The sequence below is a fragment of the Anabrus simplex genome, chromosome 2 (genome assembly GCF_040414725.1).
Source record: "Anabrus simplex isolate iqAnaSimp1 chromosome 2, ASM4041472v1, whole genome shotgun sequence".
Lineage (NCBI taxonomy): Eukaryota > Metazoa > Arthropoda > Insecta > Orthoptera > Tettigoniidae > Anabrus > Anabrus simplex.
The window spans coordinates 164,339,502-164,483,680 of record NC_090266.1 but is presented as its reverse complement, the minus strand read 5'-3'; positions in this window follow the sequence as shown (position 1 = coordinate 164,483,680).

Genomic DNA, 144,179 nt, shown 5'->3' with positions numbered 1-144,179 from the left:
ATGGTTTCCATTTTCAGGTTATTATCTCGCACAGTGAACGTAATACTGGACATGCCATATGAGTGTTTATAACGTGAAGTTATAATCAAACTTATCTTGATCATGATGAATAAAATTATGTAGTTCAGAATGCAAAAGGTTTTGTTGATTTTTGTATTGTTGGCTCACTAATCACTTACCTATTCAGTTAATTTAGATAATACAATAATTAAACTGGATACATGGTACTGACAGTGTTTATATCCTTACATGAACGCTTGACTGAGTATCAATCTGTCAGTTTTAACTCAATGCAATGCACTCTTTTCCTTATTAGCAACTACATTTTTTTTTGCTAGTTGCTTTACGTCGCACCGACACAGATAGGTCTTACGGCGACGATGGGACAGGGAAGGACTAGGAGTGGGGAGGAAGCGGCCGTGGCCTTAATTAAGGTACAGCCCCAGCATTTGCCTGGTGAGAAAATGGGAAACCACGGAAAACCATTTTCAGGGCTGCCGACAGTGGGGTTCGAACCTACTATCTCCCGAATACTGGATACTGGCCGCACTTAAGCGACTGCAGCTATCGAGCTTGGTATTAGCAACTACAGATAGGATCATTATGTTGATGGCTAATTACAAGTGAGAATTATTCTCTTCTGCATTTCAAGCAGCCATTACACAGCGATTGTTTCCTTTCCCCTCTGACTCGCGCTACTTTCTCGAACATCAGTATACCTGCAAATTTTAGAGATAAATTATTTCCACTCGTTTTTTTTTTTTTTTTTTTTTTTCACAATTGAACGAACATATCATGAATTGTTGAAAAATCACAACGGCTAGAGATTGATTCTCGCCTACGTACGTTTCCACCCAGTATTAGACCGCAGCCATAAATGCTTCCGTCACGTATTTAGCAACTGGCAGATAGGAAAGTGTCACTTCCACATGGTACAGAGTATGTTGCGAAAGTTGCAAAACTTGGATCTTTCTACGTCCTTCGTGCAAGAAGGAAACACTGAATTTAGGAATGCGTTTTATCCCTGATGACAACAAAAGACAAAATGCGATAAACGCCTTCGATTTGATTAAACAGTCTTCGAATAATGGTCTTATGGCGGATAATTACATTAGCGTGTGGCCCAGAAGGAGAGGTTTTCAACGACCACAGTTTTCAATACCTACATGGAATTCCCACCATTGACTTATTCTCTGGCATCCAAGAACGACGAATCCCGTCGAATAATGGCATTTCATGCTAAACCTATTGATGGGGAAACCGCAACCTTATATCAGTGCATTTCTTAAACTTTGAAAAGCGTGGGTGTAGGAATAGCGAGAGTAATGCAGGATGGAGGTCCTGAAGAAATGAAAATAGGCTGTATGGGTAACCCAATGGCAAAATTGAGGGAAGTGTTTCTCTTCGCCAACAATACAAAGACTATGCATTAGATTGAAAGTTCAATACCAGTCCAAGGTCGGTGGACTCTTGAAGGTGGGAAAATCCATTGAACCCATATAGTTCATGTTGGCACAATATGAAGTAGAATTCTCTCTGCATTCCATTACGCTGATTGTGGTAACAATTGGCCCTTTCTGAAAAAATTACATTTAGTAATTGTGAAGGTATTTACATTACTACACTGCATCAATGAAAGTTACGCAAACGCTCAAGATGTCATGAGATGGAACACTCACATACTATACCTCTTATGAGTGCGTTTCAGTGGCTCATCGTGTGGTTTGTGTGAATAGTCCTTAGAAAAACGCACCTGATGTGACCGGAGGCATGCATGGCGCTCCCGCAGCTCAGCAGAACTGAACTAGCTCGTCATCACAATACCCAGTGCGCCACGCGCAACACGTCGCGACGAGCTTAAGTTCAGTCTCACCGAGCTCGGCTGGCTCATATGCACAGTTTCAGTAAGCAACGTTGTAGTGGGACTGTGAGGTAGCTGCGCTGCCAGAGCCAGTCCAGTTCTATAGCGGTAAAACAACCCGCCCAAGTTTAGCAATCTGGCGAAAGAAATTAGTATACGAGACTAGGAGAACAACGTTTCTTGTTCATCAGTCTCTCCAGCTGATGTAAGGAAGTATTCTAGTGAACACTGGCCACTGTGGAATTAAAAACGCACAACGTTTAATTTAAAATGTGAAAAATATAATCAACCTCTATCTGAAGAGAGTAAATAATAGGCTCAAGGCTTGTCATGCTAATGAGCTGGAGTGGAACATTGTGATGAAGGTAACCAGGAGCCCCGAAGATGTACTCGTATTCAGTATTGAAACGTATGTACGCAGTGAGATCGAGAATGTATCATGTCCTCGATAAATAGCATCTCTGAAGAATTCATCGGATTGGTGACAACTCTATAAATAACATACACGCCACCAGCTAGCCCATTGCTGCCTCAAGTCACTCACCCACTTAACCATCCAGGATCCCATATGGATGATTCCAACAACCACCACGTGCATTGGAAATATAGAGAGAACAACCAAAATGACAATCTGCTACTTCATTAGACTGACCTCCACGACATTCATCTCCTGTTCGATGCCAAAGATCGCGGTACATTTATATTGGCTGCTTGGAATCAGTATTTTTACTCTGACCTATGATTTGTCACTGCAAACGGAATACAGTTTCTGCTACCGGCTACCAGCTACTAACTGACTACCTGCGTAGCCCGCACCGCCCTCTATTAGATGAATTAAGAATAACTGGACTTCTTATCACATGTAATCCACGCCCACGGTGGAACTTCAAGGATGCAGACTTGGTCACGTCTCCTACGGAGTTGAACAAGGTCCGGGATTGGACTCCCCCGATTCCTGACATTATGAGAGATTTGTTGGTGCTCTTGTCAGTACGGCTAAGGATATTATACCCATAGACAACATAAAACAGCACATCCCTGGAGAGGAAGAGTGAAGCGATGAGTTTTACAACCAGTTCCTTGAAAGCATTGAGCAGTAAATAGCAGATGAGCTGCTGCACAATGTGGATGCCATAAGACGCGAGAGTTGTAGGAGACAGTTGAATACCTGTGTTTTGAAAAATCGATCAGAATGAAATTATGTCTTCTTTGCAGGCTGGATGAAGCTGGATAAAATCCTTTCACTGTGAATCCCTATATCACAGCAAAGATAATGGATGTGCAACCTGTAAATCAAATAGTATATTTCCAGATACTTAGCTTGCCAATAAAATCAAGGTTTTATATGTTTTAAAGGCTATGAACTAGGTGATACACATCCATGTGTATAATTACATCGTGTAAAAGTTGTCCGATAACGCACGTTCCTGAAATATTCCTGCAAACTATGCATTTTTTTTTTAAATCAAGACACCAGCAAGACGTCGAAAATGTTTTCTGATGTAAGGTACTGCAAGTCCGATCAAGAATCCCAATCACTGAGTGCTAGGAAGACACTACACTGACTATTTGGCACTCCAGTGTCAGCACGGCAGCAGTTGAGCCCAAGCCATTTGCGGGCTGTGTGGGCCACCGGCTTAGTTTCATTTTACATTCGGATACTTCAAGCCAGGTTTCATGAAATAGTGTAAGAATGGTTGTTACATACTTTCATTCCTCATGGCCCAGTCTCAATCCAAAACCCCACTGGACTTTAATACACTCTCGTTTCAGTTACGGGAGTGATACAAGTCTATCAACCATGTGGCCCAGTTGGTAAAGCACTAGCTTCTTGACAACGAAACATATGCTGAAACATACCTATTTTGAAACTTTGGTGTGCCCGAAAATAAATCCCCAACATACACTTATGAACAATAGGAAAGTGGTACTAGTCACTATAGGTTTCATTGTACAGCCCTCACTTCGGGCAAGCCGACAGTTGAACAGCGAGCAGAAACTCGTGAATCAAGCTTGTCAGACAGGCAAGGATATTCATGTGCACGGAGTTACCATCTGGCCACGTAGAATTCTAGCTTCGACTTCAGAGCCTTGCTCTAGGTCTTCTCGTAACACATCGGTTATATCACCAAAGTTTCAAGGTAAATTTAAACATGAAGTGTGTGACACTTCCCTTGTGAGTTCAAAATTTTTGGATCAAATCCTAACATGGCTGATTGGCATTTAAGAGCACTGAAGGACAGGTGTCAGAAAACATTAAACAACCTCCACTAGGGCAATATTCTAGCTGTATTAGGACCGACAGTACTTGATGCAATGTTAAACACAATTATTATGTTATTGGTAGTATTATTATATTGTTGATTTTCATCCAATTGTTCTCAAGACTGTTAACCAAAGTTATCAATAACTTTCTAAGCGCAAAAACAATGACAATAACGATGAAGTTTACTGTATTAATTACAAATCTAAGAATGAGAAAGAAAGCTTAGATTAGACTATAAAGAATGTATTACCAAAGGAATATTCGGACTATGTATGGCCAAACTCAGTTACAATAGAGCGGTTTTCTGGCAAACCGTTAGATTTACCAAAAATAACTATAAAATGTATACTTTTACATGAAATTGAATTTTAAATCTTTCATGTTCACTAAGTCTCTTCTTTTCGGTAAGGCTAACAGTTAAAGATTTACGTTAGTTTTCTTTCGGGCGAAGCAAGCACGTGAACACAGGAAGAAAATGTAATTACATGGAACTCCGTTTCGTATTAGGACTAATAGTTGAAGCAGCGTATTCACTTTTAAGCGTGCCAGACGGACAGATTTTCCCATTTCCTCTATATGATTAAACTGCCTGGTCTCCAGAAAAGCTAGCAAAATTCCATCTAGCCTGTCCCTTGATGTAGGGTTAGAAAGCTTTCTTTTTACGCTGTGGTCCGGGTTCAATTCCCGAAAGGCCAGATATTTTTACCTGGATCGGAGGAGGTCAACGAAGCTTACGTAAGAATAATTGAGGAACAACCTGACGGTAAGATAGCGACCCCAGTCTAGAATGCCAAATCAACGGCCGAGAGAATTCGTTACGCTGGCAACGCGTCGCCTCTTAATCCGCAGGAGTTCGGGCTGAACAACGGTCGCTTGGTAGGCCAAGGCCCTTTAGAGCTATTGAGTCATGCTGGAGGTGGGAGAAATATTTATGTGTAAGAAATAAGCTTTCTAGTGGTGAACGAATTCCTCAAATCGGTCATGTAATTCCGAGATAACCCTCCATGCGTAAACAAACTCACACACTTTCTCTGTTTATAATATTAGAATAGAGATACAACACTATGTCACGAGAAGGTGACGTAGGGGAGTTGATGAACAAGTGCAAACCATTTTAAGAAAGCTGCTGTAAACTGTGATGAAACGTCTGGTAAACATATTAAAATCTGTGAACATTATAATAAGCACAGAGTTCGAAAGAGTTACGGTAGGAAGAAATGCTCGAGCTCTGAGACGTTCCTCATCCAATGTGTCCTCGAAGAAAAGGCAGGGTTAAATTGCACATTCTCCTCGGTACAGTAACATCTTTAATTTTAATTTTACCGAGCTCGATAGCTGCAGTCGCTTAATTGCGGCCAGTATCCAGTATTCGGGAGATAGTAGGTTCGAACCCCACGGTCGGCAGCCCTGAAAATGGTTTTCCGTGGTTTCCCATTTTCATACCAGGCAAATGCTGGGGTTTTACCTTAAGTAAGGCCACGGCCGCTTCTTTCCCACTCCTAGCCCTTTCCTGTTCCATCGTCGCCGTAAGACCTATCTGTGTCGGTGCGACGTAAAACAACTAACTAGCAATTTTAATTTACTTAAAGATTACTATTCATGTGGTAGGTCCTGTTTACGTTTTCTTCAGTTTCACTTCTCCAGGTTTATGTGCGTTGGGTGGACTTCCCAGGACTTACGTGAGTGTGTAAGGCAGGATATCCTACCTATCGTCAAGCGCTCGTTCTTGCAAAATCTCCCCCACGAAGTTACCGGAATTGGAACCCGAGACACAGCGGTTGGGTGTCGAGTGGTTAAGTTAAATTCGGGAGATACTTCACGTAGGGTGTTACCAAACACCCTTCAGAATTCTGGTAATATGTTACGTTTTCGACATCCTTTATGTGTTGTGACACATTTTTTTTAAACGTAGATTTACTTTCCTCGACAACGGGAACATTGAAAGACGCTTTTAGTGTTTGAGTAGAACGCTTATTTGACTTACGATTATATTTATTGTCTCAGTTGACAGGTAAAAAAGGAGGATACCCGTTACAAAAAATCTCAAACGTAGTTTTCAGGAAATAGCGCTTCAAATTGAGGCACTAAATGTGTGACGTCATACGCATATTCTGTTATAAGATGGCGCTGTGTTGACTCGCGTTCTCAGCTGGAGGTTAGATGTCGTTGCGAATACATCATGGTTAGTTGTATAGAACAACAAATTTAATAATGGAAAAGAAATATTTTATTAGGATTCGGCAAAAACGTGCGAAAGAAAGGTTGAAACGTCAAAAGGGAATGATGAAGGAGTTCTTAACCACATTCCAAGTGTATTACGTTCTATTCAATAAAATTTATTATTCACATAATATTTGTCTTTTATTTCGGACGAGCTGTAACCCGCGGCTATGCTCGCGTGATTTTCATAATATGATAAAAATAATCGTTCCTTCGTGCTGCAACAAGACATTATCTGAAAATCCCTAAAGCATAAAAACTCACCGAAAAATTGAGTTTCGTTTATCCCAGAACATCTTTGTAAACCACGTTTATGGTATTGCCTTCTGGGGGCTAAAATGACCTGGTTAGTGGCAGAGCTAACTCTGGAATATATGACAGGAACTATAACTAATCGAACCCCATTGCACTACAGCCCTGAAGGGTCTTCACCTACCAAGCGACCACTGCTCAGCACGAAGGCCTGCAGATGACGAGGTGTCGCGCGGTCAGCAAGACAAATCCTCTCGGTCGTTATTCTTGGCGTTCTAGACGGGACGGAAACTCTACATGTGAGAATTAGTCCTCCCTCAAGTTGAAAATAAAAAATACGTGTGTCTTTATTTTTAAAGAAAATTCCAAATACCAATTTTCATGTCTGTAACATTTTCAGTTTTTCCATACAGTAATTTTAAACATTCACACCTTTTTCACTTCTTTTAACCCCTCTTAAGTGGATTTTCCAAAAAACAAAAACAAATGAGTGTTTCTTTATTTTTAAATGAGATTCTAAATACCAACTTTTGCGTCTGTAACATGTTAAGTTTTTTAGATAAACACATTTTAGAAATTCACCCTCTATTTCACTTCTTTTCACACCCCGTTAAGTGGATTTTCTGAAAACAAAAACAATACGCTTTTCTTTATTTTAAAGAAGATTCCAAATAACATTTTTTACGTCTTTAAACTATTAAATTTTTGAGATATAGATATACTCAATTTAAAATGTTATCCCCTTTTTAACCCTCTTCGCGACGGAATATCCAAAAATCCTTCCTTAGTGAGCTCCTACACTCTTACATAAATATATCCCCAAACATTCACTTCATTACGTGCAATAGTTTTGTCTCGGCGATGATGAATCTGTCGGACGGTCGGTCAGTTAGTCAGTCAGTCAGTCGGTCGGTCGGTCGGTTGGTCGGTAGGTCAGTCGGTCCATGTTATTTTATATATATGTTGTGGAGGATATTAAGAAGCAACCTGATTTCCGAGAAGACTTCCCGAGGTGAGTTATGTTTTACAGCATTTCCTCTATTTTTCTTATGTTTTATTTGAATGGTCAGTGTGGGGGTGATCTTTTCACAATGGGGAGAAGAATGAAGGAACTGTCATTAGAACTGTAGTCACAAGATGTTAAATTTCTTTGGTATAAACATGCAGGCACTGGTATGTTTCTTATGCAAGTGCGGCAAATGCCGCGCAGATTCAGTGTCTAAACATAGTATGTTCTTGCCCCGTAGTGTAGAAGAAAATCTTCTCTCTTAGGGGACAAAAATGAAACAGAAGTATTTCGTAGTCATGAATTTACCATAAGTTAATCAATCTAAATACTACTCAATCGTCTTTTATTGCTGTGACAATTATCATATCAACTCAGTACGCCCATCGTAAGACACAGAACGAGTCAGACAGATCAATACATTTTTTATGAATCTATGACTTTTATACATTATCCTAACATTATAATTTTTCACTGTTAAAGTAATATGGTGAAAATGTTGTATTTCTCAGTTTTAAGCACTGACAAAAGACGGAACCCTACAACCTGTTTTCCAGTCAGTGACCGGATCAGGGATGGAATGAATTAAGCCACCATCTTGCGGCGATGATAGGAATTGCGCCGGCTGCCGAGGCCTGTCGCACTCCTCTCGGGCAATGATTAATGACTGACAGATGAAACGAATTGATAGTGGAGAGTGTTGCTGTAATGAAAGATGACAGGGAAAACTGGAGTACCTGGAGGAAAACCTGTCCCGCCTTAGCTTTTTCCAGCATAAATCTCACATGGAGTGACCGGGATTTGAACCACGGAACCCAGCGGTGTGAGAGAGAGAGAGGCCTGAACCACGGAGGCTTAGTTTTAAGCACTGTGATACATAATGTACGCTATATCCCGCCACGGCAACCCGCAACCCAGGTGGGAGGTATCGTGGGAAACGCTACTTCAGTACCGGTATTGAAATATGCAACTGAAAGAACTCTTGCACCACAGTTGGCAATTGGTTTTTCGTCGCATCGACTTGTATGCCAGTAAAATTCACTCCAGGAAAACTGGCATCATTCAAAGTAACAACGGTGAACTTTGGCTTATTACGCATATTTCTAATGCACTCTCCATCTAACTTCTAAAAGAAGTGTGTGATATCATCCACCTTTATGTTATACCACCGTACAAGCTCGCCAACACCAGCACCACCACCACCACCACCACCACCATAAGTCCTGTTAATGTGTGAAGACTGAAAATACATGACACCATATTCCCTTGGATTTTCTGTAATGTGGAAAATTTCGGTGTATTTAAACATCTTGGCATTTTACGAAATTCAGTTCTTATACACTTAAGAAAATGGAAATTGCAACACCATGAAGTCATTGGTCGTTTGTGTTGATTTTCAAGATATGGAACGATTCCTTGTAGGTATGTAAACGATCAAAGTTTCAGACCCATTGGATTGTTGCTAAAGGTCTCCCCACGTGATTGGTCGCGGAGGAATCAACTCCAGTATACGGACTCTGGTGTAGCGTAGTTGACTTGCAGTCTGTGCAGTGAAGTGTTCCCCGTCACACATGCCTCGACGACAGAGAAGAGCACGCTATCAACAACTGTCGCCGTTTGAGAGGGCTCGGATAATTGGGCTGTGTGAGGCTGGATTATCGCTAAGGACTGTCGCTGCACGTGTTGGCCTACAGACATCTACGGTACAACGTGTATGGCAGCAGTGGTCAAATGAAGGTACCCACACTCGTAGACCTGGCACAGGCCCAGCGCGACAGACAACTGTGAGAGAGGATCGCCGCATCATTCGGATGGCCCGGATGGAACCCCATGCAACAGCAGCCCAAATTCGAGCAGCTGTGGCACCCCACGTTACACAACAAACAGTTGATAATCGCCTGCGTGCAGCTGGCTTACGAGCCCGTGTCCCTGCAGAAGGTGTTCCATTGACCCCACAACGGCGACGTGTAAGGCTGGCCTGGTGTTGAGAAAGATCGACGTGGGTCAACGAATGGCATAGGGTCGTCTTTAGTGATGAATCGCTCTCCTGTCTTGCCCACAGTGATCGCCGGAATCGTGTGCGCCGACGTACCGGGGAGAGGGGTCGCCCAGATCTTATTGTCGAGAGCCACACAGGGCCAACACCAAGCATTATGGTCTGGGGAGCTATTGGCTTTAATGTGAAATCACAATTAGTGCTTGTTGAGGGCACTATGACTGCTCGACAGTACGTTGATAGGGTACTCAATCCAGTGGTTGTCCCTATGATGGCGAACATTGCTAATGGGATGTTTGAGCAGGACATTGCCCGGGTTCACACTGCACGCATCTACAGAGAAGCTCTCCACGACATCACAACCTTAGAATGGCCCGCCAGATCCCCGGACCTCAATCCTATTGAGCATGTGTGGGACATGATGGGTCGACAACTGGCCAACCGTCCTCAGCCACCCACAACTCTGGAACAACTGACCCGTGCAGTGCAGCAAGCATGGGCCACAATTCCTCAAGAAGCGATCCAGGGCCTTATTGACTCCATGCCTCGACGATTTCATCAATGTATTGCAGCTCGTGGTGGGCACATCCTGTATTGATTGTTGTCCAAACTTGCGGTCAGATGGACCTGAAAGTGTGAACATCGAATCACAACCGAACACTCGTCCCGCATGTTCAATTGCAGCAATGTAGCACCACTCCTTCTGGGTGTTACAATTTCCATTTTCTTCAGTGTAGTTTGTTTAGAATCCATAATTCGTTTAACATGTGATAAAGTTGCAAATTAATGGTCGGGTAGTAAATTATTCTTAGGTAGACGTTAGTCAGAAGTGAAACGTAATACCACCAATTGTTTAGGATACAGATATAAATCTGAAATGAAAGACATACAGTGACATGCGAGATAAATTAAAAAACACGGAACTTATAAGCACCTGGAAGAGAAGTGCATTTTCCAGATGATATGAGCAATAATTTGACGCATAGTAGAAGTTTTAAAAAAGTTTTTCAGTAAAATTAAATTTTAATCTTTTGCGGAAACGATCTAGACATTTCAGTGTTTTAGACTGCCTTATTTACTCAATCATGGAAGCTGACGGTAAATTTAACAGGAGTAACATTTCGTGTTTCACCTTTTCCTCTAAACTAAACAATTTCTGCTCTAGTCCTTCTTTCTCCTTAAAACATTTTGCTATTTTAATTGCATGAATGTAGTAATTTTTGAATGGCTCCCATTGAGAAAAATATGAATAATTACCTAGTTATACAGTAATATAATTTCTTTTTTGTAATGTCCGCGAATTTGACTTCTGTCTGTAAGCATCATCTTTTTTATTGTTTCCTAGCTGCTCTTCGATTTTGATTCTTTATTGGCTTGCCTTTCAGTGTGATGCTTAGTTCTAAACATTTCACCACCAGGCAAATGCTGGGGCTGTACCTTAGTTACGGCCACGGGCATTTCCTTCCAACTCCTAGCCCTTTCCTATCCGATCGTTGCCATAACTGTCTGTGTTGGTGAGACGGTAAGCCACTTGTAAAAGAACAAAAACATTTCGTGGATCTTTCAGACAAGGATTTTAAATTTAATTTTAAAAGCAAAGCCATTTTTCTCCTTCCCTTAACACAAAATCTGTTTGGATGTGTCTGGCGATTAAAACACCACGATTGCCGAACCATTAGGCAATATTAAAAATTAATCTAAGAAAGACTGTGGTGATGATCCAGATGATATCTTCCTCATAACTGGAGGTTAACTTCTGGAGCAAGTCGAGGAATACGCGTATTTAGATCTTGGACACAGAATCAAGCCTGGAAGAAATATCACGGAGCAGAAGTAACTAGGTGATTGAGTCTGAGTTGGAGTGCTTTTGGAAAACCTAGGCTTAGTCTTAAAAATGAAGACATACCAATTAACCTCAAAACGAAGGTATTCAAAGTCTATATCCTCCCGGTCACTAATTATGATCTAGAAACAGTTGGCGCTAACACAATGTAACGCCAGCAGACTGCGAGCTATATAGCGAGCCATGGCGAGAATGACTTCGAGACAGAATATCGAGCAAGCAAATCCGTAGAAGAAACGACTCGAGCTACGTCATCCAACACATAGCTACACTGAAGTGGAAATAGGCAGGAGATATCGCTAGATAGGATGAAATCCGAAGGACCAAGAGAGTGCTGAAGTCGCAACCCAGGACGCAGTGTCGGGAGACCGCAGCTACTGAGCAGACGACATTTGAAGGACCGGGGGGAAGAATTAGCCATAGACAGCTATAGATCGTGCTACGGGGTAGAAATTGGAAGAGGTATACGCAGGAGTGGATGACAATAGCCTGAAGGAAAATAAGTGGATGAAGAAGAATCACAGTGTACATAAACTGGTGTAGCCTAATCTACCTTTCTCTTCCAGGTTATAATTTTCGCACGTTCCTTTGTGTCTTTCACTTCAGTATTGTATTACTTGTTTTTCTTATATCTAACGGATACTGTACATTTTCTTTAAAGTGACCAACTGACAGTTTTAAAATTTGGTGACATCTTAACTGAATGAAAAGTTAAAATTATTATATTAAATATGCCTCCTTTACCCACATCATCACATGTCTCATTCTGAACTGTAATGTGACTAATGAAAACAACAAAATTACTCCACGATGTTTCCTCTGGTGAATGATTCAAGTCTTATTAGTGTGTATATTCCTCGTAATGTGCTTTTGGCTATACACCAGTGATGTCAAATGCATTAAAATGGTGTGAGGTTATTGAGCCACTCCCTTTTACGAAAAATTCTGCATGTTACATCATCAGTTAATTGATCAATCAATTAATGATTTATACGATCAGCATCCCCAATACATATTAAATTAGGTGTACAGAGGATTGGCTACAAATACGTATCCAGTTATAATATCTCTCTCTCCCTTTCTCTCTTTCTCTCTCCTGCTTACCTAACATTGCTTCCTGACTTGTCTCAATCCTCATCTCCCTCAGATGTTTCCTCAAGAAAAGCAAACACTCGACAGATTGAGACACGTAGACTAAATTCTGTCACAGCTTTCCAAGCCTATAAAGTGGCATAGAGGCTCCAGACTGGAGAGCATCAAGAAATGTGAAGTGTTCATCACTCAACATGCAGTCGTTGTCTGCAGACACGCTCGTGGGGTAACAACAGACATGAGGTGTAGAAACGGGCTCCTGAAATAACTTGTGCTCCAGTTTACCCTGTCTTCTCACCGTGACCGTGCGGAACACCAGTTTTGATGGACAGATTTGAAAATGTCTATTGCGTAATAAAATATTACGGCCATATAAGGATCCTAGGAATTTTCAAACACTGAAATTACCACTCGATGTTTGTCATGACGGATTTTTGCATTTCAAAAGTATCTGCAAACTTACACTTTCAGAAGAAAATCTTTGAACTTCATATTTAGGTGTTGAGCATACTACTGTGACATTTTACTACACAGATATCAAAGATGTAATTTTGACAATTACATGTATGTACTGTCCAAGTTAACTTATCTCACGCAGAAAAAATAAGCTGGTTGCTTATGAACTGAGCGGCGTTCTTACACCCTGATAACGTGGCCAGTAATAACAGATGCTTCTTATACAATGTTATACACATGTATCTTCTTCTTATGACGGCGTCTCCAAACGGAGGTAGACGATCCACACGGCCAGCTCTGATCTTGACGTTGCAGCCATGCCATGTGGATTTACTGGAATATCTCTCAGGATCTTTAATGCAGTGGTTTCCCGTTGCCTTCTGCATCCTAATACCGTTGACCAAACTGGTTCTCCGCCTTTGGGAAAAATTTCTTGTCCCCAGGACAATAGAGTGCCCTTACCTATACCCGCTCATTTACTCTCAAAGAGACTGTTAGCACTTAGTATACGATAGGGGATTTCCTTATACCGGGAGATAATCGATCTCTTGATTTGTTCGCCGCCTGCATATAAAATATAATTTTTATATGCAGTCGTTGCCCCCTTTCTTCCGCGGGGAGGTGAATGTCAGAATTTCACCATAATTGAAACAAGGACCAAATGGCAATTCCTTGTTTCTCTGGTTCATTAGAGAGGATACACATGTCTAGCCTCTCATTATGATTTTCACCCGAGCACTTTTAATGTGACGTTCACAGATAAATCAAGTGATTAATTTTTCGGAATTATAATATTATGTTGTTACAGTACAATGTATATTTTACACAAATACTCACTGAATCGGTATAGATGTAAGCGTGATACTTATTTTCATCAAATTACGAATGATTTTTCCTCACGAGATCAATTGGCTTCATGCAAAATTGTTATGAATAGTATTATACAACATCAATTACTTCTTTATGATGTAGAGACACGGTAGCCGTTAGCGCCGTCACTGATTTCCCACCAAGACGGCCGCCTTTTGAATCTCGACGATGTGTGTGGAATTATTTGAATGAGAAGTCACATTTCTGTTGTTCAAGTTCCACATAAAACTGTAGATCCTGAGAGTATGATCACGATATCAAAACGCACCTATTATTGCAAGCTTCCTTTCTTTCTGTTTCTTTATGATGCAGCTATAACTATTAGGTTATACAGTCTGCCGATTGAAGACTTCTGCTAGTTGCTTTACGTCACACCGACACATACAGGACAGGAAATGGCTAGGAGTGGGAAGGAAGCAGCCGTAGCCTTAATTAAGGTACAGCCCCAGCATTTTCCTGGTGTGAAAATGGGAAACCACGGAAAACCATTTTCAGGGCTGCCGACAGTGGGGTTCGAAACTACTATCTCCCGAATACTGGATACTGGCCGCACTTAAGCGACTGCAGCTATCGAGCTCGGTGATTGAAGACTGAAGAATCTAGCAGTTATAAATTAGGTGAGTCGGAACTGAAAAGAGATTGCTTTAGATACCATTAAAAACAAATCTTTATAATCCATTGTACTTGTTTCGAATATACTTACAGTATATGGCGCCTCTTGTTTTGCTCACTTACAATGGAAATGAAATTGAGGTACCGAAGATATGTAACTGAGAAATAAATCTATGCTAAACGAAACCATTATGTGGCGAACGATCAAGCCTGCTTTTTAGCCTTCTGTGTCGACATCGCGATCACAACCACGAAACGTTTTACGTAAAATCCGAACCACAGTAATGTATATGGCGAATACTAACTAGTTAGGATGGTAGGTAACGTTGGATGATATAACTATTTAAGATGAAAACTATATTTCTTTTACGTCGCGCCGACACGAATAGGTCCTATGGTGTCGATGGGATTGGAAAGGCCTTGGAGTGGGAAGGAAGCGGCCGTGTCCTTAATTAAGGTACATCCCCAGCTTTTGCCTGGTTAAAATGGGAAACCATGGAAAACCATCGTCAGGGCTGCCGACAGTGGGATTCGAACCCACTATCTCCCGGATGCAAGCTCACACCTGCGCGGCCCTAACCGCAAGGCCAAATCGCCCGGCTAAAAGGAGAAATAATAGTAAAACTAATCGAAAAGTCAATTATATTGGATGCCCAAGGCATTTTAGCACACTCATCTCAAGAAATGTGCATTCACCTGATTGTTCCCAACATACCTACATCTACAAACTTTAAAACAAACTGTGTTCCAGAAAAGGAATTATGTTGACAAACAACAGGCCAGCGTTAATGTTATGTAAATATATTAGCAACTCGTCCCGACGTTCAAGCTGTGGATCCTGATACAATGGTTTAGTTCTTTAACAATGTGTAATGGCAGGGTTGCTCTGTGGAAAAATGTGGATGTTAAGCAAAAGTCAGGTTAGAGTGAACATCTCCGGCATATGACAACGTGAGCTGTGAAGTTGCTTGTACAAACATGGCGAGATTTGTCTAACTCATTCGTGCGTGAACATTTGGAGACACAATTTAGGTCTCACATATTTTTCTGAACTTACAAAGTTTAGAGCAAACTTTTCTACTCTATGGAGAGAGGTGAACTGTCTTTCATGTGACATACTAAAGACACACTGACACAATCAAACAGATTAATTTTCATAAGATTGAATGTCACCCACGTGACACATGCGCCATCTCATGTTACTCTAAGCCTTTTCGCTGCAGTCATAGGTGTCTCTCTCGAGCCAGCCTTTTCAATTCAGAGTAGGTCTTGCAGGTCATCCTCAGAAGTAGGTTTTTAAAATAAGACATTCTGAGTCGTTCTTACCAAATTTTCCGTCAATTCCTCCTTCGTTGATGTTGCAAGAATCTCCTCAAGTCACAAAATTTGACCAATAAAAGTGATTTCGCTTTTTTTCGATTTCAATGACCGGACTGGGTTTTTTCTTGTTTCTCTTAAGGACTTCAGTACAGCTCTTCATAAGTCCAACATACTCTCTACTCTCTTCCAGACCCACATTGGGACTGTCTCTAATCTTTTTTTTCTTGTTCTCGTATTGTCCAACTTTCACAACCGTACAAAGATTTTTGCAAAGGCCTTCAGAGTTTGAATACGTATACGTTTGTAGACCAGCAGCTGAAACCGTTGGAAGATATTTTTGTGGGCATGGTCTGTTCTCCAGATAATAGGCGTAAAAATCGCTGCAAAAGCTAATTCCCCAGATGAGCACTCGTGGACTGACACATCAGTGGGAGGAAGAAATACAAGACTGTGTAATTTCAATCGTCAAATATTAAAAGACAGTGAGTTGTAGGCTGTACCTCGAGAGATTCAGATATCACACCACCGTCTCAGTTATGGATATAAACGAAGAATTTTTGTGGACAGAATTAACAGTAGTGAGAGTTTAACTAGAACTGAAACAACGATAGGTTAAGAGGAGACTCTAAAATTTAAAGAGATCCAAAGTGGTGTAGAATTGAGCGCATATAGCACAGGTTTTTAAGGGAGATTTCAATTCCAGGGAAGGTAACAGAACGCAATGGTTAGAAAAATTAATTTGTTGTACCGGGCGAATTAGCCGTGCGGTTAGGGGCGCTCAGCTGTGAGCTCGCATCTGGGAGATAGTGGGTTCGAATCTCACTGTCGGCAGCCCTGAAGATGGTTTTCCGTGGTTTCCCATTTTCACACCAGGCAAATGCTGGGGCTGTACCTTAATTAAGGCCACGGCCGCTTCCTCCCAATTCCTAGGCCTTTCCTGTCCCATTGTCGCGATAATACCTAGCCGTATTGGTGCGACGTTAAGCAAATAGGAAAACAAAACAACAATTTTTTCAAGTCAGACTTGGGAGTGCATAAGTGCTGCTTTTCTCCTGTTTCTCCTGAAACAGGAGAAAGGCTGGTTAGAAACACAATTTCTTTACCATAATCTTCGTGTGCTATACCATTACGTACCGGAGTCGTCGCTCTTCTGAGGCGATTCCTCGTGAGGAACGGAGCGATGGAATGCGTTCAACCCATTGAACTGCTCCGATCCATCTTTCCTCATAACTATAACACTATTCAGATGAGATTTTCGAGAACTTGACCCTGGTGAGGTTCTGAAACTGTGAGTAGAGCTATTATACACTACTTGAAAATTGTATTTGAGCTAGCATTCGGGAGATGATGGGTTCGAATACCACCCTCGACAGCCCTGAAGATTTTTTCCGTGTTTTCCCATTCTCACACCGTGCAAATGCTGGGGCTGTTCCATAATTAGGGCAGCAGCCTCTATCTTCGAATCCTAGTCCTTTCCCATTCTTCCGTCGCCGAAAACCTTTGATGTGTTAGTTGCTACAATACGTTAAACTACTTCCAAGAAATTAATCTCGCATGCGCTGATGCTTCCCTGGAGTATTGCGTATACTGGCAATTGAATAGATTTATAATACGCAGACTAGAGACGTACTGAGGATGACTAGTGAGGTGTTGGAGAATAGACGGCAGGGAAATTGAGTACTTTGAAAGGCAATGTTTTTAATGCAGAGCTGTAATGCAAGGAGTACAGTGGACCTAGGGAGTACAGCATTGGCGACTCCTGACTTCTGGTTTTAGGGGATGAAACCGAAAATGTAATTGCAAACATCAAAACAAACAGACCATCACTCCAAACACATCTCTGAAGAGAAAACTACAAACAAGGCCAACAGGAAAGTTTTGTGAAGATCTCACATTCACCAATCCAATGGTCTGTTTCATAAATATTTCTGTTGAAATGACGAACACACGACTTAAGTTTTGTAGTTACAGAGTTGGACGCGATTGTCCTTCAATTATAATTATGTTTTTCTCCGTTAGGTAAAATATATTAGATGGCCCTATTAAAAATCGTTCAATTACATAATGGTTAGAATTCAGTTCGGATTGCGCGGTAAAAAGAGTGACCCTGGCGCTCCTACATCCATGCCTGCAGAACTATTCTCTGATCGGTGTGATGGCATTTCAAAATCGCATCATTTCCGCACTTTCTTTGTTTGATATTTACACTACAAACACACGCAGTGTCGAAATAACCTTAGTGTAAAAGAAACATTTGTAGAGGAAAGACATCATGTCATTTCTAACAGATACTAAGTGTAACGCAGCTGAAAAGGCAATCGTAAAGTTTTATGCATGCAAAAACAAAATTAACGCTTTTACTAAAGAAGAGTTAAATGCATTACCAAAGGCATTTTTTGTTAATATAGCTGCGAATGCTGTAAAGAAGATTTGGGATAAGGTGCCTCGTGAGTGGACTCAAGATCCTGTTTTGTTAGAGCTTCAAACGTGTAGTTTATATCATGAACATGTGAGTTTAGGTAGAAGACCTTCTGGGAGACAGTGCCGTACATGTCAACTAATTAAACTGTATCACGGACCTAAAACTAACGAGTTGTCTTCTCTTATAAACATTTATCATTGCTGAGAAGAGAGTTAAACAAGGAAAAGGTGAAGAAACGAGCTGGGAAAAAGATGAGGAAGCATGTTGGGCATGGGCTCATCAATAAACTAATTCTTCGAGCTTCATCTTCCCTGCGGCCCTAAAACGCGTTCGCCTGACACGTAGTTACATGCTGCCTGCAAAGAGTATATCGTGTAGCTGATAAAATCTGCTTCGTAAAGTCATGCTGTGTGTGATATTACCTAGTGCTTCAGCTGCTCAGAAGATAGCAGCACTTGTCGTTGTTGGTGCAATAAAACGAAAACTAAGTCACAAAGACAGTAAAATAAACAAAGGATAATATATATATATATATATTATAACCTTAGTGTAAAAGAAACATTTATATATATTCTAAAATAAATATGAATTGTCAAAACATATTACAGGTGTTGTTTAATACTACAGCATGTCCTAGTGACTTAGAAGAAAGGAGAGGTAGAGGATTAAAAACACACATAAGATTTAAAGTACATCCTCTTTATTAATCTATGAATTAAAGCTGTTATTAAAACCAAGCCATTTAACATACAGTTTATTCCCACGATGTCGAAACATACAGCTTATTCCCACGACGTCGAAACATACAGTTTATTCCCACGACGTCGAATAACACGTTCAACTAAATAGTGACCAGGATATTTTGTTTTATGCAGTTCTTCGATGTAGAATCCTCCTTCAATAGGCTGTCCTCTGAGATCGCGAAGCAAATACGTAACTGGATTAGTAATCTTAACACCGAGCTCGATAGCTGCAGTCGTTTATGTGCGGCCAGTAACCAGTATTCGAGAGATAGTAGGTTCGAACCCCACTGTCGGCAGCCCTGAAAATATTTTCCCGTGCTTTCCCATTTTCATAACAGGCAAATGCTGGGGCTGTACCTTAATTAAGGCCACGGCTGCTTCCTTCCCACTCTTAGCCCTTTCCTGTCCCATCGTCTTCGTAAGACCTATCTGTGTCGGTACGACGTAAAACAACTAGTAAGCTTAACACTTTTGATTTGAAAATTTTCAATGTTCCAGTTAGGTGTGTACACTTTTGCCAAAATATACTTGCGTTTGCTGATGCGAACAAAATCACCTTCTTTAAAGCGATGGCGACGTGAATCAGCTGTTTTAATTACAAGATGAATAGCATCTATACGAGGTGTATTCCTTGTAACAAGACGTGGCTTTGTTCCGATAGTGCGATGAGGTGTATCGTTGTAGGTAGATAAAAGTCTAGGTAGCAGATCAATCCAACGATATGAACCTTGTGCTCTAAATTCTCGCCACATCATTGAACTCTTTACCTTGATCAGTTTGAAGAAGTCTTGGGCAGCGTTTGGATTCTTCAACAACGTGTTTAAATGCTTCTTTAACTTGAGCTGCTGTTTTAGAACGCACGGGTTGTGCAAAAGCAAACATCGAGTACACGTCGATAACAGTAAGTAGATACTTACACCCCTTATTACTAGAGGCATACGGAATCATTTCTACTAAGTCTGCTTGCCAGAGATCATCTTTTCCTCGTGTAATAACGCGTCTGCGACAGTAGGTGCGACGTGCTGGTCTATGTAACTCATGTGCGATGTTTACCTTTACAGGTGAGATCCTCTCTTGACGAGCCATTACAAAATAATACCGACATAACGTAATTCTCTTTCTATTTCTAGAATTTCTGATTCGAGACCTGTGTGATCAGCCTCTTGCGACTCTCTTAAAAGATTTTCTATATCATGTGCAAAGAGGGATCCATAGGTATCTTGAATAAAAGTTCTAAACTGATTGCGATGTTATCATAACCTCAGAAAAAGATGGTAGATTTTGCGTCGATGTAGTAGGTGTTTCAGCAATAACGTCTGTAGTTAAAAACTCAACACGCTTAGATGGTGATGTATCATTAAGTTCTTCTTCTTCCTTATCTTCCTCTTCCTCTTCTTGATCTACATCCTGCTTCTTCTCTTCCTTATCTTGTTCATGCTTTTCTTCTTCTTCATGCTTCTCTTTATGATATGATGTTTGCATAGAAGCAAAACTTGAAGTAGACTGCGGTAATGAAGTAGAATTAAAAATTTCTTTGAGTGGTGTACTTAGTTGTGTTTAAAAAAATAAATCCGTGTCTGCTTGAATACGTTTAAGCTCTTTAAATTTCCGTCGAATATTGTTTCGAGCTTGGATGATATGTTTTGTAATCTCCTTGCTAGATGTTAACATGATGATGGTTTTTAATCAAGTAGTTACTGTAATTCTGTGTTAATGCATATAAAATGGTCGCATCCCATGCGATATCGTCCATGCTGAACATCATTTTCTTCGTCAATAACTAAAAAGCTGTAACGGTGTAATGACCAACATTTAGCACACATACGTTTAAAGTCATCGAATGCCATATCAGTGTTAACATGATCGTTATACACTTGTCGCATGTTGCGCTCGTCTTGCCGAAGAAGCACAATAACATTTGCGTTGTCGCGTATCAACTGCTTAGGCACACGAGAATAAGTTTGACACAAATAGATGCAATCAACATATTTATGCCGTCACATACTAAAGAATGCACGAATAACGTTTTACTGATCTGTTGCGACATCATCAAAGCTCATAATGGAATTAGGAAGCACATCGTCTGGTGATGGTACTTGCTCATGCGGATTAAATTTAAAATATCGTATTCCATCTTTAACTAGATCGTGCATTACAGTTTGTAGAATAGTATATAGCGGTTGATAGAGTGACTTTGGAAAAACGTGAATATTCTCGAAGCGTATACCATTTACAGAAGTAATAAGTGTGAGTAAAATATTTATTTTCCCGCATCCCGATGGACCTGATATAATACATCGAACAGTAAAAGGAAACAACGTTCCATGACGTTTTCCTGTAGTTGTACTAGAACTAGGTAAGAGATGTGGTACAATGTCGGTAACAGGTAGTGTGTCTTGCTGCTTTATAATCTTCATGATAACTGAATCATAAAGTACGTAATAGTGATATATATATATATATATATATATATATTAAACGAAACAAGGGGTGACGGTTAGTTTATGATTTGCTCTTGACTAGTAAAGTCGTGTACAGCATGGTGAAACATCGATATCCAAACGACATGAAGAAGAAGAAAGTAAAAACTGTTGGATGGAAAGATGTTATTAAGGCTGCGCAAAAAGCTATTCGAGGGGAATACAATCCTCTGTAGCTATTACTAAGGCATTACGCGCAGCAAGATCGAGGATTTCTCCAAAGTGCAGAGCAATATTTAGTAAACGTGCACGAATTATTCCTGTACCAAAACGAGGAGGATTTCTTCCTGCGCTGTTTGCTGGCCTAGCAGATTTAGGGTCATTGCTAGATGGTGCTTGTGCTGTAGCTAGAACATTCAAAGCTGTAGAAGAAGCGAAACAACATTTGAAAGAGAGTGAACGTCATAACAAGACGATGAGGCAATTGCATTAAGAGGCAAAGGTGTGAATATGAAGCTAGCACCATACAAGAAAGGGCTTGGTATCTACATTTCTCCAGAAAACGTCTACTGAATGCACTGCCACATCGAGCTCTAACGCATGATGAAGTTTGTACGTTTGCTAAACAACTAGGAATTCATTATTTTCGAGGTGTGTGTATGCGCGATCAACTACCAGGGCGCCCACGTGAACGTGAAAGTGCAGTAATTAACTTGGACAACAGTCGTGGGCCTGGAACTCATTACGTTGCTTATGTAAAACGTAAATCTAAAGTGTGGTATTTTGATAGCTATGGAGACTTACCTCCTCCTTTTGAGCTCATATGTTATTTCGGAAGCAGTGCAGACATTGTTTACAATAAAAACCGTGTGCAAAACTTTAATACACGAATGTGCGGACGATTATGTCTTATGTTCTTACAGTATATCAAAGCCAGACAGTAGAGAAAGAACATTAGTGGCTACGTGATGACTAATAGTGAAAGAACGTTTGTTGTACGTGGGGAAGGACCTGAAACAACCATCTATTTTAATCCCCCAATTGAATTTTGCTATCAGCCGCATAGTTTTGGACTAGTATCGTTTGAATGCTACAATAAAATCTATAATGTGCGTCATGGTGTAAACAAGTTCTATTACGATGAGTATGTGCTAACACTACCCTCAGGTAGTTATTCAGTAGACGATATTCGTGGCTATATTGAAAGTACGTTAATTGAACAGTTTGGAGAAGATATTTTTAGTAATCATAATTACAAGTTCTCAATCAGTTTAAGCAACATTATACATAAATTTGTTATTTAATCATCATTTAAGATTGACTTCAAATCACAACCTGATTCGATTGGACCGTTGCTTGGATTTTCATCGAGGGAGCTCCTACCAAACGTACGTTACGAGTCTGATCAACCTATAACACTCTTCGATGATTATCATGTGAACATTACTTGTAATATTATTACAGACTTGAATGGTAATCTACAACGTCCTGCATGACTTTATTGTTACAGAGGAACGTGGATATACTATTTGTGAGTAACCAGGAGTAGTTCTTTATCATCCTGTGTCTGTAAAACACATTAGCAACATTATTCTTAGACTTGTAAATAAACATAATCAGCATATACATTTTGATCGGCATGCGTTCATAGCTTACAAACTTCATCTCAAACCAGTATGGAAAACATTTATAAAACACGGTGTACATTCCTAAGACATATTACATGTGTGCAGACACTCATCGAGTTAACAGATACCCATAAGCAGATACTCCAAGATTTAGGATATACGCTACTACAACAGAATGGAAGAAATGCTAGACATTACGAATACAGTAGAAACTTGTGAAGGTTTAGTACGAAATGAGCTTTATTCCTACCAACCTTTTACGTTTTGGATTAAATAACAATGGTGAAATTCATTTTATTATTAATCAGCAAGATGTATACACCTTACCACACGAAAGCTACCTCTATATTGAAGGACGATTAGAAAAGTCGGATGGAAGTGGACCAAGCACATCACAACTAAACAAACATGCTCTAGCTTTTCTCTTTTCTGAAGCGCGATATGAAGTAAATAATGTTGAAATCGATCGAACGAGGAATGTTGGTATTACAAGTGCAATGAAACTCTACCCTTCTTTCTGTGATGAAGAAAGTAATCTTTTGCGGATGGCAGGATGGTGTCCAAAAGGTACTAACAACTGGATGATTAATGAGGATGGAACTTTCACGGGTATGTTATCACTACAACATATTTTTGACTTCGCAGAAGACTTTACACGTATTATAATCAACGCAAAACAAGAGCTTATTCTTATCCGTGATCGAAGTGATTACAATTCTCTTAAAGCAGCAGAAACACCAGTGGAATCGAAAATTACACTTCATCGTATAATGTGGAGCATTCCACATATAACCTTATCTGATCGTGAGAAACTTCGATTGCTCAAGATTGTAGAAAATGATACACCATTACCTATACGTTTTCGAAGTTGGGAACTGCGTGAATATCCTGTGTTACCACCTACAAACAAACATAGCTGGGCTGTTAAAACATCGCGTTTTACTGAGAAGCCCTTGAATATTATTTTTGGATTTCAAACTAATCGTAAATTCAATCACGAAAAAGATAGCTCACTGTTTAATCACTGTAAATTAAGACACGTTAGACTATATCTCAACGGAATTACGTATTCCTACGAAAACATAGACATTAACTTTGAGAAAAATAACTTAGGGATGCTCTATGACATGTTTTGTAAATTTCAATCATCGTATTATCAGAAAGAAGATCGTCCGCTATTTACAACTCAGGAATTCAAAAATAAAGCACCGATTGTAGTTATAGACTGCTCTTATCATGAAGAATCTATAAAAGAATCTCCAGTTGATATTTGTTTAGATTTTGAAACATCTGAAAACATTCCAGCTAACACAGCAGCCTATTGTCTTATTATTCATATAAGTGATTTTACTTACCATCCCCTAACGAATCTTGTTACGAGACTATAAATAAGGATAGCCCTTTATCATTAACATTAGTGTGTGCTTCGACATCGTACGCTATGGAACAAAACTGTGAATTTGCGTGCTGGTTGCATGCTCATAAGCAACATCTTATTTATCTTACACGAGTAAGTGAGACTATTAAGATGTTCTATAAACATAGAACGTCGATGCCGAAACATATTATTCAATACTTACCACCAGGATTTTTACATACGTACGCTGCCTCTTACGTAAATAATTTTTGGGACATCCTTCCTCTACAGTAAGATGTCGATCGAATTAGCTTTATGCTGAACTTGTCAACGACATTACAAGCATCGAGGATAAAATGGTATTGATGATTGGGATGGACCAAATCCGAGGATTGAATTCTGTACATAGTGTATGAATGAACTTTCTCTAGTACCTCATGATGATGATGATGATGATGATGATGATTCAGGAAAGGAATAAGTGAAGTAAAGCATAACATACTTAGTATATTATATTTCTAAATGTTTTGTTTAATTTGAATGTTGCAGGAGGCATTTCAGAAGCATGCTGCAAAACGTTGTTAAGAAGCATACTATCCTTATCAGCAGCAAAACGAACACTGTTATAGTGCATTGTAAATACATATTTGATAGCATTCAAAATGTTGTACTTATTGCATTCTTTCACCTACTTACTCTTAAGAAAACGATCAATTCTAACATGCACAATGACGTCATCACTATAGCACGTGCTTACTCTAGCTATCCCGATGCATGTTTAAACTTGTTCGATAAAGCTATGCCTTAACAGAGGAAGAGGCTATAACAGCCACCGCCATCTTGTGTAGTAGCCTCTAAGTGCTAATTAACGATGTAGTAGCCGTAAAGATAGCAGCACGGTACTCTGTTCAATAAAGATGGCAGCATGTCAAATATATTTTTTTAAATTGTCCGCCACCACATTTCAAAAGTAAGCAGCTAAAGAGTGCAGCACCGAGGTAAGCGATGTAAGATAGCGGTAGCTGTGTTGATTAAAGATGGTAGCTTGTCAAATAGAATTTTTAAAATTATCCGCTACTACATTTCAACTAGTGAGGGCAGCACTGTGGTTTGCGATGCAAGATGGAGGATGACAGCTGTTAAAAAAATCACGTGGATTTTAAATTACCAGCAGTATCGTAAAGAGGGCAGCAATAAGGTTAGCGATGCAAGATGCCGGATGACAGCTGTCACGTGGAATTGCCCGCTACCACACTTCGAAGGTATGTAGCTAAAGATAGCAGCACGATGGTCTATTGATTAAAGATGGCTGCTGTCAAATAGAATTTTTCAAATTGTCCGCCACCACATTTCAAAGGTAAGTAGCTAAAGAGTGCAGCACTGAGGTTTGCGATGCAAGATGGCGGATAACAGCTTGCCAAATAGAATTTTTCAAATAGTTCGCCTCAAAGGTAAGTAGCTAAAGAGGGCAGCACTAAGGTTAGCGATGCAAGATGGCGGATAACAGCTGTTACGTAGAAACTACCCACTACTACGATAAAGATAGCAGCACGGTGCTCTGTTGATTAAAGATGGCAGCATGTCAAATATATTTTTTAAATTTCTGCCACCACATTTCAAAGGTAATTAGCTAAAGAGGGCAGCACGACGCTCTGTAGATTAAAGATGGCAGCTTGTCAAATAGAATTTCTCAAATTGTCCGCCACCTCATGTTAAAGGTATGTAGCTAAAGAGGGCAGCACGGTGCTCTGTAGATTAAAGATGGCTGCTGTTTTCACGCTACTACGGTAAAGATAGCAGCACGGTGCTCTGTTGATTAAAGGTGGCTGCTGGATACAATTTTAAATTGCCCAATCACATTTCAAAGGTATCTAGCTAAAAAGTGCAGCACGGTGTTCTCTTGATTAAAGATGGCTGCTGTAGAATTTTTCAAATTGTCCGCCACCACATTTCAACTAAAGAGTGCAGCACTGTGCTCTCTTGATTAAAGATGGCGGATGACAGCTGTCAAAAAAGCACGTGAGTTTGTAAAGCACTACGAATTTCCGCCACCACATTTCAAAGGTATGTAGCTAAAGAGTGCAGCACTGTGCTGTCTTGTTTAAAGATGGCGGATGGTAGCTCTCCAAAAAGCACGTGAGTTTGTGAAGCACTTCGAATTTGCCGCCACCACATTTCAAAGGTATCTAGCTAAAGAGTGCAGCACTGTGCTCTCTTGTTTAAAGATGGCGGATGGTAGCTCTCAAAAAAGCACGTGAGTTTGTGAAGCACTTCGAATTTGCCGCCACCACATTTCATTTTTGCTAGGGGCTTTTACGTCGCACCGACACAGATAGGTCTTATGGCGACGATGGGATAGGAAAGGCTTAGGAGTTGGAAGGAAGCGGCCGTGGCCTTAATTAAGGTACAGCCCCAGCATTTGCCTGGTGTGAAAATGGGAAACCACGGAAAACCATTTTCAGGACTGCCGATAGTGGGATTCGAACCTACTATCTCCCGGATGCAAGCTCACAGCCGCGCGCCTCTACGCGCACGGCCAACTCGCCCGGTCCACCACATTTCAAAGGTATCTAGCTAAAGAGTGCAGCATGGTGCTCTCTTGATTAAAGATGACGGATGGTAGCTCTCAAAAAAAAGCACGTGAGTATGTAAAGCACTTCGAATTTGCCGGCACCACATTTCAAAGGTGTCTAGCTAAAGAGTGCAGCACGGTGGTCTCTTGATTTAAAGATGGAGGATGGTAGCTGTCAAAAAAGCACGTGGCTTTGTTTCCAAACAAGAGCACGTAGAAGTTACCGCCACCACATTTCAACTAAAGAGTGCAGCACGGTGCTCTCTTGATTAAACATGGCTGCTGTCACGTGGAATTGCCTGCCACCACATTTCAACTAAAGAGTGCAGCACGGTGCTCTGTCGATTAAAGATGGCTGTTATCAAAAAGCATTTTTCAAATTATCCGCCACCACATTTCAAAGATATGTAGCTAAAGAGGGCAGCACGGTGCTCTGTTGATTAAAGATGGCGGATGTCAGCTGTCGAAAAGGCACGTAGATTTGTTTACCGATTCAAATCTCGCGCTAGTAAGGTTAAGTTGGCAGCACTGAGGTTTAGGCCCATTAAGATAGCTGCACTGATGTTAGCGATGCGTTGTTGTCGATGATAGCTGTCAAAAAGCACGTGGCTGTCATAAAAGCACGTGGATTTTTTTACCGATTCAAATCTCACGCTAGTGAGGTTAAGTTGGCAGCATTGAGGTTTAGGCCCGTTAAGATGGCAGCAGTGATATTAGCGATGCGTTGTTGTCGATGATAGCTGTCAAAAAGCACGTGGCTTTGTTTACCAATTCAAATTTCCCGCGGGAGGAGGGGCGGGCCCCTAGGAAGGCCTCCCGGGAGGAGGAGGAGGAGGAGCGGGCCCCTGTGAGCCGGAGGTGGATGTGGCCGCCGAATCCCCCACTTATACTACTTACAGGGTTCCACCTAGCACCGCCGTCTTGACGGATGTGGCTGTTCGTTCCGCATTTCAACCCCACGAAAGATATCAACAATCTACAATTGCCCAATGCTCGTTCTGCCATCTCTGGAGTAGTTTGGTAACTGAAAATACAAGGGACGTACGGTAACACATCAACCGTATGTATGGGAATTTCGCCACTGAACTACAGTATGTACAACCAGAAGAGTGGCTGAATATGAATGTATCGGGTAAGAGCTAGCCTATTACATGACCTAAGAACTGGACCAGGCAGGTGTTGTATGGTACTTCCAAATGAAATCCAAGCAGAAATTTGGAAGTCAGTTTGGAAACAACATAATGCGAAAGAAAAATACGTATGACTCTCATAAAGTACAAAGAAGGCAAACAAATTATAGCTCTTGGAACAGTTGATAATAATAATAATAATAATAATAATAATAATAATAATAATAATAATAATAATAATAATAATAATAATCGTATGGCCTCAGCTACCATGTGCAGACATTTCAATTTGACGTCATCTGGCTGTCTGCTCGTCAATTTCAACGTTCCGCTTTACTCTAGGCCCACTAGATGGCAGACCGAATAAACCGAAACTCTCTTGGGCGTCTATGGCTGAGATTTAATTAATTTTGTCGGATAAACACCAAATGTGTCACCAGAGATCTTTTACACGCCGACATCGTTCGACATGGAGTGTCGAATGAATTTTTTCCGCCCTTCAAAAATCCTACTACCTTTGCCGGGTTTGAACCCGCTATCTTGGGATCCGGAGGCCGACACTCTACCACTGATCCACAGAGGCAGCTGGAACAGTTGATAAAAGCATAAAACAAAAACGTATAGTTAGAGGGAAATAACATTTTATATGTAAATGCTGCTCACCGCTTTTAACGAGACCTTCCATATATCTCTACATAATTGTGATAAATATATAATAGATAATACTAATAACGAAGGTAAATTCTCAATTTGCAAAAGGAGTAAGTTGATCGCAATACGTAACATATAGGCCACAGCCATTTCTATTGCAATACGTGCAAATAGACATGCAATATTCCAGTTAACCTTTACCTTTTTCGTTTTACATCGTAGTAATATTACATCATGTCTGTCTGTTAGGTCATCAGCCCAGAGGCTGGTTGGATCCTCAAATAGCACCACCAAAGGTTATGCGGTTATAAGGAAACCGCAAAAACCAATGGCAGCACCAAAATGAGGCGTACTAGGCAAGATGAGGCGTGAGGTAGTTTCCCATTGCTTTCCTCTATTACATCATATTAACGCTTAAGAACCAATACCGTGTATGTTGCAATTTTCTTCCTATGCATTATTTCCTTAAGACTGGTCACTCCTCCCAGTCACATATGGATAGGTAGTACATCAGAACAATTTGTTCGTTGTGACTGAGTGGTGCCAGCTATTTCACTCAATTGTCTTCCCCAAGGATGTCTTAGCAATGTGAATCTACGCCATTCAAACGACGACTGATCCTTTCGGAAGCATGAAATTAAAATATTGTGTATAATATTGCGCCCCCCCCCCCACCGAGCTCGATAGCTGCAGTCGCTTAAGTGCGGTCAGTATCCAGTATTCGGGAGATAGTAGGTTCGAACCCCACTGTCGGCAGCCCTGAAAATGGTTTTCCGTGGTTTCCCATTTTCACACCAGGCATATGCTGGGGCTGTACCTTAATTAAGGCCACGGCCGCTTCCTTCCCACTCCTAGCCCTTTCCTGTCCCATCGTCGCCGTAAGACCTATCTGTGTCGGTGCGACGTAAAACAACTAGCAAAAAAAATATATTGCGCCCGCCTCTGTGGTGTAGTGGTTAGTGTGATTAGTTGCCACCCCCGGAGGCTCGGGTTCGATTCCCGGCTCTGCCAAGAAATTTGACAAGTGGTACGAGGGCTGGAACGGAGTCCACTCAGCCTCGTGAGGTCAACTGAGTAGAGGTGGGTTCGATTCCCATCTCAGCCATTCTGAAGGTGGTTTTCCGTGGTTTCCCACTTCTTCCCCAGGCAAATGCCGGGATAATACGTAACTTCAGGTCACGACCACTTCCTTCCCTCTTCCTTGCCTATCCCTTTAAATCTTCCCATCGCCCCGCAAGGCCCCTATTCAGCATAGCGGGTGAGGCCGCCTGGGCGAGGTACTGCTCATCCTCCCCAGTTGTATCCCGATCCAGAGTCTGAAGCTCCAGGACACTGCCCTTGTTGCGGTAGAGGTGGGATTCCTCTCTGAGTCCGAGCGGAAAACCGACCCTGAAGGGTAAACAGATAAAGAAAAAGAAGAAGAAGAAGTATAATATTGCTCAATGTAACATTTCTATGCCACCCCAATGTCTACAGGTAGCGAGCCTACATCTTACCCGAATAATCCGGGTTGGATTCTCGACCAAGTCAAGGATTTTTACCTGTGCCCTGTTTCATAAAACTAACTAATAATATTACCTAATAATATTAGAACTCATAAAAATAATTATTAGTTAACCAAATTCTGTTTCATAAAGATTTACACATGACTAATAAAATATCTTCACTCATAATATTAGTTATTAGTCAGCTGATACAAATGAAGGTTAGAATTGGTCTGATGCATATATTCTCGGTTTGTGTTTGTTCCCAGCAGTAGGCTAGTACTTGACTACAACTGGCCCTTAATCCATATGTTCGATAGGCTCACTTGATATTTTCGTTGCTGTGGTTTTGGTACATATGAGAATGGATACAATAAGTGAAAATAATGTGAGAGAAAATGTTTGTTTGCGGAAAGTGATTGAGTTAAAGCGTCAACTATTCGCAGCCTTTTGCACACTGTAACCCTCCATGTAGTTTTTACTCTTTTATTTTATGTGTTCTTAAAAATCTCTATTGAGATGACTAGCAAAATCTTGGTTTACTATCCTCTGTGGGAGGGAGTGGTAGGAAAACACCCATGGTACCCCTGCCTGTCGCAAGAGACAACTAAAAGGGGCCCAGGTATTCTCAATTATAGAGCGTGGGTTGGTGACCACGACGCCCTGAGTTGATTCCGGGCATTGCTTCCACTTACACTGGGCCAGTTGGCCGTGCGCTTAGGAGCGCGCAGCTGTGAGCTTACATTCGGGAGATAGTGAGTTCGAACCCCACTGTCGGCAACCCTGAAGATGGTTTCCCATAGTTTCCCATTTTCACACCAGGCAAATGCTGGGGCTGTACCTTAATTAAGGCCATGGCCGCTTCCTTCCCATTCCTAGACCTTTCCAGTCCTATCGTCACCATAAGACCTATCTGTGTCGGTGCGACGTAAAGCAACTAGCAATAGCAAGCTTCCACTTACTTGTGCCAGGCTCCTCACTTTCATCTATCATATCCGACCTCTCTTGTTCAACTCTTGTTCTTTTCCAACCCTGACGGTATTAGGTTTCGAGGCCTAGAGAGTCTTTCATTTTCACGCCCTTTGGCCGATACCTCATTTTTGGAAGCGTTAGATCCATTCCATATTTCTATCTGATTAGTGTTATCTAGAGGTAAGTCACCTAGTTGTACTTCCTGTTAAAAAAATCATTACCACCACTATCTTGGTTTAATGGTGGTATAAGTAAAAATTTTAATAATAATAATAATAATAATAATAATAATAATAATAATAATAATAATAATAATAATAATAATAATAATAATAATAATAACAATAACGGACGAAAGAAGACAGGCTGCCAGAGAGAGGATGCTGAAGTTCTGGGCTGTGAGGAAGGCTTCCAGAAACATGTAATTGTTATCTAACGTGGTCTCTAATGGCCGTAAACGAATATATATATATATATAAAGTAGCTTGTCCTGACTGACTGACTGACTGACTGATTCATCATCGCCGAGCCAAAACTACTGGACATAAAGAAATGAAATTTTGGAGATATATTCATATTAAGATGTAGGTGCTCGCTAAGAGAGGATTTTTAGATATTCCGTCGCTAAGGGGGTGAAAAGAGGGGTGAAAATTTAAAATTAGTGTGTCTACATCTCAAAACTTTAAAAGTTTACAGATGTGAAAATTTGTATTTTGAATCTCCTTTAAAAATAAGGAAACACGTATTTTTTTGTTTTCAGACAATCCCAATAGGAGGGGTTAAAAAGGGTGAAAAAGGGGTTGAATGCCTTTAATCAGGATACCGGTACCTATATCTCAGAAACTGAAGATATTACAGACCTCAAAATTGGTACTTTTGATCGCTTTCAAAAATAAAGAAACACATTTTTTTTTGTTTTTTGAAAATCCAATTAATGTAAGGGTGAAAAGGGGAGTGAATTTTTAAAATGAGTGCATCTATATCTCAAAAGTTTTTAAGTTTAGAGATGTAAAAATAGGTATTTAGAATCTTCATTAAAAATAAAGGAACACGTATTATTTTGTTTTCGGAAAATCCCAACAGGAGGGGTGAAAAGGGGTGAAAAAGTGGTTGAATGCCTTTAAAGAGAATACTTATATCTTAGAAACTGAAGATATTACAGACCTGAAAATTGGTGTTTGGGATCTCCTTTAAAAATAAAGAAACGCGCATTTATTGTTTTTAGAAAATCCAATTAATGGTGGGGGGTAAGGGGGGTGATTTTTAATATGAGTGTATCTATACATCAAAACTTTTGAAGTTTATAGATGTAAAAATTGGTATTTAGAATGTCCTTTAAAACTAAAGAAACACGTATTTTTGTTTTCGGAAAATCCTAATACGAAGTGTGGAAAAGGGTGAAAAACAGGTTGAATGCCTCTAATGTGGCTACTTATATTTCAGAACCTGAAGATATCACAGAAGTGAAAACTGGTATTTGGGATCTACTTTAAAAATAAAGAAACAGATATTTTTTCGTTTTGGGGAAATCCAAATAATGGGGGGTGAAAAGGGGGACGAAGTTTTTAAAATGAGTGTATCTATATCTCAAAACTTCTAAAGTTTATAGATGTAACAATTTGTATTTAGAATCTCCTTTAAAAATAAACAAACATGTACTTTTGTTTTCGGAAATACCACTTGGGTGTAGGGGGTAGTTAATAATGACTGAAAATGGTGTTGAATTCTTTTAATTAGGCTACTGATATCTCAAAAATGAAGATGTTACAGACGTGAAATGTGATATTTGGAATCTGCTTTAAAAGTAAAGAAATACGTATTCCCGGAAAATCCAATGAATGGGGGGGGGGGGGGGGGTGTTAAAGAATAGAAAAATTAATTGACTTATTTGTATGAGAATACATAAGCTAATAAAAACTAAAGTTGTCACAGGCGTGAAAATTGGTATATGGATCTCCTTTAAAAACAAAGGAAAACGCGTTTTTGGGGGGAAACCATCTTGGGGTGTTGGGGGGGGGGGGGGGGAGTGAAAAGGAGTTGAATTCCTTTCGTGAGGACACATAAATCTAAAACTGAAGAAGTTAGACTCATGATATTTGGTATTTAGAAGACCCTTTACGATTAAAGAAACAAGTATTTTTTGCCGGAAAATTCACTTAGGGGGGAGGGGGAGGAGTTTGAAATGAAGTGAAAAAAGTGAATTATTTTTATGAGTATACTTATATCCCAAAACTGAAGGTAATAGACGCGACCACATTGGTGTTTGGAATCTCCTTTAAACATAAAGAAGCACGCCATCTTTTCATTCTTTTTTTGGGGGTAAATAAACTTAACGGCGGTGGGTTGTAAAAGGAGGGGAGACCAATTGATTTTACTGTTCGCAATGTACTTACAAGGATCCTCCGTTGCTCAGGCGGCAGCGCGCCGGGCTCTCACAGCTGGGTTCCGTGGTTTAAATCCCGCTCACTCCATGTGACATTCGTGCTGGACAAAAAGGAGGCGGGACAGGTTTTTCTTCGGATACTCCGGTTTTCCCTGTCATCATTCATTCCAGCAACACTGTCCATTATCAATTCATTTCATTTGTCATTTATTAATCATTGCCCCCAGAGAAGTGCGACAGGCTTCGGCAGCCGGAACAATTCCTATTGTCGCCGCTAGACGGGGGCTTTATTCATTCCATTCCTGACCCTGTCGAATGACTGGAAACAGGCTGTAGATTTTCGATGCACTTATTCTGATCATAAACAGATCATTTCTAATCTTTCCTGGGTTCGTTTTCATGAACCATATTTTCCTTCGGAGAACGTTCTTAGATTACAGTAGATTCTCGTGGCATATAAATAAAAATTTAAACTAATTTGAGGTAAACGATAGGAAAGAGATTGACCGTCCGTTCACCTCTATAATAAGGTCAATAATGCACGGAAGTATGTCATTCGTATCGCCAGAAATCCCGCACATTTGCCTTCGCGCGACAATGGTGCTGGTCACATTGTCAACAATGACAATGGCAGCAGATGTAAGTTACCGCCATGTAGCGGTCTTGCATCTTGCTGTGGGGTCCAGAACATCTATAATAATAATAATAATAATAATAATAATAATAATAATAATAATAATAATAATAATAATAATAATAATAATAATAATTTTTCTGGACCGTCGTCAAATGTGCGGATCCCGCTGGAAACGGGTCCTGGACGGGTAATGACTAAGAATACAGTCCGGCCGCGGGTTCAGTACCGCCAAGGCACTCAAGAAGACACCACGCCGGTTCTCCTGAAGGATTTGATCCATATTAAAAATGCTTATAGGAAAAGATGGCAAAGATTTAGGGACCCAACTGACCGGGTGGAATACTTGGACCTAGCCCGGGAAGTACGAAATCGATTGCTGGAAAGAAAGATTGAAAAATGGGAGGAAACTTGCCGTAATGTATTAGAAAACGAGTCTGATCGCGAATTTTGGCGGATTCTCGCAGTAAACGAGTCAGATCGTGAATTTCGGCGGATTATATATCTGCAACAATAAGCATTCAATTATAAATTTCAATATAATACCGTAGCGAAGCACGGGTATCTTGCTAGTATATATATATAATAACAATAATAATGGTATTTGCTTTACGTCCCACTAACTACTTTTACGGTTTTCGGAGACGCCGAGGTGCCGGAATTTTGTCCCGCAGGAGTTCTTTTTACCTGCCAGTAAATCTATCGACACGAGGGAGACGTAATTTTAGCACCTTCAAATACCACTGGACTGAGCCAGGATCGAGGCTGCCAAATTGGGGTCAGAATGCGAGCGCCTCAACCACCTGAGCCACTCAACCCTGCTCAAGATTTTAATGGGTAGCAGATCTGCACTAGGGAAGGTAAAAATATAGTAACACACTCCCTTCGAGAGGCTCTTTTCTATCGCCGCGGCGCATACTGTCCGCGCGGCAAGAAAAAATGTATGGCCATATCAAACCAACAGTTGGCAGCATTGTCATCCCTCTCGGCGCTGCTAGTGCGACAATGAACTGGCGTGCGCCACCTAGCGGTCGTTCGTGTTACTAAACCTTGAGTACCGCTTACTATAGTTTTGCCCTAGGGAAACACAATGATACTACGTATCACTACCAACCAGTGGAGTGCAATGTGGAACTGCTGTTTTGAGGTTATGCTTCATTCCTTGCAATAGGACATTCGATTACCAATTCTATCAAGCAAATATTCAAAAGTTCTGTAATCTAACCTAAATCTCTCATTGTATTCATATGCTTGTTACATACCAGTAACTTACAGGCTGTTCTTGGCCTAACATTTTAACGGTGAATACCTGCACTAGTTCCTCATCACTCATCACTATTTGAATCAGATTCGACCATTTCACTGATCTTCACGATTTAATGCCTAAATATTAAAATGCCATTCACTTTGGTTTCACTAGTAATATGGATTATGAGTCAAAATACACCCATGGAAATAATCTCAATAATACGAGTAACTTTTATTAGTCATGTTGTCTATGAAACAATTTACTAATATTATTAGGAATATCCACTGATAATATTGACTCATAAACTAATTACTAACATTATTACCTAATAACTCTATGAAAGACAATACTAATATTATTAGTTAATATTATTGGTTTCCTACTGATAATATTAGTGAAAGATGTTTTATGAAACAGGGCCCTGGATCTGAGGGCTGGTTCGAGTTCCTCTCAGCCTATGTGAGAACAACTGAGAAACTATCAGACGGCCAGATAAGAGTTCCAGTCTAGAAAGCCAAGAATAACGGCCGAGAAGTTCCGTTATGTGAACCACGCGTCAGCTTGTAATCTGCAGGCCTTTCCACTGAGCAGCGGTCGTTTTGTAGGCCAATTACATTAAACTTGTGTCCTTGTGCCGAACTTTTCAGTGGAGGCGAGCTGCAAGTACCATTTTAACCACATAGGCTTAGCAGCCCTAGTGCCGTTCTTAAATCTCTGGCAGAACCGAGAATCGAACCCAGGCACCCGAGGAATAGTGCTAGCCGTTACGCTACAGAGGACGTAACGCCAAAGCGGGGTTGATGTTTCTGCAAATGGAATCGAATGACGTTAAAAGCAAAGTAGAGAATTACTCTTTCAACAAACACCTCTTACTATATCGCAAGGCAGGGTTTTTGTTCTCTAATTATAGTTTGGATTTATACTTTCCGGTCACTCTACCTAGGTCGAGCCTGACTGGTACCTTCAAGACACCCTCTCACTCTTTGTTTAGTTGTCATACTGCTCCGACGATCAGGCCGTTCAGTGGATAAATATGAACAACGGGCAGAATTCTCCAACCTATACTGTTGAACTATCCCATCTCTTACAAAACAACAACAACAACAACAACATTTACTACTACTACTACTACTACTACTACTACTACTACTACTATTACTATGTAAGTAGCTGCGCACAAGTCTGCTGACCGCTTCAACACGTGCTTCCACGGTGATTAATGTTCTGGTACAATTCATTTTGACACTTAGAACAGAGTTCATTAGGAAATTATACGTGACGTCAATGACGTCATCACATTCATACTAAATCAAGACATTCATTAACGCCGCGCCGCATAGGCATGGAGCAATGCAGTGGATCTGTCATTCAAAACGAGATCAAAAAAACAAGTCTCTATACTTGGTTATACTATTTTGTATCCTTGTGTGCTATCAGCCAGACGCTGTTGAAAGATACTGCATCTTCCAGCTTACAAGTTTAAATTTTTACATGAGCCCATAATGCTAACGTTTCCAGAACCCTGCTTAAGAAATGATAATAATAATAATAATAATAATAATAATAATAATAATAATAATAATAATAATAATAATAATAATAATAATAATAATAATAATAATATACTCACATCTTCACGTGCCAGGCTGAGTGGCTTAGACGGTTGAGGCGCTGGCCTTCTGACCCCAACTTGACAGGTTCGATCCTGGCTCAGTCCGGTGGTATTTGAAGGTGCTCATATACGTCAGCCTCGTGTCGGTAGATTTACTGGCACGTAAAATAACTCCTGCAGGACAAAATTCCGGCACCTCAAAGTCTCCGAAAACTGTAAATGAAGTTAGTGGGAAGTAAAGCAAATAACCTCATTATTATTATTATTGTTATTATTATTATTATTATTATTATTATTATTATTATTATTATTATTATTATTATTATTCTTTCTCCGTTATGCCCGTTTACAGAGCGCGTTGGAACTTGTTAGCTTGATGATATTTTTCTTTCCTTCTTCCCCTCCCAAAATCTCTTCATGAACTCGCTATGCTGTTTCTTGCGTTCTTCCGTCCATTGCTTCCCTGTGCTTCTTTTAGCCTTTTCCGTGAACGTCTGCTTTGCAACCAGATTCCCAAAAGCCTTGCTATCCCTGATATCTTCTGTGATATTCATTTCTTTTAAGTCCTGCTTTATTTTCCTCCAACCAGCTTATTTTGACCTTCTTTGATTTAATTATACCAAGCAGTTGTTTTTTTTTTCATATCTAGTGTCGTCCATTCTACAGATGTGGCCATAGAATTTCAATCGTCTCCTGCGTACTGTATCGGTGAACTTGTCGATTGCTTTGTAAAAATCTATAGTTTTCCTTTTGATCCATATACCATTTACATGAACGGGGCCATATATTTTCCTAAGAAATTTTCGTTCTTGTTTTTCAATTTCATCAATTTTAGAAGGCCTCCTAGGGATGTGGTTTCTGAGGCATACAAGGCTTCCTGAAGAACAACAGTCTTGTAATGCCGAAGTTTTGCATTTCTTGACATCACTCTTTTATTGCAGTGGTTCCAAGTTATTCGGTATGCTTTCAGGAGTTTGGTGGCTCTTTCTAAATTAGATTTCCTGTCCAATCCAGTTGGTACAATGACTTCTCCTAGATATTTGAAGGAAGGGACCTGGGTGATTATTCCATAATTTGTCTGTAGTGGGGATCTTTGGATATTCTGGTGTCCATTTACCATGATATGAGTCTTCTCATACGATATTTGGAGGCTTGTCTTTGATGCTATCTTATGTAACTTCTCTATGGCATACCTGGTTTCTTCAGTTGTCTTGGTAAAAATAGCTAGATCATCAGCAAAAGCTAGGCACTTCACGTTAATTCTTTGTCCCCGAGTACCAATGTTTATACCTTCGATTTCTTTTCCCCATTCCCTGATGACTTTGTCTAACACTAAGTTAAAAAGGATTGGGGAGAGGCTATCTCCTTGTCGAACTCCTGTATGCACTTCAAAAGGCTCTGATAGTTCACCTAGAAACTTCACTTGAGATGTTGTGTCTGTGAGAGTCTGGCGGATTAATTCTGTGGTCTTCTTGTCCACATTGAGCTCTGCTAGGATTTCCACAACAGTTTGTCTGTCGATAGAGTCATACGCCTTCGTGAAGTCCACAAAAGTGACAAATGTGGTGGTACTGCGGCGTGTCCTTAATATCGTCTTCAGACTCCAAATTTACTCAGAACACGATCTACCTTTTCTGAAGCCTGCTTGGTATTCACCAATCAAATGATCTGTTTGTTGTTCTACTCTGTTTAATAGCGCTTTAGATAGAACCTTGTATATAACTGGTAAAAGGAATATGCCTCTGTAATTGTTTGGGTCCGCTCGATCGCCTTTCTTATGTAACGGATGGATAATGGCATTCTTCCAATCCTTCGGAATCATCATGGTCTCCCATACTTCTGTTAAGAGTGTATGAATTCTTCTGATGAGGTCATCTCCTCCTATTTTCAACATCTCTGCAGTTATGCCATCGTTCCCAGGGGCTTTATAATTTCGCGAGCGATTGAATTATCTCTTTTATTTCTTGAGTTGTTAGGGGCTGTGAATCTGGGTTTGGTGGAGGTTTTTCAAACTGTAGTCTTTCAATTGGTGGATCGCAGTTCAGTAGATTCTGAAAATAATCAGCCATTATCTTGCTATTCTCTTTACTGTTTGCCTCTAGTGATCCGTTAGAGCGACGGAAACTTAATGTTGGTGGTTTGTACCCTGATAAGTCCTCATGAAATGTCTTGTAGAACCTCTGAGTGTTGGTTTTCTGGAAATCCTGTTCTATCTCTGCAAGTCTGTTTCTCTCGTATGTACGTTTTTCGCGGCGGATTGGTTTTGAGGTCAGTTTTTGAGTCTTAAGGAAATTCTGCCATCTGTCAACTGTTCGGTGTCCATTCCAATGATTCCATGCTTTGATTCTGTCACTGATAGCTTCATCACAGGTTGTGTTCCACCATCTGTGTTTACGTTTCCTGGGTGGCTGTCCGAACTTCATTGGTGATGACTGTAATGTGTCGCGAATGTCTGGCCACACCTTAGAGTCATGATCGTGTATGTCACGTACGAAAACGTCAGCGTTCTTCCTCAGACAGTCCGGATCCACTCTTGGAAATCGGTTGCCTTTAGGTCTGGATGTGTTTGGTTGGAACCTAAACTTGATTTGCGTAAGGTAGTGATCCGAATCGCCAACTCCCTTCCGTACTTTAACATTCTGAGTCTCAAGCATATTTTTACGGAAATAGCAACATGATCAATCTGGAATTCCCTAGTAATGGGTTAGGTGATCTCTAAGTTTTCTTTTTATGTAAAGGTCTCATAAAGTGCGTGGACATGAGTCTCAGCTTGAATGATGTACAAAAGCTTATTAGACGTTCTCCATTCTTATTAGTCCGCCGATGTGCAGGATGAGGTCCTACGATTCATCTCTATTTCTTCTCTCTGCCAACCTGTGCATTGAAATCCCCTAATAAGATTTTAACTTGATGTTTAGGGATCTTGCTAGTAGTTTCTTCAAGCAGTTCCCAAAATTCTTCTACTTTCTGAGGGTTTTTCTTATTGTCTATGTTAGTGGGGACATGGGCGTTTATCAAGGAATATGCTTTGTTGCTTGATTTCACTGTAAGCACTGAGATTCTTTCACGTGGTGATGTAAAGTCGATGACTGAATTTAAGATGGTTTTCCTTACTGCAAAGGCCGCCCGAAGTATTGATAAATTCCCTTTGATATTTATGGCTGGTTTACCCTTAAATATCCTGAAGTTTTCAGAGTCAAAGTGGTTCTCATCTTGAAATCTGGTTTCTTGGATCGCTAGGATTTGAATATCAAATTTGTCCAGGGCGTCGGTCAGTTGTTTAAGCTTTCCAGTTTTCAGCAGTGTGTTGATGTTAATAGTACCAAGGAAGTTCCCTTTTTGGGGTGAAGAGATTTTGAGAAGCTCCGATCCTCCTCTGAAGCATGATGTTCCCGATCCTCCAGAATCCGACGATCGGGAGAAACCGGACCTGCGTCCGGGGCCTGGGGTAGTTGCATTGGTAGCGTGTGTTCCATCATGCTAAGGTTACAAGTTGAAAATACAACTAGTGGTGATCTTTTGGGAAAGATCACGAAAATACAACTAGACTGTTGAGATCGAGAGGTGCCTCGAGATGTTCGTGGCTGTGGGTAGGCATTTCCTCCTAACCCTGAACGCTGAAAGGCAAAACAGTCTATAATAATAATAATAATAATAATAATAATAATAATAATAATAATAATAATAATAATAATAATAATAATAATAATAATAATATCCTCTGTTTATGTATCACTAACTATGTATTTTTGTCCTTTTCGGAGATGCCTAAATACTGGAAATGTTATCCTGCAGGAGTTTTCCTCATCCGGTAAATCTACCAGGAAGATGCTAGCGTATACGTGTATGAGCACCGTCAAATATCAGTAGACTGAGTCGGGATCAAATCCAGCAATTTATTTACAGAAAGCCAGTGCTCTACCCTGTGAGGTACATGGACTGTCTGAGAAGAAAATTTCACGTGAACCTGTAGATTTTAACCCCACAGAATTCAGAATTTGAGCCTGTATCAATGAAATCAAATATGGGCTAAACGTTAATCCGTAAGAGTTGTTTCCGTTTACCGGTCACGTAATCAATTAATTACTCGAAAATACGGTGAACTTGACGATTTCAATGCCCATTATGTCAATTGGGAAAGAGTCCCTACTGACTCTTTGAAAACAACTTTAGTAGGTTCGATTAATTAATTAATTAATTAATTTATTTATTTAGGACCTGTATTTTAAAACATGCCAACTACAAATATTGAAATTGAGTTATGCACAAGTTCGGGTTAGAAAAGTGATAGGACAAGAGTCTAAAAAACAGTTATGAATGATCTGCATTTAGGGCTGTTGCTCAGGTTGTTTATTCCCCATTAGTTTTTTACCTAGTCTCTTCGTACATGATTTCAAAGAATTTAGAAATCTATCAAAAACTTCTCTTGACAAATTATTCCAATCCTTAATTCTTCTGCCCATAAATTAATATTTGACCCAATTTGTCTTCGAAATGTGGTATTTCATACCATTAAAAGCTTCACTCCAGCTTACTCGTCTACGAAAGTCTTTCCGTGCCATTTCTCCAGTGACAGCTCTGAACATACCGCTTAGTTGAGCAGCTCGCCTCGTTACTCCCAGGTTTTCAGAGCCTAAAGTTTGCAACGTTTTCGTAGCACTTATCTTTTGTCGGAAATCGCCCAGAACAAATTGTGCTGCTTTCCCGTGGATCTTTTCCAGTTCACGTATCACGTAATTCTGGTGTGGGTGCCCCGTACACTTGTGTGTATGTTTAGTCCTCAGCCCGAAGGCTGGTTGGATTCTCATCAGTTCCGCCATCAGCTGTCATAGATGGCCTAGGCATCACTGAAGAGGCGTACTAGGGAAATGAGGAGTGAGGTAGTTTCCCGTTGCTTTCCTCACCGAGCCAGAAGTTGCTATTACATATCAGTCTGCCAAACCCACTGAAATGCATGCACCAACTGACCCTATGAGCAATATTTTCACACCATTCATAGCAGGGATTGGCTGCAGAAGGAATTGCATTACTATCATCACTCATACCTCAGTCACTTTCATTTGTCAAAGCCAAGGATAAAGCTGAAACAGATCAATGAAAGTAACAAAACTGCTCTAGCTCATACCAGAAGACATAGTGCACTGGCCGTACACTTACAATTGGCATATTTCCAGATGGCAAAAAAGGAACACTTCAAATTCAACTATATAAAACTAAAATAAAAACATAACTATTTAACGAATGAGAGAAGTGACCATGGATGCATTAACTAATACAACCTGTGACAAAGTTCGGTGAATAGTCCTGTACTATCAACATAGATAAACAATGCATGACAGTGACCTTACTGTCCTTCGAAATAGTCCCCATAACTATGCACTGCTGAGATCGACGATACATGTCCTGGAAACTTTGCAAGAAGGCTTTCTTTGGGATGGTGTTCAAAACCCTCATCACGTTTCGTTGGATGTCAGGAATATCGTCAAAACTCTTTCCTTTCAAAACGAGTTTGATGCGTGACTTTTCGGCTCTGACCTTTTTCCGACGAGGGGATCCCGGAGAACGCCATTCCATGCTTTGCCGTTTCGTTTCAGGGTAGTACCTGAGGCACCAAGTTTCATCCTCAGAGACAATACAGTTCAGGATATTTTGTGTCTTACCCGTCGTTGCGACAAAATCCTGTGAAGCCTCTAAACGTGCATGCTTCTGATCGTCAGTCAAGTGTTGTGGCACAAGACGAGAACACGCTTTCCTCTTCCCTAACTTCTGGGTAACGATTTGTCGCACGGAATCACGGTCATCTGCAGTTCATCCGCTATCATGCGCACGGTTAATCACCGATCGTTCGTGATTAATGTCCTCGCCTTCTAAATGTTTTCGTTACTGACGGCAGTGGCCGGTCTTCCGCTACGGGGGTTGTCAGAAACACTTTCCCGGCCTCCTCGAAACGTGCGAACCACTCGCACACACACTGCAAGGACAGTGCTTGATCTTGATAAACACGTACCAGCATCGCATGCGTTTCTTTCGGTGTCTTGCCAAGCTTAAAACAAAACTGTACATTGATCTTTTGGTCGTTCATGTTCCTGTTCGCAGTTCAGAACCAACGCACTAAACACGCACTGTGTCAAGCAGGTCTTACACGGCACACACACGATGCTCAACTGAACAACATTGGAAGCATTTGGTCAAAACCTGCTGCTACGCAGGTGCATCTTTGCGTGTCGCCAGTGTTGCCGGGTGGACCGTTCTGACTTCATTCACCGAACTTTATTGTCACAGGTTTAAATATCGGTAATAATATATCAGCATGAAATATTAATTTTATTATTAAAAACTAATAATGCCCTAGTCTTTAGTATGAAATGTATGACATTTGTAACAATTTCTTATTCCACAGAGTTTTCTTGTGAAATTCCTTACAGATTTTACCGTATACGACACATCATACATCATACCAGACCAAAAAGCAGCATAAGTCTTGCTCACTACAGGAACATTTATCTGAATTCGGAAACATGGTATGTCCAACGAGTTAACATGATTTAGAATTCCAGTGATAACTGAGTTAGCATGGTTACAAGTTAAAACAAAAGGTGACAGCTTGCAGAAATAGCCTTAGAAATGTTTGAAATACTTGACTTTGATAGTAGAAGATACTTTTATTCACGGCAGTAGTGGGTGTATAATATGAGAATATACAACCGTGGATCTGCTCTCGTAACCGTGTATATGTGGCCATAAAATGTAGCTAAAGTATCGGTCATTGAAGTTATTTCTCGCCTAACTCATTTCCTTGAAAACAAGCTTGCCAGGACTGTAAAAGAAAGCTTTCATTGCAGATATGTGTGCTGGTGTAAAGAGGAAAAGGACAACGGGCCAGTTTCTGAATACTTATATTAAGAAAGAGAAGTAAGAGTTCACAACGCACTATTTTCCAGAGAGGGGCCACATTTTTCTTCCCTGTGATGTGGACTTCCCAGTTATTGAAGTAATAAAATGCTTTACAGTACAAGTTACAACCAGATATATTTAAACCAACAAAAGTTGGATATTCTGTAAGTAATTGGAATCATGGTAATGGAACAAATCAGCACTAGCAGCACTTCAAGGTATCTTGAAGGAGAAATTCTCTACTTTAAAGTAGAAATGTAGGTATAGTAGAAGAAGTCCAGGTGTGTTCAACTATATCTGTAAAAAGTTTCATTTATACTATGGTCGATAAACCAAACAAAACGAAAATATTTTTCAGATACGGACATGTATGGTAATTCTCTTCATATTAAATCCGCAGAACTTTATGACATTATAAATCTCATGAAGTACATTCCAGAAGAGGACAGGAATTCTCTGAAACTCTAACATCAAAACCAGCTAATTATGGTGGTAATGAATCAGAGTACGAAAGTGACTGTGAGCAGAAAAATGTTATGTCGCAATATGTATATTACATAGTCCTGAACAATATTTGAAACATTTTTATGAATTTACTGGAAAGCTGTTACGTTAATGAAAAATAAGATGGTACAAAGAGACATGAACATACACTGTGGATTACAATGTATAATAAATATGTAATAATAAGTATAAATAACACATACAGAATGTATAACTCATTCCATCTTTTTGCACAGGTTTATAAGAATATCTACAGGGTATATGCGTGATGATCTTACAAACTTTCAGGATGAAGGATGACGGTAAATGGATCCATTTCAGATAAGGAAGCATATTCCGGAAACGATCGAGTCAAAGGTGAAGCAAAATTGTACTCATTTCAGTCCATTTACCTGCACAAGTTCCACAAGCTGCTCCATTTAAAACAAATGTTCGAAATCGCGTCCCTCTGGGTCAATGCAAGCATGGCATTGTCGCACAATGTTCCCTCGTACCCGTTGGAAAATCCCCGGTGTCGTTTGAATAGCGTCGCTGGCAGCAAGAATTCTTGCCAAGGGATCCTCTTCAGTCTCGACAGGTGTCTCATACACAAGTCTTTTCACATGGCCCCACAAGAATAAATCAAGTGGGGTGAGATCAGGTGAACAAGCAGGCCATGAAATAGGACCTCTTCTTCCTATCCACTTTGCAGGGAATGTCTAATCAAGGTGTTCACGAACCCCCTGTAAAAATTGAGCTGGGGCTCCCTCATGCAGGAACCACATACGTTGGCGAAGGGCAATTGAGATGTGTTCCAAGAAGGTGGGTAGTACATCTCTGAGCACCACTGTACACCTTGCTGCATTTCTTCTGGGCGGAGAGAAGAAACAGGCCTACTACGTAATCATTGATCATGCCTGCCCACATGTTAACTGAAAGTTTGTGCTGATGGCTCTTCACAACTGTAGCGTGGGCTTTCTCATCGGCCCAAACATGACTATTGTGACTATTTAGTATTCCGTCTCTGGTCAAACAGGCTTCATCTAAGAAACGCACATACGCAGGAAAGTGAGGATCAACTGCAACAAGCTGCAAACCCCATTGGCTGGAAACGACTCGAGGTGCGTAGTTAGCAGGACTCAAATCTTGCACTTTCTGTGGATGGGAGGGGTGTATCTGCATTTCACGTAACACTCGCCACACAGTTATATGCCAAACATTAATTTCACGTGCAACTGTTCGAGTACTGATTGGAGGCGCCTCATCCACGCGAGCAAGCACTGTATCTTCTAAGTCGGGAGTCTGTGTAATTCGTCGTCCTCCTTGGTCATTGTACTGTGGTAGCAATTGTCCTGCTTCACTTAATCGTTGGAACAGTCGTAGAAATATGGTGTGAGCCGGATGTCTCCTACGTGAATATCTGGTCCAGTACAAACGTTCGGCTTATCTGCTGCTTTTATTTGCTTGCCCATGCAAGAACATTATATCTTCAAATACCATAACCGTGTACAACTCTATTTGGATAGGGCTGATCAACGTACCACTTGACTATTATTGCTTACACGTTGACTGAAAGTTTGTACTGATGGCTCTTCACAACTGTAGCGTGCGGATTCTCATCGGCCTGATCATGACCATTGTGACTATTTAGTATTCCGTCTCTGGCGAGATAGGATTCACCTGTGAAAAGCACATATGCAGGAAAGTGAGGATGGAAGCCTAGAGTACAGACATCGGACACCGATCACGTCAGTAAACAGTGCGCCATCTACATTGGAGTCGTTGAGTTATTATCCTATCCCCTCTGCTCGTCGGGATTGTCTCCCCTATTGTACTCTTAGTACGTCTAGTGTACGGTACAGTCGGAGGTATCAGACCGATTTTTGCTTTAACTTTTGACTGCCAGCCGCAGTGGTGTAGTGGATACAGCGTTGGTCCACTAATCCCATTTTAACGGTTCAAAACCCGACTAAGGTCGGTGGCCTTTAAGGTGTTTAAAGGTGACAACCCCATATTGTTGGTTTTCGGCACGTTAAAGAAATATTTCTGGAAAAAATTCCGACTCCGCGGCGTCTGTTATGAAAGGACGGACATTAAACAAATTGGATTATTAATAACATTTGCCTCGAACGTTTTCGGACTACGGTTCCTGGTCGCAAATTGATCCATTTGCCGTCCTCCATCATCCTTGAACGTTTGTAACATCATCACGGATACACCCTGCATAAAAGAACTTATTGGACACATAAGTTTTTATCTTGTATTCGTAAGTGTCTGGTGCTAAACCATGCATGTATTGTGGTTAGTACCTTATGAAAAAATCTGTAAAAATAGAAAAGAAATAGTACGTTATCCCTCTTTCTCGAAGTTTTAACATTTTGGAGTCAGCATGATATGAAAATCAGGTCTTCGATTGTTGTTTTATTTATCCTAAAAGTATCAACGCCCTGTGGCCTTCTCTTACATCTTACCATAGAGAGTAAGTTTCTGTGCGGTTAGGGTTGCGCACCTGTGAGCTTGCATTCGGCAGACAGTGGTTTCGAACCCCACTGTCGGTAGCCCTGAAGATGATTTTCCGTGGTTTCCCATTTTCACACCAGACAAAGAAAAACTAACGCCATGCCACTACAACCGTTGAAGGGCCTTGGCCCACCAAGCGACCCCTGCTCAGTCCGAAGGCCTGCAGATTACGATGTGGCGTGTGGTCAGCATGACGAATCCTCTCAGCCGTTATTCTTGGCTTTCAAGACCGGGACACCAGGCAAAGGCTGTACATTCATTAAATCCACGGCCACTTCCTTCCCACTTCCAGCGCGTTCCTATCCCGTCGTCACCATAAGACATCTCTGTGTCAGTGCGACGTAAAGCTATTTTTTACGAAACGTCGTACCATGTTGACAGACTTCTTGTAGTTGCGAAGGTAGGAAGCATAATGAATCACCTACGTGAATCTCACGAAACGGCTGTAGATGGTAATGTTGGTAATTGCCAAAGTATGTATTCATATCATACGTATCTGATTTGTCCGGCTCCTTGACTGAATAGTCAGCGTACTGGCCTTCGTTTCAAAGAGCGTAGGGTTCGGTTGCCGGCAGGCAATTGAGTATGTTTTATTTATTTCGTTCAGGGACTGGATGTTGTTCTCTTCATAAACACACAACACATTACACTACCAGCCACCATAAAAACACACGTTAGTGAATACATATCTCCATGTAGGGTTAGAGTAAGGAAGGCCATCCGGCCGTAAAGCTGGGCCAAACCCACGTTAAGTAACGACCTCGATAAACTGAGATAAAAAGCAAGGAAGAAGAAGAAAAACACCAGTAGTGCTCGATTTCCACTGTAAGATTATTAGGATCGTATTGTACCTTACTGGGTCGTTGATAAATAAATATAGGTGGGTCACAGAGTGAGAAGGTGCATCTTGCCGAATTATTCCTGTCCTCTTCTTACCCGGCTAGTCAGCGGCAAGCCCGCGGACGTTTGTTGACTTAATCAAATAAACTAAGATAAACCTTAAAGATATAACAGGACAGGAATCGCGATTGTGTGGGTGAATGAGGATAAGAATTTCACAAACAAAACTTTAATAATCGAAAACATAAAAATCTAACGAAAATAACATTAATAATCCCATCAATATGTACACAAAAATACAAGTTCACCTCAGTAGCCATGGAGTGGCATCATGATCAATAACCTATTCTGAGACCGTGGGAACATTACATAAACACTGCATTTTATATCTTGATAAGTTCGAACAGATTTTACACAGTAATGTTCGTAATTAAACGTCCTATTGCACGATATTAGGAACAGAAATTCTTCGCACAAAAAGAAACCTAATTTAACATTATTCCCATAAATTCGGGATACCAAAACACATTAATACAAATACAGGACTATCCGTTAGCTCCAAGAGGCACTGAAGTTAAGATGAGCCCGCTCTCATTGTCGAAGGATGGGTATGAACTCGCAACCTCTAGAAGGCATACGTGCTATACCTCTAACAGAACACAATCAAATGACAAACACAGAAAGAAACTAAGACATAATAAATAACACAGAACACATCACAAATACCACCGCATCTGAAATAAAAATATTCAATGAAATACACTCGTCTTGCGGGCTTGGTGAATTGGGCGCCTCTCTTCCTGGAGCACCTTATCTCGGTGATGGCAATGACCTTCTATGGCGAGAGGGGGAGTCCCTCGGGTACAAACAAACATTTCCGTCACAACTTGGATCTATCACATGGCTAGTGGGCCCCACTCATGCACTCCATAGCTCTCTCAGCTTGGCAAATTGTCATCCCTTCAAATACGGGGCACTATACAGGCGCTCTTAGCTTTTCAATCGTATAACAAAACATTACTCTGACATATGAGTCACTTTCCTCAAATTATTAATTAGGCTTATATGCCGGACCTCTCTTCAGGCCATTCAAATCAAACGGAATATCATCCGTGCATTTCATCTCTTTATACATGAGACCCTGGTTCATGCCCCGTGCACAGTTATGAGAAAACTCTACGGAATAATTTGGATATCCCTCTCTAATACGACGTTGAGTAAATCTGACCCTCGGCTTCTTCAGCACCTGTGAAATTCATGCACATTTATATAGCATGTTGGCCCTATTGTTAGGTTGCCCGGTACTCTCAGTAAAGATCTCCCACTCGACGGTACAAAGCATCTATGTCCTTTACATATTTTAAAGATCCTGGCTCCACAAAACTTATATACAAAATAACCCAAAAAATATCATAATATTATCAGACACTACGTCGAACCTCGGGGCAAAAGATCTTAGGTCAAAGCCCCGAATAAATAGCAGAGAAATCAAACCTAAATCCTACCTAACTCACACATAACCATAAACAAATGATACAAAGCTACTACACTTACTACTGTACACATGCAAAGTCCTGAGTAAAATAACATGATTGCCGTAAGGGCTTAATGAAAGGTTATTTACAAGAAAATATATGCGAAGCTAACTGTCCCTATCTCATGCTAATAAAATCTGTTCAAACTTATTCTTTCATGGTGACCTCACGGCCCCTCCATGCCGGACTCAGTAATTGGACTTAGCCCAACATCTCTCCGTCTTCATCCTGGGACGCTGCTCCTCGGTTCAGCTCCTGGGGTTGATTCATGCTTGATTGATGAGTGTTGGACGGTCTCGTGCTATTGGAAGCTCTTGTCATAGTTTTCGTACCGCACTAACTGCAATTAGAGACACAGTTAAACGTCTGCTGGCGCACTCCGATCACCCTTATTCCTTTATCTTTCACGTTAGGGCTGAAAGTACAGTCTACGCAGTCGAAAGTTATTTAACAAAATTCTTAACGCTTTACTGCACATGACCTCTCAGTTGAAGTCTATTAATTGTTCCATTCCTAGTTCGGGTATTAGCTATTTCTCCAGGCTACAGTTATTAAATGTTTGATTTTACATCTTCTAAAACGAAGTCTTTGTGTAGTTGTCAACATCACGATGTAGCCTCCTACGTGGCTGACTTCCACAACTCAAGACTGAAAATACGAATGATGCCCTCTCCACTCAGCACGCTCTATTTATTAGTCCAGACAGAGACGCCATACCAGAGGTCTCACCAAGATACACACTTCACTTCTTTGTGCAGAGAAGAGGTTGGTCCCCACGGTTGTCCCGCGCAAGTTGTGTAACGGAAGGCAATGACCATTAATACCACAAATCAATTCATAGAAAATTATGAAATAGTTTTCTGTAGTTTCCCTGGATTTCGTCCGTAAGCGAAGATATTATCCTCGTTTCATAACTTGCCAGTCCTGTGGTTCCCCTAACAGCATACGAGTCGCTCCATCTTTTACATGCGATTTTCTTGCTTTCTCTCTCAGCGTGCCACGCCCGTCCTGGCTTGTTCTGCCCCCCTCGCGCTCCAAGCTACTTCTTCGCGACTTTCTGAATTCGACTCCCTGATACCACATTTCTGATGCGTTAAATATTCTTTTTTTTACTATGAACAATATGGTTCAGTATGAATCTGAAAATTTCGGTTTAAACGTTTAAACTCTCACACGGACATACACCAAACTATCCGCCTGACATACCGCTGGAGTATCTGACATACCGACAACAAGGAAACCATTGACTTTGTTCTACGGAACTCGTGGATACGGGTGACATTACTAGAAGAGTCTTGCCCCAATCCTGCAGAAGCACAGGAGCTAACACCCGAGTTACGGACTTGTGAAGGACTTCTTGTTATGCAGAAGGTTAAGGTAGTTTAGGATGATTGCCTCTGGTCTATATCAACATCGACCATTTAAAAATAATGAATACAGGGTTTTTCAAAATTATGGGTACAAACTGCAAGGGGGTGTATTTGGAACGAGTGCTTAAATAGTAGTGCGTATCAGTGCCCTACAGAGCCTCCGTGGCTCAGGTGGCAGGGCGCCGGCGTCTCATCGCTGCGTTCCGTGGTTCAAATCCCGCTCACTCCATCCTTCATTCCATCAACACACTCCAATAGCATTCCACTCCATCTGTCACTCATTAATCATTGCCCCAGGGGAGTTTGACAGGCTTGGACAGCCGGCACGATTCCTATCCTCGCCACTAGATGGGGGCTTTATTCATTCCATTCCCGACCCAATCGAATGACTGGAAACAGGCTGTGGATTTTAATTTTTCGTCAGTACCCTACTATTGTGTATCCTTATAGCTGCCTATAAAATGAATTTTCTCCGTGCGAACTCTTGTTACCTAGTTTTTGAAGGGCGTTTGTATGTATTACGTACGTACATATGTATGTTTTTATGTATGTACTGTATGTAGGTTATTTCGAAAATTCAAAGTTATGAGGTGAAAGGAACAAAGTCAATGGGCACATTTTATATCGATGGTGAACTTAAATGTGAAGATAACACGATTATATAAACATAAGTGACACCTTTCGTTGTATGGTTGTTTGAAATTTTATCGCTTTGCTGAAAAATCTGAAAAAATATAGCTTGGACTCCTACAGCCCAAATGGAATCGATTATTTCTTATAAGATTCTTATTCATTTAGATAAAAACACCTGTGGCACATTAGGGTCTTTTGCTTGCCAAGGCGATTGCTGTCCAGTCCGATGAGCTGCAGATATTGGAATACCATATGATCAGCGTGATAACACACTTGGCCTTCGTAAGCATGTCCATGACCTCTCATACCAGACAGATCCTCAGTTGGTCTCACGAGGCTGAGTGAACCATATTTCAACTCTCAATACAGAATTAATGTATTTCGACTGACCGGGAATTGAACCTGGCCTTCCGGGTAAGAGGCTGGCAAAATACTCGTACACAGTGAGGTTATGACATACATTTTTCTCCTCATATGAATGTACTTAGAAGTAAAATCACTTCCCTCTGCGCTTACGTACCTCCATCCCTTATTTCAATTCACCCGCAAACACTACATAACCACTTCCCTACTTACACAGCAACTAACATGTCTTCGTCATTATTCAGCTCTGATCTGTATCCGTCCACACGTATCTTTGTCCTTATTCTTCGAATAGAAGTGCTAATGATTTGTTCAGAACCTGTCCCTTTCAGCGTTGTCCAGTTAAGAATTAATAGTGTAACTTTGACTGCTCAGTGAGTCAACACATGATAAATTTTTAATTAATAGGGTGAGTGGTCAATTTATGCAATGCAAAAACAGTCACTGAGAAAAAACAACACCTGAAACTAACCACATTGGCTGCCTGAAATTAAACTCTAATTAAAGACATACAAGGATGTGAGATATTAAAAGGAGCTGAAATGTTCTAGTTTGTCAATATTCATGTAGCTCTTGAACTTCTGCAGGAAGAACTGAGGTATAATAACGTCTGTATTGACCATCTATGGAAAGTTCACTGAACCAAAATTAAGTGACCTTCGTGACTTGAATGTGTTTTTTGATTTTCCTTTGTATGCAGCACTTTTTTCTTACAAGAAAGCGTATTGTTTAAAATTAGCCTAATTCAGGTAGCAGGAAGGATTTCTCTACAATTTGTGTTTTATGACGTCATTTAATTACCTCAAAGCTTTGATAAAAATGGTATAATTATCCGTTCAGTACTTTGTGATATATAGGTACATGTGGGCACAGGTTAGTACCGAGTATGCCTACCCCAAGTTACAATACACTGCTACATCCTGCGCAGAATGGAGTCAGTAAGGCCATGCATCACGTCCTGCGGAACTGTGACACATGGTTGCTGCACCGGAAGGATCACATCTTCCACAGAGATGGCTGAGTGCAGCTGTGCTGACTTCCAAAAGTCGTCTCCCGCTCGTGTTCAATAGGGGCTCAGCTCCGGGGAACTGGTGGGTCACTGTTAAAGCGTGATACCTTAGGGAGCTTCCCTAGAGATACCTGCATTGTGTTGATGGGCATTGTCCTCTTGAAGTTTCCCATTTGCAGTGATAGCTATCAGAGGGACAACCGTTGGATTGTCACTCCTGTCGATATACCGTTGAGCAGATATGTGCACCCAACAATTACTATGGTGATAGCTAATAGCTCGCCAGACTAGAATGCCAGGTATCAGACCCAGGTGTTTCGTGCGGTCAAGACAGAAGCACACTTAATTGCTAAAGACGACAGCATGCAATTCATCGCAACTAGTCAGTCCGGCTTTCTTCCCAGTCTTATCCCTGTTCTACCCCATCATCGCCATAAGAACTGTTTGAGTGAGTGCAATGTAAAAGCAATAGCAAAAGTACCAAAAATAGATATCCTTAATCCTGTCGTCAAACACATAAACCAACGAAGATGGTGCCCCAGAAAATTTAGCTCCTCTCCTGAAGGATAATGTGGTCAGTGGGTTCGAACCTCACTGCCGGCAGCGCTGAAGATGGTTTTCCGTGGTTTCCCATTTTCACACCAGGTGAATGCTGGGCTGTACCTTAATTCAGGCCATGGCCGCTTCCTTCCTTTTCCTAGGCCTTTCCTATCCCATCGTCGCCATAAGACATATCTGTGTCGGTGCGACGTAAAACAAAATGAAAAAAAGGTGTGGTCAATAAGCCGTTTAAGCCACCCTCTCACTGACTTTTACTACCTTCTAATTTTACAATACACTATATATCCTTTTATATCCTGTGATTTAAGTGGTTAAGTGTCCGGCTCCATGGCTAAATGGTTAGCGTGCTGGCCTTTGGTCACAGGGGTCCCGGGTTCGATTCCCGGCAGGGTCGGGAATTTTAACCTTAATTGGTTAATTTCGCTGGCACGGGGGCTGGGTGTGTGTGTCGTCTTCATCATCATTTCATCCTCATCACGACGCGCAGGTCACCTACGGGTGTCAAATCGAAAGACCTGCATCTGGCGAGCCGAACTTGTCCTCGGACACTCCCGGCACTAAAAGCCATACGCCATTTCATTTCAGTGGTTAAGTGTAAGAGAGGGCCATAATCCCTAACGTCACGACTAATAAATAAATATACCGGGCGAGTTGGCCGTGCGCGTAGAGGCGCGAGGCTGTGAGCTTGCATCCGGGAGATAGTAGGTTCGAATCCCACTATCGGCAGCCCTGAAGATGGTTTTCCGTGGTGTCCCATTTTCACACCAGGCAAATGCTGGGGCTGTACCTTAATTAAGGCCACGGCCGCTTCCTTCCAACTCCTAGGCCTTTCCTATCCCATCGTCGCCATAAGACCTATCTGTGTCGGTGCGACGTAAAGCCCCTAGCAAAAAATAAATAAATAAATAAATAAAAATCAAGGTTGAGGGTCCAAATCCCAGTGCAGTGATATTTAAGAATATCTACATGCAAGAGATTCGCGTCAACAGATTTACTGATATGTTAAAGAATGCATTTTTAGGGCTACGTTCCCGCACCCCAACGCAGACAATTCAGTGGAGCTCTTCTACTATAGGAAATCATATCTTTTGTGTACGATTGAGTCAACTTAAGTATTTGGCTAAGTCGAAGAACCCGTTCCAAGCAGAAAATCGAGGCTTGTACCTCTTATGCTTGTGGAGAAGAATAAAAGAAAGTAAAGTGGACAGATAAATTGAAAAATGATGAAGTGCTAAGAAAAGTAGGAGAGAAGAAACACATGATGAAAAAAGATGAAAATGAAATGGCGTATGGTTTTTAGTGCCTGGATGTGTCCGAGTCTTTGGCTCGCCAGGTGCAGATCTTTTGATTTGTACCTGTAGGCGACCTGCGCGTCGTGATGAGGATGAAGTGATGATGAAGACGACACATACACCCAGGCCCCGGGCCAGCGGAATGAACCAATTATGGTTAAAATTCCTGAACCTGCCGGGAATAGAACCTGGCACCCCTGTGACCAAAGGCCAGCAGGCTAACCATTTAGCCATGGAGCCGGACATGAAACAGATAAGGAAGAGGAAAATATCCTGGTTGGGTCAAAGACTACATAGAAAATGTCTAACAGAGGGTGATGGAGGGAAAAATAGATGGAAGAAAAGGAAAAGGAAGAACATTTGGAATGTTAACAGATGTCAAACAAGGGAGAAACAATTGAGAAAAGATGCTCAGGACCGAGAATCACGAAGGATGTCCAGTTGATACCTGTCTCTAGACAGATTCACAGAAGAAGAACCTGTCATTGAGGGAGCGGTTATCATATCAATCTCCATTCTAAAGATCAACACTACGCGTGGATTAAAAAGTAATAAAGGCTCTTGTTAAAATCCAGTGCTAGAACTTCCTTCTTCAGGCAGTATTGTGAGTTAGCAAACTTTAGCCCTTCTGCTAAATGAACAGTTTTGAACTGCGGAAGTTTTGAAAACAATGCTAACTAAAGTAATTGTTAATTCATAACCTTTGGCTGCTGTGCGAATTCACCTGCAAAATTTATCAATTCCCATGTGAGTTAGCTGAAACGCAGTCCCCGGTACAATTTGCATAACATATCGCGATGAGACCTGTTTACACGGTATTTCGATCATCACTCTAATGAACTCTCCGAAAGTATATTATACTAAATGATTGACTAATGTATATAGCTCTACAGAGAATAATATACAAAATATGAACCCCATAGTACTGCAAGAGTACTGAATGGGTGTTATTAAAGTTTGTAGTTCAATGTATTTCATTTATTTATTTATTTATTTATTTATTTATTTATTTATTTATTTATTTATTTATTTATTTATTTATTTATTTATTTATTCATTGTGTATCTGACGAGGGATAGTGACAACCGGGTACTTCTTCGTTACAATTTTTGCAATCAATAATCGTATCATAATTAGGAGGATGATTGAATAACAGCTATTTTGAAGTTTGCATACTAACCCGAAAAAAGTCACAGCAAAATTTGTTTAATAAAATGTATTACTTCTTATATAATGACTGGGACATATAAAGGGCACATGAGTACCGGTGTAAAATAGGATGTTTATAATTTTCTCCTGCATATCCATCGGTTTTAAAGAGAGGGATTTCTTTATGTGGAATAGGTATGCCACCCCTGCGCATGCAGTAATTGAGTTTGAACAATTGTATTTTGATCATTGACTACTAGTTTAATCTCCAAAATAAGCTTTCAATTCGAAAAATATTACGTAATCCTACACTCAAATCTGATGATTACACATTAATTCTTTTTTATAACGAAAATGAAGGATAATGAGCCAGTATTTGTGAAAGCATCCGAACACGTGGATGAATCTGTTGAAAAGTTTAATTGATTATTACTTCTAAACAGACTGTAAACAAACAAAATTAATTTTTAAGGAATATATATGTATTATTAAATAACAAAACGTTAGAAAAACACGACCCTCAAATTATGCTTTTATAAAAGCTCGCCTTCTGTGTAAAAAGGAAGTAAGTTTACGTCTCCGGGTACAGAGAGCTACAGGATGTTTAGCGGTGCCTACATTGCCTGCATTCGAAAACTGAACTAGCAGAGGATGCTGGACATCACAAATAGACTATATCTTAGCTAGTAGAACTAACATGAAATAGGACTTTTCACGCCCATTCCACCAATCAAGTGTGTCTAAATTTTGTCATCCCTCAGGAGGAAAGGGAATTATACGTAGTGTCCAAAACGTCGTCTCATCGGGTTACGATGTTCATTCATCCCGGTTTATCGGAACAGTCCTGTTTTATGGCAAAATATCCCGCTCTCCTGTAAGATTTCTGGCGATGATCAAATGTTCCGCATTTTTGAAACGACGTTTTGCCTATGTATTTTACGCTACGTGGTGTTTAGCTTTGTAGTTTGCAGCTTGCATTCTCCTTCAGTAGGATTATATTAACAGTGGAAATATAAAAATTGCTCCCTGTCAACCATGTACATAGCTAAGTATTTACAAAACTACACCTAAAATATTATGAAATTGTAAACATTAAAAAGATAACTTGAGAAGTAAACCGTTTTTGTCAATGAGAATGCACACAAAAAATTCCTGAAAATATACATTTCTGTTAATAACAGAACGGCATATTTCAAGTGACTAGATAATGACGTTGATCAAAATATCTAGTCAATAAATTCAGCTTTTTATTACACAGTTTCTTCTTCTGGCAATTTGAAAAGGAATTTCTTCAGCGGTTCGAAAAGTGGTGCGCACCTGGATTCGACTTAAACAGAAAAAGTCATTATACAAAGAGAGGTCTTAACTAAGGGAATCCTTGAAAGTATGTGAACCAGACTTCATGTTAGCCCTCGTAAATCGTCTAGCCGTTTAACACGTGAGTGTTGTATCTCGCCCACCTTAGTGTTGACAGGGCTTGAAATTCTAACTTTTCTATTTATCTTTATGTTTTCAGTAGTGCACCAGTTATATGTTGCAGATCCTGTCGCTCGTGTTAACTTCTGCCTATGGGTGTTACAATCCGTGATTGTCGGAGATATAGATCCTTCGCTTTTGATCACGTCTGGCCATGCTCGGTTTCACCTCAGTGGATACATTGATTCTTCGAACACTCCACAATGGGACACTGAAAATCCTCCGCGATGCAGAAGGTCCCTCTGCATGAAATGAGAGTGGGTGTTTGGTGTGCAGTCAGTGGACGAAGAATAATTGGACTTACTTTTATTCTTTTCCTTTAAAACACTGACCTCCGAACGATACCTTGACACTATTTTGCATCCCTTCTTTAACATGTTGACTTTCGTCGAGACGGTTCTACGGCCCACACAGCACGTAATTCTATGGCTGCAAAAAAAAAAAAAAAAAAAAAAAAAATGTGTTTGATGACCGGATGAAATAGCGTATGGCATTTAATGTCGGGAGTGTCCGAGGACATGTTCGGCTCGCCAGGTGTAGGTCTTTTGACTTACCCCCGTAGGCGACCTGCGCGTCGTGATGAGGTCGAAATGATGATGAAGACGACACATACACCCAGCCCCCGTGCCAGCGAAATTAACCAATGATGGTAAAAATTCTCGACCCTGCCGGGAATCGAACCCGGGACCCCTCTGACCAAAGACCAGCACGCTAATCATTTAGCCATGGAGCCGGACATGACCGAAAAATTAGTAGTGGGTTATAGCCAGCTCGTTCTCCAGACATCAGAAGGGCGTATGGGTGACCGATTCGATCCATCATTGGTACACGCGTAGGGCATGACCAGGAGCATAAAAGGTGCAAGTAGTAAAGTGCAATTCTCAGCCGTTTCCGAGTAATTAACTAATGAAAAATTCCATTGCGCTTATGGGCGAGCCATGTTTGCAAAAAGTACAACGAGCTCGCGGCGCAGCGCCAAGCTCTCCGCTACGTAAACGCGGTATCGCTGGAACGAATACCGCCGCATATTTTCAAATATTTCACATCTTTCACAAATGCTATTTTTTGCTATTTTGTATCACGTCGCACCGACACAGGAGGATTTTCAGTTTTCAGTTGGAATTCAAGAGGACAAATGGGGGCAAACATTCATTTATTGGAAGGGGATTAGGGATTGGAATAACTTACCACGGGAGACGTTCAATAAATTTCCAATTTCTTTGAAATCATTTAGGAAAAGGCTAGGAAAACAACAGATAGGGAATCTGCCACCTGGGCGACTGCCCTAAATGCAGATCAGTATTGATTGATTGATTGATTGATTGATACGTCTTATGGCGACGATGGGACAGGAAAGGCCTAGTAATGGGAAGGAAGCGGCCGTGGCCTTAATTGAGGTACAGCCCCAGCATTTGCCAGGTGTGAAAACGGGAAACCACAGAAAACCATACTCAGGGCTGCCGACAATGGGATTCGAACCCACTGTCTCCCGGATACGAGCTCACAGCTGCGCGCTCCTAACCGCACGGCCAACTCGCCCGGTCTTTCACAAATGAAGGTGTCTTAAATAATGTTCATTTTCGAATCAATTCCGATACATTATTTTTAGCTGGAAATACGTTCTGAAAAAAATGGTACAAAGATTCAAAAATACGACAGTTATCGCTTGCGCAAGATGCCGTAAACATTCTTGTTTCCCCTGCTTCTATGACCGATATCATCCTAGTTCGTGCAGTTATTCGTCCCACGTACAGCATAATGGTGAATAAAAAATAGGGTAGAATAAGTTGAGTCCACCTCTGTGGTGTAGTGCTTAGTGTGATTAGCTGCCACCAACGGAGGCCCGGATTCGATTCCCGGCTCCGCCACGAAATTTGAAAAATGGTACGAGGGCTGGAACGGGGTCCACTCAGCCTCGGGCGGTCAACTGAGTAGAGGTGGGTTCGATTCCCACCTTAGCCATCCTGGAAGTGGTTTTCCGTGGTGTCCCACTTTTCCTCCAGGCAAATGCCGGGATGGTATATAACTTAAGGCCACGGCCGCTTCCTTACCTCTTCCTTGTCTATCCATTCCAATGTTCCCATCCCCCCGCAAGGCCCCTGTTCAGCATAGCAGGTGAGGTCGCCTGGGCGAGGTACTGATTATCCTCCCCAGTTGTATCCTCCGACCTAGAGTGTGAAGCTCCAGGCCACTGCCCTTGAGGCGGTAGAAGTTGGATCCCTCGCTGAGTCCGAGGGAAAAACCGACCCTGGAAGTTAAACAAATTAAGAAGTAGAAGAAGAAGAGGAATTTTTTAAACAGCTCCAGAACGACTTTCTCAGAACCCTCTTCCCGCTAAAAACATTGTTTATTGGAATCGATTCGGAAATTAACATTAACAATAGTGAAGAAACCTCGACCTGTGAGAGATGTAAAATATTTGAGAAAATAAATTTTTCTCTCTTCAGGATTCGATCAAGCTATCCTGCGCTTACGAAGCGGAACTCTCGCCGCTGCGCCACGAGCTCGTTGTCTCCTATGCTTTTTTTTGCTAGGGGCTTTACGTCGCACCGACACAGATAGGTCTTATGGCGACGATGGGATAGGAAAGGCCTAGGAGTTGGAAGGAAGCGGCCGTGGCCTTAATTAAGGTACAGCCCCAGCATTTGCCTGGTGTGAAAATGGGAAACCACGGAAAACCATTTTCAGGGCTGACGACAGTGGGATTCGAACCTACTATCTCCCGGATGCATGCTCACAGCCGCGCGCCTCTACACGCACGGCCAACTCGCCCGGTGTCTCCTATGCAAACATAGCTTTGACATAAGCGCACTGGACTTTTTCATTAATTAATTTCTCGGAAACGGCTGATAATTGCGCCGTACTACTTGCACCTGTTATACTCCTGGTCATGCCCTGCACGTGTACCAAAGATGGATCGAATCGGTCACCCTTGCGCCACTGCCTCCCCTTGTAAGTATGTGTGACATTTTTTTGGTCTTGGCTTTACGTCGCACCGACACAGATAGGTTTTATGACAACGATAGGACAGGAAATGGATAGGACTGTGAAGGAAGTGGCCGTGCCTAGTGTGAAAATGGGAAACCATGGATAACCATCTTCTGGGCTCCTGACAGTGGGGTTTGAACCTACTATCCCCCGAATACTGGATACTGGCCACACTTAAGCTACTGCAGCTATTGAGCTCGGTGTGTGTGACTTTCATTTGTGGGGAAATTTGGAACAAAAGACTCTACCGGAACAATCCGCGTAGATCTGAGGCCCCGGAAAACGAAATTAGGAGAGTGGTAAGTGCAATAACAGAAGACGAATTACGACACCTGTCACAGAATTGCAAATGCCAGATGTGCTTAAACGGAAATGGAAATCAGTTTCAGAAGCTGATACGAGATTAATATAAGGAAATCATTGTCGTTTATCCTGTTTCTATGATAATAAGGCTGTTTCCTAATTCCTTCTTGTTGAAGAGAACAGTGGCTTTCTCCATTAGAAAGGACTGATCTCGTTTTGGTGGGGGGGAAGTATACACATTCTGCCCTTCCCATCAGCTCGTTATGCACCCCTCCACTGGGTAACTCTCCCACCACAGGCAGGTAAAGGAGCAGTGTATGCGCTCTGATAGAAGGCACAGCCTGGCAGCTGCTTGTACGACTCCCAATTGCAACCAGTGAAGGAGCGCTTATCTGTTTAAACATTTTACAGTTTAATTGTGCCTAACGTCTCGTTCTATTCAGTGCATTAAATTATACCGATGAAGCAAAATAAGTTAATTTGTGTACAAACGTCTTGTTCTAAGTAAATACATTACGATTAAGTATATTCATTTCATTGGGTTATGGGTTGGAAACAAAATTAATTATTTTGACTTGTAATAACAATTTTACTTGTAACAAGCTTTATTAGGTTCATTTCTAATAACAATAATCCCGTATTGACTATATATCAAATAGATAATATTTAAGGTGAACTTACATATTACACTGACTGACAGAGCAAATGCAACACCAAGAAGGAGTGGTCAGAACTTTATGCCAATTGCAGGGTAGACTGACGTCACTGAGGTATGCTCATGATGTGAAATGCGCCGCTGTGCTGCGCACGTAGCGAACGATAAATGGGACACGGCGTTGGCGAATGGCCCACTTCGTACTGTGATTTCTCAGCCGACAGTCATTGTAGAACGTGTTGTCGTGTGCCACAGGACACGTGTATAGCTAAGAATGCCAGGCTGCCGTCAACGGAGGCATTTCCAGCAGACAGACGTCTTTACGAGGGGTATGGTGATCGGGCTGAGAAGGGCAGGTTTGTGGCTTCGTCAAATCGCAACCGATACCCATAGGGATGTGTCCACGGTGCAGCGCCTGTGGCGAAGATGGTTGGCGCAGGGACATGTGGCACGTGCGAGGGGTCCAGGCGCAGCCCGAGTGACGTCAGCACGCGAGGATCGGCGCATCCGCCGCCAAGCGGTGGCAGCCCCGCACGCCACGTCAACCGCCATTCTTCAGCATGTGCAAGACACTCTGGCTGTTCCAATATCGATCAGAACAATTTCCCGTCGATTGGTTGAAGGAGGCCTGCACTCCCGGCGTCCGCTCAGAAGACTACCATTGACTCCACAGCATAGACGTGCACGCCTGGCATGGTGCCGGGCTAGAGCGACTTGGATGAGGGAATGGCGGAACGTCGTGTTCTCCGATGAGTCACGCTTCTGTTCTGTCAGTGATAGTCACCGCAGACGAGTGTGGCGTCGGCGTGGAGAAAGGTCAAATCCGGCAGTAACTGTGGAGCGCCCTACCGCTAGACAACGCGGCATCATGGTTTGGGGCGCTATTGCGTATGATTCCACGTCACCTCTAGTGCGTATTCAAGGCACGTTAAATGCCCACCGCTACGTGCAGCATGTGCTGCGGCCGGTGGCACTCCCGTACCTTCAGGGGCTGCCCAATGCTCTGTTTCAGCAGGATAATGCCCGCCCACACACTGCTCGCATCTCCCAACAGGCTCTACGAGGTGTACAGATGCTTCCGTGGCCAGCGTATTCTCCGGATCTCTCACCAATCGAACACGTGTGGGATCTCATTGGACGCCGTTTGCAAACTCTGCCCCAGCCTCGTACGGACGACCAACTGTGGCAAATGGTTGACAGAGAATGGAGAACCATCCCTCAGGACACCATCCGCACTCTTATTGACTCTGTACCTCGACGTGTTTCTGCGTGCATCGCCGCTCGCGGTGGTCCTACATCCTACTGAGTCGATGCCGTGCGCATTGTGTAACCTGCATATCGGTTTGAAATAAACATCAATTATTCGTCCGTGCCGTCTCTGTTTTTTCCCCAACTTTCATCCCTTTCGAACCACTCCTTCTTGGTGTTGCATTTGCTCTGTCAGTCAGTGTATAAACAAGTGATCCGCCTATTCAATACAATTTATCATTTATTATAAGTACATGTTTCGTCCCCTAAGGGACATCATCGCCTATAATAAATTAATATTAATATATCAGATTATCAAAGTAGACATCATTAAAGTTGGCAAGACACATTAAAAACATTGGTGTATGGTACGACATTTAAAATACAATCTTGGCAACTTTTGTTAAAATTATAAGTCGTATGATCGATAAAAACAGTTGAATTGTCCATTAAACTCTTGGTAATGTTCTTGAGAATAACAGTTGTGCTTTATAAATTCTTAAATGATCACTGTTGTTAATAGCACTCTTGATTTAAAGTATTTCTTGATGAAAGATTTTTAGGTCATGATATGCATTTCTTAAATGGTACATACATTGAATGCTTCAGAATTTAAATTCAACTGGGCCGTAGTGGTAAAGCTCTTTGTAGTAATGAAAACTGTGGTCTGAAATTAAAAATAAAAACTGAGTGTAAGTAACAGGGGGATGGAAGATGAAATGAATGTAATATAATCGTGTTACTTACTCCTTATTATTGGCCCCGATGTGCTGAGTCAGCTGTTGTCAGCTCTTCCCGCGCTCATGCCGTTAGCTTAAGGAGCACCGGGCGAGCTGATAGGAGCGCGCAGTTGTGAGCTTCCATCCGGGAGATAGTGGATTAGAACCCCACTGTCGGCAGTCCTGAAGATGGTTTTCCGTGGTTTCCCATTTTCACACCAGTCAAATGCGGGGGCTGTACCTTAATTAAGGCCACGGCCGCTTCCTTCCCACTCCTAGCCCTTTCCTATCCCATCGTCGCCATAAGAACCATTTGTGTCGGTGCGACGTAAAGACAAATAACAAACAAATAACAAATAGCTTAAGGAGCGGGGGTCACTCCAACAAACCATGTCTTTTTTTTTTTTTTGCTAGTTGCTTTACGTCGCACCGACACAGACAGGTCCTATGGCGACGATGGGACGGGAAAGGGCTAGGAGTTGGAAGGAAGCGGCCGTGGCCTTAATTAAGGTACAGCCCCAGCATTTGCCTGGTGTGAAAATGGGAAACCACAGAAAACCATTTTCAGGGCTGCCGACAGTGGGGTTCGAACCTACTATCTTCCGAATACTGGATACTGGCCGCACTTAAGCGACTGCAGCTATCGAAACAAACCATGTCACACAGACTCACCCTACCATAGAACTTTTAAAAATATTACTTTCCCTCCTAACAAGCTCATGCTAATCCCAGAATCCAACCCCCCCCCCCCCCCTCCGTTCCATTCACTTTAAAAACTCCATACCTAAACAATCGCCCGTGTATCGTAGCCCTCATAAAGGGGCCAGTACAGATGGCATATTCCTTCATGCGCCATGTTCTAAAACCCCAATATCCACCCCCCCTCCCTGAAAACCTCGTCACTATAATTCGTAGAAATTCATCTCCACACCGTATCTCAACGACTTCACACATATCGCACCTCCTTCCGTTCCTAATTACCGGTAGCTTACCCCACAACTTCGACACCATCAAGATGGTAAATTCACCATTCGAAACAAGCAATATTCCTCTCGACGCTGTGGGACATTGGACACTTTTTGAGGTCGGTGGCCCCAACTTTCAACAAGGTGGTCGCAAACGAGTTTGGATTTGGATTGCCCACCTATGCTATAAACTCTTGTTTGGTGGTCACTGAACTCCCCATAACACTTCCTGAGATATTGTGGGACATTGATAGCGTTGGAAATATGTCTAGTTCTCTTGTAAAATGTTATAGGACACGTGCATAAGTGTCAGTTATTACTTGTCACAATCTACAAAGTCTACCCATGGGACAGCTAGAGCAACTTTATCACTAATAAAACGACTACCAAATTAGGGAGTCGTCGATTTATATTATTACATGGACTGTAGGGGAGTGTTGGACGAGTCGTAGTTCCCGAGATAACCGGGAGTTAGGTTCTCAGCGCAGGCTAATTTATCTACTACGTAATTAAGTTCGAAGTATTGTGGCCAAGTTGGCAGTAGTATGTAACTTTCCCGCTGCTGATTCAGATTCGTATTCATATCCTGAGCATTTTCGTTGATTTTAACACTGCAATCACTCATGGTGAAAGAATGGCCTTCACAACATGTAAGATAAAACATGTTCTGTACCGAAAAATATAACTTACATTTGAGGAAATTAACTAAATATAAACAAACATTAAACAACATGGCATATATTTTATTGCCATTTATCACCCGAGTTCGGTTGATTTCCTTGGACTCGGCAAGGGATCCCATATCAACATCGTCTTCAGTTTCCCGGAGCTGGACACAATCTTGGGTGTAATTGGTGAAGTGGGTATTGGATCTTTACGCAGGAAATCGCGTCCACTATTTCGAATATGAGCCTTTCAGGGTTGGGAATCAGGAAGTAATAGGCCAACATTTGCATTTGGAAAGAGGCGACCATAACATAAAATTGAGTAGCATATCGGCATTTGCCAGGAGTTGAAGTGCAAAACAACGGAAAACCACATCTACAATGGCCGACATTTGTTATTCCAATCGATCTCTACTCACTTGTCCCCACAAGAATAGGCCTAACCCTCTCGCAATATGTTACATTTATGATAAAGCCGGGAACTGAACCGGAGCTGGAATCTCAATACGTACCCAGAAACCATGTAGACAGGCATTGATAATATTTAATTATGATTTTTAATTTTAAAAATAAAACTTTCTTCATCGGATCGCGCTCCATTACACTCATGAGCATCCGATTTCTATATTTATAAGACAACAAAGACAAAGACACCTCCGTACAGGCCATGAAGGCCCTTGAAGGAGTGGAAGGTAAAGGCTTCCACCTTTGTTAACCTCGGCACATGATGGGGTACAGTGGTTAGCTCTACGCCCGGCCGCCTTTGACCCCAGGAATTAACCTGGTACTCATTTTTGGTGTAGGCTGAGTGAACCTCAGGGCCATATGCACCTCCGGAAGTGGAAATCTCGTTTCTTAAATTTTACGACTTTCTGACGGGGATTCGAACCCACGTCCTTTCGGTCGAACCGAGCACGCCTTTACCGCCTCGGCCAGGCAGTCCCTCTATATTTATAAGACGAAGTATAAAAACAAAAAACAAAAAAACAAACCCCATGGCGCTTCAGCCCCGAAGGGCCATGGCCTACCAAGAGATCGCTACTCTGCCCGAAGGCCTGCAGATTATGAGGTGTCGTTAGGTCAGCATGACGAATCCTCTCGGCCGTTATTCTTGTCTTTCTAGGCCGGGGCCGCCATCTCACCGTCAGATAGCTCCTCAATTGTAATCACGTAGGTTGAATGGATCTCGAACCAGCCCTCAGATCCAGGTAAAAATCCCTAACATGGTCAGGAATCGAGCCCTTGGCCTCCGGGTAACAGGCAGGCACGCTACCCCGACACCACGGGACCAGCTTAAAAGGAAATATAAAATAATATAATTTGAGGTGGAAAATGAACCATCATTTATCCCGGAAACCAAGGTCATTCCTATAAAATCCTTTGATTTTTGTACATAAGGGACTCTCCCCTTCTAACGTACACAGGTATATCAAAGTGATACAAATTAGTGATATCCACAGGTGTAAATCACCCTTTCTCAAAAAGAAACAAAGTCACAAGACATTACTTCTTCTTCTTAATCTGTTTACCCTCCAGGGTCGGTTTTTCCCTCGGACTCAGCGAGGGATCCCACCTCAACCGCCTCAAGGGCAGCGTCCTGGTGCTTCAGACTCTGGTTCGGGGGATACAACTGCAGAGGATGGCCAGTAAATCGCCCAGGCGACCTTACCTGCTATACTGAACAGGGGCCTTGCGGGGTGATGGGAAGATTGTAAGTGATAAAACAAGGAAGAGGGAAGAAAGCGGCCGTGGCCTTAAGTTAGGTACCATCCCGGTATTTGCCTGGAGGAGAAGTGAAAAACCACGGAAAACTACTTCCAGGATGGCCGAGTGGACCCCGTTCCAGCCCTCGTACCACTTTCCAAATTTCATGGCAGAGCCGGGAATCGAACCCGGGCCTCCGGGGGTGGCAGCTAATCACACTAACCACTACACCACAGAGGCGGACACAAGATATTACTTTCGTTTTAAAATCTGACATTTAGCAGTAAACGATGTATATTTATACTCTTTTATGATAGGTTGACCTGTTTAAACGCTGCAATGAAGCGTGACATGTATAATCATCGGAATAAAGAATCAAATCCAGACCTACGCAAGGCTTCACGGCAACTTTCTTTAATTCATATTTCACTTCCCGGTACAGCTCAAAAGACATCTAGTTTCAGATAGCGATATCATCCCACATACACGTCAGAGAGCTGCGTGTTGAAACTAATGTGGTGTTTCTACCCGTGAATTACCAAGAAGAAACAATTTGTGAGCTTATGAAGGAACTAAATATTAAAATAGCACAATATAACTGTTAAATACTAGTACTTGAAGGCGGTTCCACGTGGGAGCGCATTGTGTCCGGAGAGGGCCAGCATTAATATATACAGATGCGGCCCCAGATAAGGAACCTGTCCGCGTGAAGCATGTAGACATCAACTGCTAGCAAGCGGCTGCATCTGATTACGACACAATTTATTCGTCGTTAATGTTCCCTACGGCTGGCACGACACTGTCCGCCAAGATTAGACAAGCTTTGTTACAGGCGCAGGTGGTGCAGCACAGATCATCTCACTCGTGGGAGTTTCAGAGCGCACTACACCCAGAACTTCTTTCCAAAATAATGCTGTAAGAAGAACTCTTTTGTTTACACTTTGCTTTAGGTCGCACCGATAGAGGTAGGTCTTATCGCGACTATAGGATAGGGAAAGCCTAGGAGTGGGAGTGGAGGGGCCTTTGCCTTAATTATGGAACAGACCGAGCATTTGTCTGGTATGAAAATGGGAAACCACCGGAAACCATCTTCAGGGCTGTCGACAGTGGGGGTTGGAACCCACTATCTTCCGGATGCAAGCTCATAGCTGCGCGCCCCTAACCGCCCGGCCAACTCGCCCGGTGTAAGAAGAGCTAACCAATATTCAATATGCATTTCGTCATATCATATATGATGTAAGATCTCTTGGAGAAAATATTTTGTTGCAGTAAAAGTTTCCTAAATGACCGTCTCGTTGGATGAATGGTCAGAGTTGAGGCTTTCGTTTCACAGGGTTAAGGGTTCGATTCTTCGCTAGGTCAGCGATTTTAATCACGTCTGATTAATTCTTCTGGCTCGGGGACTGGGTGTTTGTGTTTGACCCAACACTTCCCTCTCCATATTCAGACAACACACCACCCTACCAACCACCACAGGAACACGCACTAGTGATTACATCTCTCCACATAGGGTTGGCGTCAGGAAGGGCATCCGATCGTAAAACAGGACCATATCCACTTGTGCTACACAATTCGCACCCATAAAGCCACAGGTGTAGAAAAAGCGGTAGAAGAAGTAGAAATGTTTCAGAAATGTTACAGCCGGGCTGAGTGGCTCAGACGGTTAAGGCGCTGGCCTTCTAACCCCAACTTGGCAGGTTTGATCCTGGCTCAGTCCGGTGGTATTTGAAGGTGCTCAAATACGACAGCCTCGTGTCGGTAGATTTACTGGCACGTAAAAGAACTCCTGCGGGACTAAATTCCGGCACCTCGGCGTCTCCGAAGACCGTAAAAGTAGTTAGTGGGACGTGAAGCAAATAACATTATTATTATTATTAGAAATGTTACATTTGTAAGCTTGATGTAAACGAGAAGTTGAGAGGATTACCTCTAACTGAATGTGATAAATTATCTCCTTTAACTCTGTACCTACCGGGCTGAGTGGCTCAGACAGTGGAACGCTGACCTGAACCTAGGTTGGCGGGTTCGATCCCGACTCAACACGGTGGTGTTTGAAGGTGTTAAAATACGGCAGCCTCATGACGATAGATTTCCCTCTCACGTGTTGAGTATCGTGACCGAAGGACTTCGTTATAGCATTAATGAGTTGGTGCCATTCCTGACAATCTGCATTCTGAGCGGTAATTTACCATGGGAACCCAATAATGTCACGAATCTGGTCTACCAGTCCTTTCGTGGTTCTCCCTTGCAGCGCTTTACTCTTAACTTCTCCTTGGAAAATTAATTTCTCCATGTTGTCATATTTCCTTTCCATAAGGTGGCCAAATAAGATGTAGTATTTTCTGTTCAACAAGGTTACATGGACGGCTTCAAATTCTGGATGACGCCTTCACGTCTTGTTCTTCTGGCTGCCCTCGGTATTCGTAATACCCACCACTTGCACCACATCTCGAAGGCAGTGATGCGTATTTTGTCTTTTGCCTTCATTTTACACGTTTCAAACCGCACACAGAGAGTGAAGAAACACGTGGATTGGTTAATCTTTTTCTCTGTGCTCAGGGTTATTGCTCTATTTTGCCACACTTTTATTTGGTTTTTTTATTGGCTACACTTCTCGGTGGAGTTGCTTGTTGTTTAAATGGACCTAACATCTAGGTCATCGGCCCAAACTTCCCAGTGGAATACGTCTCCTGATCTCTTACTCACCACAGTTACCGGAGTCGTCTATCACTAATCCGAGATAAGGGATTACCGTATTATTTTGTGTTTGTTTAGTTTTGTAGTCAGTGGATCTCTTCACTTTCTTTGATAGGTTTACTGTCACGCAAAGGATCGTCTCTGGGAAAAAATTCCGGCGCCTAGGCGTCTGCGTGAATCGCAAACATAGTAGGACGTAAAAACGATATCATTATTGTAGTTAACACTTACCCGGCCAATCAGTGAACCTGTTTATTGTAATAAATAATAACGTGTAAATGTTGTTCGACTGAGGTTACGTAACATCGTTTCTGTCCTTAAACACTGACCCCAGACTTGTATTTACATGTACTTCGTTTAGAAACATAGTATGGCTACAGTATGCATAAAGACATACATCTGGCAAAATTAGAATTGTTGAACATTTCATCCAATGTAATAACGTCAATAAAATATCTTCTGTCAAATCGTAATCGCGGCAGAACATCCTCATGGAAGCAGGTTGAGAAAGAGGTACCTCATGACTCTGCAGTTTCTCCTCATCTCATCTTCCTCTATATTAACGATATTTCATCAAATATTGAAACATGTAAACACAAATGATTTACTGGTCTATGGCCACACGAATGTAACCGGTATTCACGAAGCAATATGTGCAATTAATCAGGACCTCGTGCGCACATGGCCGGATTAAGGTAAGGGTTATTCTGCCCGAAGGCAGGTCCGAACCTCCGCAGAGGTGTTCCTGAGCCGGAGTTTACGTGCGGTAGGGTGGCCAGTTCCTTTCCGCTCCTCCATTCCCTTACCCCCCACCAACAGCGCGTGGCAACCCATCCAACTCCTGACCACGCCCAATGTTGCTTAACTTCGGAGATCTCCCGGGATCCGGTGTTTCAACACGGCTACGGCCGTTGGCGACGGATTAAGGAGAGTACAAAAACATGAATTCTGTTTTCCTGTTTTGTTATTTCATTCCTTGTGCTACTAAGTGATAATTTTTATCGCCCAATTACGCTTCTTTTATCAATCGCTGAGCTGTGGTAACATTACTAGAAGACTTCCAGAGGAAAACATACACTGAGTGGCCAAAAGTCTAGAAAATGTGCCGTGTATGACCCCTGAGCGTCGCGACTAGCTGAGGCGTAGCTGAGCAGTCTATCACAGACACCAGTGTCGTGAAGATGGCAACACGTCGTGAGTTAACCGACTTTGAACGTGGTATGATCATCGGCATGGGTCATAGCATTGCGGAGATTACATGCGAATTCGGGTTTCCAAGGTCAACAGTGTCGAGTGTTGATCTTCAATATCGCAGAGAGAATGCTGCCACCCGCGTAAACCGCCGCACGGGAAGACCACAGGTGTTTAACGAACGGGCATAACGTCACCTCCGCAGAATCATACTGGGCGCTCGACGGGCAAATGTGAGTCAGATCACCGCCCAGTTGAATGTTGGGAGTCAGGAACCCATGTCTACCAGGACTGTACGGAGGCAACTGCACCGCATAGGCTTCACCACCTGACGACCAACTCGTGTCCCTTTGCTGACACCTCGACATAGAGCTCAATGATGTGCATGGACCCGCGAACGTCGGTAATGGACCATGGAACAGTGGCGGCGTGTGGTATGGTCCGATGAAACCCGGTTCCAGTTGTATCGAGCTGATGGGCGCGTAAGAGTTTGGCGTATGCCCCATGAAACTGTGGATCCTGTGTGTCAACAAGGTTGTGTCCAGGCGGGAGGTGGCTCAGTTCTGGTCTGGGCGGCGTTCTCATGGCCCCAATTAGGCCCCATTGTCCGGCTGCAGGGAGCGTTGACAGGGGCACGTTATGTGGAAATACTTGCAGACCATCTTCATATCTATCTGATCCTAGAGTAACCTGATGGAGGTGCCATGTTTCAGCAGGACAATACGCCATGTCACCGCTCTGTGGTGGCACGCAGGTGGTTGGAGGAACACTCCAGTGACGTTACGACCATGGATTGGCCCTCCAGATCCCCCGATCTTAATCCAATCGAGCACTTATGGGATGCTGTCGATGCTGGTGTATGCTCCATGAACCCCACACCAACTGTACAAGACCAATTGTGGGTAGTAGTGCAAGATGTGTGGGCCCAGATCCATCCAGAACGATTTCAACACCACGTAGAGTCGATACCTCGCCGTATGAGGGCTCGTGGAGGATCAACTCGTTATTAACATCACATTCAGTGTCTTTCCATGACTTTTGGCCACTCAGTGCAGTGTTGCCAACCTCTGAGATGGTCAGAATTGTACAACAACCCCAGAAATATCGTATATTTTCAAGAGAGCATCGTACAACTTATAGCGAATGGAATAGCTCACTTACGCAGCAGTTTGCTTCTCAGGAAGCTGATTCGTTCGATTCTTGGTTAATAATATGAGATTTCTGAAAAGTCGAATACCTCTGATTCCGGCCGCACGTTCCGCGGATTACCAATAACACGATAGCTAGGTGTCCCACTGCTGCAACTCCACATTAAAACAGGTTAGGATGGAAACAAGGTCATTTTGTTAATATGTAAGATTCAGTACCAACGATACGAAAATAAATTTTATACAGATTACTCAAGAATTGAATAATTTGTAATAATAATTTCGTGTGGCTATTACTAGCCGATTGCAGCCCTTGTAAGGCAGACCCTCCGATGAGGGTGGGCGGCATCTGCCATGTATAGGTAACTGCGTGTTAGTGTGGTGGAGGATAGTGTTATGTGTGGTGTGTGAGTTGCAGGGATGTTGGGGACATCACAAACACCCAGCCCCCGGGTCATTGGAATTAACCAATTAAGGTTAAAATCCCCGACCCGGCCGGGAATCGAACCCGGGACCCTCTGAACCGAAGGCCAGTACGCTGACCATTCAGCCAACGAGTCGGACAATAATTTGTAAAGAAGTAGTCATCATGACACTGAACTGCCTTACCTCATAGCTGGAAATCGCCATCTTCATCTTCTTCTATGGAACCTCTAGGCACATACAGAGCAAAAGTTTCTGAAGTACCGATACTTGAACTTTCTGATTGTGCTTTAGTCATCCTTCTCAGCATTTTCTCCGACGGTTTGAAATCTTTACACATACCACTGACTGGCCAGCAAGCATCCATTCACCGCAGAAGTAATTTACCTTTTCCTGTTTTTTACTTCAGTTAGATTAATTTTGCTGAATATTGTATCCAAATCAGCATTCGAGTGAGGGGGTGACAAAAGAGAGAGTACAAATTCTGGAAGTTCGGGAAACTCACATTCACCAAACGTGTTTTCCACCTCCGGAATCTTAATCCCAAAATGTATTTACTTCAGAGCAGCATTTAATATCATCGTTGATGTATATAGACAAAGAGTAAGTACCTGCAGTCATCGTCAATCTGCTGAAAGTGAATGCAATGATTTACAGGTGCGAGACCGTGAAGTAACTCAGAAAGAAAGAGCCCACTCGTGGCAAATTCCCTCTGGGTGTCTCATTATTCGAAAAGCTTCTCCCTCTATTTCCAACTTGTCATCTATGACAAAACATAACTAGCACGAATAAAGGAAGGAACAAAAATCTATGCATTTTAAATAGAAAACAAGACAAAATTTACGGTACGTCATAGGATGGTACAATAAGCGTACGATCCGCGCGTTGGATCGTACGATAGTACACAGTATCGAATTATCGTACATGTACGATCCAGATCGTACGGTTGGCAACGCTGTCTCAGTGTAAATAAAGGTGGTGTTACAGAAAAATTATGAAGATAAGTTGGGTAGACTGCATCACAAATGAAAAGATACTGAATGGAATAGAATAGAGTTGAATGATTAGAAAATAATTATCCGGCTACATGGCTAAATGGTTAGCGTGCTGGCCACAGGGGTCCCGGGTTCGATTCCCGGCAGGATCTGGAATTTTAACCTTAATTGGTTAATTTCACTGGCACGGGGGCTGGGTGTATGTGTCGTCTTCATCATCATTTCATCCTCATCATGACGCGCAGGTCGCCTACGGGAGTCAAATCGAAAGACCCGCATTTGGCGAGCCGAACTTGTCCACGGACACTTCCGGCACTAAAAGCCATACGCCATTTCATTTTCATTATAAAATAATTGACCAGAAGAGGACATCTATTGTAGGACTAATGCTGAGACCCCCAGGACTTTTTTCTGTTAGTATGGGGTAAGGATGAAAGAGTAGACCAAGGCTTGAATATAGAAAACATATTAGAGTAGATGTAAAACGACATGCAAATCCGTGTTCTCGTCCGGCGCTGGAACGGCTCCTTTCAGCACGTAACTTTTTAACCACGTACCAGCCCAGATGTCAGTCTTCAGTTTCGGGTGGTACAGGAAATCAAACAAAGGCCTCCGGTGGTAGCCTAGACAGAGTAGATGTAGCATGCTGTAGTTATGAAGACATGGAAAGTCTAGAGCAGGAGAGATCGGCAGGGAGGTTTGCATGGTATCACAGAAGTATTGTGCCCCCGTTGAAATATACAATTTAGGAAGCCGAATCTTATACATCAAACCTCGTATTAAGTGTAGGAGAGATAGAAGTATTCATTACCAGTGCTGAGGAACAACCCGCCCATCTTACTAAGTAGATTTATTTCTATAGTGAAATATCACAAAACTAACGACATTTTCCAAAGTAGCTGCCGGACAACATTACTATTGGCTGAAATTAATTCAATGCGGCGCCAGTCGTAGAAATTAACTCGGATAGATTGTACTACCAACCGAAGAACAATAAAACTGATAAAACAATTAGAGTAGATTATTGTTCTGGCAAGAAACAGTGGCCATCCCCCACTGACACGTTAGACTTATGAGGTTTGTCACCAGCCAGGACGTGTACCGACCAATAAAGGAAAAGCACCTCAGCATTGTAGCATTGTCCGAGCAACGGAGTGGGACGCTCACACCAAAAGAGCATCGTCCTCCGAACCCAGTACAGCGAGCTAACGCGATGCTGGCGGGAGAACAACACTGAAAAATTACCAGGTTGCATCTGACCAGATCCAAACCATAACAACTAAACAAAATATATTTTATTCAACAAAACCATTGGAATAACATGTATTTTCTTTTTCTCTTTACTTGCATTGTTATGTCACTTTTCAGCAGATGTGAATTGCTACTGATGCAGTTGCTTTCTATTGGATTTTGTGCTTTATTCGATTATGTCTAATAGCATTTTGTTTTCATAACTGATTTTCTTTTGCTGTGGGGGTTAATTAAAATTGATCACAAACTCAGATTCGTTAGTTATTCAACTGGTGTTAACTTTTCGTGCTACTAGTGCCTTTATGAAAACTGTGAAACAGATTACTTTAGAATGAAAGAGTGCCTGTAAATGACTTAATGACATTTTTATATTAAAAATCAATTTACAGGTTCGATCCCCAGCCACTCCGAGGATTTTATTCCTGAACTTAGGGCTGGAATGGCGTTCACTGCGCATAGTGAATTCAACTGACGAGCTGTCTGATATGAAGGACAGTGAACCCGGTCAAGAAAGCCAAACAATACAGATCAGTAAATCATCACTCTGACCACGTGGAATTTCAATATCTGAGACCAAGCCTCTCATACATCTCCGATGCTAAATTGGTTAGTTACCGGAACAGTCAACTCCTAAACAACTGAAGTCAGATGAATTATGTTTTTGTTACGTTTGTATGACTACATCGCCTGCATGTTAAAAGTTATATTGAAGCAATAGTGATGGTAGAATTTTGTAGATTTTTGTTTTTGCAAACTCCATTTATTTGTAAACGTTCGGAATAAGTTTTCATATTTAAACCAAAATATGAATAAGAACTTAATGAATATTTACTTAGCATGAGGAATAGATACAGGAATATATATGTGGCAGAGTGAATCATATGGGCGGTGTCAAAGAGGACAGTTGGTGTGACAAGCGATCTCTGAAAAAATGAAAGGCAGTCAATTGTCATGTTGAATTCTTAAAGCTCAGCTAAGACTTGTGTGTTTTTTCATATTCATTCTTCTCTTTAATTCAAATGAGTGTTTCTTTGTTCAAGTATTATTAGTTTTGTAATAAATCTCTCTCAAATCCTACATATATGCTGAAAATCTGAATGTGATACCTCCTGTAGTTTCTGAGTTGAATGTACCAAACTTATCAAAATAACAAACGGAGAAAAAATGAGCTTAAATTTAAGGGGGAAAATTTATACCATTTACCGATCGGAATCCTGGTCCATATTGGTTTCTTTCGTATGGGTTCTCCAAATGTCCATGGCAGTGCAACGAACAGTACAAATGAGACATTCTCTTTCATGTGAGGTAAGTTCAGAAACTCTGAGGGATGCATTCAAACACTACAAGAACGAATGGGGACGTAATATTGTGCGCCCAAACAACGAAACCAATTTTACTTCTCTTGCACTGCGTTCTATGGAATAATGCTTCGGAATATGATTTGCAAAATAATAAGGCATGCGGAATAACAACAACAAAAATTGCGAAAATGTTCTCCGTGACTTTGGGCTTAGTACCCTTAATAATGTCTATACGTTACGCATTTGTTTGTTTTGTTCCCTTTAACGCCAGTTGTATGGTACTACTTTGCCTTATTATCTACATCGAGTGTGGGAAGAGGAGAACGCTTTTACCTCTGATTTTTCCACGACCTGTAGAAGAGATTGGAAATGGAGACGTTTCTCCCCTAGTTACGGTTGGCCAGTGACTGAGGAAAGGGTGTTCATTCAATTCAGTATTTTTGATGGCACAGAGTTCATCTCCTTGCGTGAATGATCAGTGTAGTCACCTTGGGTTCATGAAGGCCCGGGTTCGATTTCAGACTGGGCCGAAATTTTAGCCACGTTTGGTTAATTCCTCTGGCTCGGCCGCAGCAGTAATACACATCTCCACTTAAGCACATCACAATAAAACGCCCAAGACATTCTCAAAAAAATGTAGGGCCTTCTGTATATTTACAGCAATTGTACTATTGAACATCGTGTTGTTTTGTAAATACAGTTGAGTAGTCAGGTTTCCAGTATTAAAATACTTTGTCAGCAGTCTACTATATATATAGCCTTTGTCTTTATTTACTTACATCTAAACCTTCAAAAAAAACACTAAACATGACATTCAATTATTATCAGAAATTTTGATTATCCGAAACCCACTTCCCCCCTTTGTTTCGGTTAAGAGAGGTTCCACTGTATACCACTCCACACACTGGTGGCGTCAGGAAGGTCATCTGGACGTTAAACTCAGTTTCATTGACAGAAACGCCGACCTCAGATGATTGCGGGAAAGTCCACGAAAGGAGAAGACACACTTCATTACTTTTCATTCAAAAATACAATAGGTATTCGAAGAATGTTATAATAGTTAACTAAACTATAATTTACTTTCGAAATATGGATAAAATTCGTAAATGAATACAAATCTTCGTAAACTGCTGAGCTGCGCTGTGACACTAAATACACCGTTTTATCCAGTGAAGATAAGTGGAATATGTCAAAGTAGGAGCCAACTGTATTTGAAATTAGGAAAAGGATATATCATTGGATTGAAAACACCCTATGAAAACAGGAGGAATCTGTTGAGACCTAGATTGTTGATGGCAGAGAGTTCATCTCCTTGTGTGAATGATCAGTGTAGTAGCCTTGGTTTCATGAAGGGTTCATGTTCATATCAAGAGGCACGTGGAGGAGGTCTGTTGAGGAAAGTAACGAAGATGATCCGTGGCAGAATAGCCGATTGGTGATTGGTGATTCTTATGTTAAAGGAAGTACAACTGGGTGACTGACGGATAGAGATAATGGCGTGCCACGTGGTCACTGTGACGTCATCCACAGCTGCAGTGCTTTCCTTTCTTGATCGGGTCCACTGTCTCTCGTATCAGAAGTTCCTCTGTGGGTTTCACGGTGCTGGCTGCGTCAACACCTTTCCAGCTCGCGGTCCAAAAGTAAAATACTTGGGCAGGCCGGGAATAGAAACCGGATCCTCAAACAAAGAGGCAGGCACGCTACCACTACACCAAGGGGCTAGCTGGCAACAGCTCAAAGTAGAAAAATTCCACCTGAGCTCTATGACCCAAAATGGATCAATAGTAGATGAAGGTTGTTTTAATTTGTTTTACGTCACATCGACACAGATAAGTCTTATGGTAACGATGAGATGGGAAAGGCCTAGGAGTGTGAAAGAACCAGCCGTAGCCTTAATTAAGGTACAGCCCCATCATTTGCCTGATGTGAAAATGGGAAACTACGGGAAACCAACTTCAGGGCTGCCGACAGTAGGGTTCGAACCCACTATCTTCCGGATGCAAACTCACAGCCGCGCGCCCCTGACCGCATGGCCAACTCGCCCGGTGTAGATGAAGGTATAATGATTTATATCTTAATGCATATCCCACGAATCTTGTCTGGAAATGTCTTGCAATAGTTAACTGAGTAATTTATTAGCTATTACATACCTTTCAGTGACGGGTTAGTTTCTGTAATCGCAGAGTAATTCCATCTCGCGGAGTAGAGTGTCAGTGGAAGAGACAGAGCATGCCTCAACTAACAACAGGAGTCAGTCAGTCATTGTTATTTTTAATACGTCTTAGGGGCTCAGGACATTGCACTTCATCACATTTTGTTTCCTTGCCACCCTGCAATGTAAGGGTGTTCACGTCATCCTCCACTCGAGATTTATTACCCTTACAATTTCCTTTATGTCGCACAGACACAGATAAGTCTTATGGTGACGATGGGATTGGAAAGGTACAGCCCTCAGCATTTGCCTGGTGTGAAAATGGGAAACCACGGAAAATCAAATTCAGGCCAGCCGACAGTGGGTTTCGAACGAACTATCTCCTTAATGCAAGCTGATAGTTACGTCACTCAATGTATGCTTCTTCTTTCCGCATATTCTTCAAATGAACTTCACCCATTTCTTCCCATTTCTAATCTTCCTAGTCAACAGATGCTAATAACCACGCGGTTCCGCAGCTTACAAAAACAACCACGATAGCAACAACCACCATCGCCAGTGAATTTCTTAGATTACCGGGCGAGTTGGGCGTGCGGTTAGGGGCTCGCGGCTGTGAGCTTGCATCCGGGAGATAGTGGGTTCGAATCCCACTGTCGGTAGCCCTGAAGATGGTTTTCCGTGGTTTTCCCATTTTCACACCAGGCAAATGCTGGGGCTGTACGTTAATTAATACCACGGCCGCTTCCTTCCAACTTCCAGACCTTTCATGTCCCATCGTCGCCATAAGACATATCTGTGTCGGTGCGACGTAGAGCCACTGGTAAAAAAATCCTTAGATTCACAACTGAACAATATTTTTTTGTCAACGATGATCCCCGCTCATGGACGTTACAACAAATATCCAAATTTGCGAATATTTTGCTCCATTAAAACCCATACGATAAAAATGCATCAGATATAAGAGACCGAGAGTTTGAATTTTCCATCACGTTTGTTATGTCCACTGTCTAAAATCTCCGTATAGACGTTTCATCAATAATCAACAAAAAGTTTCAGGAATGTATTCCTCACATAGAGATGGGGAAAAAAGGGTATTGCGACATGGGTCCGGAAATATTTTGGCTTATTTCGGCCACAACGTGTGGCGATTTTACAGCAGAAAAATGCCCCGCTCTTGCTGAGAAATGATGGAAACCCTAAAATTCTGTACACCAGGAACCTCGACAATGTCAACAATTATATTGTTTAACGCGGCTTAACCTGCAACCTGATGCCAGCTTATTAAGTTCCAGGGAGAAGTCTCTCGATTCCAGGAAAATCAGAGCACAACTCAGAGGCCAAGAATTTCAAAAGTGATGCACCCCCTCACAAGGTCAAAAGTGTAATCCTCTTCAAAGAATATCCCGTTTCCAACGGATGGATCACCCATCACGATGGTCTAACATGCAGTGAGTAGACAGATTCTCCCAAAATAACCGGAAACGTAACAGTAGTTCGTGCTGTGGGTGGCAAGACTAAAGGATGACAACCTTTGTAGGCATTGCCCCAACGGAATTGAAACACTTAGGCTCGTTCTTGGACACTGCGAGCACGGCCAGACTCTGCATGTATTGCAAGACATCACAAGATAAGATCTTCGATAGCTCAGAGCAATAGCACTTACTGTGTATGAAGAAGTCCAGGGTCTAGCGGATAAAGGGAGTTCTCGTCGGACTGACACCATCGCCTACAAGGCACCATATGCTACACAGTAGACCCAACAGCCCTCTTCGAATCCTCTGCTAACCAGCCGGACGACGTTGATTAGGAAAGGAAACACATCTACGACCCCACTATTCCGTTCTACAAGAAAGCTTATGGCCTGCAAAAGATCGAAGTTTTTGACCTGCTAGTTGGAGTCAGGGGCACAATATCAAGGGAATTTCTTTATTCCATCACGCTTTCCAACTTTCCAACTCGCTAGTGAATGTAGTGGTGCTGACTGCTTTTAAGTTATCAATCAGCATTTCAGGCGGCTTCCACAATACAGGTGGAGTGAAGCGTGACCAAAGTGAGCGAGACCGAGCGAGACCGAGCTTAGCGAGTAAGTATTCGCACAAGCCGCGCCGATGGGTCGGTCAAACCTTTTCGTGTCCAAGAAGTGGGACATCTGTATGTCTCTATCACCAGTCGCTGTTTTATTGCTCCTAGACACTCCTTGGTGGGTACCTGTTAGAAAAAGGAGACGTTTTTGGGTTTAGGACTTGAATGATGATGTGAGAAGTATGAAGAATTCCACACGTTATATGAGGATATTCGGAATGACGAAGAAAGTTCCTGGAGATACTTCAGATGCTTGACTACATACTTCAGGCTATTCGTGCTACCATAGCCAAAGAGAACACGACCTTTCGAAATGAAGCAAGGGAATGCACACGAGATACGCAGTATTACAGCAACACTTACGATGACTTGCAGCCAAAGATTGTGCAATCGACCCTCGCGCGCAGAAGGAGCATCGGCCGCCGAAAACACTCTCAAACGTACAAGTTTGTTTCAACTCGCTCGGCTCGGCCACGCTCTTGTCGATTTAAATAGCCCCGCGCTGCTACATGTGTTTGTTTTCAGTGGCGGAATCGGTTCAGCTCGGAGATGCTCCGCTCCGACTGGCTCTCGCAACCACCTTCGCTGAGACGCTTTGTCGTTTTTGATTTACAGTATTTCTAATCTTTTGGACATTCTTGAATATTATCATTGTTTTGTCATACTATGTCTTTTAGGCAACCTTCAAGTGGAGGAAGTGTTTGCTACATTTATTTAGTAAATACATATATTGTACCCGTATATTTAGGTATTGTAACGGTATATTTTTGGGATTGCAGTAGTGGCGACAATATGTGTGTTACTGGGTCAAGTCAATCAGCTGTGTTTAGGAAGGGATGGCTGTTACCTTGAAACTGCGGCATGAGTGTCTCTAGTGTCGCCTGTAAGTGATCTGATACCGTAGTATTCACTTTTGGCCGAGACAATTCACGTGACTCACCACCCCTGCAGGCGCGCGCCGAGGTCAAGTCGGCCTAAGTCTGCGTTTACAATGGAGCGGCGAGGATTATGAAGAGGAGAGTGGCGCGGAGAGCGGAAAGTGCTTAGTGTTTGTAGTAGAGCGGTGCTATGCACAAATGAGTAGGGGCTGTCCAACGTCATAGTCAGAGTTTACTGAATCTAATCGCAGCTTCTACAGTATGTTGCCAGGATGTCTCTGTCGAAGTATCGTAAAGGGACATGCCTTGAAAGTAGCAATGCCGCTAAAAATTATTATATATATTCAGCCAGAAATTCAAGGCGATGGAATGTTCATCCTGTTAATATGGATTAGCCAGGAAACGGGGATTTCAGTCTTTTATACAAGAAGTTGCGTTTACAACCAGATAAATTTCGGCATGCTTTAGGATGTCTATTCAAACATTCGATTATATCCTGCAGCTTGTTTGTCATAGATACTTGTACTCTGCAACTCAGTTTGTCCAAACTGTATCTGTTATGTTGGTCCTTCTCCTTTTGGTCCTATAATGGCCGATGTATCAAAACTGCACTTATTAACCGCTTACATGAAAACGACATTTATAGAAGTGAAAAAACACACGTGGTCTACGTTGTACACAAAGCTACACTCTGAGAAAGGAAACCGCGTATCTAAAGAAAGCGAAAACGATCGAGGGTTGCCGAACTTACCCCACAGGGCTGGTCACCTCTATGTGAAACAAATAATTATTTTTTCGCTCTACACTGCTGTTATACACATCCTTCCTCGTGGCTCCTCTCCGCTATAATTCTACACATGCTGTTACATTATTTTGATTCCACTGCTCTCATCCTCTCCGCTCTCCTCGCTCCTTGCCGCTCCACAATAATCGCACCCTAAAGTGTTCTTACGGAATCGGTCGCCCGAGGGTCGACCCAATGAAAAATATGACAATCCATGGAGAAATATTATCATTGGACAGTGATTTATCACACCCGTGGGATTACGGGGAAATAAAGGATCGTGTAATTCAGTTAGACACTTTCGCTTTGCTCTGGAATATTTTCTCGGTTGCACGTTTGGATTGCTCGCTTTGGATTCGAGTGTGTCAAGCTGCGCATTACATTAGACTGTTCTACCGCAAGCGGGCTGTTTATTTCAACTCATGGCTGATTTCGCCACTGTTCAGAGATAAATATCTGTTACACAAGAATCATTTATCTATCAGTGTGTTAAAACAGCAGACTTCGTGAAATGAACTGTATAAAGTTTCTGGAAATAATATGAACATTTTCCTCATTAAAGAACTGCCACTATATTCATTTCTAAGGACAACTGCCTTCTTCATTCTTCGACGTGAACTAAACGCTATTCATTTTAACTGAGACATAAGTTGGATGAATGACAGACGAATTAAGAATCCCATCTAGACATGAACACTCAAGGATATAGGTTTCGATCGTATACTAATTGTAATTTTAGTTTCAGAATGTGGAGTGATAATCGAACGTGTGTATTCGTGAACCACCAGGATCATCCTCCCATCAAGACCCAAAGAAAAGGAACAATGGAAGGCTTCATGGTCATCGAGGGACGACATCGCCAGGATAAGCAGTTACTAAACTACTATAAGGCTGCCAAACTTTAAGAGACAACATGAGCTGGTTTCCAGTCCAGCAGAAATCCAGATTCATCGCAGCGAAATTATGTAACATTTTATTATAAATTTCAAATTTCAGTAGAGTATAAGATGAATTCCTTCCTTAACAGAATTTTCCTATTAGATTTGTGTAGATTTAAGTATCATTCCACCTTCATTCTTTTAAGGGTGCCGGGCTGAGTGGCTCAGACGGTTAAGGCGCTGGCCTTCTAACCCCAACTTGGCAGGTTCGATTCTGGCTCAGTCCGGTGGTATTCGAAGGTGCTCAAATACGACAGCCTCGTGTCGGTAGGTTTACTGGCACGTAAAAAGAACTCCCGCGGGACTAAATTCCGGCACTTCGGCGTCTCCGAAGAACGTAAAAGTAGTTAGTGGGACGTAAAGCAAATAACATTATTATTACTTTTAAGAGTGTTGGTTAAATGGGTAGTGTGTGAGAAGTAGACCTATTCTTTGGATGTGAATGAAATTTGTGAATTTTCTAGTTATTTGGGTTACGTCAATCTGAAGTATCTGAGTAATAAACAAATGTAAATGTAGTTGACCACTTCGTTAAAATTCCAGTATATGCCGTGCAACATCGTGAGTGTAATTTAAAATTTTTGCCGATGAGATTATCAACACTTTTCTGGTCTGATGGAAATGTAAATCCACAGCCTGTTTCCAGTTTTCGACCAGGTCAGAAATGGAATGCATGAAGGCCCCATCTAGCGGCGAGGATAGGAATTGTGCCGGCTGCGAAGCCTGTCGCACTCCCCTGGGGCAATGATTAATGAATGACAGGTGGAATGAAATGATATTGGAGAGTGTAGCTGGAATACAATATGACACGGAAAACTGGAGTACCCGGAGAAAAACCCGTCGGGCCTCTGCTTTGTCCAGCATAAATCTCACATGGAGTAACCGGGATTTGAACCACAGAACCCAGCGGTGTGTGGCCAGCGCGCTGCCACCTGAGCCACGGAGGCTCACTCTTCTGACTTGATCTGCTTCTTAAATGTTAGATGGTTATCCACACAGAATTTTTCTTGAATTAAGGGTTGAACAGTTTAATAATTAAGAAATATTAATAATAATGATGTAGCACGGTGATAGAAATGTTATAAAAGCTAATTTAGTGTTAAAATAGATATTAGATAGCTAGATTTCTCCTTGATTGTGAAAGGTGCTCAAGATATTGTAAATCCAATGCTAGATAGCGTGAGGATTGTTTGCCCACATATGTTGGTGGTGATTAATAAATCCGCGTCGCAGTTCGGAATATGACGACATGAAATGACAATGAATAGTTTGCAGGGAAGCAACAGGTGCTATTATTTATGCATAATAATTATGGTAAAGTACACTCAATCCTGAATAAAAAACCCCTTTTGAGGCATTTTTTGTAAATCCGAGATGGTACGCAGTGGCGTGCGCTGAACCCCATCTACCCCAACGCTGCTGGGGTAAAGAACTTTGTAATAACATTTTCTAATTATTTATTAGAACGCTTCTTATAAAGCTTAAAAAACTGCGAACATCTAAGCAATGCCGAGTACAGCTGTCTCGACAATCCTCTCGCACTACCGCAGTTCAGCTTCTCCAACGTGCTGGGTTTCCTTGCCGGCGCGAAAGAGAGCTATCCCAGCAAAATTTAAGGTCGCTTAAGTGACGCATGCACTTGAAGCTTCCTTGCCCGGGCAGCGGGGTGGAGCTGTAGGCCCTCCTCCCACAGCAATTTACGGCAACATGCCAGCTAGCTTAGGTAAGTTAATGTTAGTTTTAATACTTGACACTCGAAATCTTCAGCTCCACACCCTAGAGACTGCAAGAAAAATATCATCTTAACAGTATAGCCACTTGCACATCGTCTTGCTAATAAAAATAGAGCCAGTATATGAAATCAATAGGGAACATGCATGATCCGGGGTTTTAATTAAAAGTATGCTAATCTGATTCAAAATTTCATGCAGAATTCAAAAATGTGATCAGAATGTACAAATAATAACTCCAAACGTGATAAAAATCTACGAAAATGTCACGTCACGCAAGCACGCGATCTCATTGGTCTGACGTCATCGTACAGGTTGACTGAATTAGCAGACGAAGTAACACATAGTGTGCTGTGAGAAGCAGGATACACTTCGCGTATTTCTACTTTACGTTAGTGTCTAGTATGGTTAAATTCGAGGTCTATACATTGGATAATAATCTGAGTGGTATATTTTAGACTTAAAATGAATCCTGCGCAGACAGTGAGGCAGAAAACTTATAAATGGTGTAGAGTTCCGATGTGCAATAGCACATCGCATACCATACCAAACAAATCGTTTATAAATGTTCCAAAGACGCTAAAACTAGGGAGAAATGGATTTTGGCGAGCCGCAGAAATGCTGGTGATATATCGGAAAAGTCTACAGTTTATTTTTTTTGAAGATTTTAACGTAAGATGAATTTGTTTGAATTTTCAAATCACTTTTCCATGTCAGCTGTTCTAGTGGTAAAACTTTAAATTTTAATGTATGATGCTTTATTTAAATGCTTCAATTACATCTTGGAATATGAAAATAAAAAACAGTGCATTAAATAATGCTGATTATTAAAGTATTCTCCAAACCTAACCTATGTTTTGGGTGATCCATGTCAAGATAATAAATCAAAGGGGTTATGAACCATTTTGACAGCTCTAATTCTACCAATATATCTTGGCATGGGACAGTTATGTATGTCTTTATTGAAGAGCTTAATTGGTAAAGAAATTTAGGCTATATCTAAATACTCTATAATGTAACAAAGAATAGGCGTGTACATCATGAAAGGAAACAACGTGAATTTAACAAATGTATAACTCTGCACAAAACCAATGCTTGTCTGTTGGGGTCTTATAAGTTAACAATGCTCAATTATAATAATTATCATAATATTAATGAAATAAATAACATAATTGCACACAGGTGAAAATAGTGATGTAGGTGTTTAAAATATTATCCAACTTAGCCTAAGTTTTAGGTTATACAAGCCAAGTCAATAAACCGAAGGGTAAAAATACCGCGCGAGTTGGCCGTGCGGTTAGGAGCGCGCAGCTGTGAGCTCGCATCCGGGAGATAGTGGGTTTTGAACCCCACTGCCGGCAGCCCTGAAGATGGTTTTCCGTGGTTTCCCATTTTCACACCAAGCAAGTGCTGAGGCTGTATCTAAGGCCATGGCCGCTTTGTTCCCATTCCTAGGCCTTTCCTGTCCCATCGTCGCCATAAGACCTATATGTGATGGTGTGACGTAAAGCAAACAGCAAAAAAAAAAAAAAGTTAAAGTCACAGCACCCAAAGACATTCCTGTATAGAGCGACTAAAATGTCACCGGGACACTTTTCTTTCCTGATATGCTCAGCTTGTTAAAAGCCAAATGTAATTAATGTTATTCGCTTCACGCCCCGCTAACTACTTCTACGATTTTCGGAGACGCCGATGTGCAGGAATTTAGTCCTGCAGGAGTTCTTTTACGTGCCAGTAAATCTACCGACACGAGGCTGACGTATTTGAGCACCTTCAACTACCACCGGACTGAACCAGGATCGAACCTGCCAAGTTGGGACCAGAAGGCCAGCACCTCAACAGTCTGAATCACTCAGCCCGACTTGTGAAAACTAGATGAAGTCATATTCATCTTTATCATGTTTAACTTTTTCCCTCCACAAAGATATTTAATTCTCTTTCATGGGCCCTGGAAGTGGGTAGGCCAGTTGTCCCAACCATAAATATATATATTTTTGGGAATGATAGATTATAGCCCTATAGTACTATGATTTTTCTTTCCTTCTTTCTTTCTTTCTTTCTTTCTTAATCAGTGTATCCTTCAGGGTTGGTTTTCTCTCGGACTCAGCGAGGGATTTCACCTCTACCACTTCGAGGGCAGTGTCCTGGAACGTGAGACTTTGAGTATGGGATGAAACTGGTGAGGAGGGCCATTACCTCGCCCAGGCGGCCTCACCTGTTATGCTCAACAGGGGCCTTGTTGGAGGATGGGAGGATCGGAAGGGATAGACAAGGAAGAGGGAAGGAAACGGCCGTGGCCTTAGGTGCCTGGAGAAGAAGTAGGAAAATACGAAAAACCACTTCGAGGATGGCTGAGGTGGGATTCGAAACCCTTCTACTCAGTTGACCTCCCGAGGCTGAGTAGACCCCGTTCCAGTCCTCGTACTATTTGTTTTCAACTTTCATGGCAGAGCCGGGAATCGAAACCGGGCCTCCGGGAGTGGCACACATTAACCACTACACCACAGAAGCGGACTAGTACTATAATGCTACCTATATGTTTATGTTAGTGCTGAAATCCGATTTCTTACTTTACTAATGCTGAAAGCCCGAAAATGTAATGTTCTTCTTTAATAGGGGAATCAGTCTAGAAGGAAATGTTGAAAGTGATGTGATATCTATCCAGGTTCGTTGTTATCCTAATACTATGGGTTACAGTACATTGCACGTATATAAAAGAAGCCACTTACAAACTTGCTTGTTATCCGCGAATTTCTGCGGCCACAAAAGTCACATTTTTCAAGAATGATGACATCTACACATGGTAGATTGTCTGACTGTGCTGTTTCGAACCTTTCTTCTGTCATTTCGAAGTTATTCGCGATCGTGAATAATAAACAATCGGCTTTTAGCAACGGCTGATGCACAACGGCTGATAGAGCTCCATGCGGTACTGGATCGTGACGTCACAGCGCGCCGCTTACGTCAGAGGCCGTTTCACTCGCCTTGCGGAAAGGCACTATTAAATATTTTTTTAATGGTAGAAAACAAGGCATCATACCACAATGCAATACGTTTACGTACTATTTCATTGGTGTACTTTTCAAAAAAAATATTTTTGAAAATGATGCATGTTCCCAATTGTAATATAGCCTAGAAGAATATGTTTTAGTCTCGGGTTCCGGCATGTATACAGGTTTTTTGAGCAATTTATTGATGGCACGTGTAGATGTGTTTCGATAGCGGCAGAAAAATATTTAGGTTGCCCAGCATGAACACAGAGATAAGCGCGAAGTAAAAGAATTTTGTATTTGGTTGTCTGTGATGGTGGTATATAATGAAGTTTTGTGGTGTTCCTATTGGATTATAGGTGAAGGTTTCGTGAGTTCTCTGGCATTCTTTATGAATATAACATGTGTTATACGTTGTGACACCGAGCTCTATAGCAGTAGTCGCTTAAGTGCGGCCAGTATCCAGTAACCGGGAGATAGTGGGTTCGAGCCCCACTGTCGGCAGCCCTGAAGATGGTTTTCCGTGGTTTCCCATTTTCACGCCAGACACATGCCGGGACTGTACCTTAATCAAGGCCACGGCCGCTTCCTTCCACTTCCTAGACCTTTCCTATCCCACCGTCGCCATAAGACATATCTGTGTCGGTGCGACGTAAAAGCAAATAGCAAAAAAAAAAAAAAAAAAACTTGTGACAAATATTTTCCCTCGTTTGTCGTTGATGCACGTACACTCAGCACGCGAGTGAAACTATCAAAAGTCAGCGACTGTGCACGCGTGTGGTTGAAAATAATCTGCCGGGCTGTCCGACTTGTTGGCTGAACGGTCAGCGTACTGGCCGTCGGTTCAGAGGGTTCCGGGTTCGATTCCCGGCAGGGTCGGGGATTTTAAACTTAATTCCAATGGCACGGGGGCTGGGTGTATGTGTTGTCTTCATCATCATTTCATCCTCATCACGACGCGCAGGTCGCCTACGGGAGTCAAATAGAAAGACTGCACTTGGCGAGCCGAACCCGTCCTGGGATATCCCGGCACTAAAAGCCATACGACATTTCATTTCATCTGCCGGGCTGAGTGGCTCAGACGGTTGAGGCTCTGGCCTTCTGACCCCAACGTGGCAGGTTCGATCATGGCTCAGTCCGGTGGTATTTGAAGGTGCTCAAATACGTCAGTCTCGTGTCGGTAGTTTTACTGTCACGTAAAAGAACTCCCGTGGGACTAAATTCCGCCACCTCGGCGTCTCCGAAGACCGATAAAGTAGTTAATGGGACGTAAAACAAATGACATTATTATTATTATTATTATTATTATTATTATTATTATTATTATTATTATTGAAAATAATCTTGAAAGATCGCTCGCGGGTAGACCTTTCCGCGAAAAACGTAGCCTTATAAAATGGTAATGTTGACTTTAGAGAGTGTAGTGGGGCTACGATAGTTTATATTTTAAAAAAAACTTTTTTGCAGCTGGGAAAATTAATATGTTCACCGCCCGCCACTGATAGTACGTACTGTATTTGTTCGGGACAGTAGATAGAGGGGAATCTTCGGAAAGATATCCCTCCCTGTATGAAATGAAATGTCGTATGGCTTTTAGTGCCGGGATATCCCAATACGGGTTCGGCTCACCAGGTGCAGGTCTTTCTGTTTGACTCCCGTAGGCGATCTGCGCGTCGTGATGAGGATGAAATGATGATGAAGACAACACATACACCCAGCCCCCGTGCCATTAGAATTATCCAATTAAGGTTAAAGTCACCGACCCGGCCGGGAATCGAACCCGGGACCCTCTGAACCGAAGGCCAGTACGCTGACCGTTCAGCCAACGAGTCGGACTCCCTTCCTGTGAACCCATTAGAAACTCATGCATTGCCAGTAACAGTGATTTTGTGACCTTCTATCACTAATCAGTCAGTTTAGAGGAGATATTGTCCGACTCTTGGCTGAACGGTTAGCGTACTGGCCTTCGGTTCAGAGTGTCCCGGGTTCGATTCACGGCCGGGTCGGGGATTTTAACCTTAATTGGTTAATTCCAGTGGCTCTGGGGCTGGGGGTGTGTGGCGTATTCAACATTAGAAATCATCCTACGTAGGGCCCTCATCTTCGCAGACATGCAAGTCGCCTAATAGGCCGTCTACAAGAAAAAGGCCTGCACCAGGCCTCTCCGGAGGTCATATGCCATTATTATTACTAGAGGAGATATTTGAAGGAATTATGAAGTTAAGGTTATCTCAGTTTAGAAATTTGTCACAAATTTAAGTATAATTTAAAAATAAGAAACCGACCACCTGTTTAAATTAAATATGCTGCTCAGATCTAGGGACTCAGTGAAGATTTAATAAATTAAATTATTTAATTTAAAGGTTTATAGTAGATAGTTATATTACGAAATATTATACTTGAATAATGTCGTCATTATGAAAATGAAAATAAGTGAAGCTGTAAATATGATAATTAACAGATAGAGACGTTAGTTAAGGGTAGAAATTAATTATAAAATTCCTTAAATATTTTGATATGGTCGATCTATTGTTAATTTAGTTTTGAGGGATATAAGTGATCTGAGTGAAATATTTCAATAATTAAAGATTCCAAGAAGCACTTATTTGAATATTTGACTCCAATAATGAGATTCAGATAGTTCAAGTGAGGAAATAGTGGACTGAAAGACTGATGATGATAGTAAAAACTTTCATAGTCTGTTATAGAAATATTGGCTTTATTTAGAGGAGATAATGGTGTAAACTAGCCAAGACAGAAGTTGGCTAACCACTTGGACTTAATTTCATCGAATTTGATATTCAACAGAAGTTGTAAATCGTTAGAAATTTTTCAGGAGTTTAGTAACAGATTCCTAGATTGTAGGAAATGTAAGTTCACCCAAAATGTTGTTATGGCAGAAAATGGAAATTCTGATATTCCACCCACTATTTTCAGTTTATTTAATCAGTAAATTAATGGAAGGTTATTCTATTTTTCAGTTTTCTATAATTCATCATTGTGAACAGGAAGAATTGGTTCTCAATTACAACCTGAGCCAAAATGTTCGGTAAATAGTCCTGTACTATCGACATAGATGAACAATGCACGGCAGTTACCTTACTGTCCTTCTTAACAGTCGCCTCCCATAACTATGCACTGATAAGATCGGCGATACATGCCCTGGAAACTTTGCAAGAAAACTTCGTTTGGGATGGTGTTCAAAAGCCTCGTCACGTTTCGTTGGATGTCAGGAATATCGTCAAAACTCTTCCCTTTCAAAGCGAGTCTGTGTCGTGGGAACAGGAAGAATTCTGCAGGACTGAGATCTGGCGAGTGTGGGGGATGTTCAAGTTGCACCACCCCCTTCCTTGCCATGAACTGTTTGACAATATTGGCTGTGTGTGGGCGAGCGTTGTTATGGACAAAAAACCATGAACCTTGTTGTGCGTACTGGAGTCGTACACTTGCATGGACGTTTGATGAAACGGGTCAAAATTTCAATGTACCGTGCAGCATTCAACGTCGTTCCCTCAGGTAGAAATTCCTTGTGGATAATGCCTTGACAATCGAAAAAGTTGATGAGCATCGCTTTGATGCGTGACTTTTCGGCTCTGACCTTTTTCCGACGAGGGGATCCCGGAGAACGCAATTCCATGCTTTGCCATTTCGTTTCAGGGTCGTACCTGAGACACCAGGTTTCATCCTCAGTGACGATACAGTTCAAGAAATCTGGTGTCGCAACCGCCGTTTCGGCAAAATCCTGTGAAGCCTCTAAACGTGCCTGCTTCTGATCGTCAGTCAAGTGATGTGGCACAAGACGAGAACACGTTTCCCTCTTCCCAAACTTCTGGGTAACAGTTTGTCGCACGGATTCACGGTTAATCTGCACTTCATCCGCTATCATGCGGACAGTTAATCGCCGATCGTTCGTGATTAATATCCTCACCTTCTCATTGTTTTGGTCACTGACGGCGGTCACCGGTCTTCCGTTATGGGGGTTGTCAGAAACACTTTTCCGGCCTCCTCGAAAACGGGTGAACCACTCGTACACACACTTCAAGGACGGTGCTTCATCTTCATAAACACGTACCAGCATCGCATGCGTTTCTTTCGGTGTCTTGCCAAGCTTAAAACAAAACTGTACATTGATCTTTTGGTCGTTCATGTTCCTGCTCGCAGTTCGGAACCAACGCACTAAACACGCACTGTGTCAAACAGGTCATACACGGCACACACACACGATGCTCAACTGAACAACGTTGGGAGGAGGTGGTCAAAACCTGCTGCTACGCAAGTGCAGTGTTGCGTGTCGCCAGTGTTGCCGGATCCACCGTTCTGACTTCATTCACCGAACTTTATTGTCACAGGTTGTATATTAATTGTCATAAATTATGTCTGAGTAAAATGTAAAGTTTAAAGGTCAATGAAGTTCAAAATAACAAGGAAGACAGATTTATTATGTGATTTTATTCTGTGTTATTCTAATATTTTTTTCTTTTGTGTGTATTTTCTGTGTCATTTTCTTGACACCTTCGGAATCCCCCCTGCACGCGCTTTTGACAGGAACGGCCCAATTCTGGATCCTCATGTTCACCGGCTGACTGGCAGGGATCTTTAGGGGACGATATGTAGACAGAGTTATCCGACCTTTGGCAAAGTTAGTGCAATCCGACACTCTTAACACCGTTGCACTGTTACAATGAATATGTCTGTAACGCAAGCTGTGACTCTGTTCACGTTTTAGATGAAATATTCAAAGTGGCCTCCTCCTGTCTGAATGCAGGCCTCCACTCGTCTTAGCACTGAGTTCTGAACACGATGGAAAATGCCTGGTGTAGTGCGTGTTGTCCGAAAGGCTGCCATGACGGAGAGGTGGTACATCATCAACAACAGGCGAATGCACGACAAAAGTAAAAGTTCAGTGGCATTATGTCAGGAGTGCGCGTCGGTCAAACAAAGGTCGGATAAATTTTTAATTATGATTTTCCGGATCCATATTGTATAACCCCTTCTTATTCTCTCTCAACACGAAGAATCCATTCCTGAAGCTTTGCCGTTGAGTTTCGATACAAGCTGTATGTATATTTTGGAAGTTTTAGAAAAATGTAATCATCGCTAATATACCTGCCATTATTCCTCTTTTCCGCCTCCGTGGTATAGTGGTTAGTGTGATTAGCTGCCACACCCGGAGGTTCGGATTCGATTCCCGACTCTGTCACGAAATTTGAAAAGTTATACGAGGACGGGAACTCGGTCCACTCAGTCTTGGGAGGTCAAATGAGTAGAGGCGGGCTTGATTCCCACCTCAACCATCCTCGATATGGTTTCACATGGTTTCCCACTTTTTCTGCAGTTAATTGCCGAGATGCTACCTGCTCAAGGCCACGGCCGCTTATTCCTTCTGCTTCACCTATCCCTTCGAATCTTCCCATCCACCACAAGGCGCCTATTCAGCATAGCAGGTGGGACCGCCTGAGTGGGACACTGGTCCTTCTCTCCGGATGTATCCCCGACAAAATGCTTCAAGCTATAGGACACTGTCTTTGAGGCGGTAGAGGCGGGATCTCTCGGTGATTCCGGGGCAAAAACCAACCCTGGAGGGTAAACGAATAAAATAAATTAAATAAAATATTTCTCTTACGGAAAGCGTTCATGAAATATTGAATTATGATTTGCAGAACTTCTATTATGTATAGTTCACCGATACTGGTAATATTAACGGAATAATTTGATACCAGTATCTCCTGTGTTTTCTTTCCACTTGTTTCACGTCGTATTAGGGTTTCAGCGACGGAGGGATTTGTATCGGTGTGAAAGTATCCTAGCTACTTGTTACGAGAAAGAGTCTCGTTTCACTTTCATTATATTTCCTTTCCCGCATACCTCTCCCTGGCTTCTTCTATTTTCTGATTAACACCCCAGAAAGACTAAAACATTTCATTTCGTTTACAATTCTACAAAAGTTGGTTAGTAGGGAAGAAATCTAAGAAAAATGAATGTTAAGTTGGGAATTCAAGACTGGAACGGGAAGATCATTGCAAGTAGGGGCCTATTTAGTAATGTGTATTCTGCTAGACTGGTAGTATAGAATCAAGGTGCAGCGAAGCTAATGCGGTGAATTCACAGTTACAATCAACAGAAAATTGTAAGAAAGAAATAAGTTCTTGGCGAGACAGTCATTACACCGGTCGGGAGTGAAAGCGAGATGGACTCAGGATACTTTATACATAACTAGCAAGATACCCGTGCTTCGCTACGGTATTATACTGAAATTTATAATTGAACGCTTATTGTTTTATATAAAATCTGCCGAAATTCGCGATCTGACTCGTTTTCTAATAGATTACGGCAAGTTTCCCCCCATTATTCAATCTTTCTTTCCAGCAATCGATTTCGTACTACGCGGGCTACGTCCAGGTGTTCCACCCGGTTAGTTGGGTCCCTAAATCTTTGCCATCTTTTCCTATAAGCATTTTTAATATGGATCAAATCCTTCAGGAGATCCGGCGTGGTGTCGTCTTGGGTGCCTTGGCGATGCTGAACCCGCGGCCGGACTGAATTCTTAGTCATTACCCGCCCAGGACCCGTTTCCAGCGCGGTCCGCACATTTGACGACGGTCCAGAACATTGCTATTATTATTATTATTATTATTATTATTATTATTATTATTATTATTATGTGAGGCGAATTGAGGATGATAGGTTACCTAGGAGAATAATGGACTCTGCTATGGAGGGTAAGAGAAGTAGAGGGAGACCAAGACGACGATGTTTAGACTCGGTTTCTAACGATTTAAAGGTAAGAGGTATAGAACTAAATGAGGCCAGAACGCTAGTTGCAAATCGAGGATTGTGGCGACGTTTAGTAAATTCACAGAGGCTTGCAGACTGAACGCTGAAAGCATAACAGTCTTTAATGATAATGTATGTATGTATGTATGTATGTATGTATGTATGTATGTATGTATGTATTATGTTATTATTATTATTATTATTATTATTATTATTATTATTATTATTATTATTATTATTATTATTATTATTATTAGGTGTTCTGGACCAAACAGCAAGATGCAAGGCCGCTACTTGGCGGTAAATTACATCTGCTGCCATTGGCATAGTTGACAATGTGACCAGCACCATTGTCGCGTGTAGGCAAGTACGCGGGATTTCTGGCGATACGAATGACATACTTCCGTGCATTATTGACCTTATTATAGAGGTGAACAATTTGACGGTCAATCTCATTCCTATCGTTTATTTCAAATGTGTTTAAATTTTTATTTATATGCCAGGAGAACCTTCTGTAATCTAACTAATAATAATAATGCTATTTGCTTTACGTCCCACTAACTACATTTAAGGTCATCGGAGACGCCGAGGTGCCGGAATTTAGTTCCGCAGGAGTTCTTTTCCGTGCCAGTAAATCTACTGGCACGGGGCTGTCGTATTTGAGCTCATTCAAACACCACCGGACTGAGCCAGGATCAAACCTGCAAAGTTGGGGTTAGAAGGCCACTCAGCCCGGCCTTCTGTGATCTAAGAACGTTCTCCGAAGGAAAAGATGGCTGTTGAAAACGAACCCCAGGAAATATTAAAAATGATCGGTTTATGATCAGAATAAGTACATCGAAAAGCTATAGCCTGTTTCCAGTCATTCGACAGGGTCAGGAATGAAATGAATAAAACCCCATCTAGCGGCGACAATAGGAATTATGCCGGCTGCCGAAGTACTCCTCTGGGGCAATGATCGATCAATGATAAATGAAATGAAATATTGGACAGTGTTGCTGGAATGAATGATGACAGGGAAAACCGGAGTATCCGGAGAAAAACCTGTCCCGCATCCGTTTTGCCCAGCACGAAAGTCATATGGAGTGACCGGGATTTGAATCACGCAACCCAGCTATGAGAGGTCGGCGCGCTGCCCCCTGAGCCACGGAAGCTCCTTATAAGTACATTATGAACTGTAAAATCAATTTGTGTCACCTACTTTTACACTCCACCGCCGTTAAGTATATTTACCCCGCCCCCCCCCCCCTAAAAATAATTAAAAGAAGGCGTGTTTCTTAATGTTTAACGGAGATTCAAAACACCAATGTTCACGTCTATTACCTTCAGTTTTGAGATATAAGTATCCCCATAAAAATTATTCACTTTTTGCACTTCCTTTCACACTCCTCCCCCCCCCCCCTCAAGTGAATTTTCCTGCAAAAAATACTTGTTACTTTAATAGTAAAGGATCTTCTAAATACCAATTATCACGCCTCTAACTTCTTCAGTTTTTGATTTACATGTCCTCTTGAAAGGAATTCAACTCCTTTTCACTCCCGCCGCACAAAGATGGTTCCCCCAACTAAAAACGCGTTTTTCCTTGTTTTTAAAGGCGATCCAAATACCAATTTTCACGTCTGTAACAACTATAGTTTTTATTAGATATATGTATACTCATACAATTAAGTCAATTAAATTATCAAATCTTTCACCCCTCCCCTTCATAGGATTTTCCGAGAATAAATCTTTCTTTACTTTTAAAGCAGATTCCAAATATCAAATTTCACGTCTGTAACATCTTCATTTTTGAGATATCAGTAGCCTAATAAAAATATTTCTTTTTTTTTTGCTATTTGTTTTACGTCGCACCGACACAGATATGTCTTATGGCGATCATGGGATATGAAAAGTCTAGGAAGTGGAAGGAGGCAGCCGTGGCCTTAATTAAGTTACAGTCCCGGCATTTGCCTGGTGTGAAAATGGGAAACCACGGAAAACCATCTTCAGGGCTGCCGACAGTGGTCTTCGAACCCACTATCTCCCGATTACTGGATACTGGCCGCACTTAAACGACTTCAGCTATCGAGCTCGGTAATTAAAAGAATTCAACACCATTTTCAGTCACTTTTACAACCCCCCCTTCCACCCAAGTGGTATTTCCGAAAACTAAAAATACACGTCTCTTTATTTTTAATAGAGATAAAAAAGTATCATTTTTCACTTCTGTAACTTGTTAAGTTTTTGAGATATACTGTAGAAATTCTCATTTTGAAATTTCACCCATTTTTAGTTCCCCTTAAGTGGAGTTTCCAAAAACAAATCACCTGTGTTTCTTTACATTTACAGGAGATTCCAAATACCCACTTTTTACGTGTGTAACATTTTTCGTTTCTCAGATATTCTGTAGATATAGTCTTTCAAAAAATTCACTCCAATTTGTCACTCCTGTTTAACCGCCATTAATTGGATTTTCCAAAAACAAAAAAATACGTGTTTCTTTATTCTTAAAGGAGATCCCATATACAAATTTTAGTTCTGTAATATCTTCAGTTTCTGATATATATGTATCCTCATTAAAGGCATCCAACCCATTATTCACCCTTTACACCCCTCCTATTGGGATTTACAGAAAACAAAAAATACGTGTTCCTTTACTTTTAAAGGAGATTCTAAATACCAATTTTTACATCTGTAAACTTTTTAAGTTTTAAGATGTAGAAACACTCATTTCAAAAATTCACCCCCCTTTTCACCCCCATTATTTGGATTTTCCAGAGACGAAAAAATACCTATTTCTTTATTTTTAAAGTAGATCCCAAATACTAATTTTCAGGTCTGTAATATCTTCAGCTTCTGAAATATAAGTAGCCTCATTAAAGGCATTCAACCCCTTTTTCACCCTTTTCCACCCTTCTACCCTTTCTACAGCTGCAATGGTTGAAACTCCATGAACGACGGGAAATCTCAGTAGCCGTTGCTACGCACAAAATACTCAAACTGAAGACCCCACCCTACCTATATAATGCATTTAAATCTATGGAGTCAGTACATAACAGAGATAATAGGTTTACAAAAACTACCCTTCAAATTCCCCTTCATCGTACCATCAAATTTAACAAATCTTTTGTTTGCACTGCATCCCGTATCTTCAATGTCTTTAATCTTCACCGTTTGGCAAATGACAGGAACTGCACCCAACTAAAGCAGTCCTTAACATCTATCTTCCTGGAGGAGTACGCAAGGGGCTGAGATCAGGTATTCTTGTGTCTAATAATAAGAAATATGTATATTTCTAAGAAAATTGTTTCTGTTTTTTATATTCCTGAGATTCTTGTAGCGTAAAATATTAAAAAATCGAATTATATACTTTATTACTTCTTATATGATTTATGTTTTAATTTTATTGGAATTGGTATCTGTATTTTAATTTTTAAGTTTAATGTTTAATTTAATATTTTAATATTATAAAATGTAGTTAGTATATTCATAAACTTGTATTGTGTTATAAGTAGACGCTACATAAAGGGGCTTTTCAGCCTCAGTGGCATGTATATCATCATTATCAATAAATTCAATTCAATTCAAAAAAAATTCCAATTGGCATTTTCCTAAAACAAAAAATACCTTTTTCTTTATTTTAAAAGGACATTCTAAATACAAATTTTTACATCTATAAACTTTAAAAGTTTTTAGATATAGATACATTCATTTTAAAAATTCCCCCCTTCACCCCCCCCCCCATTAATTAAATTTTCCAAAAACAAAAAATACATTTTTCTTTATTTTTAAAGTAGATCCCAAATCCCAATTTTCAGGTGTGTAATATCTTCAGTTTCTGTGATACAAGTAGCTTCATTAAAGGCATTCAACCGCTTTTTCACCCCTTTTCATTCCTCCTATTGCGATTTTCCGAAAACAAAAATATAAGTGTTTCTTTATTTTTAATGAAGATTCAAAGTACCAATTTTTACATCTGCAAACTTTAAAAGTTTTGAGGTATAGATACACTCATATTAAAGAATCATCCCCCTTTTACCCGCCACCATTAATTGGATTTTCTAAAAACAAAAAAAACGCGTTTCTTTATTTTTAAAGGAGATCCCAAACACCAATTTTCAGGTCTGTAATATCTTCAGTTTCTAAGATATAAGTATTCTCTTTAAAGGCATTCTACCCCTTTTTCACCCCTTTTCTCCCCTCTTATTGGGATTTTCCGAAAACAAATAATACGTGTTCCTTTATTATTAATGAAGATTCTAAATACCAATTTTTACATCTCTAAACTTTAAAACTTTTGAGATATAGATGCACTCATTTTAAAAATTCCCCCCCCCCCCCTTTTCCACCCTCGCATTAATTGAATTTTCCAAAAACAAAAAATATGTGTTTCTTTATTTTTTAAAGAGATAAAAAGTACCAATTTTGAGGTCTGTAATATCTTCAGTTTCTGAGATATAAGTACCGGTATCCTGATTAAAGGCATTCAACCCCATTTTTTACCCTTTTTCACCCCTCCTATTGAGATTTTCTGAAAACAAAAAAATGCGTGTTTCCTTATTTTTAAAGAAGATTCTAAATACCAATTTTCACATCTGTAAACTTTTTAAGTTTTGAGATATAGACACACTCATTTTAAAATTTCACCCCCCTTTTCACTCCCTTAGCGACGGAATATCCAAAAATCCTCTCTTAGCGAGCACCTAAATCTTAATATGAATATATCCCCAAAATTTCATTTCTTTCTGTCCAGTAGTTTTGGCTCGGCGATGATGAATCAGTCAGTCAGTCAGTCAGTCAGTCAGTCAGTCAGTCAGTCAGTCAGTCAGTCAGTCAGTCAGTCAGTCAGTCAGGATTTAGAAGTAACAGACGTGAAAATAGCGAGAATGATTTCTGGTAAAAAAAAAGGTGTGAACAATAGCCGGAGGGTATGTGGAATGGGGATATAAAGGCTATGTTGGGAATGAACTCGATGGATGAAGCTGTACGCACCGGGTGAGTTGGCCGTGCGGTTAGGAGCGCACGGCTGTGAGCATGCATCCAGGAGATTGTGGGTTCGAATCCCACTGTCGGCAGCCCTGACGATGGTTTTTCCGTGGTTTCCCATTTTCACACCAGGCTAATGCTGGAGCTGTACCTTAAATTATGCCACGGCCACTTCCAACTCCTACGCCTTTCCTATCCCATCGTCGCCATTAGACCTATTTGTGTCGGTGCGACGTAAAGCCACTAGCAAAAGAAGAATCTGTACGCATAAACCGGCTTCGGTGATAGGGTCATGTGTGACGAAAGGAGGAGGATAGGTTACTCCGTCATGGAGGGTAAGAGAAGTAGAGGGAGAACAAGAAAACTACGGTTAGGCTCAGTATCTAATGAGTTAAAGATAAACGGTTTGGAACTAAATGAGGCCATAGATATAGTTACAAATAGTTGATTGTGAAGGTGTTAGTAAATTTACAGGGGCTTGCAGACTGAACACTGAAATGCATGACAGTCTATGACTATGTATGTTTGTATGTATATGCTTTCCTGTGATTTTTCTAGTTATATTCGCAGTCTTCAAGTAGGTGTGTCACTTCCACGTCTTTAAAACATAAACAGCTTAGATTCTTTATTAAATTGCCTCTTACACAGCTTCCTCTGGAATTGGATGATGGTTCATAAAAACTAAGCAAGAAAAATATTTACTTTTTTAACTTATTATTAAATTTCTTAATGTTTCGTGAATATCGGAGGAATAGCGGTATCTCTAAAAGTGTTCTAATGAAAAATTCAAAAACATAACTCTTCAACAAAACTTGACGAAATTCACACCCAGTGTACACTTTCCTCTTTTTACGCTTCATCTCAGTTTAAAATTTTTCAAATGCTTTTTACATGCTCATAGATTTCTCTACTTCTGGTTTGCAAACAAAGAGCCACATGCAATGACTTGTCATAAACGTAGCAGTACGGTATAGTAGAACAACAGCTTTCTAGTATGGGGCTACGACTTCTCGGTGCTATCCGCACCTCTGAAAACAATGTGTTAATGGGACACATCGGGCTAACAATTCACAGACGACTAACCACAGCAGACTCGAGATTATGTCCACTTGCTTTGCAATGCTATCCGCCTCTCTGGTTTGTAGGAGTGTATAGCGGGCATTTTTCGGCGTGACTTTTCGTGGACGGCCTTCACCGGTCCACCGAGCAGCTGTACATGAGTCGTTATGAAGGCTGTCCACATTCGTGATACGACGTTATGGGCGATACTTAACTCTTGGGTCACACTCCACCCTTCCTCCAGAACTGAAATTATTCTTAAATTGAATATCCACAACAATGCTGCCCACTGTTCGGTAACTCACGACTTATTATTATTATTATTATTATTATTATTATTATTATTATTATTATTATTATTATTATTATTATTATGCTGATGGTTTAACGCTATCCCATCTAATGTTTTAGGATTTGGGAAGGCAGTGGGCGTAAAGCCGCAGTATTTGCCTCGTGCGGAAACGGTAATGCACGGAAATCTGACTTCAGATCTCCCAACGTAGAATTCGAGCACATCATCTCCCGAATGCATGCTCACAGTTACGCTACCTGAATAGCGTAAACAACTCGCTCAGCCATCCATGCTGTGTTGGGTCTGTTCCCAGCTCATGTCACCACTGACTTCGACTACAAGAAAACGACTGAGGTATGAGCGATGCTATAAGGTCATTCCATGTTAAGAAAACAGTATTGCTCTTATGACAACAGGGTTGCTCTGCACAACAGCATCACGGGAAAACGGCGGCACGTATATTCGTGAAACTCAGTAATTAAGTCAAAATGAAAGGAGAAAGAAACGAAGCTGCCTGCAAGTTATGTTTATGAACTCAAGGGGACAGGTGGTTTTTGGATTTGAGGAAGCTCACTTTGGTTTCCAGGGCATAATGGGAAAATGAAAATGGTGCTGCATAAATTTGTGAAATCTGCGTTTAAGTTCAAGATAAGCTGCACTTTTTAAAATCTAGGGTACAGAAATAGACAACAGATATCTTTTATAGATTCGAGGGGGGTGGTGAGGGATGCAATTAATAAATTTGTCCAGGCAACACCGTGTACTACTGCGCCGTCATATCGCCCCACGAAAAGAATGGTAAAAATGAAATGCGCTTGAGAAACTACAGCTAAAGAACAAAACGAAACAAGGCTAAAATTCACAGCGAATTTCTGTATCAGTGCAAGTCAAGGCGTGATGTATTGCTGCACACCACAACATTAAGATCTTCAATAACATCTACAAGAATATTAGAAACAAATACACACACAGAGATGACGTCTCTTCAACAGTGACAAGGTGCCGGTGATTGACAATGTCACAGATAACGCGTTACACGTACCAGAATCACTCAGAAGGAAAATGAAGGAAGGCAACAAAGAGATGGCTGTTCCTGCCATTGTGCTTTCTCCCTGCGAATGCATTCATGAAATAGAGTATGTTAAGTAGTCATTTTAATAACTCACGGGCACAAAAGTGCCTCATATTTTCCTTTCTTTCATAATAAAATATAAATTCCTTAATCACGAGGAATGTGGGTGTCTGAGAGGGGATGTGTTCACTCATTGTAGGTCCATAACAGCAACACTGTGTTCTTAACATGGAATGATCTGTAGTAACACCATTCATTATGCACCAGTCCCTGTGAAGAATAGTGTGAAAATGATGCTCGAAGGGCCAGTTGGTGTGTAAATTATAGTGTGCATGACAGACAGATATATAATAGCGCCTTCTATTCGATGAGGCAACCGATGGAAGATTATCCCAATATTCATTTTCTCAGTACGCCCCTTTAGTGCCACCTGAGCTATCTATAACAGCGAATGGTGAATCCCTTAAGAATCCAACCAGCCTTTGGGCAGATGAATCAACCAACCAACCAACCAACCAACCAACCAACCAACCAACCAACCAACCAACCAACCAACCAACCAACCAACCAACCAACCAACCAACCAACCAACCAACCAACCAACCAACCAACCAACCAACCAACCAACCAACCAACCAACTAACCAACCAACAAACAAACCAACCAACCAACAAATAAACAACAAACAAACAAACAAACAAACAAACACCAAAACAAAACCAACCTTGAACGCTAAACGGATTACGAAAGAAAGAAAGAAAGAAAGAATAATGATAATAAAATATTTCACTCTACGCAGAAACGAACTTAAATAGTCAGGAACATTTCCTAGTAGATATTAGTATTATTGTTATTCCTCGCCTTTTCCGAAATACCTGGGTACATTATATTCTATGACTTTAGCCTAATTTTAAGGCCGGATGTATTTTCTGATTCCAACCCTATGAGGAGGGATGTATTTACTATCCTACACACACACACACACACACACACACTCTCTCTCTGAGTTTCTACTGTATGTACTGGTTGGCATTTTATTGTCGTTGAATCATTAAGTTTTGTCCACCTATGAAGGACATCACCAATCGTTTCTCCCTAAATTGGTCGCGTAAGAATCGCTTCCAATGCATGTGGGATTTTCAAGATGAAAGGTCAATTTTGCATGGTTCAAATCAAGGACATGTGGCTATAATCACGATATGAACAATCGTGTAAAAACTTGAAGTTTGCTCAGGTTAATGTCTTGTTCTGTGACTTAATTTTCATTAAAATTCCTATATTTGTGACTTGTGTTAGCAGTAAACCTTTAACTGCATCCTTTGTATAATTATTCAAATTTGGCACAATATAGGTATTCTTATTATTTTCGGGCCGATGACCTTAGATGTTAGACCCCTTTAAACAACAAGAATCATCACCATCATCTTATTATCGCATTTTCGAATAAAAATAAGTCGATATTTCGCTCCGTATCTTCAAATATTTTAGCCCAAATGTATGCATATTGTTACCGTGTTTGCGTGGAACAGAGAGGTGAAAGAAGGTGCAGGCTTGAATGGGTCTACCTACGACAGTCAAAAGATTAATTTAAAACTTTAAAAAGAAGGTTATATGTCTTGTCAAAAATTAAATCATAACAAAACCACAAGATTTCTGGTACAGAGGTCGTTTTGTACAAGGTTGAAGAAACAGAAAAACCAAGAATAGGTAGGTTACAATTTGAGTTTCAAGCTTATAATTTAAAAAGGTCCCAACCCATAGAACTGCCATCTACGATAAATCATTCACAGTAATTGCCTGCCGTGAGTGGAACCTCCTTCCCGAAAGTATCAGGGGGTTAAGCGCTATTCGCACTTTCAAGAAAGCACTTTGGAGACATTTTATGCACCAGTAAGGATCATCTGTAAACCCGATGCTGCTACTTACAACCATTCTATTGTTATGTATGTCCTGGTAGAGAGTCTAAAATTCTTATCCGATTTGTTTTTAAAATCAATTTTTATGTACTGCCTCTTTTTTTACATGTAGGGTATTAGTTTTAAGAATTTATCCTTTTTATTATATCTGATTTATTTCATCTTAATTTAACCTCAATTTATTTCATCTTAATGTAATCTCACCATCCTTGTATTAGTATTATTATTAATTTACTTTGTATTAGATCTAGTTATTGTAAGTAATACAATGTAATATATGTATAATTCAGTTCCTGGGTGGATGGAAGAGAAGGCCTGAAGGCCTAAATCTTGCCAGGTAAAATAAAACATTACTAAACTAAACTAAACATCACTACTGTTGCGTTTAGACAGATAGTCAAGGAGACGAATCTCCCAATTTTTTTTACAGGATTTTTAAATTACACAATTTTCGAGAGCACTTTGCTCCAACAGTTACAAGGTACAGGCGGATGTATTTCCTGATGTCAACCCCATGAAGAGACATATATTTACACTGACTGACAGAGCAAATGCAACACCAAGAAGGAGTGGTCAGAACTTTATGCCAATTGCAGGGTAGACTGACGTCACTGAGGTATGCTCATGATGTGAAATGTGCCGCTGTGCTGCGCACGTAGCGAACGATAAATGGGACACGGCGTTGGCGAATGGCCCACTTCGTACCGTGATTTCTCAGCCGACAGTCATTGTAGAACGTGTTGTCGTGTGCCAGAGGACACGTGTATACTAAGAATGCCAGGCCGCCGTCAACGGAGGCATTTCCAGCAGACAGACGACTTTACGAGGGGTATGGTGATCGGGCTGAGAAGGGCAGGTTGGTCGCTTCGTCAAATCGCAGCCGATACCCATAGGGATGTGTCCACGGTGCAGCGCCTGTGGCGAAGATGGTTGGCGCAGGGACATGTGGCACGTGCGAGGGGTCCAGGCGCAGCCCGAGTGACGTCAGCACGCGAGGATCGGCGCATCCGCCGCCAAGCGGTGGCAGCCCCGCACGCCACGTCAACCGCCATTCTTCAGCATGTGCAAGACACCCTGGCTGTTGCAATATCGACCAGAACAATTTCCCGTCGATTGGGTGAAGGTGGCTTGCACTCCCGGCTCCGCTCAGAAGACTACCATTGACTCCACAGCATAGACGTGCACGCCTGGCATGGTGCCGGGCTAGAGCGACTTGGATGAGGGAATGGCGGAACGTCGTGTTCTCCGATGAGTCACGCTTCTGTTCTGTCAGTGATAGTCACCGCAGACGAGTGTGGCGTCGGCGTGGAGAAAGGTCAAATCCGGCAGTAACTGTGGAGCGCCCTACCGCTAGACAACGCGGCATCATGGTTTGGGGCGCTATTGCGTATGATTCCACGTCACCTCTAGTGCGTATTCAAGGCACGTTAAATGCCCACCGCTACGTGCAGTATGTGCTGCGGCCGGTGGCACTCCCGTACCTTCAGGGGCTGCCCAATGCTCTGTTTCAGCAGGATAATGCCCGCCCACACACTGCTCGCATCTCCCAACAGGCTCTACGAGGTGTACAGATGCTTCCGTGGCCAGCGTACTCTCCGGATCTCTCACCAATCGAACACGTGTGGGATCTCATTGGACGCCGTTTGCAAACTCTGCCCCAGCCTCGTACGGACGACCAACTGTGGCAAATGGTTGACAGAGAATGGAGAACCATCCCTCAGGACACCATCCGCACTCTTATTGACTCTGTACCTCGACGTGTTTCTGCGTGCATCGCCGCTCGCGGTGGTCCTACATCCTACTGAGTTGATGCCGTGCGCATTGTGTAACCTGCATATCGGTTTGAAATAAACATCAATTATTCATCCGTGCCGTCTCTGTTGTTTCCCCAACTTTCATCCCTTTCGAACCACTCCTCCTTGGTGTTGCATTGTCACTGTCAGTCAGTCAGTGTAATATTGCGTATTTCTGTGGTGGATTTGTAGAGTGATGCGTTGTACACTGACGTGCCAAAAGTAATAGGATAGCAGTATTTAAAGCTAATAGTCGGTGGCGCCTCCGTACCGTCATTTCTTGAAAGTGCCCTGACCTGTATCAGGTTTGATGCGACATCTCGAGAGTGAGAGTAAACACCGCCTGTGCTGGTCGTGGAAAAGGAATGTGAATTATCGAATTTAGAACAGCGCATGATAGTGGGAGCCAATTGAACGGAACATTCCACTGTCAAAGTTGTGCGGACATTTAACATTCCTCGATCGACGGTGTCACATGTATATCGGGGGTATCTCATAGAAGGCATTACCACCCACAGTGGAAAGCGCAATGGATGACCATAGATGCTTAATGATCCCGATCAGCGGCGTCTGGTTAGAGTTGTCATTGGTAACAGACAAGTCTCACATCTACATTCAATGCAGGAGGTACCAAAAGCTTACTCAGCATATCGGTGCAGCGTTCTTTAACGTCTGTGGGATACGCAAGCTGAAGACTTGCCAGAGTGCCCTTGATAACACCACGACACGTGGCGGGGCTCACTCTCTCAGCTAGGCGCGAGAAGTTGCTAATTGGACCTTGGAGGACTGGCTACATGTAGCTTGGTCCGATGAGTCACTGTTCCATTTATTTCGAGCTGATGGAAGGGTTCGGCTATAGCGCAGGCCCCGTGAAAGCATGGGCCCCAGTTGTCAACAAGGCTCCATAAAGGTGTGGGGTGTGTTCACATGGCATGGGCTGGATCCGATGATCTGCCTGCACAGGTCTTTGACCAGTGATTGCTACGCTGAACTGTTCGGTGACCACTTGCAACCCTTCATGGATTTCACGAACCCCTACAACAACGAGATATCCCAGCAGGATATTGCACCGTGTCATCGGACCAACGTTGTCCGGAATTGCTCCAAGGAGTTATCCGGATAGTCTCAACGACTGCTTTAGCCACCACGTCCGCCTGATATGAACCCAATCGAGCATTTATGACAGGTGAGGTCCAAATAGCAGGAAGCTGTGGGTATCTATGGGTCATAATCGCCCCACAGGTGCTGAAACGATGCCATGACGAGTTGCAGCAATTGGCCGACCTAGAGGAGGGCCTACACGATAGTAGACCCCTATCCCACGTCACTGTATGGACATGAAGAGTGTGTTAAGGTTAGAAAAACACTCAGAGTCTCCCCCCTTTAAACCGAGGGGAGTAATTAACCAGACGCTGTTAAAATCCCCGGTCAGGCAGGGAGTCGAACGCTGGGACCTCTAAACCGACATCGAGCTGAGTGGCTCAGGCGATCGAGGCGCTTGCCTGCTGACCCCAACTTGGCAGGTTCGATCCTGGCTCAGTCAGGTGGTATTTGAAGGTGCTCAAATACGTCAGCCTCATGTCAGTAGATTTACATGCACGTAAAATAACTCCTACGGGACTACCTTCCAGCAAATTGGCGTCTCCGAAAATCGTAAGGGTAGTTTGTGGGACGTAAAAACAAATAAAATTATTTATGAAATAGTCAGTTAAATTATCAGAGTGTTACTGTGATCAAATAACGAAACATTGAATCTTGTATTAGCTAAGTTTACATTGGACCGTTAGTGAATATTCGAGTAACTCAGAGGGACCTTTTTGTGATAATTCTGTTTACTTCATTTGTAATGATACTGTTGAGCTGTTTTTCTCATCAAACTTCTACTCAAGTCACTGAACACAAAAGATGGTTTCTATTTTGCTCTCCGTTGTTCTTAAAATAGATTAGAACATTGGGTAAATTTAAAATCTTGATGTTTGAATGAATAATGTATTGTCTTAAATAACCCATAATGACTAACTTGAAACTTGCACATTGTCCTAGGACTTTATTGGCGTCTGGAAAAATTGGAAGCCGGTGTACTGAGAAACAGACAGTAAGTTTGTATGACCTATATCCGAGTAGTTAATTTGTCGATTTGTGAGGGAACTCTAAACTGAACACTCAAGAACAGTCTCAAGAGTTGTTAGTGCTGAATTCAATGTACTCCATGTAAAATTAATGCCGCTAGTTCATTAAAAAATGAACAAGTTTTAATGGTAATTCTAGAAAGTAATCAGCAGGTGAGCTGAACAATGAAGTGTTGAATAATTCAATCTTTCTTTATGGCATGTCGGTACGATTGACGTCTGTGTGAAGGTGCGTAATGAGCAAGGTTTAGTGATGTAAAGAGAGCAATGTGGAAGTGGAACTGGCTCTTTCGGCTCCACATCGCCGGTGTTATTCATTATGACCTGAATTTCTAGTAGTGCCCTTGCGTTTCTTAGCAATCAATTGTCTGATGTCACTTTATTATTAAGTTATTTAACTATAATTTTTGTCGCAGAACTCAGCATTTCCGACTAGAATTAGTGGCAGTGTGACAAGAGTTAAGAATAAGCATCACTTCTTCTTCTTCTTCTTCTTCTTCTTCTTCTTCTTCTCTCTCTCTCTTCTTCTTCTTCTACTTCTTCTTCTTTTTAATCTGTTTACACTCCAGGGTTGGTTTATCCCACGGACTCAGCGAGGGATCCCACCTCTACCTCCTCAAGGGCGGTGTCCTGGAGCTTCATAGTCTGGGTCAGGGGATACAACTTGGGAGGATGACCAGTACCTCGCCCAGGCCGCCTCACCTGCTATGCTGAACAGGGGCCTTGCGGGGGGGGATGGGAAGATTGGAAGGGATAGGCAAGGAAGAGGGAAGGAAGCGGCCGTGGCCTTAAGTTAGGTACCGTCCCGGCATTTGCCTGGAGGAGAAGTGGGACACCACGGAAAACCACTGCCAGGATGGCTGAGGTGGGAATCGAACCCATCTCTACTCAGTTGACTTCCCGAGACTGAGTGGACCCCGTTCCAGTCCTCGTACCACTTTTCAATTTTCGTGGCAGAGCCGGGTATTGAACCCGGGTCTCCGGGGGTGGCAGCTAATCACACTAACCACTGCACCACAGAGGCGGACAGTAAGCATCACAAGGAAAAATAACACTTTAAATTTCCTATAATGACAAAAATATTTAGTGTTGTCTGTATTAATTTAATGTGCTGCCTTTGAAGTTATTAACACTTTTCACCTAAGACCAGAATTAGTGGCAGTGTGACAAGAGTTAAGAATAAGCATCACTTCTACTTCTTAATCTGCTTACACTCCAGGGTTGGTTCATCCCTCGGACTTAGCAAGGGATCTCACCTCTACTACCTCAAGGGCAGTGTCCTGGAGCTTCAGACTCTGGGTCGGGGGAAATAACATGGGAGGATGACCAGTACCTCGCCCAGGCCGCCTTACCTGCTATGCTGAACAGGGGCCTTGCGGGGGGGATGGGAATATTGGAAGGGATAGACAAGGTTCCATGGCTAAATGGTTAATGTGCTGGCCTTTGGCCACATGGGTCCCGGGTTCGATTCCCAGCAGGGTCGGGAATTTTAATCATAATTGGTTAATTTCCCTGGCACGGGGACTGGGTGTATGCGTCGTCTTCATAATTTCATCCTTATCACGACGCGCAGGTCGCTTACGGGAGTCAAATCAAAAGACCTGCACCTGGCGAGCCGAAGTCCATGGACACATCCCGGCACTAAAAGCCATACTCCATTTCATACCTAAGAGGGAAGAGTGCTGGCCTTCTGAGCCTAAATTGGAGGTTTAGACCCTTGGTTATTCCGGTGATATCTATTTGAAGTTACACAAACAGGCCAGCCTCATGTCAGTGGATTTACTGGCAAATCGTCGCTGCCGGGATAAAACCTCCTATGTGAAATATTTTAGCTTAGAACTTTGGCCGGTAAGGTTCTGTCATCTAAGGTGTAATATTGTGTGAATATTGTCAAGGAATTCTCGCTCTTCATGATGTATGTGCTGCGGGTCAGTATCTCTCCAAAAATATTATCACATAGGAGGTTTTGTCCCGTCAACGACGAATTACAAGAACACCGAGCTCGACAGCTGCAGTCGCTTAAGTGCGGCCAGTATCCAGTGTTCGGGAGATAGTGGGTTCGAACCCCATTGTCGGCCCCCTTGAAGATTATTTTCGGTGGTTTCCCATTTTTACTCCAGGCAAATGCTGGGGCTGTACCTTAATTAAGGCCACGGCCGCTTTCCTCCCTCTCCTAGCCCTTTCCTCTCCCATCGTCACCGTAAGACCTATCTGTGTCGGAACGACGTGAAGCAACTTATTTAAAAAATACAAAAATTCCTGTGGGACACAATTCCGATACGTTGGTGCGTACGGAAACTGTAGAAGTAGTTTGTGGGACATACAAACCATAATATTAACAGTAAATATGCCAAGGTTTTGATTCTAGGAGCTAAGAATAAGACGTTATATTCTGGTGATTATTATTATGATCATTATTGACATTATTATTACTAATAGGGATAGAATTTTTATATAATAAACATGGATAAATACGTACATACGTATGAGCTAAAAAGTCAAAATATAAGGTGAAATATGAGCTTTTTCATTAAAAAGGTGAAAAATAAGAATACCTATATTGTGTCAAATGTTCATACTTATGCAAGGATCACAGTTAAATATTTATTGCTTAAACATGACAGTCACAAATATAGGATTTTAAATTAAAGTTAAGTCAAAGAACAATGGATTAGAACCTTTCTGACTGTGGGTCCCAGCGAGTTGAGTGACAAGACCAGAGCCAACAAGAAAGAAAATCAGTGGCGGTTTCTGGTATAGCGCAATGGAGCAACGAACCTCCAGTTTATATCAAATTGTACTCAACTACGTAATTTTCACAACTCCCTTGTCAATCTCGAAGCTCTTGCTAAATCCCTCTATCCGTAATATACTCGTACTGGCTTTCAATTCATGTGAGCTGCGCAAGGTCTGTGGCTGGATACTTGTCTGGAATGAACCCCCTTACAAAGGCGATCTCTCCGTCCGTACAAAGGCGAAGGGTGTGGCGAGGTGCGAGAGGACGAAAGCCAGCACTAAGGCAAGACCAGGATATCGCAGAAACGGATCTCTGTTCTTTACGCATGCGCAATAGGCCACTGTCTCAAGACTAGCTAGTCGTGTTGTTGGGGTTGGGGTATGTGCCTGCCATCTGTTGGCCTTACGGGAATTTGACTAGGCAACAGAGAATAGTGCACGTAACTAGCGCTAGTGTTGAAAAGCGTCGTTACTACCAAAAGTCACATTAAACTGTCAAATTCCAATTAATATCTTGTCCCAAATATATCATTACTTACTAAACACCTATTAATTTGCCTTCTTTGGAATAATTACCTTTTGGAGAGAAACTTAACTCAAAAATCATTGAGGCAAAGAATAGCGGCAAGGCAATACCAACGAAAACTTTTCAATATAGTTGGTACTATTCCCATGACATCGGAAACAGAAAGGTGTTTCTCTACCCTGAAGAGAATAAAGACTTTCTAGCGCAGCACAATGACCGAGGATAGACTTATTGCTCTTGATATGTTGTCAATTGAAAGGAACTTTGTTCGAGACTCTGCGGACTTCAACGAAGCAGTTATTTCTTATTTTGCATGTGGTAAAACTCGGCATGTAGGCCTACCGTATTTTCTGCTCCTCTCGTATTTGATCACATTTCTAGAACGTATGTCATCTTAGTTTAGGAGGTTACGGCCCACGACGGAAGAGAAGCTGGCGGAGATGGGGAGAGGAGAGGTTGAGGGGGAGGCAATTTTTTCTTCTTTTGAACCCCCAGTGATGAAAGTCACGCGCCGCCACTGAAGAAAATATATTTCTTTCCATACTTCATAGAAATACTGTACCAGAATCCAGCTTTGAATAGTGATATTAAATGTTATTGCTGTCCCTCGCACTAACTACACGTTTATGGTTTTTGGAAACACCGAGGTGGCGGAATTTAGTCCGGCAGGAGTTCTTTTACTTGCCAGTAAATCCACCGACACGAAGCTGACGTACTGGGGTACCTTCATAAATCACCGGTCTGAACTAGGATCGAACCTGCTAAGTTGGGCATAGAATGCTGGTGATCTACCACATGAGCTACTCATCAAGGGAATTCAGCTCTGAATTATTTATGCTAGTAAAACACATTTTAAATTATTTTATCTGAAGAATAACTTCGAAATCATTAAATATGGAAGATATTTAAAATAAGAGGTTAAATAGAGTAAATGTTTATATGATCATTCCTCAAAGATGTAGAAACATATATTGATGCTGGAAATATGAAGAATATGAATGAAAATGGTTTTATCTCTCCCAATATCCTAACTGGTAAAGATATGAAAACATTTTCACTCTACCTAATGAAAAACAGCCCTGATTATTACCTTCTTCTTAATCTGCTTACCCTCCAGGGTTGGTTTTTCCCTCGGACTCAGCGAGGGATCCCACCTCTACCGACTCAAGGCAAGACCAACTCCAATTCTCAGACCACAATGCAAAAAAAACATGGCTGCCGTACCAGGCCAAAGCTGACATGGCGACGAATAACCTAATAATAGTCGTAAGAAATTTGTAGTACGAAAATGTTTATCCATAGTTATCAAACACGCAATATTTGAAATATAAAATAGCAGTGGTAATTTACACTGACTGACAGAGCAAATGCAACACCAAGAAGGAGTGGTCAGAACTGTATGCCAATTGCAGGGTAGACTGACGTCACTGAGGTATGCTCATGATGTGAAATGCGCCGCTGTGCTGCGCACGTAGCGAACGATAAATGGGACACGGCGTTGGCGAATGGCCCACTTCGTACCGTGATTTCTCAGCCGACAGTCATTGTAGAACGTGTTGTCGTGTGCCACAGGACACGTGTATAGCTAAGAATGCCAGGCCGCCGTCAACGGAGGCACTTCCAGCAGACAGACGACTTTACGAGGGGTATGGTGATCGGGCTGAGAAGGGCAGGTTGGTCGCTTCGTCAAATCGCAGCCGATACCCATAGAGATGTGTCCACGGTGCAGCGCCTGTGGCGAAGATGGTTGGCGCAGGGACATGTGGCACGTGCGAGGGGTCCAGGCGCAGCCCGAGTGACGTCAGCACGCGAGGATCGGCGCATCCGCCGCCAAGCGGTGGCAGCCCCGCAGGCCACGTCAACCGCCATTCTTCAGCATGTGCAAGACACCCTGGCTGTTCCAATATCGACCAGAACAATTTCCCGTCGATTGGTTGAAGGAGGCCTGCACTCCCGGCGTCCGCTCAGATGACTACCATTGACTCCACAGCATAGACGTGCACGCCTGGCATGGTGCCGGGCTAAAGCGACTTGGATGAGGGAATGGCGGAACGTCGTGTTCTCCGATGAGTCACGCTTCTGTTCTGTCAGTGATAGTCACCGCAGACGAGTGTGGCGTCGGCGTGGAGAAAGGTCAAATCCGGCAGTAACTGTGGAGCGCCCTACCGCTAGACAACGCGGCATCATGGTTTGGAGCGCTATTGCGTATGATTCCACGTCACCTCTAGTGCGTATTCAAGGCACGTTAAATGCCCACCGCTACGTGCAGCATGTGCTGCGGCCGGTGGGGCTGCCCAATGCTCTGTTTCAGCAGGATAATGCCCGCCCCCACACTGCTCGCATCTCCCAACAGGCTCTACGAGGTGTACAGGTGCTTCCGTGGCCAGCGTACTCTCCGGATCTCTCACCAATCGAACACGTGTGGGATCTCATTGGACGCCGTTTGCAAACTCTGCCCCAGCCTCGTACGGACGACCAACTGTGGCAAATGGTTGACAGAGAATGGAGAACCATCCCTCAGGACACCATCCGCACTCTTATTGACCCTGTACCACGACGTGTTTCTGCGTGCGTTGCCGCTCGCGGTGGTCCTACATCCTACTGAGTCGATGCCGTGCGCATTGTGTAACCTGCATATCGGTTTGAAATAAACATCAATTATTCGTCCGTGTCGTCTCTGTTTTTTCCCCAACTTTCATCCCTTTCGAACCACTCCTTCTTGGTGTTGCATTTGCTCTGTCAGTCAGTGTATATTGCGTTTTTTCTATGAGAGTATGTCACATAGGGCTGACTTTGAAAGCTTTGCAACAAACAGTGAGTTATAAGTACGACTTAATTTAAATGTAAACATATATTCAAGAAAATTACAGACTAGGCTAAGTAACATAACACCAACAAAAAAAAAGTTTTCCTTCTCTTAACACTAGCACAACATACCTATTAGGTCATTATTCACCCTTCACCAAAATATTGCAGTCGAACAAAACTATTATAGTAGTGCACACTTCCAACACACAAATTACAGACTAAGTGACATAACACCAAGCACAGAAATAAATATGTTTTCCTCCTAACTTATTAACACTAACACGACATACACATTAGCTCGTTATTCACCCTTCACCAACATTTTGCAGTCGAACCAAACTAGTAGTGCCCACATCTAACATACAAATTAGGCCTACACACTAAGCAACATAACATCAAGCACAGAAAAAAATCAGTTTTCCTCCAAATTTATGAACGCTAACACAACATAGCCTACCCATTTGCTCGTTATTCACCCTTCACCAATATATTGCAGTCAAACAAAACTAGTAGTGCACACATCCAACAAACAAATTACAGACTAAACAGCATAACTTATGAACACTAACACAACATACCCATTAGCTCGTTATTCACCCTTCACCAAAATATTGTAGTCGAACAAAACTAACACTGTGCATAGCCAAAAAACAATTTTAAAGAAAGTTTCTACACCAAACATTATTTAATGACTCAAAATTAATTTATTTATTACCTTAAAGTTACTTGCTGCTGAGTTTCAATTCTTTCCTAATGTGCTGTTTCTGCCTGAGAGTTGTTTTATCAGACTTTCTCTTGACACCCTGCTTTTCAAGTTTCTTGGCAATTTCTTGGGAGATTTTCTTTTCATTTAAGACCTTTGTGTAATTGTTAATAAAATTATTGGCCAGAATTTTCACACACTTCTTCATAATTCTGGTCAAAGGAACACCACACTTGCATACATCACTCGCATTATCAATACTACTTTCAAAGGCTTCAACTCCTAAAGCAACTAACGCATCCCTTTGGTTTTCTAATTTTGAAAATTCTGTTTCATAAGCACTACTTATGAGGACCTGAAAGAGCATGAATATTTTACAACACATAGAAACCATGATCGGTGATGGGCACTTCAAGCCACCTCTGTTTAACTGCCTAAAATATGAAAGCATTTGGTCAACATCACAGTGTATCACCATTTCTTCTTCGGACTGTAGCATCTCAACACAATCAGCACAGTTGTTATACTTTTTAAGCTTCTCAATAACCTTCATACTAGTATAGCTGGCAATACAAATGAGAATCCTCTGTGAGTGGGGTGGGATTGTTACACTATGTATGTCACCTAATGCTAGCTCAATCTTGTCTAAATTCTGAACTTGTTTCTTCTGGACATTGTGTAGTTCAGTTGAAAAATCATCGAGTGTGAATTCACCAAGCTTACAAGATTGCATTTTTAGTACGCTCAGCACTTTCAATTTTCTCTCTGACTCAAGAATCTGTTCAACTGAAACATTATAAGCACACCCACTTAACCTTCTATAGGCTCCAAACCTTCCTTCCAAACTATCAGTCTGTAACTTTGCTGTAAGTACATATTGTACCGTACCCAGGGGTAAATACCCTCTAGGACGATGCCTCAATTCCTGCATGAACATCCGACTAACTCAGGGTTGGGCAGAGTGTGGGTTGGTTGTCGATTGGGTCAGGATAAAAAGTCGAAATTCTACACTAAAATAGCAATCAATGACAGGAAATGGAGGTATAACACGAATGAGAAACAATCATAGGGGGTAAGATGGATTTATTAATAAATATCCCCGATTAAATCACACGAAAATAATTAAATCAAGAAAAATAATAATTTGTAAAAAAATGAACTCAAAGTATTGAAATAAGTCGAAAATAGAAACGTTAATTGAATGATTATACAAATTTGAAATTAAAAAAAGCAAGTTCAACAAAGAGCATATATATAAATCAAGACTGAGTTTCTTCTTATAGTCCAATGTTTATGTTGTATGGCAACAAGTGTACGCAAACACTGCCATGTGGTATTTCCGTATAGAGTTTCACACTATCGCATCCCAACGATATGGTTTCAAAGTTAAGTTAATCCCGAGAGTCGCCGAAATTACAATCAAATAAAAGTTACATTATATAAAAAAAGTTACTAAGAAAAGAAAAATAATTAAGACGCAATGGACGCTATGTAATTTACGCAAAATACTAGGGGAAAATCCTATACTGTATTTACAACAATTCAAATAATCAAACTAAACATATATATACATCGGATATCGAGTAAAGTCTTAAATGCTACACTGCTTCTAATGTGAATCCCGGTTCACTGCAAAAGATCTAGACAGAACTAGATAAACCAACAATACTTCAGCACTCGGGCTGTTCCCTTTAAAAACAACGAGACAAGGTATACAATCACAAATAAAACAATGTAAAACATCATCCTGTAAGGGAAAAACATATAAATAACTCTTGATATCATGAAGAAAGCAATGGGCAACATTGCCTCCTTCTGCTGCGTTTGAGCGCTCAACAGCGCGGTCATCCGTCATGTACTTCCGAGTAGATTACGAGCTGTAAAGAAATATTGAACTCCACTATGCTAAAGATTGGATTTTGTCTCCCGAGGCCGCCACAAGGAAATATTGTCTCCTTCACACATACCGATAAACACAGGCCAGGAATCAGCTTGCCATGAGATAACGCCTTTCATCAACTACACGGAAACTCACGTATATTCATTCCTTCTTAGCATGCTTGGGCCATTTAACAACATCAGACTCAACAGTCTGGAATTAACACTGTCCATTCTGATCACAATATACACTCAGAAGACACTAGGCAGGCACACACATCTGCACAATACTCTTTATCTTGTCAGGCATACAATCGGCCTGCACCAATACATTATAATTCAGCATGCAATTATTATCGCGTTATTCCTCATGAATCCCACTGGCCTTTCCACATAATGAGACGCAGTTCGAGTCCTTGGCAGACCATCAGGCTAACAGAATCCAACTTAACTTCAAAGATGTTATTTTAACAACGACGTTCTGCAGCTCCTTCTGGCAGCTTCTGTAAAACCATGCATCATGCAAAATAGCTATACCTGTCTCTCTGAATAACCGAAATAAAATAAACTCATACGTGTTTAACGTTGTATAAAATGAACCTGTCGATCTAGCCCTTCTAGCATATATATAAGGAAAACTCGGAATATCCTACGCTAAGTAATATACACAAATAAACAACAATTGATCCTATCATTCCCTCATATTCCCAAACATCTACTCATAAAGCAAAATGAAAATAAAATAAACATGCATTATTCTCGTATCCGAATCTATCATAGTAACAAAATTAAACAAACACATGCCGTCAGGCTTACTCTACATGAAAATAAAAATTCTATCTACACTGCCCTAGTACCTTAACATAACTTACATATCATGCCATAAATAATACCTGCGCCTTAGTGTATTTTCATGACTCTCGGGAAACCAGGATAGCAGCTTACATCCCCACTGCTTTTGGGATCTACTCCATGTTAATCACAGCATTAACATGTGTGAATGCACTTCCTTCCTCTGCAGGCGTATCCATCATCTTGCTGGAAAATAATTCACTGGAACACAGAAGACTATACTTGATAATCTCTTCGCTGCTTAATGCTGCGAGCCGAAACACCCTTTCTCTTTACCAGATCAGCTAAACACACTGATTCACATATATATTACACACTTCACTTAAAGGGTAAAAATGCAGTTTAAAAAGCAGCACACGGTTCGGTACGGAAGTTCTACGCGAATACGCGCCCGTCGCGAAATAGTGAAACAATAGCACGTTTCCACTACACTTGTTATTCAGCGGTCACTGAACACCGTCTTTATCAATTGAAAATAAACTCTGCCAAAATTATACTATTTCATTTACTCAAGTACAGTAAAATATTGCGACTGCACAATTTAAAGTATCAATGAGAACCAGTTACTATTACTGGAATAACACCACGTTAATCACGATCACCAGTCACAGAGTTAATGCATCCGCACTGTTCAAATCTTTACCACAGAGATACAGAGTTAGTGCATCCGCACTGTTCAAATCTTTACCACGGAAATACTGAGTTAATACATCCGCACTGTTCAAATCTTTGCCACGGAATGACGCTCTCCAGAGCTAAAGGTTACTGAGGAGGCTTCGGTGACGCCAATAATACTGGGGTTCCCGGGTGTCTGAACCAACCACCAATCAGAGAGTTCGTCATATATGATGACACAATACTTATTGTGATATATTTACAAAACACAGCTCAAACACTAGCAAATCTCTTCCACCAATTTTTATAATACATTTCCAAATATATCTGACTTCTGAAACTGTGGAAAACCGATTACCTACAGAAACTGACTTTGTCCACAGAGCACGTTGGTCATCCTGGAATTAATATTTGGCGCGGCGTAGCCTCCAAGTTTGCCAAATCCTTAAGTTCCCATTGGCTGAAATATCTTGCTTGGTCAGCATCTAATACAGGTGTCGGTCCTTGCCAACGCTTGGGTACGCTATCCTTTCTCACGGTCATACGGAAATATGAAGCAACATCCAGCGACTTACTGTCTTGCTCAATATCCGGTATCAACTATCTTGGGGTACGATGCTTTCACATGTTAGACTGTAACTTTTATGAATAAATTTCACATATTTGGTCAAATAATATTCCAATTATTATTATGGGCCGGCAGGATACGGCTCAATATGACCAGTTAAAATTACTAAAAATATACCTACACAACTGAACTATTGCTGTTAAAGTATGGGTCAAAGCAAGGTAAGTTTCATTACTCAGTTTCCCTGCAGCATGTGACATGTGCCAAACATCAATGTAAACTTTCAAAATTTCTAGGAAAGTAAGTTTAGGATCATCAGGGCCAGTAATGGGATTGGAGTCATCATTTTTGGTATATTTTCCCTTCATTGGATGCTGAACATTGGATATTGCCCACCATCTACCAATCAACTTCAAGAATTGAATTGTGCCAATAGAAATATCAACACCTTCGCTCTTCAACACTACTAGAGCTGCAATATTCTTTACATCAAAAATATTTACTGCCAAGGAAACATTCTGCCGTTCCACTGAAGTAGGAAAAAGTGCTTTTCTTGATAAATTTGGTGCCAGTTTCAAAAGCATGTTTCTTTCTGAGTGGTATACATCTTTCAAGTCTGAAAACCTAGCTTCAACTGTAGAATACTGACAGGTAGCAGTACCATCAGGAATAGTGAGCATGTTACTAATTACTGGAGAAGTCTCTTCAACATTTGGAATAGTGAATGTTTGATTAGACCTATTGAGCCAGTTATTTCTGATACACTTGAGTATGTGAACACTATCAAAAAGAAGATAAATGACACTCGATGAATTAAATGGGTTTGGAATACAAGGTTTTAGAGAACCACCACACAACAATTCAAACATTCTTCTGTTTGTACTATGATTGTCCGAAATCATACATACAACTTAAAACTCTAATTCATTCATAAGTTTTAGAACCTCCATTGTGAGTTTCAAAAGTGTTTCTGCATTTAGTTTTGTTACCGGGAAGAGACCAATAACATCTTTGTGGTCAGAAAGTAGTGAAGACGACATAAAAACCTGAATGGTGGTAGCTGGATCCAGCTCAGGACTATTTTCTGCCACTCCTAAAATCTTTTCAGCTTTATATGTTAGTTTAGAACTGACAAAGACTTCATCCAACATCAATGTCACAACTTTATCATTGTGTTGGATAAGTTTAGCCTTCTCCTTCAAAAATGCTTTTTGAGAAGGCCCAATACCAGTGCTATTTGGACCTATTTTTGTCAAAAAGTGTCCTAAATAGACAGGATGAGGTAAAGTCATCACATGTATATTTCTCAACATGCGATAAGCCCCAGGAAAAGAATAGTAAAAAGTTGCTGCCCATATTAGCAACTCAGAAGTATATCTCACTTGCTTCAGTAAACTAAGTTCCAACTGTTCTACTGCAAACTTAATTTTATTGTGTTTCAGTTTTTCTTTTTCACAATCTAAAACAAGGGCTTTTTTCAGAAAGTTCACCAAAATAAGTACTCTATCAATCAGTTCAATACTACTTTCTTCATAATTACCAAGATGACTTACCAGAGTTTCGAATTTGCTCCATCTGTCACACTTCAGGCCATCCTGTCCTTCACATCCTAATATAAATCTTAATTTTTCTGTAGGTAAAGGAATGTTTTTAAAATGCGCTTTCACTTCTAGGCCACTCATCACTTTAAAAATCACCACTATTGATGGAATATCTTGGTCTTGAAGTTTTAAGAATAGAACACTATCATCTTTTACAATCACACTGAATGGGCTCACATTTCTCTTCTTCACTTCTGTTGTGAAAACCTGAAAATTATCTATCTTGTCCTCTTCGCACCAACGTGTAAACGCTTCTTCGTCTCTCTGTAGCAATTTCTGTTTACGCACCTCAGGGTCCTTTCTTTCTCGAGGCAAACTTATGGTATTATACGAAGGCTGATTGTCAAATATGGTTGGATAGGCATCAGGTGCTAATTTAGGATTCTTCCTAGGGATGCGAATTGGTTCACCATTCTCAACGGGAAAAACATCTTCACGCACAATAAACTTAGGGTCAAAATGTTTGATGCAGACAACAGTCTTATTATTTACAGTGAAATTATCACGATGAATACAATGAATCCATTTCTCTCGTAAGACTTTATCCTTCGGAAATGTGAAGGCAGGAATTCCCGAAGAATTGCCATAATTAGACTTACAGAGAGGTACACAACACGATCGACCCATGTTAATCTAAAATATGTAAGTTACATTGAATTCTAAAACGACACTAATAATATTAACAATTACACACGAATACAAAGATAAACAAACACATAACCTATACGTGACCACATGTAAATAGGAGATAATCTATACTTAGTATATTAAACTTCCAGGAAAAAAAGAATCCGACGACTCCTATACTTCCTTGTCACTATTGAAAGCTATTAAATGCAGCCTCAAAAGTAGACCCGAAATTCTTCAGTCGCAACGATTACTTTAAACTGGCATTCACGATCACACTGATTTCACTCATGGCCCGCGCTCACCGCCATCTTGCCAATAATCGAAACCTGCCTTGAGGTCTGAGGATTGAAGTTGGTCTTACTCAAGGGCAGTGTCCTGGAGCTTCAGACTCTGGGTCGGGGTATACAACTGGGGAGGATGACCAGTACCTCACCCAGGCGGCCTCACCTGCTATGCTGAACAGGGGCCTTCGTGGAGGATGGGAAGATTTAAAGGGATAGCCAAGGAAGAGGGAAGGAAGCGGCCGGCCTTAAATTAGGTACCATCCCGGGATTTGCCTGGAGGAGAAGTTGGAAACCACGGAAAACCACTTCCAGGATGGCTGAGGCGGGAATCGAACCCACCTCTATTCAGTTGACCTCCCGAGGCTGAGTGGACCCCGTTCCAGCCCTCGTACCGCTTTTCAAATTTCGTGGCTGAGTGGGGAATCGAACCCGGGCTTCTGGGGTTGGCAGCCAATCACACTAACCGCTACACCACATTATTATTTATTATTATTATTATTATTATTATTATTATTATTATTATTATTATTTTGCTAGTAGCTTTACGTCGCACCGACATAGATAGGTCTTATGGCGACGATGGGACAGGAAAGGCCTAGGAATGGGAAGGAACGGCCGTGGCCTTAATTAAGGTACAGCCCCAGCATTTGCCTGGTGTGAAAATGGGAAACCACGGAAAACCATTTTCAGGGCTGCCGACACTGGGGTTCGAACCCACGATCTCCCGAAGACTGGATACTGGCCGCACTTAGGCGACTGCAGCTATCGAGCTCGGTCTTCCTTCCTTCCTTCCTTCAATTTCTCCAATTTCAGATGTCATTTCATGACCAACAGGTTGTGGTCAGAGGTCACATCTGCTCCTGGGAAAGTTTTGCAATCCATCACCTGGTTTCTGAATCTCTGCCTAATCATAATGAAGTCTATTTGATACATTCCAGTGTCTCCAGGTCTCGTCCATGTATACAGCCGTCGTTTGTGATGTATGAACCAAGTGTTAGCAAGGACTAAATTATGGCCGGTGCAGAATTCAACCAGCCGGCTTCCACTTTCATTCCCTTGTCCCAATCCTAATTATCCTGCTATGCTACCTTCTCTTCCATGGCCTACCACTGCATTCCAGTCTCCCATCACAAACAGATTCTGGTCGCCTTTTACATATCGTATTAAATCTTCTATCTCTTCATGTATTCTATCGATTTCTTCATCATCTGCTGAACTAGTAGGCATATAGACCTGCACTATTGTGGTGGGTATTGGTTTGGTGTCTATCTTGACAACAATAATTCCTTCACTAAGCTGGTCGTAGTAGATTACCCTCTGCCCTATTTTCTTATTCATTATTAAACCAACTCCTGCATTTCTCTTGTTTGATTTTGTGTTGACAATTCCGTAGTCGCCTGATAAAAATCCTGCTCTTCCGGCCAACGTACCGGTACTTCGCTTATACCTACTTATAACAAGTTTAGATGATTGAGCGATATGACCCTGTAATACTACCTAACATGGCTTAGCTGTGTTTTTTTACTACTACACGGCCGAAAGCAACGGAAAACTACAACCGAAACTGATTCACGAGGACATGCAGCCCTCTCTGTATGAATGATGTACACTACACCACCCGATATGGCTGCACCTACGGCTAGACTAATTGCTTCATTGCATAGCGGAAGCCTCCCCATCGAGGCAAGGTCACATGGTTTTTAATAACTATTATTATTGTTATTATATTATATTATATTAATGAAATGAAAAATGCAATGGCGTATGGCTTTTAATGTCGGGAAGTGTCCGAGGACTTCGGCTCGCCAGATGCGGGTCTTTTGACTTGACGCCAGTAGGGGACCCACGCGTCGTGATGAGGAAGAAATTATTATGAAGATGACACATACACCAAGCCCCTGTGCCAGCGGAATTAATCAATGATGGTTAAAATTCCCTTCCCTGATGTGAATCGAACCCGGGGCTCCTGTGACCAAAGGCCAGCACGCTAAACATTTAGCCATGGAACTATAATAATAATAATAATAATAATAATAATAATAATAATAATAATAATAATAATAATAATAATAATAATAATAATAATAATAATCAGAAGAAGAAGAAGAAGAAGAAGAAGAAGACACTCTATAAAATACGACGCGCCGGGAAGGCGTTGTCTGATTGTAAGGAAATTACGTATGCAAAGATATTCGAACCGAACATGCAAATGATTAATGTTTCGTGTCCAATGAATGAATTGTGGGAGCTCCCGCACATCCGACCTGCGCATGCATCAGGTATTTTAAAGGCGCGATTCTGAAGCGTATGCTCAAAGTAGCTGTTGCATTCGACTGCGATATCTTAACGTCCGCTGTAAGAATGCCACGCCGAAGGATTCGTGCTCATTACGAGCAGATGTCAGAGTTTGAAAGAGGTCGTGCGATCGGATTGAAAGAAGCTGGTTGGTCGAATCGAGCTGTCGCTGGACATTAGGGTCGAAGTGATGTGGCGATCAGACGATGGTGGCAAGCGTGGGTCAGCAACTGCAGGCATCAGCGTGTGGACGGCAGTGGTCGACCGAGGGCCACAACAGCACGGGCAGAGTGAGCGATTGTCAGAACAGCTGTCACTGCACCGGAGTCGTCGTTATCAACGATCCAGCGTGTGACCCGCACACATGTGTCCACCATGACAATCAACAGACGCCTTAGCAAGAGGAATTTGCACTAGCGCCGCCCGTTACGCCGCTTATCACTCACGCCTCTTCACCGTCAAGCCAGATTACAGTGGTGCCGCCCTCGAGCAACGTGGAACTGCGCTGACTGGGGACGTATAGTCTTTAGTGACGAGTCCCGCTTCCAACGGTGCCCTGACGACAACCGCAGACGTGTTTGGAGACGTCCAGGCCAGCGTGGGGATCCTGCCTTTAATATCGCACGCCACACAGCCCCACAACGGGGGGCCTGTTGTGTTACCGTTCCTTCAGCGACATCCAGGCCCTAATTTCCAGCAGGGAAATGCCCGGCCGCACACGGCACGTGTTGCTATGAACTGTCTTCAAGCGTTCCTTATCCTTCCTTGGCCGACTCGGTCGTGTGATCTCTCTCCCGTAGAACACATTTCGGGCGTCATGCGATGGCAATTGCGAACATCTCGGAATGTCGCCGATTTAGCCCAACAGTTGGAGACCATTTGGCACGAAATTCCGCAGGACACCATCCGGGAACTTTATCAGTCTATGCCACGTCGAGAAACAGCTTGCATCCAGGCCAGGGGTGGACCAACACCTTATTGACGTCCAAACTTTGTAACGCTCTAACTCTGCAATAAATCATTCGATTGTTCTGCACTTTTGATCGTTTGTTTTTCTATGCCTGTTACTCACATCCACCGATTTTATCGCCATCGGACAATTCCTTTCTGGTACATCTTTTTTCTCATACAGTGTAATAATAATACTAATAATACTAATAATAATAATAATAATAATAATAATGATAATAATGATAATAATAAATATAATAATAATAATAATAATAATAATAATAATAATAATAATAATAATAATAATAATAATAATAATAATCGTATGGCTACAATTACACTGTGCAATCGTACCTGATTTAATGTTAATTAGGCTGCATGTGTGTCAGTTTCGACTTTATTATTCACTCTCCTTGATAGCACAGAAACAGAACTTTATCGGACGACCAATGCTGAGTTTTAATCAATATTTTCGTATAAACACCAAACATGTCACCAGAGATTTCTTAAATCGTACGTCATCGAGTGCCGTATTTTATTCCGCCCTTCTAATATCCTACTACCTCCGCCAGGTTTGATCTCGTGAGTGATCTAGAAAAGGATAAGTAAATAGGGTCACTTATCTATAATCAGATACTCTTTACGCGTTGCCATATTCCATCATGTGTATTAAGGATAGACTATAACATAGTGGTCGTTGATCCTTTCGTACTTCCACAACTATAAATTGTCCATGACTTACTTGACTTAATTCCTATCGTTCCCACTGGAACTTAGGGCATCCGTGAAACGTTTCCATTGTGGTCGTCGACTTGCCAATGCTTTAACTTCCTTCCAAGTCTTCCCTGTTTCAACCAATTCTCATTTTCCGTTTCGGGCCAAAGTTCGTCATCGAGGTATCCACCCGCTTTCGTTTCATTTCAATTTCTTTAATAAGTGGATTTAAGATGTGCGAGTTTTTAGCCCACAGCACCCGAGCTTGGTGGTGGGGCTGCCATCTAAGCCTCCAAGCCTGCCGTTTTCTGTAGGAGTTGTCTCCCTTAGCCTTTGAAGATCCCTCTTCACCACAAGGCAGTGGTTCCCCCATTTCTTTAACCCCACTGGAAAAGGGTTGCCTCGTCTGCCAGATTTGCCGTTCCAAAGATCTCCTTCTCCGCCGCAACTGCCAGTGAGGACTTTACAAGAGCCCTCCTTTAGCCGTCACTTTTTAGGGTTTCTGAAGTGACTCCACACCTACCGTAGCGGTTATGGGGCACACACAGTCCCCGCTGTACATCACCCCTACAGGCAATCCCCTCCTTCATGCCGTTGTCCACTTCCCACGACGTGGACGAGGAGTTGGATTTACGGGAAGCATAAATTATCCATAGCCAGGGGCGGCCGTACCTTATGTGCTAAAGTGCTGCAGCACATTGCCTATTTGAAAAATAAATTACTTTAAAAATATAGCTACGATCAAATATAGTGCATTGAAAAAGACGTCAGCCAAAGAATAGGAAATTATTCAACTCCCCTCACAACCAGGTGTGCGCTCTACGCCGGTTGGCTATGCGATCACAGCTCAGCGAGAGTTTCTAAACTTTTAGCCAGAAACCAGGAACTCTGCCTTTTGCGCATGCGTGCCCAATTTTTCCGATGTGCTGTGGAAACAACAGCTAAGACATCACTTCACAGTGATTCTTCGTTCGACCACAGAGAGGCAGCACTAGCACTAGTCACACTTGCATTACGACCGATATGAGAACGTGGCAGCTGGCACCCTCTTGACTTAGCGGCAGTATTTAGGAGGGGATCGCTAAAAGCAAACGGAAAAACAAAATACTGCAGAGCTGTTCCCGCCAGGTCTTGTAATACCAAAGAGGATAGAGTACTACCAACTTGCCTATTCCATAGCCACATTTGTAAATCGATGAACTATAAAAATTGTACTTTTCATGTTGTCAAAATGTTGACATGATGTTGTGATTTTCTTTAATTAAAAATGTCTAGTTTAATGTCACTATCAAAATATAACATATAATTATGCATTACGACGTTACTGGTTTTATTTCAATGATGTTGGTAACATTGGGAAGTTCTGTTTTTGCGCGCTCACACCAAGTGTTTGAGTTCGTGAATATTTTGCCATTGCAGGTGTTCAGCCTGTTGTGTGTTTAATTATGTAATTTTTTAGTTTTTTAAGAGGAATGTGCATATGTGTTGGAGTTGTTTGCGTGTTTGTTCAGTGTGCAAAACTCAGTGGAGGGCCTCTTGAAAACCACATACCGGTATGTTTCAAAATATTTTTATATTTTGGAGGGGGGGATGGGTTACAGCACACAACTGATTTTCTGCACCAGCCGCCATTGTACATAGCAAGAATAAAATATTATGCCTGCACTAAACATGGCCATTTTGTTCACTGTACTTCTCCTTTGACATTATTCTAATACATAGCTCGTAATGAGGTTAATATTTTGGAGCAAAAAGATTATCGAACAGTAACAACATTATCATCAACAATAAGCTACAAATTATTCGTAATTGTTGATTTATTCATACCTCAGGAATCTCAAGATTTATACAGAATATGAACCAAAGAGACGTGACATATTTATTTCACCAATCCCACATGCTGGGATCGGGATTCAAACTGCGGAGACCATGGTGGGATAATCAGCTGGGCTGAGTGCCTAAGACGGTTGAGGCGCTGACCTTCTGACCCCAACTTGACAGGTTCGATCATGGTCAGTCCGGTGGTATTTGAAGGTGCTCAAATACGTCAACCTCGTGCCCGTAGATTTAGCAGCACGTAAAATAACTCCTGCGAGACAAAATTCCGGCACCTCGGTGTCTCGAAAACCGTCAAAAAGTAGTTAGTGGTAAGGAAAAACAAATAACAGTAATAATAATCATAATAAACAGGCGAACATTAATTTTTGCCTAGTACCTTTATATAAATTGACATTCAGTGAAGTTATCAGTGAGTGGAAAACGGATGATAAAACCGAAAGGAGAAATAAGGCTGAAACGGAATTTTATCTGAATTTCTATTAAGACCTAAAGGGTTATGTATTTTGTGATGGTGTTTAAATAGTTTAAAAAAATGTTGGTTTGTGATACCAGAGTTGTAGGAAACTACTTTAAACCATAATAATAATAATAATAATAATAATAATAATAATAATAATAATAATAATAATGCCCGCCTCTGTGCTGCAGTGGTTAGCGTGATTAGCTGCCACCATCGGAGGCCCGGGTTCGATTCCCGGCTCTGTCACGAAATTTGAAAAGTGGTACGAGGGCTGGAACGGGGTCCACTCAGCCTCGGGAGGTCAACTGAGTAGAGGTGGGTTCGATTCCCATTTCAGCCATCCTGGAAGTGGTTTTCCGTGGTTTCTCAATTCTCTTCCGGGCAAAGGCCGGGATGGTACCTAACTTAAGGGCACTGCCGCTTCCTTCCCGCTTCCCTGTCTATCCGTTCCACTCTTCCCATCACCCTTCAAGGCCGCTGTTAAGCATAGCAGGCGAGGCCGCCTGGGAGAGGTACTGGTCATCCTCCCCAGTTGTATACCCCGACCCAGAGTCTGAAGCTCCAGGACAGTGCACTTGAGTCGGTAGAGGTGGGATCCCTCGCTGAGTCCGAGGGAAAAACCGACCTTGGAGGGTAAACAGATTAAGAAGAAGATGATAATCAGAGCTGTTTTTTCATTAGGTAGAGTGAAAATGTTTTCATATCTTTACTAATTAGGATATTGGGAGAAAAAAACCATTTTCATTCATATTTCTTCATATTTCCAGCTTCAGGATATGTTTTTACATCTTTGAGGAATGATCATATAAATATTCACTCAATTTAACCTCTTATTTTAAATATCTTCCATATTTAATGATTTCGAAGTTATTCTTCAGATAAAATAATTTAAAATGTATTTTAGTAGCATACATAATTCTGAGCTGGATTCCCTTGGTAAGTAGCTCATGTGGTAGATCACCAGCGTTCTATGCCCAACTTAGCAGGTTCGGTCCTAGCTCAGACCGGTGATTTTTGAAGGTACTCCAGTACGTCAGCTTCGTGTCGGTGGAAGTACCGGTACGTTCGAAGGAAGAGCAGGATTTTTGGTCAGGCGACTACAGAATTATCAACACGAAATCAAACAGGAGAAATGCAGGAGTTGGTTTAATAATGAATAAGAAAATAGGGCAGAGGGTAATCTACTACGACCAGCTTAGTGAAGGAATTATTGTTGTCAAGATAGACACCAAACCAATACCCACCACAATAGTGCAGGTCTATATGCCTACTAGTTCAGCAGATGATGAAGAAATCGATAGAATGTATAAAGAGATGGAAGATTTAATACGATATGTAAAAGGCGACGAGAATCTATTTGTGATGGGAGACTGGAATGCAGAGGTAGGCCATGGAAGAGAAGGTAGCATAGCAGGATAATTCGGATTGGGATAAGGGAATGAGCCGCCTCTGTGGTGTAGTGGTTAGCGTGATTAGCTGCCACCCCCGGAGGTCCGGGTTCGATTCCCGGCTCTGCCACGAAATTTGAAAAGTGGTACGAGGGCTGGAACGGGGTCCACTCAGCCTCGGGAGGTCAACTGAGTAGAGGTGGGTTCGATTCCCACCTCAGCCATCCTCGAAGTGGTTTTCCGTGGTTTCCCACTTCACCTCCAGGCGAATGCCGGGATGGTCCCTAACTTAAGGCCACGGCCGCTTCCTTCCCTCATCCTTGCCTATCCCTTCCAATCTTCCCATCCCCCTACAAGGCCCCTGTTCACCATAGCAGGTGAGGCCGCCTGGGCGAGGTACTGGTCATACTCCCCAGTTGTATCCCACGACCAAGAGTCTGAAGCTCCAGGACACTGCCCTTGAGGCGGTAGTGGTGGGATCCCTCGCTGAGTCCGAGGGAAAAACCGAACCTGGAGGGTAAACAGATGATGATGATGATGATGATGATGATAAGGGAATGAAAGTGGAAGCCGGCTGGTTGAATTCTGCACCGGCCATAATTTAGTCCTTGCTAACACTTGGTTCATACATCACAAACGATGGCTGTATACATGGACGAGACCTGGAGACACTGGAATGTATCAAATAGACTTCATTATGATTAGGCAGAGATTCAGAAACCAGGTGTTGGATTTCAAAACTAAGAGAGCTCAAATTCCTTTTTCTTCATGATTACCAGCAGCTATAGCAGCCCCGACACCTGTATCAGCTTTAGTACATTCATCAACATTGGTTACGGCAGGGGTTTACCTATTGATTCGATTTAATAGAGCATTTGTGGATACTTGATTATCTAAGTTTTTATTACTTATAGCTGGTCTTACTATATTTATGGCGGGTTTAGGGGCTAACTTCGAATTTGACTTAAAGAAAATTATTGCTTTATCAACTTTAAGACAGTCAGGTTTGATGATAAGAATCTTAGCAAATGGATTTTTTTTTAAATATGGTGTTACAGAAGAATGCTGAAGATGAGATGGATAAATCGAATCACGAATGAAGAGATACTGACTCGAATTGGTGAGAGAAGATCGACTTGGCTAAACTTGACCAGAAGAAGAGATAGAATGCCAGGGCACATCTTAAGATATCCAAGACTTGTGCAGTTCGTTTTTGAGGGAAGTGTACGCGGTAAGAACGGTAGGGTTAGGTATGGATATGACAAGCAGATTAGAGCAGATGTAGGATGCAGCAGATACGTAGAAATGAAATGGTTAGCACGATATACGATGGCATGGAGAGCTGCATCAAGCCAGTCTGTGGACAGCAACATACATTTCTATAAACCATGAGGTTATAATAATAATAATGTTATTTGATTTACGTCCCACTAACTACTTTTACGGTCTTCGGAGACGCCGAGGTGCCGGAATTTTAGTCCTGCAGGAGTTCTTTAACGTGCCTGTAAATCTACCGACACGAGGCTGTCGTATTTGAGCACCTTCAAATACCACCGGACTGAGCCAGGATCGAACCTGCCAAGTTGGAGTTAGAAGGCCAGAGCCTTAAACGTCTAAGCCACTCAGCCCGGAAAAAAAAACAAGAGGGACAGACAGCATTTTACAGCAAGTGGACATGAGGTCGAGTTTGCTAGACCTCTGTGGATTGTTTGTCTGACGATTGGAACGATGTCTTCCATGAACACTTGCCCTTCAAACACACTGTTTCAGTGGTATTGAACCCGTTTCCCTCTAAAAATCTATAATCATACAATAGACTCTATTCGAATAAGGCACTCAATTAATAGTACAGGGATGAATGGGGCATCCAAAATTTTATAGGGGTAAGGGCTCATCCGCGTTAAAACAAGGGCTTGAGATGGAAGACTTCAAAATAGGTTTGGGAAGATAACATAATCGATCACCATGGAGAGGACAGTTATCTACAAGGAGAAGACAATGGAACTGTTTCCTTCTCAAATGCGCAAGGAGCAGTATATTCAACTGAGTTAATGCAAGGTTTGTCACTGTGTTGAGCTGACATAATTTACAATACCTGTATGAATAAACCTGAAAGTAAACATACAAGACCATATAATGTCCTTCAGACCATTCTGATGGTTGTAAAAATGACTAATTTTGGTCGAACAGCAACCCGTATGCTATAACACAAGGACCTGTATCAGTCGAACCACTGACCCGTATGGGTCGAACCGATGACCATTTGGAGCACGTGGGCATTAGTGCAATGATACCTTGTAGTCGTCTCCACGTTCTCCGAGCCGAGCTACCCCAGAGCTATTTACCACGTACAGCGTGGATCCTATCTAAGAAGTGCTATCGTTAACAAGAGGGCATTCGACCGTCCAGATGTACGAGCATGCCAGTATCAACTCGATTGAATGAATCGTCTCTTACTATATACATCGTCAGTTCAACACATAAAATCCTAGGAAGGTGTATCTGAAACCCCCACATGATTATTATATTCATCAGCCGTGGTCTTCATCCCAAGGCTCAAAACGAAAGCCTAACTTGTTGGCCTGACTCACGGCAACCACTACTATTATTATTATTATTATTATTATTATTATTATTATTATTATTATTATTATTATTATTATTGAGCCGTATCCTACCGGCCCATAATAATAATTGGTATATTATTTGACCCGATATGTAAAATTTATTCATAAAGTTACCGTCTAACATGTTAAAGCATCGTATCCCAAGATAGTTGATACCGGATGTTGAGCAAGACAGTAAGTCGCTGGATATTGCTTCATATTTCCGTATGACCGTGAGAAAGGATAGCGTACCCAAGCGTTGGCAAGGATCGACACGTGTATTAGATGCTGACCAAGCAAGATATTTCAGCCAATGGGAACTTAAGGATTTGGCAAACCTGGAGGCCACACCGCGCCAAATCTTAATTCCAGGATGACCAACGTGCTCTGTGGAGAAAGTCAGTTTCTGTAGGTAATCGGTTTTCCACAGTTTCTGAAGTCAGATATATTTGTAAATGTATTATAAAAATTGGTGGAAGAGATTTGCTAGTGTTTGAGCTGTGTTCTGTAAATATATCACAATAAGTATTGTGTCATTATATATGACGAACTCTCTGATTGGTGGTTGGTTCAGACACCCGGGAACCCCAGCATTATTGGCGTCACCGAAGCCTCCTCAGTAACCCAAGCTCTGGAGAGCGTCATTCCGTGGTAAAGATTAGAACAGTGCGGATGCACCAACGCTGTATTTCCGTAGTAAAAGTTTGAACAGTGCGGATGCACCAACTCTGTATCTCCGTAGTAAAAATTTGAACAGTGCGGATGCATTAACTCTGTGACTGGTGATCGTGATTAACGTGGTGTTATTCTAGTAACAGTAACTGGTTCTCATTGATACTTTAAATTGTGCAGTCGCAATATTTTACTGTACTTGAGTAAATGAAATAGTATAATTTTGGCAGAGTTTACTTTCAATTGATAAAGACGGTGTAGTGACCGCTGAGTAACAAGTGTAGTGGAAACGTGCTATTCTTTCACTATTCCGCGACGGGCGCGTATTCGCGTGGAACTTCCGTACCGAACCGTGTGCTGCTTTTTAAACTGTATTTTTACCCTTTAAGTGAAGTGTGTAATATATATGTGAATCAGTGTGTTTAGCTGATCTGGCAAAAAGAAAGGGTATTTCGGCTCGCAGCATTAAGCAGCGAAGAGATTATCAACTATAATCTTCTGTGTTCCAGTGCATTATTTTCCAGCAAGATGATGGATACGCCTGCAGAGGAAGGAAGTGCTTTCCCACATGTTAATGCTGTGATTAACATGGAGTAGATCCCTAAATTAGTGGGGATGTAAGCTGCTATCCTGGTTTCCCGAGAGTCATGTAAAGTAAGACGCATGTATTATTTATGGCATGTTATGTAAGTTATGTTAAGGTACTAGGGCAGTATAGATAGAATTTTTATTTTCATTTAAAGTAAGCCTGATGGCATGTGTTTTTTTAATTTTGTTACTATGATAGATTCGGTTACGAGAATAATGCATGTTTATTTTATCTTCATTTTACTTTATGATTAAATGTTTGCGAAAATAAGGGATTGATAGGATTAGTTGTTGTTTATTTGTGTATATTTCTTAGCATAGGATATTCCGAGTTTTCCTTATATATATGCCAGAAGGGCTAGATCGACAGGTTCATTTTTATATTACGTCAAACACGTATCAATTTATTTTATTTCGGTTATTCAGAGAGACAGGTATAGCTATTTTGCATGATGCATGGTTTTACAGAAGCTGCCAGAAGGAGCTGCAGAACGTCGTTGTTAAAATAAGATCTTTGAAGTTAAGTTGGATTCTGTTTGCCTGATGGTCTGCCAAGGACTCGAACTGCGTCTCATTATGTTGAAAGGCCAGTGGGATTCATGAGGAATAATGAGATAATAATTGCATGCTGAATTATAATGTATTGGTGCAGGCTGATTGTATGCCTGACAAGATAAAGAGTATTGTGCAGATGTGTGTGCCTGCCTAGTGTCTTCTGAGTGTATATTGTGATCAGAATGGACAGTGTTAATTCCAGACTATTGAGTCTGATGTTGTTAGATGGCCCAAGCATGCTAAGAAGGAATGAATATACGTGAGTTTCCGTGTAGTCGATGAAAGGCGTTATCTCATGGCAAGCTGATTCCTGGCCTGTGTTTATCGGTATGTGTGAAGGAGACAGTATTTCCTTGTGACGGCCTCGGGAGACAAAATCCAATCTTTAGCATAGTGGAGTTCAACACTTCTTTACAGCTCGTAATCTACCCGGAAGTACATGACGGATGACCGCGCTGTTGAGCGCTCAAACGCAGCAGAAGGAGGCCATGTTGCCCATTGCTTTCTTCATGATATCAAGGGTTATTATTATGTTTTTCCCTTACAGGATGATGTTTTACATTATTATTTGTGATTGTATACCTTGTCTCGTTGTTTTTAAAGGGAACAGCCCGAGTGCTGAAGTATTGTTGGTTTATCTAGTTCTGTCTAGATCTTTTGCAGTGAACCGGGATTCACATTAGAATCAGTGTAGCATTTAAGACTTTACTCGATATCCGATGTATATATATGTTTAGTTTGATTATTTGAATTATTGTAAATATAGTATAGGATTTGCCCCTAGTATTTTGCATAAATTACATAGCGTCCAGTGCGTCTTAATTATTTTTCTTTTCGTCGTAACTTTTCTGTATAATGTAACTTTTATTTAATTGTAATTTTGACGACTCTCGGGAGTAACTTAACTTTGAAACCGTATCGTTGGGATGCGATAGTGTGAAACTCCATACGGAAATACCACATGACAGTGTTTGCGTACACTTGTTGCCATATAACATAAACATTGGACTATAAGAGGAAATTCAGTCTTGATTTATATATGTTCTTTGTTGAACTTGTTTTTTTAATGTCAAATTTGTATAATCATTCAATTAACGTTTTTAATTTCGACTTATTTCAATACTTTGAGTTCATTTTGTTTTACAAATTTTTATTTTTTTTCTTGATTCATTTATTTTCGTGTGATTTGATCGGGGATATTTATTAATAAATCCATCTTACCCCCTATGATTGTTTCTCATTCGTGTTATACCTCCATTTCCTGTCATTGATTGCTATTTTAGTGTAGAACTTCGACTTTTTATCCTGACCAAATCGACAACCAACCCACTTTCTGCCCAACCCTGAGTTAGTCGGATGTTCATACAGGAATGGAGGCATCGTCCTAGAGGGTATTTACCCCTGGGTACGGTACATTATTATTATTGACCCTGTTTAACTTCTTTTAGATTGTAATACTTAGCATTCCACCACATTATCATTCATACATGAGTTAAACTCTAGAATCACTCGGGTCTAGATATTTCAAATAACCATACATGTAGCCTGTCGTTGTTAATTCGCAATGAGCAGGGGTGCGATCCCATGCACACTCCGTAATTCAGTCTTAATTTACATATGTCCCGTGGGCCGATAATTCAACATTTCCAGTCACCCGGACGCTTATGTATTCTTATGTATTTCTCTCGATGCTTCTTTAATTATCTAGTAGCTTCTTGATTTTTCTTCATGGTGCGGGATCCTTCTCCTATTCGTACACCAGAGCAACATTTTCTTCAATTATTATTCTTTACTTCTCTCGTAGGTTCTTTATTTATCTCCATGTTGCGGGGATCCCTTCTTATAATATTTTTGCGATATTTCTGGGTTCACTCGAGGTCATGTCGTGGAGGGAGACTACAGATCTCCCCTATCGATATTTACAGACTAAGCCGGGTGTTGAAGCATGGCTCACTTGTATGAGACGTGATTTTAACTATTGAGGCGCTGGTGCACAAATGTGCAAGTACAGTGAATTTTAAGATCAATATTCCTTACAAAACTGTGAAAGGACTTCGGACTTTTCTCGCACCTCATACATATATATATATATATATATATATTACATTGTACCGACACAGATATGTCATGGCCACGGTGGGATAGGAATGAGGTAGGAGTTGAAAGGAAGTGGCCGTGACCTTAATTAAGATACAGCCTGTGAAAATGGGAAATCACAGGAAACCATCTTCAGGGCTCCCGACAGCGGAGTTCGAACTCACTATCTCCCGAATACAAGCTGACAACTACGTGACCCAATGCCTGCAGCCACTCGCTCGGAGGCATGTTATCTATCACATTCATCACATTGTTTTTCACACAACGTGCATATGAAGTGAAAACTCCTTTTCCTACAAACATCGTGATTAAAACCATGCACTGAAATCGTGTCATCACATGTCACAAGTCGTATGATGCCTGCATCCGTTCCCGTGAGAACATCGAGTCCGCGCAGAAGAGGTCACTCTATATTTCCTTCTGATTTTCGCTTAAATTGGACATTATTTCCTATTATCCTGGTACAGATGGGAGATTCAGTTGAAGTCTAATGCGTCGACGAAAAGAAGCTCTGTCCTTAGGGCACAGGCTAGGCTTGAAGGCGTGAATTTTGACAAACAAAGAACTCTTTTCAAAATCGTCGACTTAGCTCTGTAAGATATCTGCATTTCAGATGGGGACATCTATTCTCTAGTCCGTATTAGGCCACCGGAGCTACTTTTAGGTGAAATAGTCTGATCACTGTTTCCGCTGAGAAGGTTCCAACTTGCGAATGTCACTCATCAGTCATCACTCTCTCTTGGACATGGACTGTGAAGACGTTACCTCGTGTCTGGAACGTGACCCCTAGATCCCTGAAGTTATGTATTATTAGCTTTAGGATATTGTTAGAGACGTATTTTAGAAAGTACTTAACGTAAGACTGACTTTTCGAAGAAGATGGGCTAGGAATGGGAAGGTAATTGGCGTGACCCTATTGACATATATTTGTCTGATGTGAAATTGGAAAACCAGTGAAGTAAATCTTCAGAAAATCCGACGAAATTATTCTGACTCGCCAACTTCCGAATGGTACCTTCCCTATAAACGACCCGTACCAAACGACCAAATCCTTCGGTCGTTTAAAGAAACAGGACATTTACTATACTGGTGTTAGAGTGAAGCTTCAGTGACCAAACTTTTGACCGTTATCATAAGTAGCAATGGAGTTAGGAATCAACTGCGCTTGATTTCCATCATCAGCCTCTTTTAATACGTTTCACCGTGGTCTACTATTTCTGCTTCGGAAAAAATCTGGGATGATATATATGTCATCAAATTCTTTACAATCCTGAAGTAGAAATGTCTGGTATACAAAAACCACGTCAATAGCACAGACACACACACACACAGAGAGAGAGAGAGAGAGAGAGAGAGATATAAAGAGAGAGAGAGGTACATGAGAACTCTGGGTTATTGATCGTACTGTCACCGAATTTTAAAATAAAATGGAACATTCTTAATACCTCTTGTTGTGTATGTGTCAAATAGTTGCTATTATCTACATATATATAAAATAACTTGTCCAGAGGGATACATCATCGCCGAGCCAAAACTACCGAACGTAATGGTATGAAATTTTGGGGATACATTCATATTACAATGCAAGTGCTCACTAAGTGAGGATTTTTGGATATTCGGTCGCTAAGGGGGTGAAAAGGGGGTGAATTTTTTAAAACAGTGTGTCTATATCTCGAAAACTGAACAGTTTAAAGGTATGAAAATTTGTATCTGGAAATTCATTTAATAATAATGAGACAGTACCTTTTTGTTTTCGGAAAATTCCCTTAAGGGTGGTGAAAAAAGGTAAGAAAGGGGGTTGAATACCTTTTATGACGATACTTATATTTCAACAACTGAAGATGTGACCGACATGAAAATTGGTATCTGGAATCTTTTTTAAAAATAAAGAATCACGTATTTTGTCGCTTTTCGAAAATCCACTTAAAGGGAGGAGGTGAACGGGTGTGAGAAACGGGGGTTAATTATAAAAACGAGTATGTCTATATCTCGAAAATTCAACAGTTTACAGACGTAAAAATTGGTATTTGGAATCTTCTTTAAAAATAAAGAAACACGTATTTTTATTTTCGGATAATCCTTTTAATGGGGGTGAAAAAGGTAAAAAAATGGGTCTGAATACCTCTTGCGATGATCCTCATATATCAAAAACTTAAGATGTTACACACATGAATATTGATAATTGAAATCTCGTTTAAAAATAATGAAACACGTATGTTTAGTTTTTCAAAAGTTCACTTAGGGGAACGGGTGTGAGAAATGGGGGCGAATTATAAGAAATTACATCTACAGTATATCTAAGCGCAACATATTTCAGACATGAGAACTGGTATTTAGAATCTCCTGTAAAAATAAAGGAACACGCATAATTTGTTTTCGGAAAATGCACGTAAGGGGAAGAGAAAAAGAGTGAATTTTTAAAATCAATCAATCAATCAATCAATACTGATCTGCATTTAGGGCCGTCGCCCAGGTGGCAGATTCCCTATCTGTTGTTTTCCTAGCCTTTTTCTAAATGATTTCAAAGAAATTGGAAATATATTGAATGTCTCCCTTGGTAAGTTATTCCAATCCCTAACTCCCCTTCCTATAAATGAATATTTGCCCCAATTCGTCCTCTTGATTTCCAACTTTATCTTCATATTGTGATATTACCTACTTTTATAAACGCCACTCAAACTTATTCGTCTACTAATGTCATACCACGCCATCTCTCCGCTGACAGCTCGGAACATACCACTTAGTCGAGCAGCTCTTCTTCTTTCTCTCAATTCCTCCCATCCCAAACTTTGCAACATTTTTGTAACGCTACTATTTTGTCGGAAATCACCCAGAACAAATCGAGCTGCTTTTCTTTGGATTTTTTCCAGTTCTAGAATCAGGTAATCCTGGTGAGGGTCCCATACACTGGAACCATACTCTAATTGGGAGACTTATATGCCTTCCCCTTTACATCCTTACTGCAACTCCTAAAAACCCTCATAACCATGTGCAGAGATATGTACCCTTTATTTACAATCATATTTATGTGATTACCCCAATGAAGATCTTTCTTTATATTAACACCTATATACTTACAATGATCCCCAAAAGGAACTTTCACCCCATCAACGCAGTATTTAAAACTGAGAGGACTTTTCCTATTTGTGAAACTCACAACCTGACTTTTAACCCCGTTTATCAACATACCATTGCTTGCTGTCCATCTCACAACATTTTCGAGGTCACGTTGCAGTTGCTCACAATCTTGTAACTTGCTTATTACTCTATGGAGAATAGCATCATCCGAAAAAATCCTTACCTCCGATTCCACTCGTTTACTCATATCATTTATATATATAAGAAAACATAGAGGGCCGATAATACTGCCTTGAAGAATTCCCCTCTTAATTATTACAGGGTCAGGTAAAGCTTCACCTACTCTAATTATCTGAGATCTATTTTCTAGAAATATAGCAACCCATTCAGTGACTCTTTTGTCTAGTCCAATTGCACATGTTACAGACGTGAGATTTTTTATTATGAACCTCCTTAAAAATAATCACGTATTTCTTGTTTTCGGGAAAACCTCCTATAGGGGGGAGGGGGATTAAAAAGGACTGAAAAACTGAATATACACAGTCGTGAAAAACAGTATTTGAAATCTCCTTTATAAATAAAGAAATACGTATTTTTGTTGTCTGGAAGGTCACTCAAGTTGGGTAGTGGGAGGGGGTGGGAGAATGAGTTGAATTATTTTTATGAGAATACGGTATCTGATAAACTGAAGATCTTACAGTAGTGAAAATGGGTGTTAGGAATCTCCTTTATAAATAAACACACACGTACTTTTTTGTATTTGGAAAATTCAATAAAGGGGAGGGGAAGGGCGAAAGAAAGTGGAAAAATGATTTATGAATTATTTTTATGAGTATACTTATATCTCAAAACCGGAAGGTTACAGATGTGAAAATCGGTATTTTGAATCTCTTTTACCGAGCTCGATAGCTGCAGTCTCTTAATTGCGGCCAGTATCCAGTATTCGGGAGATAGTAGGTTCGAACCCCACTGTCGGCAGCCCTGAAAATGGTTTTCCGTGGTTTCCCATTTTCACACCAGGCAAATGCTGGGGCTGTACCTTAATTAAGGCCACGGCCGCTTCCTTCCCACTCCTAGCCCTTCCCTGTCCCATCGTCGCCATAAGACCTGTGTCGGTGCGACGTAAAGCAACTAGCCGAATCACGTATTCTTTTGTTTTCGGAATATTCACTTAAGGAGGTGGGTAAAGCGAAGAGAAAAATGAGTTGAATTATTTTCACGAGGATACTTATATCTCAAAAAATGAAGATGTTACAGGGGTGAAAATTTATATTTGGAGTCTCCTTTTAAAAATAAAGAAATACGTATTTCTTTGTTTTCGGAAAATCCACGTCAGGGAGTTAAAAGAATTGAAAAATAAGGTGAATTCTTTGTATGAGGATACTTATATCTCAAAAAGTAAACAGTTTGCAGACACGAAAATTGGTTTTTGGAATCTCTTTTAAAAATAAAGTAATATTTATTCTTTTGTTTACGGAAAATCCACTTAAGGGGGGAGAGAATTAAAAAATTAGTTGATTATTTGATGAGCATACTTGTATCTAAAAAACTAAAGATGTTACAGACGTGAAAACTGGTATTTGGAATCTCCCTTACATATAAAGAAACACGCATTTTGGGGTAAGTCAACTGGTGGGTGGGGTGAAAAAAGGAGTTTAATTCTTTTTATGAAGATACATATATCTCAAAAGCTTAAGATGTTAAAGCCATGATACGTGATATTAAGAAGCTCCTTTATAAATAAAGAAACACGCATATTTGTGGGGAGTCAACTTAACGGGGGGGGGGGGGAAAGAGCTAAAATCCTTTTATCAGTATACTTATATCTAAAAAGATGAAGATGTTACAGACATAAACATTTGTATTTGGAATCTTCTTTTAAAGTAAAGAAACACGTACGCTTTTGTTTTTGTAATACCCACTAACGGTGGGGGGGGGGGGGGAGGGCGAATGAATTGAAAAGTTATTTGAATTCTTTATATGAGGTTACTTGTATCTAAAAGAATAAAGATGTTACAGACGTGAAAACTGGTATTTGGAATCTCCTTTAAAAATAAAGGAACAGGTATGTTTTGTTTTCGGAAAATCGACTTAGGCGGAGGGTGAAAATAAGTTAAGAAGGAGTTGAATTATGTTTATGAGGATACTTATACCTCAGAAACTGAAGATGTTAAAGACGTGAAAGTTGGTATTTTGAATCTCCTTTAAAAATAAATAAACAATTTTTTTCGGAAAGTCCACTTAAGACAGGAGAGGTGTGTAAAGAAGTGAAGAAGAAGTTGAATTCTTTTTATGAGGATACTTACATCTCAAAAACTGAAGATGTTACAGGCGCAAAAATTGGTATTTGGAATCTCCTTAAAAATAAAGGAAATTAATTTTTTTGTTTTCGGAAAATCCACTTAAGGCGGTGAAAAGAATTGAAAATGCAGGCGAATTTTAAAATGAGTACCGATATATGCATAGTATATGTTAAAAACTTAACATCTTACAGAAGTCAAACTTGTTATTTGGAAAGTCCTTTAAAAATACAGGAACATGTTTTATTTTTGTTTTTCGGAAAAGGCACTTAACGGGAGAGAAAGGAAGTGAAAAGAGAGTTGAAATTTTTGTGAGGGTTCTTATATCTCAAAAAGTGAAGATGTTACAGACGTGTAAATCAGTATTTGGAATCTCCTTTAGAAATAAACATGCATTTTTAATTTTCGGAAAAATGCACTTAGGTGGGGGTGGGGTTGGGGGAAGGAATGAAATTTGGGTTGAATTCTTTTTATAGGGATACTTATATCTCAAAAACTGAAGATATTACAGATGTGGAAATAGGTATTCGGAATCTCTAAATACAAAGAAACATAGATAATATTTTTCCGAGAAATCCACCTAAGGTGAACTGAAAAACGGGGTGAATTTTTAGAAATGACTATATCTACAGTATATGTCAATTACTTAACATGTTACAGATGTCAAAATTGGTATTTTAATGTCTTTTAAAGATAAGGCAGCATGTTTTTATTTTTATTTTTTGTAAAACCACTTGAGGTAGGGGGTTAAAGGGACTGAAAAGGGGGTTGAATATTTTTATTAGGATACTGATGTCTCAAAACCGAAGTTGTTACAGATGTGAAAAACTGGTATATGGAGTGTCCTTTAAAAATACAGGAACATGTTTGTTATCGGAAAAGGCATTTAATGGGAGTGAAAAGAAGTGAAAATGAGTTGAATTATTTCTTATGACGATACTTATATCCCAAAATCTGAAGATTTTACAGATGTGAAGATTGGTATTTAGAATCTCTTTAAAAATAAAGAAACATTTTTTTTGTTTTCGGAAAATCCACTTAGGTGGCGATGGTAGAAGGAGGATTGATAAAGGGGTTGAATTCTTTTTATTCGTTCTACTTATATCTCAAAAACTGAAGATGTTACAGACGTGGAAATAGATATTCGGTATCTCCTTTAAAAATAAAGATGTACTTTTTTAAAATTTATATTTTTCCACTTGAGAGAAGACTGTTTTTCACATGTACAGTTCTGTGTCGCATGGTCATCTTTTCCCCAAAAGGCAACCAACAAACGTGGTTAACAAATAGTTTCTGGGGTAAATGAAACTCAATTTTTCGGTGAGTTTTTATACTTTACGAATTTTCAGATAATGTCTTAGTACAGTACCGAGGAACGATTACTTTTATAAAATTATGAAATCCACGCGAGCGAAGCCGCGGGTGACTGCTAGTAAGATATATATTGACAAGGGGGTTTCTTTTTATTCGTTCCACTTATATCTCAAAAACTGAAGATGTTACAGACGTGGAAATAGATATTCGGTATCTCCTTTAAAAATAAGGAAATATTTTTTAAAATTTATATTTTTCCACTTTTCCACCTTTTCAATACAATATAATACAATATGTATAGCCAATTTATTTCTTAGAATTGCACTTCAATACAGAACAAAATTAAATTTATAGCTTATAATAAATAGTTGCTGTTTAGATTGATTTCATAATTGTGGAACTTTTCCCCACCTGTACTTTTACGCGATGTTCAGCCCCATCTTGCTGTGGATATTTGAAGTAAAATCTACAGTATTTTTTTTTTCTAAAGTCTCTAGGGCCACTCGGACTCATTGTAGATTTTGGATGGCGATTTAGAGCACCATCCGGCGCCATATGATTTTTCAGTTAAAAGTTTTATCCAATAATCTACCTGTATTCGAACCTCAGTCGTGTGAACAAACAGCTGGCAGATAAGCCTCTGCACTAATTTGCAGCACTATTGTAAAGAAACATTACCGCTGGGATATCTACCAACTGTAATGAATAACAACAAAAACAAGGTATACTGAGTGAATTTGCTGAGCCGTAGTGCTAGTGCAAGGGTAAGATTGCATTTAGGAGATACTGGTTTCAAACTCCGCCATCGGCAACCCTGAAGATTATATTCAGTGGCTTCTCATTTTCCACAAGCCAAATAACGGGGCTTGGCTGTACCTTAATTAAAGCTACGGTCACTACTTTCCCAGTCCAGCTATCCCCACCTACATGTGTTAGTGTGACGTTAGATACCTATCAAAAGATATAAACGATGTGTGTTTGATGCAGCCACGAAATATGCTGGCAAATGCATTCAAGCATTCAACCAATAATTATGTATTGCTGTAGAAAGCGTATTAAGAAATGTTAAATTCAAATCTATTGGTCTTCGTTACTGATAAAACCACCTTTGTTAAAACATCTGGGGTTCGCATATCCTGTACGAAGTCTTCAGCCTCCAGGTTGATAAAAATCAGAGAGAAAGAAAGAACACACATACACGGACATGAGGTGATCCCATAACCCTGCATTTCATTTTTGTTTTCAAAATGATGCTCACCTTTTGTGATGAGGAGAGATTTCTTTACTAAGCGATATATATTTTGCACTAAACGTTGCCTAAGGTGTTGATCAAATTGGTTAGAATTATCATGAAAGTAGATCGAGCACATGTTGCCTGCTATTAATGACTAAGCTCCTATCATTTGCAGACATCAAACAGGTATTAGCGGAGTCGACCGTGGTTATCGCATCTATCGCAACGCTCCTCCCACGTCTCAAAATCCAATCCATGATTTACAGCTCTCTTCAGCATAGCGTATCATATTGGTAGGTATATATTTTATTGTAATTACATTTCTATTCATGGGCTTGAAGTAATGTATGTTCCTTGTTAGCTAGTGTTCCTTTTGTAAAGCTACAGACCCAGCAGCTTGCTAAATTTATTATCACTGCTATCTCATTCTTTATACGAAGAACCACTCTTCACATGATTAAGCGAATGTGTCAGTACAATGGAAATTTTTAACGATATACAGTATGTCAATACTCGACTCTCTAGAAAAGGCAAATGATAAGGTCGATTGGACCAGGCAATTTCAGCTTCTGAAGGATATCGGAATCAAATAATGAAAAAAAGATCGGTTGTCAATAATCCATACAATCATCAAACTCCCGTGATAAGAATCGATGTCTTTGGAAAATGAACAGTTGTCCAGAAAATAATGTGGAGGGGCTGCAGTTTTTTATTTGTTTTCAGTGTTTATATAGAACAGACGGTAAAGAAAACCAAATAGTACTTTGGAAAATAAATTAAAATTCATGGAGAGGAAATCAAAATTCTGATATTTGTCGACGATATTATTATTTAATCTGAGTCTGCAGAAGATCTGGAGAAATAGATGCATGGACTGAGTCTTGGAGAAGGAGAACAAGTAGAAAATAAATACAAAAAATGGAATGAGGTCGAATAATGTCAGATGATGCTGGATATATTAAATTAGGGAAATAAATCCTGAAAGAATTTGATGAATAATGTCCTTACCTCGGTAGAAGAAAAAACTAACGATGGCAGAAGCAACTAGGACATAAAATGCAGGCTAGCGCAAGCCATGAAGGTATTATTTAAGGAGAGAAATTGTTTCACTTCAAATATACAGTGTGTTTCCGTGATGACGTTACAAAGGTTCAAGGATGATGAAGGACGCCATGTGGATCAATTTGAGATAGGGAACCATATTTCGGAAGCGATCGAGACAACAATTAAGCAAAATTCTACTCATTTAAGTGCGCTTACCTGAACAAGTTTCACAAGCTCCTCCATTTACAACAAATGTTCGAATGCGCCAATGTAGGGGTGGCATCGTCGCACAAAGTCCTGTCGTACCCGTTCGAATATTTCCGGTGTCGTTTAAGCAGAGTCGCACACAGCGAGAATTCTTGCCGAGAGAGATCCTCTTCAGTCTCAACAGGTGTCTCATACGCAAGGCTTTTCAAATAACCCCATAAGATGAAGTCAAGTAGAGTGAGATCAGGTGAACCAGCGGGCCACGAAACAGGACCTCCTCTTACTATCCACTTTGCAGGGAAAATCCTATCAAGGTGTTCACGAGCCCTCAGTCCAAAGTCAGGTGGGGCTCCGTCCTGTATGAACCACATCCATTGACGAAGGACAAGTGGGATGTGTTCAAGGAACCTGGGCAGTACATCCCTGAGCACCAGTGTGTACACTGCTGCATTTAGGCGGGGAGCAAGAAGAAATAGGCCTATTACGTAATCACTGATTATGCCTGCCCACACGTTGACTGAAAGTTTATGCTGATGGCTCTTCATAACTGTAGAGTGGGGATTCTTATCGCCCCAAACATGACTGTTGTGACTATTTAGCATTCCGCCTCTGATGAAACAGGCTTCATCTGTGAAAAGTACATACGTAGGAAA